Source organism: Neofelis nebulosa, chromosome 8 (assembly GCF_028018385.1).
Source record: "Neofelis nebulosa isolate mNeoNeb1 chromosome 8, mNeoNeb1.pri, whole genome shotgun sequence".
In the NCBI taxonomy this organism is placed as follows: Eukaryota; Metazoa; Chordata; class Mammalia; order Carnivora; family Felidae; genus Neofelis; species Neofelis nebulosa.
In genome coordinates, this window is record NC_080789.1 from 70,039,717 (window position 1) to 70,161,612 (window position 121,896).

The following is a 121,896-nucleotide window of genomic DNA, read 5'->3' on the forward strand; positions in this document are numbered from 1 at the left end:
CTGCTGATATGCATAGATGGTGCTGTGTCTTGGCCGTTCAGTGTGGGGTCTAAGCAGGAAGAAGGAGGAAGGTGAAGAGGCAGCACAGCAGGTTTGTGCTGATGTGTCTTTGGTCAGAACTGAACCATGTGGGCACCCCTAGGCACGAGAGAGCCTGCAGACAACTGAAAAGGTACCTCTTGTAGAGAATAAAGTTTAGAGTGATGTTGGGTAGGCCAATGTAGTGAATCTTGTACACTATCACTTTTTATAGATGTATAAAAGACACAAGGAGCTATGTATTTTTATAGGGTTCTTTTCCCCCTAAATTTCGAATTCCTTATGTCATTATTTTTTGTATACTTGATCTGTCAAAGGCTAAAAATGGTCTATGAAGTCTTCTAGAATGTAAATGTTTTTGGTTTTGCTTTTATTTTGAATAATCACACTTTCTATATTTTAAAGCTATTGTATTTAGTGCTTAAACCTCAATGATATGTTTTTATTATGGACTAATGTCTTTTAAACTATTTCTTTTTGACTTGGATTCTATTTTATTTTATTTTATTTTATTTTTTATTCTATTTTATACAATTTGTCCTGCTCCTTCTGTCTTATTTTAATTTACGTTTGGTTGGAAAACCTTGGTCCATTCTTTTTTTTTTTAACCTTTGCCATTCTGTTTTAATGAATCTCTTCTGTGTATCATATACTTCCTTATTTATCCACTCATTCATCACAAATATTTTCTGAGTTCCCATGGTGTGCCAGGCAGTCCTTGATGCTGGAGATGTGACAGGAACCAAAACAAAGGGTATAACGTCGAGACCATATTGAACAATTATGACCTGTGGAATGTGATCATCGGGCAACTTTGTTTTAATTTACTGGTACCCCTTTAAATTTACTCATGGGGTTAGTTCTTTCTTTTGCTGATTTGCTTTTCTCTTTCTCTAGGTTCCAACATAATCGAGTCTAAAAACTAGCTTAGAAGATGGGTAGGAGTGATAACAGTGCCAGAATACTTTTCTCACAGAGAGTTGGTTCTAAAAGTTGGGAAAGGGAATAATCTTTGAACAGAGTTTAAATTTTGATTACTATTTTACCTATTAATTACTACCAGAAGGTGGTGAGAAGACATGCAACTGGCTTTAAATTTCATTCCAGGGGAAGGAAGAACCAGTTCCACATACATCACTCTCTCTCTCTCTTCCATATCCAGCTAGATATTTCCCAATTTGTTGCTATAATCTGGGATCTAGATTATGTTTATTAACATGTAATTTTTTCACATCTTCTCTTTTTAAAATGTTTATTATGAAAGAAAAAGCAAGAGAGAGAGCGAGCATATGCATGATTGGGGGGGTATGATGAGAGAGAGAGAGAGAGAGAGAGAGAGAGAGAGAGAGAGAATCCCAAGAAGGTTCCATGCTATCAGTGCAGATCCTCAAACCGGGCTCCAGCTGACGAACTGTGAGATCATGTCCTGAACCAAAATCAAGAGTTGGATGCTTAACTAACTGAGCCACCCAGGCACCACTCAAATCTTATATTTTGAATTAATTCTACTGTAGGCATTTGATTTTATAACTATATTTCCAATGATTATTTATAATAAATTCTGTTTGATTTTCACATTTTCAACCAATTTGTTTATATCTCATATTTCCCATTCTAAATTTTGATTACCACCTCTAGGGTGGAATATATTTTAAGTCCTTACATATCTGAGACAATATATCTGTGGCTTAAGTAAATGGTCAACAATTCATCAGGTTACTACATTCTTGAGTCTCATACTTTTCCCTTTATAATTTGTGATCTTTGATTCATAGTCTTCTGGCATTAGGGTTACACAAGAAAGGTTAGAGGTGAGGCTAATTTTGCTTCCTTGTAGGAAACAAAATTTATTGTCTGTAAGGTCACAGAAATTTTTCATTATCCTTAAAGTTCAGGAAATTTGCCAAAATAGTTAATGGTTTAATTTCATTGATTTTGTCTGGATTGTGGTATGCCTTTTTAATCTGCATGCTCAGAACTTTCTACAAAATTTTTCTTACTTATATATCTCAGATCCCTAGTTCTGTTCTTGTAGACTTGCAAGTAAATTAAAGAAGAGTCTGTATTGAATTTAAGTTCAGGGGCACCTGGGTGGCTCAGTGGGTGAAGCATCAGACTTCAGCTCACGTCATGATCTCATGGTTCATGAGTTCAAGCCCTGTTTCAGGTGAGCATGAGCCCTGCTTTGGGTGAGCCCCACTTTCTCTCTCTCTCCCTCTCCTGCCCCATGTGGGATTCTCTCTCTCTCCCTCTCGCTCTGCCCCTCACTCACTTGCACCCTCTCTCTCAAAAAAAAATTTCAATTCAAATATATGATGTAAAATTCTTCCCATATTCATTGACTTTAATCAAAAAAATACTTGAGTAATAAGAGTGTTTCAATATTTTAGTAGTCTACTTCTTACCTATAAAACCATATTTTTAAAAAAGTTTATTTATTTTGAGACAGAGTGAGACAGCATGAGCAGGAGAGGGGCAGAGAGACAGGGAGAGAGAGAGAATCCCAATCAGGCTCTGAGCTGCCAGCACAGAGCACCACGCGGGGCTGGATCTCATGAACTGTGAGATCATGACCTGAGCTGAAATCAAGAGTCTGACACTTAACCAACTAAGCCACCCAGACATCCCTAAAACCAGATTTAAAAAATGTGTTTAACAACTCTTAATGAAGTCTAAAAGTCTAGACGGTATAATCATTATACTTCAGGATAAAGGTAGGGTAGGAGAGGAAGAGAAGATGTTGAAGTACTTGTCTTATTCAGGGAAAAATAGAGCATTCCTAACCTTAAGAAATTTATAGAAAAATATAGGGATGAATACTCACAAGGAGAATAAAAATAGGATGCCTAAGTTTCACTTCAGAAAAAATTTTATCTACCAAGTAGAAGACAGGAAATCAGAATAAAATACATAAATAGAAAATATAAAATAAATAAACAGAAGTATGTTCTTTATTTAAAAAAATTTTTTTAATGTTTACTTATTTTTGAGAGACAGAGCGGGGGGCAAAGTGTGAGTGGGAGAGGGGCAGAGAGAGAGGGAGACACAGAATCCAAAGGAGGCTCCAGGCTCTGAGCTGTCAGTACAGAACCTGACTCAGGGCTCGAACTCATGAACCATGAGATCATGACCTGAGCTGAAGTCGGACACTCAACCAACTGAAACACCTAGGTGCCCCGCATAAGTATGTCCTAACAAGCACAAATCAGAGAAATATAAATGGATTGAACCGATAAAAACTAATATCCTTTCAGATCAAATTAAAACCAACAAACGACAGCAACCAAGATCTGACAACATTCGTTCCACATGTTATTGGAAACTTACACCAGACTAATTGTGTGAAAGAAAATGGGGATGGTGGTAGGTCCTTCAGACTGTAAAGGTAAAGCTAAAAATGGCTAGGACACCTGCCAGAGCTTCATAATTTACATAAAGTAGTCTATATGGGATGGTAAGGGAAGATTAAACATTTGAGCATTAGAATGTAAACCAAGCTGCTTTCATGGGGACAAAGTCTGTGATGTCCCTCAGATCATTTTAGGACAGAATCAGAATTGTGGTGTGGTGGACCCTGTGATGTACTATCTAGATTCCCCTTCAAAGAATAACTTCTCTGCCCCAATTTTCTGGAATTTTGCTGGCAGACACAAAATATAATTTTATCCCCAGCTAACTATTGTTCAAAATTGAATTTAAAATAGACATTATTCAGACACAAAAATAGTTTTCTAGAGAGGAAGTATGATATCTTATTGGTGAACACATTTGTAAATTAATTAAGTGATGCCTATAAATCAGAAAGAAAAATCTCAGTGTGTAAAGAATTGTAATTTTAATATGAGGAAAGAAATATGAAATCTTTAAATTTTTATTAAAATAACTTTAGCAAATCAACTAAAGAAAAGAAACAGTGGGAAAAAAGCAAAGAAAAAGCATGAAAAACATAAAACATATAGTATGGCATAAATAATTCTAAATGTTTCAATAATCAAAATAAGTATAAATGGATTAAACTTAGCTATTAAAATACGAATAAAAGGCTTCATAAAATCTAGCTATTTACTGCTTATAGACACACCCATAAAATAAAACCACAAAGTAAAATACACTAGGATAATAATCAAAACAAAACCTGCTGTGGCAATGCTAAAGTCAAACAAAAGAGAACTTAAGTCAAATGCATTAATAGGATTGAAGGAGACTTACACAATGATGAAAGAACAGTCCACAAAGAAAACAGAATAACCATGAGCATGTATAAACTTGACAACTTAGCCTCAAACTACAAAAAGCATAACCAAGCAAACCACAAAGAGAAATGGAAAAACCTACAATCATAGTTGAATAATTTAAAAAATCTTGATCAAGAACAGAGAGATAAAACAGACAAAATAAAAATTAGTGAGGATAAATTATATTGGTCTACAAAATTAAGAGTTTATTGTACATAAACATGCATACACACAAAACCTTTTGCCCAACATATAAAGCATATACATTCTTTTCAAGCACAGGTAGAACATTTATAAAAACTTAACATGTATTACATAACAGAATGTTTCAACAGATTCCAAAGAAGTGCTATCACATAAACCATGTTCTTTAATGTAATTAAGTTAGAAAGTGATAACAAAAATAGTTAAAAAAAAAAAAAAAAAACCCAGAAGTGCCAAATAATTCATGGGTTAAAGAGGAAACCACACAGGTTATGATGAAATATTTAAGACTGAACAAAAAAAAAACCCTACTACATTTCAAAATGTATATTATGCAGCTATAATATTTAGGAGGAAATTTCTACTTTATCGTATTTACTTATAAACAATAAAAAATACTTTTAATGAATGATTTCATGATTTAATTCAAGACACTGTAAATATGAAACAGTAAACTTACAAAAATATATAAGAAGTTAATCACAGTGAGAGCAGAAATAGAGAAAACAAGGAAAGAAAAATCACTGATAGTAATAATTAACAAACTCAAAACCTATTTTGTGAAAAGGCCAATACAAAATATATATCTGTAAGAAAACTTACCAAAAGGGGTGCTTGGGTAGCTCAGTCGGTTAAGCATCCGGCTTCGGCTCAGGTCATGATCTCACAGTTGGTGGGTTTGAGCCCCACGTCAGGCTCTGTGCTGACAGCTTGGAACCTGGAGTCTGCTTCATACTCTGTGTCTCCTTCTCTCTCCGCCCCTCCCCCGTTCATGCTTTGTCTCTCTCTCAAAAATAAATAAACAAAAAAATAAACTTACCAATAAATAAATAAAATACAGGCACTGATGAATTGCAATAGGAACATAGACACATAACCACAAATACTATAAATATATACATAGGTAAATTCGTAGGCACTAACCACTGAAAAATGCAAACAAAATGGACAATTTTCTAGAAAAATAGAAACATTAAAGCAAACTCAGAAGAAATAGAAAACCCACATAAATGAATTATCGCTAGATAAATTGTATCAGTTTTCTCAGATCTATTCTTCCAAAGAACATATTTTAGGTCACAAAAGATGAGTTGCATGAAATTTCAAGAAGCAGATAAACTTTTCAGACAAGGGGAAAAAAAGGGAAAGATATTTAATTTGTATATGCCTTGCATAAACCTGTATGCTAAAACTAAGCAATAAGCTTATTAACAAAAAAATCTCATTTATGGACACAAATGCAAACTTATGAAACAAATTATTAGCAAATTAAATCCAGGTAGCAATATTTTAAAACTATAATTATGACCAATGTTGGCTTTATCTCACAAATCAAGCATAATTTAATACTGGAAAATCTACCCAAGTAATTTAATACATTAACTGAAAAAGTAAAATTATGTAAACATTTTAGCAGAGAATCATAATAAAAATATTAACGTTTAAGATTCACTTATTATTTAAAAAAGTCCTGTCACATTATAAATATAAGGAGTCTTCTTAAATCTGACAGAGTGTTTACCAAAAACCTACTAGCAACAGCAAAAAATTTGAAATAATCCAAATGTTTGTTAGTGGAGGAACGTGGAAATAATGGGATTTATTCCTTCAGTGGGACACTATGAAGCAGTTCAGTTGAATTATCAGCAAAGATAGATTTGAAAAGATGAGTGGGAAAAAAGCAATATGTTGTTTGTGTGTACATTTGTTGAGGGAGATAGGAAGTTAAATTGGAGAGAGGAGGATATAGGCTTCACATTTATCTGTCACAATTTCTTTTCCATAATTTGAAAAAAGGCTCAGTCAATTGAGCATCCAACTTCGGCTCAGGTCATGATCTTGAGGTCTGTGAGTTCGAGCCCTGTGTTGGGCTCTGTGCTGACAGCTCAGAGCCTGGAGCCTGCTTTGGATTCTGTGTCTCCCTCTCTCTCTGCCCCTCCCCTACCCCTCCCTCTCTCTGTCTTCTCTCTCTCTCTCTCTCAAATATAAATAAATACTAAAAAAACATTTTTTTTTTAAAGAAAAAGGACTTACAAATATGGCAAAATGTTAGTGTTTGTCACATTTGGATGGCAAGGACAGATATTTTTATAATATCTTTAAAAACTTTCTTTTAATTTTTTAAAAGAGAATTTAAAACATCACTTAGATAATTAAGAGTAGGCATTCTCTCAGGAAGGAGCGAAAATCCCAATTTTTACTAGTTTCTCATGGCCTAAATAACACAGCCTAACCTCCTTAGTACAACGTATAAGATCCTCATCACCATACTTGCCTGCTTTTCCAGCCTTAGCTCCCACGGGTGTCTTTTTTATCCTCTCTGGTAGAGGTCTCCATGCTTTTGTTGACCATATAGACTCAGTAATCAAAATACTTTGGGACTTACATCTCTTTTATACTCACATTTATTTATATAAAATTTATCTACATGTACTACTGCAGTACTAGATTATGTAAATGTATACTACACTAAAAATAGAAAGGGATAAAGTAAAAGTAAATATTAATGGAAGTGCTAATACTGCCTTAATTGGGAGGGACAGGCACTGTGTAGGCTATAGGTACCAAGAACTCCAGCACTCCCACTACCTTGAATGTGCTGTTCCCTTGTCCCTTTAGAGAACTTCAAGAGTCGGTTTGAACTCTGTCAATTTCCTTTTGTGATTTAGACAAAATGTGACTCAATAATCTTTCACTCCTCTTGTCACTCAACAAATGCTTATTTATTAAGTAAGGTAGGCACTGTGCTAAGTACTGGACATAGAAAACAAGATAGATAATTATACATACACATACGTATATGTATGTACACATGCACACACTATGGAATATTCAGCCACGAGGAAGAAGGAAGTCCTGCCATTTGCAGCAACATGGACAGACCTTGAGGGCATTATGCTAAGTGAGAGAAGTCATACAGAGAAAAACAAATGATGTATACTATCACTTATATGTGGAATCTAAAAAAGCCAAATTCATAGAAACAGAGAGTAATGATGGATACAGGATTAGGGGGTTCAGGGGGAAAGGGGGTGATCTTGGTCAAAGGGTACAGACTTCCAGTTACAAGATGAATGCGTTCTGGGAACTAATGCACTGAATGGTGATTTGATTTGATTTTTTGATTAAAAAAATTTTTTTATGAGAGACAGAGACAGTCAGAGTGTAAGTGGGGAAGGGGCAGAGAGAAAGGGAGACAGAATCCAAAGCAGGCTCCAGGCTCTGAGCTGTCAGCATAGAACCCGATGCAGGGCTTGAACTCATGAACCGCGAGATCGTGACCTGAGCCGAAGTTGGATACTTAACCGACTGAGCCACCCAGGCGCCCCCAGAATGATGATTTCAGTTAACAACGTTGTATTATACACTTGAAAGTTGCTAGGAGAATAGATCTGAAATAGATCTGAAATGTTCTTACCACAAAAAAGAAATGATAATTATTATCAGGTAATGGACATTTTAATTCATCTTACCTTGGTAATCATTTCACAATATGTAAGTGTATCAAATAAACACACTGTATGCCTTAAACTTAAACTTACACAATGTAATGTCATTTATATCTCAATAAAACTGGGAAAAAAGCCCAATCAAATAGGTATATAACCATCTCAAGTAATACTTATTAGGGATGTTGGGTAACAAAGCAGGATCCTGCACTCAGAAATTACTTAGGTGATTAGGTAAAAGCTCTCTAACCACGTGATATTTAAGTTGAGCCTTAGAGGAACCGAAGGTAATCATGTGAAGGTCTAGGGTGGAAGTTGTAGGCAGGTAGAATAGCAGTGGAAACATTTTCACTTCTAGGAGCTGTTGTAGAGCCAGGACTCCATAGAGTACTGTTGAGTCAGGGTAAGTATGCACTAGATGAGACAGGAGAGCAGCAGAGGCAGATCCAGTAGGGTCTAGGAGACCACAGCAAAAAGCCTGGATTTTATTTCAGGTGAAGTGGGAAGCATGGAAGTTTTAAGCAGAGGAATGCAACTGATTGATGTTTTTAAAAGATCACTCTGTTTCTGTTAGTTCACACTGCTATCACAAAGTACCACAGTCTGCGGTGGCGTAATCAACAGAAATTTATTTCTCCCAGTTCTGGATGTTGCAAAGTCCAAGATCAAAGTGTCAGCATATCTGGTGTCTGGTGAGAACCCACTGCTGGTTTTCAGACCATCATCTTCCCATTGTGTCTTTACAAGGCAGGGAACAGAGAGAGGAGGTTGTAGGGTCCCTTTTATAAGGGCACTAATCCATTCACCCTCATGACCTAATTACTTCCCAAAGGTCTACCTCTTCATAATAACATCACATTGGGAGTTAGAATTTCAATATATGAACAGCGGGGGGTGGGGGGTGATGCAAACATTCAATACATAACACCATCTGTGTCCTCTACAACCTACTATTGGTTAACAATAGCGTTACTTTTACACCATCAAGATTTAAAACACTTACATTCTATTCTATTAACTAGATACGTCACCTGTGCTTTGTCTATAAGCTGAAAATTACAACAAACCAACACCATTTATAGCATCACCATTATATAAATATATCTCAAGGCAGATTGGGGAGCCATCCGGTAACCTTAGCTGTCAATGGGGATTTGCCCCATGTGGGGTAGGTCAGCAATTTTCTAGAATCTATGGAATATGTGGGTAATTCCATCTAATGCCAGATTTCAGTGTGAGAAAGTCCGTTTTGCCATGTACCACACTGAACATACAGCAGCACTATCAGTAATGAAGCAGATGAGACTTCACGCTCTTGGCAGGCAGGCAGATGCCAGAAAGGAAACGATAGGGAAAGGACTAGCTTCTGTTCGTCCTGTGTCTGATTCCAAATTCACCAACCCAATACATTCCTCCACCTCTGTGGTGGGGGAGTTAAGTGTGAAGGCAAGAAAAGGCCAGGAGCGTCACTTTAGAAAAACTCACTTTAGAAAAACTCCCTCCACAGGGAAAGAAACACTGGGAGTGAGAAGTGATTTTCCTTGTACCACTCACCTCTTGAAGGCTGCTTCCCACACTTTTCTTCTTCCCTCTCCAGCCTTTTGGTTTGCTCTTATATCTTGTCTTCCACCTGTGGGTGGCTAACCAGGTTTTTCTGCCTTTCCTATCATTCCCAGATGGTTTCCATCTCAAACCCGGTTGGGGCTCTACTGAACCTATAATTTGTAATCTCGTGTATTTATCCGTGTCTACTGTGGACTTGAGGCCATGTGGGGTGCATACACAGGAAGTTGGAGGAGAGAGTATTTGCAAATTATGGCTACAAGTAGACTCTTCAAAAATCACTTCATTATACTGTCTATTCCTTACAGCCGACTTGTAAAGTTCTTAGCACCTCTATTGTGGAGAGGCATAACCTGAATTTTTGAAATTCAGGTTATGTGACTTGAGGACAAGTGACTTGTCCTCAGTGCCTTAATTCAAAAGTGGGAGAATCAGACTTCTAAGCTCAGTTTTCTTACCTTTCAGTCCTGTGCTCTGTGTGCTCTAACACAATGGCTCATTTAAAAATCTTTTTCTTTTGCAGTGTGTCTTGATTTGCTAGCCTCTCTTTAGCCTGCAGGTGAGAGAATGCAAGAGGAATTCTAGAGAACCGACATGCAATGGCTTTTATACATGTTTGAGAGAATCCGTATAAAAATACTTTAACAGTTAAGTGTATACACATTCCTTGCTTAACAGGTGCTATTATCTTCCCAATGCACAGTCCCTGATAGTCTGCATTTGACTGTCTCTTTAACACCTGCTTGTCACATCTGGATAAGTGGGTTGAAGCAAGAAGCAGCATTCCATTTCCTAAACATTCTTTTTACACTGGGAAATCTCCCTGGGAAGAGAGACATTATTTACATCACGCTTTGGGTAGAATAAATTGGTCTCAGTGCAAACTTCTCCATTTTCTCATTATCTACACCCTCACCTGGCTCTACTTCCTTTAACTTCACGCTCAGTTTTGCCCATTCTGAGAATTCTTTTCAAAGTATCAACTAATTTTTAAGAAAATGGTATTATATAAAACTTCTCAAACATACACAAAATAGAATAGTACAATAAATCCCTAGCTATGCATCTTCCAGAATCAACAATGACCCAAATTACACAACACTGCAATATGTATAGCTTTTCTTTGCTGAAATATGTGAAAGTATACCCCCAGCTTCATATCGTTTCACCACTACACATCTCAGCATAGACTGAGGTCAAGCTGTTAAACGTCATCAACACTCTTCTAAAGAGTATGGACTTTATTCTCTAGGTAAACATTACTTACAAAATTATTTCATAGACATCCCACATAATTTGGTGTTTGGATTTCTAGCTCAAATATATAAAATATATATTAAGTAAATTAGTAGTGTTTATCCCAACATCTGGAAGAAAAAAGTCTACCTAATCTCAAAAACGGATCAAAGAGTCAATGGATCCATTCAGTAATAGATCAACTGGATGGAGAGGCAGGGAAATCCAGCTGGGATGGCTGCTTCTCTGACTGACTGCTGCAGAGCAGGAGGCTCTGACCTTCCTCTTCCCCAGCCAGCCACTAGTAAGACTGCCCACAGGAACCCTGCTCCCTCCTGCACTGGACTTCTACCCATCTGTGTAGCAACAGGCTGTTTGCCACAATGAAGCCATTCTTTAAGACCAGCTAGAGTCCCACCTGCTCCATGAAGGCTTTCACAATTATGGCTTCCAGTTGGCTCTCTCTTCAGCACACAATTCAGCAATTACTGTTTCATGCATGTATCTTGTCTTCTCCAGTAGGCCTCAAGGACATCAAGGGTAAGAAGTATGTTTAGGCTTCTACCTTGTAACTTATGGTGCCAAATAATGATGGCGCAGCAGGGGCTCAATAAATATTTATGATGGGGCTTTCATTTAGGCTGATTTGTTAAGTGTCATTTTTTTTCTGCTCAGAATCAAGTCAAAAGAGGAAGAGAAAAAAACCAGCAGAGGCATTTCTGTCTAGGAATATAGATAAAAGACAGGTTGTGTTGGCTTTCATCCATCCACTAGTTCAACCTGCCCTACAAGTCCTCTTAAATCCTGCTCATTCTGTCTTTGCTTTAACAACCTACAATGCTTTTTTTCTTTTTCTTCTCTTGTGCAAATGACTAGGGCAATTGTCTGTTGTTGGCACGTATTGTGGTATGACCAAGTGTTTAAGAATCATGAAACCCTACATTAAGAAGTCAGTCCCTAACTGAACCTTTACCCAAATCAAGGCTTATTTCTTGCAGCAGCACCATGGTGCCACCAAGTGGACAGTTTTTGAACAATTTAACTCATAAGCTGGCAAAGTATTTTGGAACGGGGGCATTTGTGGCCAGTTCATTTATGGAATTGCAGATTTTATGCTTTGCATTCTTATGGCTAGGATTTTCATGTATTCTAACAATTGCTTCACTTATGCTTCTTGCAATATTATTCTCTTTAACTCCTACTTATGATTTAAGAAAATTCCTAATGAAAGCATTTTTGAAGTAGAACAATATGGGTGCTTACTTTTCATCTTCCTAGATTTGAGAGAAATCAAATTTCTCATTTTCTCTGGGTGAACTTTTAAAATATTAATTCTATTTCCTAGGGCATTCTACTTAAAGAGGAAGGGGCCTATGCATTATGATATATGTGCCACCTATGTTTAGTCTTGATGTGTTGTTTCTCCAGAGTTAACCTCATATCTTATTAGTCATTTCACCAACCAATGGTGCTGGAACAATGGGACATCCATACACATACACAAAATGAACCTCAACTCTTACCTTGCAGCATATACAGACATTAACTGGAAATGGATACCATTATCACACATAGCCCAAGCCTCAGCTGAATGCCCAATTCAAGGAACTCCTTGAAGAAACAAGACAACTCTGGGACATCTTACCCTCTCCTACTGACCTGAGACTAAAGGTATCTCATAGGCATTTTCCTTGGCAGAGGCCACATGAGATAAATTTTCTTTCTTTAAAAAAGTATTTGCTTGGGACACTTGGGTGGCTCAGTTGGTTGAGCATCCGACTCTTGATTTCAGTTCAGGTCATGGTCTCACAGTTCATGAGTTTGAACCCCATGTCAGGCTCTGCACTGACAGTGTGGAACCTACTTGGGATTCTCTCTCTCTCTCTCTCTCTCTCTCTCTCTCTGCCCCTACCTGGCTCGTGCTCTTTCTCTCTCAAAATAAATAAATACACTGGGGCCACCTAGGCAGCTCAGTCTGTTAGGCCTCCAACTTTGGCTGAGGTCATGATCTCACTGTCCATGAGTTCCAGCCCCGTGTCGGAATCTGTGTTGACAGCTCATAGCCTGGAGTCTGCTTTGGATTCTCCATCTCTCTTTCTTTCTCTGCCCCTCCCCTGTTCATGCTCTCTCTCTCTCTCTCTCAAAAATAAAGATTAAAAAAAAAATTAAATAAATAAACTTAAAAGAAAGTATTTGCTCAATTTAATATTTGATTTTTCTAAAAGTCTGTCTTGGCTCTGTGTAATTTAGATCAGTGCATACTTGTGGTTCTATATGAAAAAAAATTAGAGAATGTTTGAATTTACATATAAAAAACTCGTAAGATGTGGGCAAGTGCATTGGACTACCAGCCAGGAGATACAAAGTCTAATTCCAAGTTTGTTACTAATAACCAGTAGAGCTACATACAAGACATGATTCAATCTCTCTTAGTTTCCACATTTGTTAGGTGGTTAGTGTCTCTCCATTTTCAACTTTTGTGTATTGCTAAATTTTCATTAATGAGCCTGTTTATACTATTAATAGATTCCTTCCCTCTGTCTTATGTGATATTTTTTGTGAATGTGTGTATTTGCAAATTAGTGTTTTTTGCAATATGAGCTTTTCATTTAAATCTATTATTCTTTTTCTGTTGTTATAATTTTTTAAAATTGTTTATTATTATTTTTTTTATTTTAGAGAGAGAGCAGGGGAGAGGGGCAGAGGGAGAGAGAGAGAGAGAGAGAGAGAGATGGAGACAGAGAGAATCTTTTTTTTTTTAATTTTTTTTTTAACGTTTATTTATTTTTGAGACAGAGAGAGACAGAGCATGAATGGGGGAGGGGCAGAGAGAGAGGGAGACACAGAATCGGAAACAGGCTCCAGGCTCTGAGCCATCTGCCCAGAGCCTGACGCGGGGCTCGAACTCACGGACCGCGAGATCGTGACCTGAGCTGAAGTCGGACGCTTAACCGACTGAGCCACCCAGGCGCCCCAAGAGACAGAGAGAATCTTAAGCCGGCTCTACATTCAGCTCAAAACCCGACACTGGGCTCGATCTCATGACCATGAGATCATAACCTGAGCCAAAATCAAGAGTCAGACACTCAACTGACTGAGCCACCCAGGGTCTCCTTTATTTTTATATAGTAAATATATGACAATGACAGATAAACTATATGTTAAAGCACTTAACACAAAATTTAGGGGGTAGCCTAGTAACTGCCATAAGTTTAAAGCAGTAAAGCAAATTGTATTTTGACATATCTGAAATAATTTCACTGTGCTATGGAAACAGCTGTGATTTCTACTGGTGATAGTCATAGGTCTGCTAATGCGAAGGTCTGCTAATGCATAAGGTCTACTTCATTCATAATTTAAGGGCATGCCAATTTTCAATTAGAGAAATTCAGAATTCTAAACATGAACTCCTTTGTGGAGGATCCATGGACCCCAGTTTAAGTCAGTAAATGCTATTATTCTTAAGATCTCAGATTCACTGGGGCACCTGGGTGGCTCAGTCGGTTAAGTGTCCGACTTCGGCTCAGGTCACCAACCTCATGATATTGCCATTCAGGAGTTTGAGCCCTGCGTTGGGCTCTGAGCTGACAGCGTGAAGCCTGCTTCAGATCCTCAGTCTCCCTCTCTCTGTGCTTAGACACGCGTGCATGTATGAGCACTCTGTTTCTTTCCAAAAAAAAAAAAAAGTTAAAAGAAAAGTCCAGACTAATTTTGATGAATGCTTTTGGAAAATTTCTCAGGACTATATGTTTCTTTCAAACTTGCTAAATGTGTATTACAACAAGTGTATTTCTAATTTCTGCCAAATTTTAAGTCTCTTTAAGAAAGAGTGGTAACACCATATGCCCTAAATATGCCACCTAAAAACACCTCTGCTATCTTCCATAAAAGAAAAGGCAGATTAACCTCAGTGTGCTTGCCTTGCTTGGGTCACCAAGCCAGGGGATTGCAGGATCGGTAAGTGTAAAATTACCATAAGGAGGCATCAAAATACAGTGGGAAGCCTTGAATTTTGGCCTCGAGCTATCACCTTCTAAGTACCGGATTGTGGGGAACATCACTTAATGTGTCTGAGCCTCTGTTTCCTTATAAGCAAAATGGTGATAACCTATTCTGCTGAATACATTGGATTGAAGGTTCAAGTGAAATAAGATTCAAGGTAGCATGTTGAAAACTCGGAAGGGCAACTATGATGGAAATCCGTCCATTTCGTAGGAGGAACCTAGAAGGAGCTTAGAAAGGTAGGGAGTACAGGAGAAGAATCAAGGATGATTCAGAACCAGAAGCAAAACCTGACTGTGCCTTGTTATGGGACTGTCATAACCATCAGCTCTTCTGGTTCCCCTCTCCCCCTGGTGGGAACGATGGGAACAGACATAATCTTGTCCATGATCCTTTCAGTTCAGATAACAGGAAGGGATGTTAACAGTTTAAGGATCAATAGAAAAATGACGGGGGTGGCACCTGCATGGCTCAGTCGGCTGAGCCTCTGACTTAGGTTCAAGTCATGATCTCATGGCTCATGAGTTTGAGCCCTGCATCAGGCTCTGTGCTGACAGCTCAGAGCCTGGAGCCTGCTTTGGATTCTGTGTTTCCCTCTCTCTGACCTTCACCACTTGTGCTCTGTTTCTATCTCTTTCTCTCAAAAACAAATAAACATTAAAACATTAAAAAAAAAATGAGGGGAAGAAATAAGGCAGGAGAGGAGTGACATAGAATTAACACTCTATTATCACTCGTGGCAAGTCAGACACCATGTGTATCAATCTTTTTACCTGCAGGGATGGCTTCTGGGCTCTCAGTGGTAGGAACAGAATCTTCAATTGATGAATATAAAATAACCACTTAAAAAGTAAAGCAACTGGGGCGCCTGGGTGGCGCAGTCGGTTAAGCGTCCGACTTCAGCCAGGTCACGATCTCGCGGTCCGTGAGTTCGAGCCCCGCATCAGGCTCTGGGCTGACGGCTCGGAGCCTGGAGCCTGCTTCCGATTCTGTGTCTCCCTCTCTCTCTGCCCCTCCCCCGTTCATGCTCTGTCTCTCTCTGTCCCAAAAATAAATAAAAAAAAAAACGTTGGAAAAAAAAAAAAAAAGTAAAGCAACTGAAGAATGAGAAATGTTCTTTTTTTTTTTTTTTTTTTTTAAGAGGGAGACTGTATTTTAAAATTGTCACCATCAGAGAAGAGAAAAGAAAGGTTGTGGAAATGTTCCGGATTAAAGGAGACTAAAGACACATGACAAGCATATGTAATACCTGATCTATGCTGAATCCCCTACTAGAGGAGACAAAACAATGCTATAAAACATTACTGGTCAATAGATAGAATTTGAATATGGATGGCAGATCGTATAAAAGTATCACATCAACGTTAAATTTACTAAAGCTGAAGACTTTGCTATGGTTATGAAAGCAAATACCCCTATCCCCCCCCCCCTTTTGGTCAAATACCCCTATTCTTTTTTTTTAATTTTTTAAAAATTTATTTATTTTTGAGAAGATAGAGACAGAGTGCAAGCAGGGGAGGAGCAGAGAGAGAGGGAGACACAGAATGCAAAGCAGGCTCCACACTCTGAGCTGTCAGCACAGGGCCCAATGCAGGGCTTGAACCCATGAACTGTGAGATCATGACCTAAGCCAGAGTTGGACGCTTAACTGATTGAGCCACCTAGGAGCCCCTCAAATAATATTGAGAAATATTAAAATATTCAGGAGTATTTAGTATTTATATTTAGTAACTTATCTCTAAATGTTTCAGGAAAAAAATATATTGAGAGAGAGGGAAAGTGAAAGAGAGAGTGAACAGCTGGGGTAAAATGTTATAAGCAGACAATCTGGATGAAAGGTATATCGGTATTCTTTGTGCTATTCTTCTTTTTTCTTCCAAGTTTTATTGAAATTCGAGTAAATTCACATATAGAGTAGTATTGGTTTCAGGAGTAGAATTTAGCGATTCATCAATTACATACAACACCCACTGCTCATCACAAGTGCCCTCCTTAGTATCCGTCACCCATTTAGCCCATCCTCCCATTCACCTCCCTTCCATCAACCCCCAGTTTGTCTTCTACATTTAAGAGTCTCTTATGGTTTGCCTCCCTTTCTGTTTTTATCTTATTTTTCCTTCCCTTCCCCTAGTTCATCTGTTTTGCTTCTTAAATTCCACATATGAGTGAAATCATATGGTATTTATCTTTCTGACTTATTTTGCTTAGCATAATACACTCTAGCTCCATCCACATCACTGCAAATGTCATTCTTTATTACGGCTGAGTAATCTTGCACTGTATATATACATATATATACGTATATATGTATATATATATACATATATATATGTATATATACACATACACATATATATATATACATATCACCTCTTCTTTATCCATTTGTCAGTCAATGAACATGTGTGCTATTCTTATTTGTGCAACTTTTCTGTAAGTTTGAATTTATTTCCAAATGACAAAATTTTTAGAAAGTGAAACAAATATTTTAATGAGGTCCTCTATTCATTAAACATTCTCATCATTATTTTTAGTTATTCGATGGCATTTAACATATGCATGACTCCTAGCCACTTACGAAGTCCTTCAACATCTTTTATTTCATTGAATCTTCTTCAAGAAGCCCCATTTTACACAGAAGAAAACTGAGAATCAGAAACTTCTCATAGGACCTTGGCTAAATTGTCTTTGTATTTTCACTGCCTCACCCAGTGAACAAAGGAAGTTAAAAAGGCAGGGATGATGAGGAGACCTGTCCCTAAATCACAAACACAGAGTTGCACAGGCTGGACTGAGACTCAGAGCTCAGTACCTTTTACTTCTGTGCAGCTACAAAATACCATAAAACACACTCAAATCTCAGACCATGATTAACCATTATTTAATTACTCTTTGGTGATCTCAAGTAACATAATCTCACAATGCTTTAGGCTAACTTTTATGTAAGCCATTTATCATCCTGTAGCTAAGGGAAATAACAGTTGGAAAAAACGTTAATCGAATGCTGGCAGAGCGAGACTACCCTGTAGTAAACTCCAATATATTGCTTTTACCAGTGACACTGTGTAACCTAATAAGATAAAATTATTTTATATAGACATTTTGCTTAAACATAAGAATGAAAAAGATGTTATCAAGATATCTGTACTGCTTATGTTAGTGGCAAACATTACCCTTGATACGAAATTTTATGCATTGCTATTTTGAACACTTCAAAAAAAATTTTTTTATGTTCAGCATTATTTCCCCCAGTTTCATTTTCAGCACCTAAAGTGCTGAAACTCTAGCTAGCTAGAGGAATGGGCTCTCACAAGTGAAGAAAAGACATATTACCAGCAGCAGAAGTGGTTTTTGTGAACTGGCTAGTAATCCTCTTTGTTTTAATCAGTGCCAGATAACTTTTGACATTTGCTGAACTTGGTTTCTTTTTAAAGTTCAGGAAATTATACTAATTGAAAGCAATAGCAGCACATTAAAAAAAATGGAAGTGCTAAGAAGAATGGACTCTGAGACTGCGGGTGTTGGGGAGGATTACTTGGTCTAAGTGCACCTATCTGGGTGATGAAGAAAATCTAGTATTGGGGCAGCCATGGGAATATGTTATGATCAGGCTTACTTTCATGAGTGGTCTTCAGTCAGCCTGTATTGATCTGTCTTTTATTCTGTGAGTAATGAATCTAATTCTGGATACTCCTATGTAGTCATCATGCATTATAGTTGGGAGATGACAAAGGTGTCATCTGGGGAGGACAGCTGGACATTTGACAAAGTGTGAAGGTGATTAGACTGATTGTTGCTTGTTAATCAACCTTCAATGAGGAGTCCTTTGAGACAAATAGACATGGCTTATGCCTCCTCAATCTGTATTCAGCTCTCCATCCCTTTTCTGGTATGATGTATTGCCCTGTTCATCAGTAAATTAAAAATCAGACGCAAGTTGATTCTTAATGCTTAGCCAAATGAAAATGTTTTGAACAGCTATTCTCATATGGTTTCTCATTTGCATAATTTATAGCAAGAGAATCTTCGATGAGTTATCCACCCTCCATGAATTCTCAGTTTGGTAGATTAGAACCTCATGCCAACATGAGCAGACAAACCTATATGTTTCATTTTAGGGAGAGCAAATTTACTCCCTAGTTTTTCCAGTATATTTTTATTGAGCACCTAATGTATGTCATGGATTGAAGATTCAAAGGTGAATAAGACTGACTCTCTGTTTTTATAATTGGGGAAGTGGATATTTAAACAAATGATCACACACAAAAAATGACAGGCACTAAGATTGGGATGAGCCCAAAGTTCTATGGGACAACTTTTTTGAGAGAGAGAGAGTGTGTATGCTCAAGCAAGTGGGGGAGGGGTAAAGGAAGAAAGAGAAGCTTAAGCAGGCTCCACTCCCATTGCAGAGCCTGATGTATGAGAACATGACCGGGCCCAAAATCAAAAGTAGGATGCTTAACCAATTGAGTCACCCAAGCACCCCTCTATGGGACAATTTTTGATAGGCACATAACCTACTGTATGATAGTCACTTGACCTCTTTGCTCATCAAGAAAGGTTCTGGGGAAGAAGACAGCTAAGCTGAGCATTGAAGGACACACAAAGGTTAGCCAGAATAAGGGAACAGAGGGAAGATGAGGATTCTAGGGGCCAAAATATGCAAAAGTCAGGAGAAAAAGCAAAGCAGGGTATATTCTGGCGACTGCAAGTAATTGATATCACTGGACCTAAGGAAGGGACAGATCATGATGATCCTCCAATGCCATTCCAAGAAGCTTGGATTTTATACTGATGGTTTTAAGGCAATATTGAAGGGTTTTAAATAGACATAAAATGATTGAGTGTACAGAGAAAGTATGGGCATGTGGTGAGTCTGGAGGAAAAGATCCAGGGCCACAACTCACATCACCAACATGGTGTACCTTTTTAAAGCTGTGTGCTGTGGACAGAAAGGCTGCTAGGAAATAACTGATGGGGTGGAAGAACTTGGAACCCATCTATGCTCTCTGTCCTTTTAAGGATGGTAAAACACGTCATGTTTATTTTTACAGAATTACACACTCATTGGGCACCTGGGTGGCTCAGTCGGTTAAGCGTCTGACTTTGGTTCAGGTCATGACCTCGCAGTCTGTGGTTTCAAGTCCCATATCAGATGCCCCATGTGCTGACAGCTCAGAGCCTGGAGCCTGCTTCAGATTCCTTGTCTCCCTTTCTCTCTGGCCCTCCCCTGCTCGTGCTCTGTCTGTCTCTCTCTCTCAAAAATAAACATTAAAAAAAAAAAAAAAAGAATTACACACTCACAACGGGATAGTCTAAATAACGTCATTTGATAGAAGCAAGTGACGTTACGCACACTGAAACACTGATACTGACACCTGAGTACCCAAAAAGTGGATGAAGCAAGTTAGGGAAATTATCAGTTACATAATTTCACCAACAACTGCTATTTTACACTTTCATGTTTATCTTGTGAATTCTACCTGGAGCATCTGCAAATAAATATGTTGATAGATTAGACCTGAAGAATTATTCCCTTATTAATTCTTAGTTTTAGAATTGAGAAGACTGTATCCTGTTCATTTTGGCACACCTGGTACCTAAAACAGGGACTGCTACACAGTAAATGCTTAGTAGGTGGTTGAAAGTCAAGAATTAAAAACACATACTAAAATAGATTTTCTAGGACCTTTGAGGTTTTCACAAAAATGCTAACAAATTTCTTTAACACAAAATGAATATTAATTTGAAGTCAAATAAATAAATACCATATTCACTTGGGATAAATGTAGCTTCAGATGTGTTTAATACAATTTGCAAAAAGGCAGTGGGAATTGTGTGGGTGAAACTGAATGAGGAATCTGGTCTTTTGTAATTTTGAGCTATTTAAAATGAGAAGGGTTGAGTAGTTTAAAAAATGGATGGGAGGAGCTCGGTCTTAATGGCAACCCACAATTTTCTTCTCATGGTTGTGACTATAGAAAGAACATTTTCTAATTTCCTATAATGCTCACAAAGATGTTTCTAGATCAAGGACTGTGAGACCCTTTGAATGTAAGAGTTGAAAAAGCCTTATATGTCTGTATACACCTACCCCTCAATTGTGTCCAAATTTGAATATACAAGTTTATAATATAAATTAATATAAATAAAATAAATTAATAATTATAAGTTAATAATTATAACCTAGAATAAAGATATTATTATAAATTAATTAACATAAGTAAAATAACCTAATAATTATAACTTATAATTCTATGTACCTTATAGTTTTAAGAAGAATCATATTACATACTTTTTAAATGTTAGCATTCCACTTTTTCTGGTCATTTAAATAATGTTCTTGTGGCATTTATTTTTGCAATAAAAGCCTAAGTTTGCAGCAAGTGGAGTGCAAATTACACATCTATACTCATAAAAGCACAGTCATGAAATTATGCCAACCACATTCTTTCCTAAATGCTGCTTGTATTTTCTTTGGCTTCTTGTCTTTGTATTTTAGTCATATAGACAACAAAGAATAGTTTCATGGAGACTCTTTACTAGGTTGGATAAAAATTGATTACTATCAATGATGTCCGTACCACCCCCTGCACCAGAACATTTGCCTTTGAGTCTATTATTCCTCAGTGCCTTTTGTTGTCATTGTTGCAGTTACAGAATGTGATTTTCAGTTTTAAATTTAAAGTTTCGTGCAATGGGGGTGCTTGGGTGGCACAGTCGGTTAAGCGTCCAACTTCAGCTCAGGTCGTGATCTCATGGTTCCTGGGTTTGAGCCCCACATCAGGCTCTGTGCTGACAGCTTTGGGTTCTGTGTCTCCCTCTCTGCCCCTCCCCCGTTCATACTCGGCTCTCTCTGTCTCTCAAAAATGAATAAACGTTAAAAAAAATTTAAAGTTTCATGCAACGAAGGAGCTCTTTTCCATTTTTTCCCTGATGCTATACTATGCTTTAGTTTCTTTAATGACAGTTCTAAGGAGAGAATATGGGGCGTTGGGATTTAAGTGGAGATCCTGGGACTCCTGGGGGTGGTGACACTGCCACCCTTGCTTTCTGTGGCCGGTACAGGAACTGAAGCAATCACTACCCAACTGAGCACTTAGGGGACCTTTGAGGACAGAATGATTTGAATCGATTAGATGAACAAACATGAAACTGTCATGTATGACCAGTAAAGCAAGCTCATTTTAAGAGAACCAAATAAATTAAGTTCACAAAAACAAATCGATTTAGGGATGGTATATTTACATTAGAAAAAACTGCAAAAATCTTTGAATGGTGAGCTTTCCGATGGAATATAAATTTTCATACTGGCATTTAAATTTTTTTACTTACGCAGACCCAAGTAAAGCACTCCAATTGTCACATGATAATAGAATGTTTTGCATTTAGTAGGTTTTTGCAGTTCTCAAAGCCCATGGCTGTGCTTCAGCTCATTTGCATCTTCCACCTGGTACATGCAATGCCCTCAGCAGAGCGAGCACAGCCTGGTAGAGAACCTGTGACCTCTAATCCAGCACCACTTCCACCAAACTCCATTCCTACACAGGCGTTTTGTTTGTTTGTCTGCGTTTTTAGTGGAGGTATATGTCTATTGCAAATAACATAGGATTGTTTCAGACACCTGCCTGTATTAATATACTGCTGGAGTTTGGTGCACAGTAGTGAGACGCACCTTTTATACTCTTAAATAATGGACTTTTGCATTGCATTTTAAAATAACCTCCCTTCTATTTGAAAATGTTTTAGGCAAACCTATTATACCCACACATGGAGAATTTAGGATTGATGCCAATCTTTTTACTAAGTTATGAATATATTTTTTTAATGTTTACTTATTTTTGAGAGAGAGAGACAGAGTACGAGCAGGGGAGGAGCAGAGAGAGAGAGAGAGAGAGAATCTAAAGCAGGCTCCAGGCTCTAAGCTGTCAGCACAGAGCCCGACACTGGGCTTGAAACACACAAACCATGAGATCATGACCTGAGCCAAAGTCAGACGCTTAACCGACTGAGCCACTCAGGCACCCCAAGTTAATGAATATTTTTTAAAGTTCTTATTTTAATTCTAGTTAGTAAACATACAGTGTAGCATTAGTTTCAGGTGTACAATACAGTGACTCAACAATTCCACACATCACCCAGTGCTCATCATGACAAGCACACTCCTTAATCTCCATCACCTATTTCACCCATCCCCCACTCCCCGCCTCCTCTCTGGTAACCATCAGTTTGTTCTCTATAGTTGAGAGTCTGTTTTTTGGTTTCTGTCTGTCTATCTCTCTCTCTCTCTCCAAGCTAACAAATATATCACTAATACTTCATCCTACATTCTGGAGTAGTAAGTTGACATTATTTCTCCCTATAATGAAAATTATTTGCTCCTCAATTTATGCTGTACCCATTGATTTCTTCTGAGAAAATATTACAAGCATGACTTTGATCCACTAATTTAAAGAAACAGACATCACACACAAGCACAATGAGTAGAAAATTTATGCTTGACATCACCACTGTGATTTCCTATGAGGGGCAGAATCTAATTTTATTCTGCTGAGAACAAAAAGGGAGTTGGAGACATGCAAAATTACGGAGCGTTCAGGTGATGTGTAGCCCATATCAGTGTGTTACACTGAGTGGTTTTTTAAAACTCGATTTAACCAGCACTTTGCACATAGCTGGTGCTCAATAGTACTGACTGGTCAGTTAACTGACTTTGACAAGTTTTGATTTGCCTGGTTTAGTCCTCGCCTGTTTTCCTATTTGCTGCCTGATGGGTCCATCTGTTAACAACCAGTTTCCAGCTTCAGGCTAAGCTCTTCCCTGGAAGATGACCTTCTTGTTGTTTTATTTTCTGAAATGTTTTGAAAAGGGCTTTATTTCTGAGCAGCAGAGATGGCAAACTGTGGCCAGAGTTCCTATTAAGAAATGTGGTTGCTCTGAGAATAGGCGAGCTAGCTATCAGTCCTGTCAGTGTAGGAGGGAGAGCAGACCAAGGCCAGCCATCCATTTCTTCCAGAGGATTTGCTTCATTTGTCTCCTGCTGGCTGGGCAGGACCGATTAGCCCAGTGGACAGACAGTGTGAAGTAACTGTGGTGGCCTCTTGTCTCTCACTCGGCCCCACCTCCCTTCTATGCTATCTGCTGGCTAGTCTGTCCGCCTTTGCAGATTTCTTCTAGCCTCCAGCATCCTTTTTAACCCTGGCCGCTCTGAGGTGGCGTCCCACCTTCTAAAGCCATGCCCCTTTCCATGTCCCACCACCCAAGAGCAAACCTTTATCAGTAGAGACTTTGCTAGCTGGTTATTAAAAGAGTAGCAATTAAACCAATTCACACCAATATATGCAGTAATCTGTAGAAGAATATTTACATTCAGGGGCACCTGGGTGGTTCAGTCAGTTGAACGTCCGACTCTTGATTTTGGCTCTGGTCATGATCCCAGGGTCGTGGAATTGAGCCCTGCAGTGGGCTGTGTCCTGAGCGTGGGGCCTGTTTGAGGTTCTCTCTCTCCTTCTGCCCCTCTCCCCTGCTCACACACTTTCTCTCTAATACAAACAAACAAACAAAGAATATTTACATTTTAGAAGAATACATTCTTAAACCAAAAAAGTCAAGTTATAATGACAGATTTTGTGTCAGTAAAGATGTGTTTGAACCAGGAATCTTCCAGGTACTTAGTAAATGGAAGTTTATTCTTTTTCTTATTCTATATAGATCTTTTGAAAAACGAGAAACAATTTATTGAGATAAAAGCTAACAATCTGCTTATAAACTGGTGCCATGCTTGGTCAAGTCCTGCTAGCCTCGACAGCTTTGTAAATAGTTAAGCTGCTATGTAGTTTAGTCAGGAGAACCTCAGTAATTCAATTTATTACTTTCCTTCTCTGATATCAATGAAGGAGGTGATTAATGTTATGGAATTTGTGCCAGAAAGACATTAAAGGCAGTTGCTGTCTCTTGCCAGCTGCATGGCCTTGGGCAAGGCACACGACCTTTCTAAGCCACAGCTTTCCTATTGAGCTCATATGGTTGATGTGTGTGATTCCTGTATAGGGAAAATCATTAATATTCCCAAATACATATTTTGAAAGCAATTTCGATCAGAGTCTCACTGTTGTTATTGTTGTTGGTTTTAACCCATCAAAAATCATTCTGAAGTTCACATGGAAGAAAAAGTGCATGAGTATTGTCAAGAAAGTTTTGAAAGAAAACAAACAATGAAGAGAACTTACCATACCAGAGAGTAAACTTTCCTACATGGCTACTACAACCGAAATAATATGGATATTAGCTCAGGAATGAACAAACTGATCAATGAAACAGAACAGAGAGCACAGGAACGGATTCAAGGTTTCTTTAAAATACAAACTTAGTATAGAGTGATGCTTATATTTCAATTTAGTGGGAAAAAGAACAATTACCTTATATATAGCATTAAAGTAATGAAATATTCACCTGAAAGAAAAACAAAGAGATATGTAACTTGAATAAATACAAAGAGAATATTAGTATATAATGGAGACTACGAATCTTGGGGGTAGGGTAAGGGCATTCATGGGCAAGGCAGAAAAATTCACAGATCATTAAGGAAATAGATTGACTTGAGTATATACATAAAATTTCTGAATGTCAAAAGGCACTATTAAAAAGTTGAGAGACAAATGATAGAGTGGGAAAGAATATTTGCAACAAATATTAGAAGATGCTAATTTCCCTTTTATTTTAGATGACTCTTGCAAATGAATAAAAGAAATATAACAGAAAAATGGGTATATAAGATGATTAGTAATTATCGGATGAAGGAAACAAATAGTAAACATTTAAAAAGATGCTGTATCGCAGTGGTGGTCAGGGATATGTACACTAAAGAAATAAAGAGATATGTTTCATGTATTGGAGAGACAGGAATTTTAAAAAAATGGACCAAATCTACTTTGGCCAAAGTGTGGATAAAACTGATACCTCTTAGACACTACTGGTGAATGCGTGAATTGCTAAAACGTTTTTGAATTTTTTTTTTTTTCAACATTTTTTATTTTTATTTTTGGGACAGAGAGAGACAGAGCATGAACAGGGGAGGGGCAGAGAGAGAGGGAGACACAGAATCGGAAACAGGCTCCAGGCTCCGAGCCATCGGCCCAGAGCCTGACGCGGGGCTCGAACTCACGGACCGCGAGATCGTGACCTGGCTGAAGTCGGACGCTTAACCGACTGCGCCACCCAGGCGCCCCTAATTGCTAAAACGTTTTTGAAAGTCACCTGGGGGGCGCCTGGGTGGCTCAGTCGGTTAGGCATCCGACTTCAGCTCAGGTCACGATCTCGTGGTCTGTGGGCTCGAGCCCCGTGTCGGGCTCTGGGCTAATGGCTCAGAGCCTGGAGCCTGCTTCCGATTCTGTGTCTCCCTCTCTCTCTGCCCCTCTCCCGTTCATGCTCTGTCTCTCTCTGTCTCAAAAATAAATAAACGTTAAAAAAAAATTTTAAAAAATGAGTCACCTGGTAATATTAACTTTATTTATTTACAATTTTTTTAATGTTTTATTTTATTTTTTGAGAGACAGAGCATGAATGCAGGAGGGACAGAGAGAGAGAGGGAGACACAGAAATCCGAAGCAGGCTCCAGGCTCTAAGCTGTAGCACAGAGCCTGGTGCAGTGCTTGAACTCATGAACGCGAGATAATGACCTGAGCCAAAGTCAGATGCTCAACCAACAGAGCCACCCAGGTGCCCCGTAATATTGAATTTAAATGTGCAGATCTTTGACCTAGAAATGTCACTTCTAGGAATCTAACTTACCTAAATAGAAGCACTAGTTTTAAGGAAAAAGCTGAGTGAAACTGCATATTTCTGCATTTAAGAAATGAACACCCCCAAACGCTGAAGTGCCCTGAACATCTACCAGTAAGACAAATATTGAATAGGTTATTATTTTATGTATACTCTAGAATATTTTCAAACATTTACATAGGTCTACACTCATTGATTTAGACAAATATCCATGATATATTGTGAAGTGAAAATAACAAGGGCTAAATAATAGTTGTAATACATTTGAATTTTTATAAAGAGGCTGTATAGGTGGGTGGGTGTCTAACTATAGGACTATGTAATATCTGGGGTGTTGGGGGTCACAGAAAGACTTATGGAAGGATACATTCCAAAATGTTGGAAGCAGAAGAATGGAACTAAATTGGGGGAGGAGAACATTAATTTTCCATATGTCGTTATTGCTTGAATTACTACACAAAGCCTTCATTACCTTTATGAGTTGAATTATATCCCCCTCAAATTCATATTTAAAGTCCTACCTGCTCCCCAGTACCCCAGAATGTGCCTTATTTGAAATTAGTACAGATGTAATCAGTTAAACTAAAATGAGACCATACTGTAGTAGGTGTTCTGATGACTGGTACCCTTATGAAAAGGGGAAATTCAGAGAATCAGACAGGCATTGAGGGAAGCCGATGTGAAGACACAGGGAAAAGATGGCCTCTCTACAGTCAAGGAGAGAGACCTGGAGCACTGACCGCCTCCCCTCACAGCCCTCAGAAGGAGCCAACCTTGCTGTCAACATCTTGCTTTTAGACTTCCAGCCTCCAGAACTGCAAGACAACAAATTTCTGTTGTTTAAGCCACCAGATTTGTGGTTCTTTGTGACGGCAGCCCTAGCAAATGGATACAATTGTTGTTGAAATTAAAAACCAATAAAGTATTTTTGAAAAAGGTGAAGAATAAAAAGAACTGCATTTTGTATGTTTATGCATTCGAGAAACATTTACTAAGTACCTATAATGTGCTAGGTATTCTAATTATTTTTCTTAATATTCCAGAAATACCAGAGGGTAAGAATTAGTGTCCACATTTTACAGAAGTTCTGGAACTTTTCCAATGTCACACAATGAATAAATTTCGGGGTAGAAGTCAGAGCTGTGCTGTAGCTGCTTTTCTGTGCCAAATCCCACCACTGAGTGCTTGATCTCCTCTTTGTCCATTTCCAATCTTTAGTGAGCATTCAGGAAAAAGTTAGTTCGCCCGTCCCCATTTCTATAATGTCAACGTGAGGCCCAGAATAATGATGTCAGAATGACATTGCCCATAAAGTATGATACCAAAGTGGAATGATTTTATGGAATCTCCTTTTATTGTATTGTATTGAAGGGAAAGACAGTGAACAATGGTTATAGCTTTCTCTTGGTTGTTTTCAACATTTCATGTTCATTTTTATCTTGCCAGTTGTCTAACCTAGAGAGCTAAAAAAAATAGGAAGATGGAGGAAAGAAATATTTCAGAAGTCATATGACTAAATCATAGATAGGTGGTTTGGCTCAACAATTTATTTCAGAGTTTTATCAAGGAGAAGTCAAATTGAAAATACCCATGACCTTGTGATACAGATGTTATATTTTCCAAATCTTTTAGTGTAGGGCAGAAGGTTTGTTGCTGTATTTGGAAAGAGCACCCTGATGACCTCTTCTATTAATTCTAGTGATGGCAACGATATATGCAGGATGCTTCTTATTTTATGCTACCATTTATGGATAAATTTTTATTGATCCAGCTCAATGATTACTTTCTATCAGCCTCTCTCAGGTCAATTTGTTGCACCTTCTTCTTTGCACTAGTAATACACTTTTACATACAGAATATATAATGTATTCCTAACAACATGTATTCTCTTGCATTATTTATGTGTGAGAACCTTTTGCTAAATTGTAAATTTGTCAGAGTGTGAGACCGCTCAATCTCTACGTTCATTAGGATCTCAAAACCAGGCACACAATAAGTGATCAAGAGAGCAGAGAGGATTAGAGGTGTAGGGTGGGTTAGCAGTGGGATGGCCGAAAAGCAGCATCCCCATCCGGACGGGAGACCACCTCATCATCCATCTTCCCCCCAGGTACTACCCCTCCAGTGGGCATGCTCACAACTCAGTGGTTTGCAGGCCATTCCCTTTTCCAAATGCCAGCTCCTCTTCCTATCCTTCTGTCTCTCTGTCCCTGGCAGAGTACAGTCAGTAGCAGGGATATCAGTGCCATTACTAGTACTGGTAATAGCTGATCCTTCTATAGCATTTATTGTGTCAGGCACTGTTCTAAGGCTTTACATACACTAAATCTCTTAGATAGTTACTATTATTAGCCCCATTAAATAGATGATAAAACTAAAGTGCAAAGAGATTAATTAAGTTACACAGCTAATAAGTGATAGAGTCATAATTCAACACAGGCAATCTGGTTCCAGAGTCTATGCTCTAAACCACTATGTCTTCTTAGGCTTACCTCATATGAGGTACATGGGTCATGACGGGCCTTCACCACTGGAAATCATTTCAAGCTCCAGAGACATTATCAAAGAGCCAAACTGGACCTCCCCAAACTGGATCCACAAGTGCAGGGGGCAAATCTCCAAAAGATGAAGGATCCGGATCTAATCAAGCATGTGAAGAAAATTCTTACCAGCAGAGGCCAACCATGTCATAGAACTATCTCTATATATTGTAGCATTTATTTGAGTAGAAAATCACTGGACAATAGAACCTTTGGCTTACCTCTCTGGCCAGAAAATGTTTCCACATTTTCCTCTTTCCACATCTGAAAAGAGCTCAATGGGCCTAGTACTGGGAGGAGAACCCACTAATTACAGCTACATACTACTGTCACCATTCTGTAACAGCAACCTCCCTATCGCCACCTAGTGTGCAGAATTAAGCAGGTAAAATGTTCTGAAGTGATCTTTGCATAAGAGGATGACTTGGATTGGATGGCCTCTCATGATCTAATGAAATCTTCCTCTTTTTCTTTATTAGCTTATGGATTTTTCTACTTTCAGTTGGCCCACTGTGATCGGGTTTTTTTCTGAGTTGTCTTTTACCCTAGACACTTGTATCTTTCCCCTTCAATTATTACTAATTTAATTCTTATGCCTTCCCATTTTCTCATGTGGAACTTCGGTTTTACTTCTCAGAAGAATGAGTCCATTTGAATAACATACTAATCCCAAGTTAAACACTATCCCTCTACATAAGTTAAATAAAAATTAGGCGAAGGTTAAAATGATATCTTTAAATATATTATGGATGTACTTCCAATGAAGTTTTGCCCAACTACCCATAAAAAAAATAAACCACTAGGTCTTCTTTTTAAAAAATATTTATTTACTAATTCTTTTCTTTTTCCCTCAAGTTAGTTAACATATAGTGTAGTCTTGGCTTCAGGAGCAGGCCCCAGGCCTACCATGGGGCTCAAACTCATGATCTCAAGATCAAGAATCACATGCTCTACCAACTGAGTCCGCCGGGTGACCCACTGTATCTTCTGAACCAAGGAAACCATACCTGTAATTGATGTGTGGTAGAGAAAGAGAATTGATAAAAGATTATGTACATAATTTTGTGTATCTATATTGAACTGCTCATAATTAAAATACAAATATCTCATTTAGTTGTCAAACTTCAGTGTAGGGCCAAGGCTTTTTCTTTGAGAACAGTTCTGCTGACTGAAGTTTCTCATAGTTGATCTTGCATTATTTTTATCCTTTTTGCATTTTTCATTAAAGAGGAAGAGAAATTTGAGTGCACTTGCAAAGTAACGAATGCAGTTACTTTTAGGTGTCTTACCTACACAATACAACAACAACTTCAATTTTTTTTATAGGGATTAATTCATGGAGAATTTCCAAAGCGTACGTTTTTAGAGACCAACAATTCTATTCCTTTTCATGCTGAAATACAATTGGTTTACAAAATACTTAATTTGAGTAATTACAATCCTTAATACAATTGGCACACATTCTGGGGAATCAACATGTCTGACGTGATAAGCACACAAGTCTTCAGTGAGAGGGAAAGTCTGGGGCACTCCAGAGGACAGTCACTCCCACCAGGAACCAGTAGCCATGGATTCCAGGCAGTATGTTTCTAGACGGGACAGGAGTGTTGGTTAATCTGATGTTAAGTGGCAGTGACTGAGCAAGTGCTAATGTACTGTGTGGTCCTTGCCTCCAAGGCTAATGTATTGTGTGCCTCCTTGCCTCAGCTATCCCTGTGCTGCAAGACTTCTCTGGTCATGTCTCCACCTGACACAGAGGTAATTGTTTCCTCTTCAGTGACTGCACAGTACGTTGTTTCCAGTACATACTTACACTTTTTTAAAAAGCGTGGTCATTTTTTGGATTTTTTTTTATTGTGATAAAATACACGCAGCATCAATTTGCCATTTTAACCACTTCTATCTGTATAGTTCAGTGGCATTAATTACATTCATATTGTTATGCAGCCATCACCACCACCTATCTCCAGAACTCTTTTCTTCTAGTAGAACTGAAACTCTATACTCATTAAATAGTAACTCTCCATTTCCTCTTCCCCCAGTCCCTGGCAATCACTGTTTTACTTCTGTGTCTATGATTTTAAACATAATAGGTACCTCATATAAGTGGAATCACACAGTATTAGTTTTTGTGTATGTCTATGATTGGCTTATTTCACTTAGCATAATGTACATCATCAAGGGTCATCCACACTGTAGCACGTGTCGGAATTTCCTTTTTTCAAGCTGAATAATATTCCATTGTATGTATATACCACATTTTGTTTAGAAGTTCATCTGTCCTGGGACAACTGGGTTGCTTCCATGTCTTAGCTATTGTGAGTAATGCTGCAATGGACATGGGCATACAACTATTTCTTCAAGACCCTGCTTTTGATTCTTTTGGGTATTAAATGGGATGTTTTTGTTGTTGTTGTTTTTTAAAAATAGGTAGCTCTTCCTCCCTGGAATGTGTACTACATTTTACATTTTTAGTGGATAGCACACTTCCTGGCACATAGTAATTTAATAAAGGCTTGTTAATAAAACACACTCTTCTACAGATAAACAGAGATAATCATGGCTCTAGGCCATGCAATTTGTACCCAGAGTACTGCTCAAACCTGTAGTAAAGTTAATTTGAGAACATTACATCATTCTTTTCCTGAAACACTGTGAATCTATCACTAAGATTTCCTTTCCTCCTTTCTCCTCTTTTCCATCAGTTATTGTGTAGAATTATACATGTCTTCTCCCTAAAACTCTGGGGTCTACCTCATTTTTCTAGCTGTAGATTCCTATATATAAATTCTAGGTGGCAGAATTTTCCAAGGAAACCACAAATCACTCTTAATTCATGATGTCTATTTATAAAAGAGTCTATGTCTTTAGAATAAAACACGAAATCTCATATTTTTACTTAGCATTTGATGCAGACATTTTGGATAGCTACTGAATGTTTACATCAGCTAACTGATCATCATTACTGCCATGAAAAGATTCAATTTCCAACAGCTTAGAAGGCTGTATGAAACTTCTGAAGGGAGAGCATACATTTTAAAGTTTAAAATAAAAAAAAAAAGAAAAAAAGGAATGCTTTGAAGCCATTGACATAGGCACACCAGAAACAATTTAGCAAAGAAACATTTCAAAAGAAAAAAGGAACCAAACCCTGATGAGGTTGCTTGCTGTCAGGGACTGTTTGAGCTAAACTGCTGACCCAGTGAAGTCTATGTTATTAGTGAAGTGTTATTAATAACCCTTTTAATGGGATGAGTTCTACATTTTTTTCTCCTTCACTGCTATTATAAGGAAAGTATGTATTTTTGGCTTCAGTCATGATATATTAACTTTATTTTTTACAATGATTTCCTTTATGTACTTTTTACCGGTATAATCTATGAGTGATGGTTTGAGAGAAAGACTAAGAGAATAGAGGAGGAAAAGATCAAAAGAAGAAAAAAGAAAGAACGAAAAGTAAAAGCTCAGGAAATACAGGAACTTTCTATTTATGAGAATTATGTATGAGAATATTTTTTGTTTGCATTTAGATTGTAGCTGTCTTGCTAATTGTTTTTCCATTCGAGTTTTATTGAGCTAGGACTTATCTTTCTCACTTTACATTTTATTATTTAGTAAATGATATTATCATGTAAACATATTTGTAAGGGTGAGGGTGTGATTTCGGTAATGTGTTTATGATCTCATTTAAGGACACAAGCTAAGGGGCCACAGAGGGTGAGAAAGGACTTCAGAGGATGCATTCAAGTTCTCACTGCAGAAAACTGAAGGGGAACATGTGCAATTAGCCTTCATTGCTCTACTCCCAAACCAAAAAAATCTATCGAAGATACCCTTAGTTTTAATTGCAAACACACAAGTCTGCAAATGGTAGTTATTTTACGGTATTTGTCAGAAGTATCCCTGGACAACGGCAAACTGGGTAATTTTCCTGCATTCTGTGTGTTACCTTCTTTCTAGCTGATGCTCCTGTTCACTGTCCCCTGAACACACGCACACACTGCCCAGCAGTGACCTAGAGAGGCAAGAGTTAGGGAATATTTATTTACAGAGCTTACATACTCTGTATGTGGGGACATACACAATAAAAAATTAGTACACAGCATATGTCAGGTAGGAATAAGTACTCTGAAGTAAATTAAATCTGGAAAAGAGACTAGAGAATTATAAAGGCACATGTGTGTATACGTGGGCATTTATGTGTGCATGCATGTTGGGGAGTACCTAACGAGGTGGTGTTTGAATCAAAGCCTGGAAGAATCATAGGCATGAGCTTTGTAACATCACCCTTAGGCTCAGGCAAGAGGGCAGTTTCCCCAGGCTCTTCTGGCTAGAGGGACCCACATATCACAAACACACAAAAACAAATTTGTAGAGAACACATGAGTGCTTCTGTTACTCAGAACCTGGCGCTCAGTGCTGGCACAGCACAACGAGTGACCCTAAATGTCTCTCCTCATGAATAAAACTGCTCAGGCTCCAGGGAAACTCTTGTCAAAAATCTCTTGGGCTGTGACCTCAAAACTAAAGGCCACAGTGTCCTAATGCTGTTAGGGTGGGTGAGTTGCTCCGCGGTTCAAGCTGGAGAGGACACAAGTAACAGCCGCGCTAAGGTGAAAGGTTATATGGAGTTGTCAGATTCCTCTCGGAAAATAACATATTCTTGCATAGTGAAAAACTATTTCCCATTGATGCTAAATGTCCACTTCCTTCCTTCTTTTCATGTTCTGATTTGTAGTTTTGGAGATACAAATTAATTCGACTTTTTACACTGAAATTAAATGGACATTGAACACCAGAATTGTGGGTCATTTTATGTGTATAAAAATATTTACTACAATTTACATGCTTTTTCCAAAAAAGAAATACAATTTCATCTTTACTTAGACAATTTAATTAAAATTTTGATAGTCATTATAGATATTATTAAATTTAGAAATCTTTGATACTGTCTACTATACCATGTAATAACCATAGCTTTCCACTGAAGAAAAATTGTCACCAAGAAAGTCCATTTGTCAAGGCAAGAGAATATAATCTATTTCATTTGGCAGTTTGTTGTCTTACTATTTTATTTATTGATTGATTTGTTTGTTTTTTGAGAGAGAGCTTGCACATGAGGAACAGAGAAAGAATCTCAAGCAGGCTCCACGCCCAGCACAGAGCCTGATGCGGGGCTCAATCTCATGACCTGTGAGATCATGACCTGAGCTGAAATCAAGAGTCGGATGCTCAACTGACTGAGTCATCCCGGCACCTCTGTTGTCTAATCGTTTTAAACACAAGATACAGAGTGTCTATTTTCACTTTTGCCTTGGGCTCTTGAAATGCGAAGGGTGAGTCTAGACCCCTGCCAAGATCTGAGGAAAGAAAGTTCTGGGCTAAGGGAAGAGCAAATGAAAAGGCTTTGATAAGAAAATGAGAATGGCACTTGTGAGCATCAGCACACAAGCCAGCTATAACAAGAGGGAGGTAAGCCAAAGTAGGAGCAATAAGAAACAAATGAGAGGCAAGCAGGGGCCAAATAATCTAGGTGTGTCATTGGACGAAATGCGGATTTTAGTCTAAGTGTTGTAGGAAGCCTCTTGAAAACTGAGAGCAGGAAACTTACACCATAGGTATTAAAAAAAAAATCACTCAGGCTGCTGTAGGGAACAATGCTGGAATTCAGGGAAGAGCCACTAATCTATCACAATGGTTCAGATAAGAGATGATGGGTGTGAGCTAGGGAGATAGTAGGGGAAGTCATTGGAGTTGGTTGGGATTTATTTTGAGACCAGTCAACAGGACTTGCCCATGAATTGACTGTGGAATGAGAGAGAAAGGGAGAAGTCATGAGTGACTCCAAGGTTTTCAGATTAGGCAACAGGTGGGAAGACTGGGGAGACACTGCGTTTGGAGGAGAAAATCAGGACTACTATCTTATATTAAATTTGAAACACTTCTTAGACATCCAAATGTAGATGTCTAGTAGGCAGTTGGTTATCTGAGTTTAGAGTTCAAGAGAGAAGTCAGGAGTACTGGAATCTTGTTGGGACCCAGGAGCCCAAGCTGTTGTTTAGTCTTGAAATTGATGCAATTGTCTAGGGACTGGATGTTGATAGCCAAGAGGATGGAGTCCTTCAATATTTAAAAGTTGGGAAGAGAAGGAGTCATCTCACCTGAAATGTCACCCTCTGCAGGAAGCCCTCCCTGATCCTTCAAGCTAAGTTTTGCTTTTAGTTGATTCCAGAGTACCCTGTAATTTTTACATTGATCAGTAACCCTTATGAAACAACAGTGCAATCCCCTATTTCTCATTCCCTCTAAACTGCAATCTTCTAGAGAAGAAAAACCTTGTCTTGTATGCTTTTTTTTATCCCTAGCATCTGGTATAGTGTTTGGCTTCTATTAGTATTCAATAAATATTTCTTGAATAAATGAATTGTTAAGCATTGATAAAAAAATTGGGGGATACTTAATAATTTTTATAATTAAAGTCATCAAAGAGTGTCCTTTAAAAAAACCCACTGATTTCACTATTGTTTTTAAATAACGTATCAGTAATTTTCCAAATTAAAGCATCTCTTACCTATTTGCAAAACATTTAAAAAATTCATCACCCCATGTTCATGGATAGGAAGACTCAATATTGTCAAGTTGTTAGTTCTTTCAAACTTGATCTATAGATTTAATGTAATACTAACCAAAATCCCAGGACATTATTTTGAGACTATTGACAAACTGATTTTAACTTTATACAGAGAAGCAGAAGACTCAGAATAGCAACACAATATTGAAGGAGAAGAACTAAGTTGGAGGACTGACACTACCTGAGGTCAAGATTTACTGTAAATTACAATAATCAGGAGAGTGTGGTATTGACAATATTATGGCCAAACAGATCAGTGGAAGAGAATAAAGAACTCAAATTAACATACATACAGTCAACTGATACTCAACAACATACAATGGAGAAAAAGTCTTCAAGAAATGATGCTAAAACAATTGGACATCCACTCCACAAAAAATGAATCTAGACACAGACTTTACATACTTCACAAAAATTAAATCAAAATTGACCAGAGAATTAAATGCAAAGCCCAAAACAATGAAATTACTAGAAGATAACATAGGAAATCCAGATAACCGTGGGCAAGATAACGGCTTTTTAAGATACTACCCTAAAGAAGGCACAATCCATGAAAGAAACACTTGATAAACTAGTCTTCATTAAAATTAAAATTTTCTGCTCTGTGAAAAACACTGTCAACAGAATGAGAAGTCAAGTCACAAACTGGGAGAAAATGTTTGCAAAAGACACATCAGATAAAGGATTGTTATCCAAGATATACAAAGAACACTTAAAACCTAACTATATGAAAACGGCCCAATTAAAAAATGGGTGGAAGATCTGAACAGACGACTTCACCAAAGAAGATAAAAAGATGGTAAGTAAGCATATGAAAAGATGCTCAACATCGTGTCATTAGGGAAATGCAAATTAAAACAACAATGAGGCAATGCTACACATTTATTAGAATGGCTGAAGTCTAAAACACTTGACAACAAATGGTGGAGAGGATGTGGAGCAACAGGAGCTCTCATTCCTTGCTGGCAGGAATGCAAAATAATACAGCCAGTTTGGAAGACAGTTTGGCAGCTTCTTACAAAACTAAAAATATTCTTACCATCTGATTCAGAAATTGTGCTCCTTGTTATTTACCCAAAGGAGCTGAAAGCTTATGTCCGCACAAACATGTGCACATGGATGTTTATAGCAGCTTTATTCATAATTGCCCAAACTTGGAAGTAACCAAGATGTCCTTCAGTAGGTGAATGGATAAATAAAGCGTAGTAAGGCCAGACAATAGAATATCATTAAATGCTAAAAGGGAATGAGCATCAAGCTATGAAAAGGCATGGAGGAAATCTTAAATGTGTATCACTAAGTGAAAGAAGGCAATCTGAAAAGGCTACATACTGTATGATTCTTCTAACTATAGGACATCCTGGAAAAGGCAAACTGCCGAGACAGTAAAAAGATCAGTGGTTCCCAGGGGTTAACAGGGAGGGAGGGATGAATAGGCAGAACATAGATTTTAAGGGTAGTGAAACTATTTTGTAGGATACTATAATAGTGGATGCATGTCATTACACACATTATACACTTGTTAAAACCCATAGGATGTACACCAAGAGTGAACCCTAAGGTAAACTATGGACTCTGGGTGATAAGGATGTATCAATGTAGGTTCCTCATCATAATGAGTGTACAACTCTGGTGTGGGATGCTGATTCTTAGGGAAGCTCTGTGTCGGGGGGGAAGGAAAGAATATTTGGGAGCTCTCTGCACTTTCTGCTCAATTTTGCTGTGACTCTAAACTTGCTCTTAAAAATAGTCTATTTAAAAAATCATCATTTTGGGTATCACTGTCCTTCACTTCCTAATGTTCAGTGTCTTGAAAATAATTGTTTCAGATCTGTGGGTGCATACATATGGTGGAAAGGTACACTGGTCTGACTGACTCCATCTTGGCTTGAAGTGGAAGTATCTCTCTTCTAACATTTGTGTTGGACTGACGGATAAAATGATATCAGAAGACATAAATTCTACATTATTATTTTGTGTGTGAAAACTATACCTTTGTATGTTTAAGCTCCTGTAAGAACTGCTCATTTTAGGGAAACCTTTAGAAACAGTTCACTAATAGGCATAACCAGGCTTCATGCCCACTTTTGAAAAAGGCAGTCTTCAGTATTGCCCCATTCTCTCAGGTGGTGACTTCTTTCTTTTTTTTTTTAACGTTTATTTATTTTTGAGACAGAAAGAGACAGAACATGACTGGGGGAGGGTCAGAGAGAGGGAGACACAGAATCTGAAACAGGCTCCAGGCTCTGAGCTGTCAGCACAGAGCCGGACTCAGGGCTCAAACTCACGGACCATGAGATCATGACCTGAGCCGAAGTTGGCCGCTTAACCGACTGAGCCACCGAGGCACCCCAGGTGGTGACTTCTTAATGCATATATCCAGTGCCTTGGGACCTCCTGAGTCTCCAGAATTCCCTTCACATCCTACTTTACTCAAGTCTTCACTCTCGTCTCAAGTTTTTACTCCCTTTTGGTTCAGACAATCTGCTCTGGACTATAGCCCACCCTTGGCTATTACAAACCACAGAGAGAATGGATATTATTGGGTTAAGTGCACTGTGCCTGCATTTTAATGGACCATCTGTAAATGAAGTTCTAATGCACAGTAAAGACTCCAATGACAGAAATTCTAAGTTTTCTGGCCGCCTGGTGGAAATGATATTTTTAGGTAGGTCAGAGTTTTGATGTTGCTGTATCATACACATTCAGCTGGCTCCTAGTCTCCCTTTTTTAGGATCAACCCCATCAACAGATAAGTGCCTTCGGTTTTTCCTTTATTAACAAAAATTAATTCGTTTACACTTTTGAATTTCTCTGTATTTCCTTTTAAAAGAGCAACAAGTGAAAGTAAAATGGTCATGTCATTCTTTCCATTCCTACTAGTCATAATAGGGATTAGTCAAAGAGAAATGACAACAGTTAACCATGGAACTTGAAAAATCTGGAAGCATTTTTATGTTTGTTTGTAAATGTCCTTGTTTTATGTACTTAAACACAGAAACTAGTTTTCTGAAACCCTTGAGGCTTCTCATCTGTTTGAACCTGGTGTAATCTTACAAGTATGAAAGTGACATTCTAGTAACCTCTGAAAATTGGTGGATGGGACAGGAAATCAAGTTATTAATGCAAACTGAAATGAGGGTTAGCACATAGTAGTCTGTTGAAAATTCACAACAGCATATGTTGGCTAATTTGACAGTATACTGTCTAATTTCCTGAATAAATGCAGTTTTCCACTTTTGTGATAATCAAGTCATGAAAACAAAGAGGAGATGATAAGTAACGAACAACATTTACATATGCATGCATGAGGTCTGGAGGGTGTAGACAATACTGTGGCTTTGTCTTTGGTGTTGGGAATAGAAACATAAAACAGTAGAAGTAGAAATACAGTCCTTGTCCTAAAAAAATTTACAACCTACTTGAGTCGATCCCAAAGACAAGTATTTAACCCAGCAGGAAATAAAAACATGGAAGGTGAACAAGCACACAAATATTTTTACTGGCTTATACCCTCAGATCTTCCCATTCTTACCCATGTGCGAGAGTGATGATGTGTTTAATATTAACTTATGAACAAAACCGCAGAGGGCAGCGCTCTCAGATCCCAAGTCTGTGGCTTACATTGCATCATTTGAACTGAAGTTCACTGTAACAACAGACCAGGCTTATTGTGATGAGCCAACAAGTACATGGATAAAGGAGTCTGGTGAAAGAGTCCTATTTATACAAGTGGTTCTGCTTCATGACATCATACTCAGTGTGGTTATGTTTTACTCATTTCAAAGCAAAGGACATCTGTCCTATCCTAAAAAACACCAGACGACTGTAGAAGAAAAACTCTATTTCATTTAGAGAAAATGAACACTTAAGTATACGAACTGGATAATCTGCATAGAGTGCAACACATTTGTTATATGAATATTAGATGCTGAGAGTAGCTTGATTATTTCCATGGACAAGAGACTTTTAATATCTAAAAATAACTACACTTTAGTCACTGTAGTTGCATAACTTTCTATTCTAATCTACCATTTGAAAAGCAAATTCATCTATTGGAACCTAAAGATGTGTGTTACAGGGTTATTTCATACATGGCAGATTTTCAAAGTCCTGCAATGATGACATTGATATAGTGCCACTACTCTGTTATAACCTTTGTATATTATTTAAGTGTAACAAATACTTCATTCATGGCTTGCCCTAAACTTTGCATTTGGTGACACTCTTGCTGCTGTGTTAATATCAGGTCTATTAAGCTGGACCTCATGGTCCATTACCCTTTCTTTAGATTTGACCCCATGAAGTTTAGGGGTCTTGAGCACAGTGTGAAAAAGCAAAGGGTTTCACTCTCACCCAAGGAGCTCATTAGGACTTTATAGAAACACAATAAATACTCACACAGTACTAACACTTGCACTGAGGGATGCTCACCAGACACACAGCCTGGTGTCAGAAGGTGACCATTGTTCCTTTTATCCAAGCCTGCACACTGCATTAGCCCGTTCTCTAAAGAGAGTGCTCATTTGTAATCTGGCATCTTTTTCTTTGTCAGAAAGATTCACTTACTGGTATTCTGGCTTTCTGGGACTTTTTTTCTACCCTTCTATGTCTTGATCCATTTATTAATGCTTCCACTTAAAATCTGGGTAATGTAATTTCAATCAGTTCGTGAAACAATCCCAAAGGGAACTGCTCACAGCAATACGTGAACAGCAGGCCCTTATTCTCTCATAAAGTACACTATCATTCACTAATCCCATTTGCCTTATTAAATACAGTTTTATAATGCAGGTAAATATTATTAGATTGGCTCAGGGGCACCTGCCACCATCCCTGCAAATACTTTAGCTTCAATTTTAAAGTCTAGTGAGCATTAACTCTCTGGTATACCTTCTCACATTTTAAAATGTTATAGTAAAGAGTTATGTCATTACAAAGACCAAAATTTGATTTTATCATATTATTATGCCCAACCACCGCCATAAGCAGGTTTCCCTTGTCAGTACATGTGCTGCCGAAGCGAGCACAAGCAGGTTTCCCTTTTTAAAACAGATTTCAGTCTGAAAGTGTCACAGAACATTTTCTTCCAGGGGCTTGTAGGCAGCATGAAATGGGATTTCTATCCAGAAGTAGAAGCAGTTTGTTACTATGAAGACCTTTTCCCTAGGGATGGTTTTTATAAGGTACCATTGGAGACTCCAATTCTGCTATTCAAATTAATCAGATTTCCTTGGGCAGAATGCCTCTGGAACCCCCTACAAAGACTCTTTTCCTCTTCCTACTCTGCAAATTACTTATGAAAACACTGGATTATACAAAACAAAAGGGTTTTTCCGCTTATGTCAATCAAGCATTGATGGTTTTCTTTTTGTTTCTAAAACAAGAAAATGAAGGGACAATTTTATTTTATAAAGTCTAGATGAACCACCTCACTGCATAATTTTCCAAGACCATTTCACTGGAGCCTTGGGAAAAATATTGGCAACTCAATAATTTCCAAATTGAGACCATGTGATAAGACTCAAATGTAAGCCAAATTAACCTTTTTTTCTTTTTCTTTTTCTTTTTCTCTTTTCTTTTCTCTCTTTTCTTTTTTTTTTTTTACTACCCATCTATTCTTTAAAGAGAAAAATGATTTAGAATATGGGCAGGCATATGTCAAGAATATCCACTCATGTTTTACTGAGTTAGGAATTCTGCTATTCATATTACAGATACAAAACTGGATAAGATGGCACTAGGAGTCAACAGCTTGGTGGAACAGACTCAACTCACCGCCATGCAACATAGCAACATGTACCACTAATAGAGGCTGGGACACAGGTGGGGAGAGTAAGGGGACAGAAGAAGAGGGAAGAAAAAAACTTTGAAGGAGGAGAATTTTCCTAGGCAGTTAGTGGGGGAAAGGCATTCTATGCAGATTGTACAACATGAAGGAGGAAGACACCCAGGTGTGAAAGCTCCTGGTGTATTTAGGGAGTACTCTCCCTGCACACTTGAGGCAGGGAGCTGAGAGTTGGGAAGTGATGAAAAATGTCCTTGCAAAGTCAGGGCAGAGCTAGCATGTGAAGGCCTCCAGGTATCCTCCTAAGAAGGAATTTGCTATTTCTCTTGGTGACACTGAAGGATTTCAAAGATCTACTGGAGGAATGAAAGAAACCACTAATATAGTCAGATCATTGCTCCAGAAGGACAACTGATGGCAAGGTGGAGGATAATCTGGAGAGGGAGTAATCTGTTCACAGAAAATGATAGAGGCTATTACAAGAATCCATGTAGGCAATACATAAAGGCCTAAACTAGGGAGGTGGAAAAGAGTAAGAAGTAATATAGTTAGGAGACATTTACGAAGTAGAATTAATAGAACTTAATGACCAACTGCTAATGCAGATGAGCAGTGAGAGGTAAGAGAAAGAGATAAGTTTAAAGTCCAGGTTGGATGATTGTAAATAGTGATTCCTAAGAATAGGTAAGAATATAATAAGTTTCTAAGAGCAGGTAAGAATATAGTAAGTTTGGTTTTGGATGAGGTGAGTTTGAGGCACTAACTGGAGAAGAACTTTAGGTTATTGGAAATATGAATCTAGAACTCAGGGAAAAATGTCAGGAGGAGTTTGAGAATCATCTTCTCACAAGTGAAAGTGGAAGCCTTAGGAGTAGATGAAATCATTCAGGGAGAAAGTTTCAGGAGAAGAAGAAATATTTCCAGTTGTGTATCACTTCCGAAGAACAGAGAACTTTCCTAGATGCTATGTTGAGGAAGAATTTAAGGACCCCTTCAGGAGTAGTGGGAGAGTGCACCATGAGTGATGACTAGTATCAACCATTGGTTCCAGAGAGGGAAGTGGTTGCATCTGCATCAGATGTTAGCCATTCCCAATAATAGAAGGGACTCAAGAACACACCCCTGGAGAACACCAGTCCTTAAGGGATGGTTGGAAAGTCTGTGCTGGCAAAAGAGAACAAGAACAGGGTTAGGAGGAAAATGAGTCAGTGTGCAGTATCTTAGTGCAGTACCTCAGACATTATAGTCAGTAACTATTTGTTGAAGGAATGGATAAGTTACAAAGTCAAGTGTTGACAACCCTACTGCTATTAGGGTGATGTGAAAGGTCAGCAGTCTGATTCACAACAATATCCCCAGGTACTCTGGGTTAAGGATATTAATGCTTTGGTTATTTTCTCTATGGGAGAGTGCTATTTTCCCACTCTTCACATAAATATGGAAATTATTCTAGTGTATGATCATTTGGAATATTTGGGTTAAAACTACAGAAAAACTATTAAAATAGTAACAGGATAAAAGTTTGTATGATTTGATGTAGAAAGTTGAGAAATTAACTGTAGAAAAATAATGGTTAAAGGTAAAAAAATGAAAATGAAGGAAGGGTACTCTTTGGAAGGTATCTAGAGAGGCGTGACCTAAATTCTCCCTTTTACACCCTAAAAGACAAATTCTTTTTTTTGTTAACTTTATTTATTTATTTTGAGAGACAGACTGCAAGTGAGGGAGTGGCAGAGAGAGAGGGAGAGAGAACCCCAAGCAGGCTCCGCACTGTAGCCTGAGCCAAAATCAAGAGTCTGATGCTTAACCAACTGAGCCACCCAGGCACCCTTATAAGACAAATGCTTTTAAGAATCAAAGGAGAGCAGACGCTCCATCTATCCAGATAACATACAGAATCAAATACTTCCAGCTTGCAGTGAGCATGCAAACACCACGACCCTGTTATTTGGGCACTTTGTATTTGAAGAGACTTCTTTGCCTCTGAAATTGGGAGTCTAAAAAAAGTAACTATTGACCTATTAAATACTTTCTTCTGAATATCATGCTTAAGTATGATACTAGTCAACCCGTCATGGGTGTGTGGCAGAATAAACTAAAGGGTGGAGAGGATTTAGAAACAAGTGGAATGTAGTTGCTACCATGAGGAGACAATGTGTGAGGATTGTATTATGTCTGTTGGATGGCAGTAAGGAAGGGGAACAAGTACCAACACAAAAACACAAATATAAGTAACTAGAATATTCAGTAATTATAATACATATGGTAAGATAAAGTCCAAAGAAGGCAGAAATTGCATCTTCCTTCTTTGGAAGGAAGGAACAAGAATCAGCAAAACCTCTTTGCAAGACTTTCCAAAACCTTCCAAAGATGAACAAGAAGACCGGCAAAGCCTCTTTGGAGAAGGCAGGGTTTGCACTGAGCCTCAAAGGAAAAACACAAAATTCTCATCAGCGGCTAGTTGGAGGTAAGGTAAAGGCAGGTAACTAGAGCAAGGGCAAAAGAAGGAAAGTCTGGCAAATTCTGGAAGAGAGAATGAACCAAGTGACCCATATAAGACCCTCGAGGACTCTCGAGTCTCTGACTCTGCTCTTCACCACCCCATCTTCCTCCCCTTTACCCTTTTGTGTTTTCTTTGGCTTTGGGTCAGGCAATGGTTGCTTGGGCTCCTGCCAAAGGAAAAAGAAGTGTGAAGATGCCCCCATGTCGCCTCTACCTCTTATGGTACATAATTCTCTGAGATGATGCCGGCTTGAGGTTTTGCAAGCCAGCTTACCCCAGCTGTTGGAAGAAGAATTTACTGATGTAAATCTGAAAACCTCAGAGGACCTACAACAAAAGAACATTCACTAAAAATGGGAAGGCAGGAATCAGTTATCTTACATGGGCTGTGAGGAGGTGCTGGAAGAGGGACTCCAATATTTCTGAAGTTTTGTAGCTTTAAAGGTTGGAAAATATGACTTATCTTTGGATAAGAGTCTTGCTTTTTTTCTGGGAAGCACAGCTTTTTTGGTAAGCTTTTTAACCATGCAGATGTCATGTGCCCTACTTATTGTTCTAGGGGCAGCCCTGAATTGGTCATCTAAACTCAACTGTTTCTAACGAGAGGCAGAGTAGCCTCACTGGGATTAAATGCTGGACTTTTGACTTTCATTTGCCAAAATTTGGTATAAGCTTCTTGATGGCAAGATCTTTTGTGCTTCTTTATATCTGCCATCTTTTATTTTATTTTGCTTAATACATTATTCTGTCTTGATTATTGCCTGGCCCTCTACTTTACAAAGTAATTTACACATAGAAAACTGAGAGAGAGGGGGCTCTGAGAAAGATTTTCATTATCCCCTGGGGTTTTTAATGGTTTAACTCAAACTTATTTTTTGAAAGTATGAAATGAATACATACCTCACAATAGCCAAAAGGTGGAAACCCAAATGTCCATCAAGAGATAAATGGGTAAACAAGATGTGGTATATACATACAAAAGGCAGTCTGATACATGCTTCAATGTGGATGAACCTTAAAAACATCAACTGAAGATGCCAGACCCAAAAGGTCTTATATGATTCCATTTATATGAAATCTGATACACAGCATATATGATTCCATCTATATGAAATATCCAGAATGGGCAAATCTACAGCGACAGAAAGCAGATTAGTGACTGTCAGGCATTGGGGAGAGTGGAAACTGAGGAGTGGATGCCTAATATATAGAGAGTTCTCCCTTTGAGGGGATGTAGTAGTTCTGGAACCAGATAGTAGTCACGGCATTGTGAGTGAACTTAATACCACTGCCTGGTATATTTAGTATGGTTAAAATAGCAAATGTTATGTTAGGTGTATTTTGCTATAATAAAAAATAAATTTAAAAAGTTAATTCATGCTCATTGTAGAAAATTTATCCCCCAGTGAATTAAATTCTCTGACAAATAAAGTACTACACTTTTACTAAAAAATTATTCATTGTTTATCTGAAATTCTAACTTAATGAGATTCCTATGTATTTATGCTAAATCTGGCAGTACTACTGAGTGTGAAAATTTTGGTTTTGTGTTTGCTTTATCCTAAGCACTTAGGATAGTGTCTGGAACATGGTAGATATGTCAAAAGACATATACAAATGTAAACTAAACTATAGAAAGAATAAACTAAAATCATTCATAGATCCACCGACCAAGAAAAATAACTCCGAATTTTTGGCTACTTCTACCTAGAACCTTCTTTTGATGTATTTTGTTTCTTGGTTATTACTGTAGGCCAAATGCATATCTTACTTTTTTTTCATTGATGACTTTAACATAAGCATCCATCATGCTACCAAGCTCTCCTAATAAACATAAATTGTAGAAGCTGAACAATGATGTATTGTGTAGCTATATCACAATTTACTTACTTTCAGATCATAAAATAATCTGTTGTTTAAAATAATTTTTAATGCTTTATATAGTGTGTCAGTAAACAGATTGGTCTCTAAATTCTTGTTTTTGATTTTCCTAAGATAAATTAATAGAAGAGTTACTAAATCAAAGGAAATATACATCTTACAGCTGTTGATCTGCATTGAAATAACAATTTCCAAAGGGTCAGGTTAATATACGCTTCTTCTAACTGTGATGAATTCAACAGCTCATTTCACTGCTCTGGCCAGTATCTTTATGATAGTTTAAAATCTTTGCTAATTTGGGGTGCCTGGGTGGCTCAGTTGGTTAAGCGTCTGGCTTTCGCGTAGGTCATGATCTCATGCTTCATGAGTTCGAGCCCCATGTCAGAGTCAGGCTCTGTGCTGACAGTTGACAGCTCAGAGCCTGGAGCTTGCGTCAGATTCTGTGTCTTCCTCTCTCTCTGCCTCTCCCCTGCTTGTGCTCTCTCTCTCTCAAAAATAAAAACATAAATAAAATCTTTGCTAATTTGACAGAGGAAAGTTAGTATCTGTTTTAACTTATGACTTCTTAAAAAAATAAAAATAGAACATTTCCCCACACATTTGCTATTCAATCATTTTTTGTGTGTGTGTGACTAGCCTTTGTTGAAATACTTAGTGAAGGGTCTTACTGTTCTCATTAATTTGTATGTACTTATGTATAAATCCTTTGCCTGCCATTCTTTTAATAAATATTATTTTTGTTTTGTTGTTAAATTTTGGTCATTCCTTTTGTGATAAGGGCTTTATTAAAAGACAGGATTGCTGGTCTATTTATTACTGCCTCCCATGATTTCCTTTTGGTCTGAAATGCTGGCAGAGTCAGCATCACTTCAGGGTCTCAGTGTCTGAGGGTGGACAAAAGGAAAGAACGTAAAGACAAAGCAAGAGAATTTGGTCATTGGAGAGCATCATTATCCAACCGGCTTCCCTTCTTCTCTTCTACTGCGGTCCTGTGGGTCTCAGTCAGCCAGAGTCTGAGCTACTGCTCTACCTACTTCAGTGTGGGTGGCTTTACTGTCAAAGCCCCACCCACCCGCCACACCATCATATCTAACTTTATCTAGTGTGTGTGTGTGTGTGTGTGTGTGTGTGTGTGTGTGTGTGTGTGTGTTTTACTTTGCTAGTTTGATGACGGTCACTTTTATACCCATTCAGTAGTTTTTGGTACTGTGGACAAATTTTCATGACACTTACGCAGTGAAAAGTTTAGCTTTGGAGAATTCATTTTAAGATGAATGTGAACCAAGAACACCCTGTATCTAAAGTTCATGAGTGTCCTTTAGGGCATGAAAAATAATTCACTAACAACAATTCAACTTAGAAGTACTAGCTGTCCTGTGACTATAGACCAGCACACAAGATGATCATTGGGGCAGAGACAGAAAATACCAGCACTTCTGTTTATATTTATTGTAGATCACCTTGTAAAATTTTCATTATTTATTCACTTTATAATGCATGTATTTTAGTAAATAAATAAACATAATTTGGATGAATGTACTGATTTTTTTATTACAGTAGTGCACAAAAATGCCTTGGAAATGACTGTAAGAGAAAACTAGAAGGTATTACCATTAGAGAAAGGGGCACTAAAGAAAAGAATAAAAGTGAGGAGAAACACTGAGTAAGCAAGACTTCATTCACATTTATTATTAGTTCCCTATCACAGAGCTGAATGGCATTCACAAGTTACTTTTTATAAGATGGGTTTTCACTTCTTTTGACAGTATTTTGAATGAAATCTGATTGCACTGAGGAGATTTACTTATGCAGGAGGTCCAAACTCTGTCAATAGTAAACTAGCAGTAATTTGAGAGTAAAAAAAAAACCCAAAAAACCAAAAAAACCCTTTATGAGCCCAGATGGAATTATGTTATTTTAAATCATTTAAACTAAGTTTTATTTCTAAGAGGTATCCTGCTTAGGGATCAGAGAAGACAGATAAGTGCACTGTTAGAGTTTGTGGGATAGGAGTTTCTGATATATGCTATGGTACATTCCATTTTTTGAGTTACAATTTTTTGAGTATGCTTTACTACCATTGTAAATTTGCTTTGTTGTCAGCTTAACATCAACATATAACCAGATATCTAGCATCTTCACTATTTCCTCTTCCAGGTTTGTTTTAGTCAGGCAAACACCAGGGAAATGGTGGATGTGACTGCTTGCAGGCCACAGCTTTTGTAGTGTTTGTCCAGCTTGCAATGACTCCTTTACTTCCCTCCCATCTAAGTGAGGCTGGGCCCCTGGCAGCCATTTTGAGAAATATAACTCCACCCTTCAAGGAAAATTTTTATTATATTTATGGTACTGACGACATTATAGTGGGTCAAATCTCCATGAAGATTTGGGATTAGAGGAAACTGATGGCAGAAGAGAAAAAGGAATGGAAAACAGAGAGAAAGTGAGCTGAGAGGCAGGATTATGAATTTTCTGGAGATTCCCATTTTCAGTACCCATTAGCCTCTCCTTTCCTTAAAGTCTGAGAATTCTCCTGAATTGCCTTGCACTCCCTTGAGTCATTACATCTTTATGATATATTTCTCTTTATTTTTGTGTTCTGTATTTAAAAAAAATTTTTTTTAATGTTTATTTATTTTTGAGAGAGAGAGACAGAGAGAGGCAGAGAGAAAGGGACCCAGAATCTGAAGCAGCTCCAGGCTCTGAGCTGTCAGCACAGAGCCTGATGTGGGGCTTGAACTCAAAAACCGCCAGATCATGACCTGAGCCTAAGTTGGAGGCTTAACCAATGGAGCCACCCCGGTGCCCTCATTTTTGTTTTTGAAGAGCCAGCTACAGTTGGTTTCACATACCAGCAACCAGAGTCCTAATGCACATGTTACTTACAATGCTGACCTTCACAACTCTAGAGTGTGGAGCAATATGCTGGCAGATAGAAGGCTGTCCACTCTCCTGTCAGAAGGTGTTCTGAAAACCCAAGCACAGCCTCTGTTCTGCTTCATTCAGCAGGCACAATTTCCCTACCGGTTCCTTCACATATGTTAATGGTTTGTGTGAATGACCAAACTGCAGTTGCTAGAAAGTGGCCAAAGTCATTGGCTTTATCCTAATGACAGTTGCTTTTTCAATATGTTGCATGGCCAGAAACATATTCTCTGCAATTAATCAATTGTGTTACTTTAAATGTGTCTGGGGTTCTGTGGGAGTGTTTTTCCAGTGAAGCCATGGGCTCCTGGGAGATTTGTCTGCAGAAGTCAGAGGAACAGAGATTCAATGGAGGCTGGGCTTGAAGACAGTAAGGGGTATCTTCTCTAAAGGGCTGGAGGAGGCAATAAGAGTGCCCTTCTGAAGAGCTCTAAAGTTTCTTATGGGCAACTAGGAGCTCAACTTAGATGTCATTTGAATAAATAGAAAATTACATTGTAGTCAAAATGGTGAGGTCTGAACATACTATATTTCCTAAAATAAGAGGTTCTGCTTAACTCATCAGCAGACAGCTGCTCACATAATTTGATTTGAAGGATACTGCAAGGTTTCTCACTCCAAAAAATAATTCCCTCTCAGAGCACATCACCCACTCCTACAGGAAATTCCAACCTTCTTTGATCAGATAACTTTGGAAGAGCCAGGAATTGTCCCCAGAAGGTTAAACTGCAGATGTTATCTAGAAACAAATGAGAATCTTGAGGGTTCTATTGATCTCCTCTCATTGTATACCAGCAAGCATCAGTTTATTATTAGGCCAAAAAACTGTTGCCTAGGAAACCAGAAAAGTGGTGGGGGTGAGACATGAGTGCAGGAGAGGGGTAAAGTTAGAGGATGTTATCGAATAACCTGGGACAGACATGGATCCTCAGGGCTGAGCATGGAAGGTTGCCACAAGAAGAGTCCACACAATGACCCCATTGTGGTTGGGCTACGAGAGAGATTATAAAAGAGACCAAGGGCAGTGTGAAGAAATGTCCCAGATGATGATACAAAAACAGAATGTCTCAGGGACCTCAAAGATTTGCCTTGCAATCTTGTTAATCAGAACAACCAGCTATTTGAAGAATTTGTATTAATACCTGGAACTATTCTCTTGAGTTCCTCAAATATCCACTATATTTTTGAGAAAGTAAGGATAAGTTATAAATGACTACCTTTGTTCTTCTTCCTTTTAAAAAAAGTATTATCACGTGAAGAGGATTCATGGTAGCTATGTATACACATCACTGCAGCAGAATTGGATGGGAAGAGATTTACGCCCACACTAATTCACTCTTGCCCTGGAGTTAACCCTGACAGTGGTGAAACTGGCATGTGTTTGGACTAAAGTTGCCAGATTTAGCAAATAAAAAATGGGACATCCAGTTAAATTTGAATTTCAAATTCAAATTCAAATTCAAATTTAACCATGTGTTCTGTATTTTATCTGGCAACTCTACTTTGGAACTAATGGGGAGTGTCTATTTCTCATAGACATACTTGTCATATTTATATAGAAAGCAACTCAAACTGGTAATTGAATATTCAGTCCAATTCACAAAACAATTACTGGGCAGGCACTTCTTTTTTGTGAACTATTGTGCTAGGCTGTGGGGAAATCAAATATGATTAAAACATCGTCACTGTTTCTTGCATGCTTATAATCTAAAGAGAAAAGCATTTGTGTAAATAACCATCAATAATACAAGGCAGAAGGAAATGTGCCAAATAGATTGTGTATTAAGACTACAGAGAAAAGGGGGTGCCTGGGTGGCTCAGTTGGTTGAGTGTCTAACTTCAGCTCAGGTCATGATCTCATGGTTCATGAGTTTGGGCCCCGCATTGGGCTCTCTGTTGTCAGCGCAGAGTCTGCTTCAGACCCTCCAATCTCCCTGTCTCTCTGCCTCTCCCTGCTCATGCTCTCTCTCAAAAGTAAATAAACATTAAAAAAAAAAAAAGACTACAGAGGAAGGAGTGATTAAATTTGATGGAAAGGATATGGGTAGAACTTGGAAGAATATGCAGCTTCTCTGTCAACAGAAAAGGGAGAGAAGGTATTCCAGGCCCAGGGAATAGTTAACATGAGCAAAACCTTGGAGGGATGAATACTCATGGTCATGTTGAGAAATGGTGAGCAGACTAGTACCGGGGGCACAGGATGCACAGAAAAATGAGGTGGAGTTGTTGCTGAAAAAGGTAGGTTAGGGCTGGATGGAGGATGGTCTCGGATGTTATGCTAATGGTTAAGACTTACTTTCATGAGCAACAGTATGGAGGTGGAGGAAGAGCTTATTTTTTTATTGTTTGAGTTTAAAGTATTCTAAAATGAAAGAGCATAATCCATCCTGTTTCGGATGACACATCTGTAGCAATGTAATGAGGGATGAGTGAGGCAAGAGTTTAGAGGCAGGGAGTTTTAGTTTAGCAGGATGATTGCAATTATTGCCAAATTGGAAATTATATTCATGACATTAGGAAAAATTAGCCACTCTCTCTTAATGTACTGAAAAGCCTACTTTCTGGTTTTGAGGAAGAGTAAGAGCCCCTTTGATGCTCCTTCTGTTGTTGATCCTGGCCGCTGAGGTCCTACTTGGCCCATACTTGCATTTCCTTCCTCATAGCTGGCAGCTTTGTATCCCCCTGCATACATGCCTAAGTGGTCCACAGGGCAGTTCTCAGGATAACAAATACCCCTAAACCTCTGTGCACTGGAAACTTGGACTCATGGCTCTGTTCCTAAGGTAAAGGGAAGTGCTTGTGGTGGTTACAGGGATTAGGAGAAGCATGAATAAATTACTTACCAAGAACTTCTTCTCTCCATAGATTTGTAATTTCATGTTCTTTATGGAAAGGATAATTTTACTTTTACTATTAAGCACATATCTTCATTTACATGCTCAATGCCATCTTTGTTTAAGTTGAGTTTCCTTACTGACCACCTTTGTATCTGTAATAAGAGAGAAAACAAATCAATACCCATAATGGTAACTAAAACTCATTAACTATTATTAAACACTTCAGATTTTCTAATCACTCTATTAAGTGCTTTATATGAATTACCTCATTTAATCTTCCCACTGCCCTATGAAAGGATCAGACATTATTAAGAGATAATTCATACAGGAAGAACAATGAAAAAAATCATGAGAATTATTAAAATTCTAAAAGGTGTGTCAAAGACATGCAAATTATTTTTAAAAGATGCCATTTTCACTTATTAATTTGGCACATATTAAGAAGAAATAACACCAAGTGATGGTTTCAATATAGTTTCATGTACTACTAGTAGGGTAAACAATGGTAAGACTTTTCTGGAAGGCCAGTTTTCAATAAGTAAAATTTTCATGCCCCATGATCTAGAAATTGTATGTGAGGAAATTTGTGCCAGATAAATAATGAGAAAGGTATAAAAGATTACAGTATAAGGATGCTCATTACCATATTATTACCAGAAAATGAAAAAGACCTAAATACTTAAGCATAAGACTTTATGACTTATGAATTTTTTCATGACTTATGACTTAAGAATCTTTTTAAAGACTTGTGAATTGTTTTTTAATTGCTGCTACAGGCATATTTGGTTAGGGGGATGGAAAATGACTTTTTTGTTCATTCTTTAACTTTCTTTGAGAAAGGTATTAAAGCAGTTTAAAAGTGCTTTCCACTTTAAGACACTATAGATTATAATACAAATAGTATTTAAAAATAAATTAAACTTCCTTCTTTATTTTTCTTTATCCTCTACCGTATCCATACAGTGGAAGCATAAACATGGCTTAAAAGTTTACAGTTATTTTTTTTATCTTTTTCATTAACAATCATTCTTCAAACCATAAATTTTAGGAATTATCATATAATAATTTACACTTATGCAATTCAGCCATCGTATCAGTCTTGTGATATTGTTAATGATTTTTCTCTTTGAGTCTTTCCCCATAGGCTGGATTCAGGTTGTAGTGAGCCATTTTTTAAAAAATTCTCTTTAACATTTTATTTCTGAGTGACAGAAAGAAGTGATGTGAGCACCTAGGCAAGCCATCGAACTCCTTTTTGCCTGTTTAAATGAAATACTAAAAAAAAAAAAAATATCTTGAGCTCTGTGCTGTTTCAATTTGCTCCTGTTAATTCTTTAGATGTAATTTCTCCCTCAACATACAAACTTGGTTTCATTTAGTCTTTTTGAGTCTAGTGGGCTCTCTAAATTTTTCTCTCCACCTGACAGTCAAAAGAGCTCCTGGTTTCTGTACGGATTAAGTCAGGAAGCAGTTTTTAACTACAACAAATTGAAACGTTTGCACAAGGAAGTGTTGCTTTTATAAGTGATGGGAAACTTCAAATTTGATTACAAGCAACCTTTGGCTTCCTATCTGTTCAACAATAGGCCATGTTGTTAAGGGCAATTTCCATGCACAGCATGTGGGTCCCATTTTTTCATCCTTAGACATGGTTGTTTACTGTTCAGCACTGTTTATGCATTTTAATCAGGCTTTTTCAGTCTCCCTTAATAAATCACTACAAAGCAAATGTACCAAAACAAGAACTATTATGCAGTATTGGTTGCCCTTCCACATTATTTGCTGCCCTCGAGTTTCACTCAGTACCCAAATTTTAAAAATAATGACAACAAGAACAAAATCCATAGCCAAGAGTATTATATTTAGAATTGCAACATTTCTGGCTAAATGCGCTCTTTGAGCTCCATTCTTTAACAGTAGGAGCCTGACTTTAAAATTCAGTTCAAGCAAGAATGACTTAACAATTGGAACCTGCCATCAGTCCTTGGGACTGAAAGTCTTTTTGATGGGATGAAGCTGACAGCCTAGTTCCTGCCTGGCAGGCATTCACATGGAATGGGCCTGTATTAGTATAGATAAATGTTTAGACATTCAGGTATCTTGCTGTCTGAGAAGAGTATTGCTGGTTAAGGCAATGGTAAGCAGAGGAAAAAGAGTTCTCAGGCATTCATGCCTGAGTGGGGAAAGACAATGGCTTGTTAGCATCATCTGGCAAGTGGGCAAAAGACAGCCTGACCTATCTCTTCCCTCCTGAGAGCTAAACTTTCATTTGCTTTTAAATGAACTAAGGAAAAAGTACATTCTTTTTTCCCCCAAGACTTTGTTGTTGTTGTTGAATTAAATGGATTTTCTTAACTTTGGTTTCTAGCATCAGAGGCAGATTATTACAAGCTGTAATATTGCAAAGCACAGACCAGAGGTAAGAATGCCCTGAAAGAAAAAGAAGGCAAGGGACATTGTGCAATGCAGATTTGCATTTTAAAACATGATAGCATTTAGAATTTAGATCCATCGATCAACACTGACATATTTTAGAATAGTCACTGGAAAATTAACAGCATAAATATGTATGACAATTTGAGGCTCAGGAAGAGAGTTTACCAAATATAAGAATTATTGGAAAATACGTTAAGTGAGTAGATAGTCTCCAAACCAAGTAATTATTTGAAAATGTTTATGTTAACCTACTTTACAAAACATCTTGTGTTACCCTTTGACATCACTTGCATAAAATCCTCTGGAGTCCCCTAGAATTCCACAAGGGCAGGTGCTATGAATAATGCCTCACAAACCTAGCCAGCCAAAGTGCTATTTTGGACATGGTCTAGAGAAAATATTTCATGAGTGAGAAATCAAATTGTCATGTGTTTAATTAAGAGGTAGATATGAGTGTTTGAGCATTTTTTTCTGAAAGGATTCATCCTGAAAGTGACAGGCATACCTTTTAAGGTGTTCTGATTCCTGCACATCCAACAGTATAGTACAAAAATATTCCATCTGAAAAATATGAGCTTGGTATTTAATTTACAAGTTTTCTAAACTGTATCAAGCTGCCTGGAAAGTCACTCTTCACCTATTCGTTTTGCCTATACATTTTTATTCCTTTTTTTACTTTTTCAAATAATTTTTTTCTCCAACTCAGGTTCTCAAGCCTTGATTTCTTTTCTCATGATGCCCTCCTTGCTGTTGGTTGCATTAGGGATAAATAACCTGGAAAATATTACATTTTCACAACCTAATTTAGTTTTTCAGTAAATTCACTACAATTCTCTTTGTTTCTTTTTTTTTCAACTTTTTTTTTTTTTTTTTTTTTTGGGACAGAGAGAGACAGAGCATGAACGGGGGAGGGGCAGAGAGAGAGGGAGACACAGAATCGGAAACAGGCTCCAGGCTCCGAGCCATCAGCCCAGAGCCTGACGCGGGGCTTGAACTCACGGACCGCGAGATCATGACCTGGCTGAAGTTGGACGCTTAACCAACTGCGCCACCCAGGCGCCCCAAATTCTCTTTGTTTCTTAATCCATGGTCCTTTGAGGCACGGACTGTTAACACCTAATATTAATTCATCTCTTTCACTTTCATGAATGAACACACATTTTACATAGGTCATGGACTATATTTCTAGGTTGATGTGATGGTGTTCTAGCCAATAAAACGTAAACAAAAATGTTGTGTCTCCCTGGAATATAGATGTGATGTTGAAGCTCTAGCAGCCATATGGACCTTGAGTATTAGAATCTCATTCTGTAGATGGCAGAGCTATGAACTGGAAGGATCCTGAGTCTTTGGTAACTTTCTAGTAAATTCTAGTCCTGAGCTATTTTAGATTTCTCTGTCATACACAACTGAAATAATTGAAATGGATACATGCTGACTCAATTATGGGGAATAGTTAAGGAAAAAAAAAAAAGGAGAGTTTGACATGATTAGCAGAAACTTAAACTATTTAAAAAAATCATAAGAAAAAAAAAGAGACAGCTTACTCCAGCTTTAATTTTTATATTCAGCAATTTCCCTTTTAGATATACCTAAATATCTATTTTAATCTGTAAATGTTTAGGATTTGGATAAACTCTCCATGTGGCCTGCGGTAAAATCATTGATTGGAAAAATATATAGGATTATTGGCATTTCACAAATTTTTATATACAATATGTGGTACACAGTCAGTAATAATGTGGCATATAAGGAGATTAGTCAGCATAAAGACAATCAGTAGAGACAACAGACAATAAACACAGAACCGTAAGACCACTAGATATTAAATTAATAAGACACTGGTTTTAAAATAACCTGCTCGCTAAGTTCAAGGAGATAAAAAATAAAGTAAAATAAAATAATTTAGCTCATGAGTTGGAAACTACAAAAAATAACAGCACATTTGACTCCTCCAAAAACCCCTTATCCAAACATAAATTTTGCAAGTAAAAAATACAACCAAAATTAAGAAATCAGTGGGTGGATTAACAGTAATTTACACACAAATGAAGAGAGAATTGGTGAATTGAATGAGCTTGGAAGAAAATATCTAAACTTCGGATGAAGATCTAAGCAAAATGTGAGGTGATAAATGCGAAAAACACAGAAGAAAGAATATAAAGGTCTAATCCACATTTAATTGGAGTGCCAGGAAGACATAACAGAGAAATGGGAAGAATCAATATTTGAAGAGATAAAGGGTGACTTTTTTTCAAAAACTGCTAAAAGACAACAAATCATGGGTTTAAGAAACTATATGATTGGATTCAGGACAAATAAACTGATATGCACATCTGAATCCATCATAGTAAAACTGAAGAATAACAATTAAAAAGAGGAAAAACATCTAGGGGAAGAAGAGATTACATTGAAGAAAGAGCAGTCTGAGAGATGCTCTCTCAATAGAAACAATGAAAGCCTGAAAGCAATAATATGAACAGATGCACCAATCTAGAATTCTTTATACCCAATCAAAATATGCTTCCATAATAAAGATGAATTAAACAAAAATGGTGAGAATTTTCTACCAGAAGATCCATAGTAAATAAAACCTGAAATATATTTTTCTGGAAGAAGGAAAGTGATACTAAATAGAAATTCAGAGAGTAAGAATGGGAAGATGAATAAAAGAAATGGTAAAAATTTCAGTAAACATAAATTATTATGTATTTATGAATATTTATGTATTTACAATTATAAATAATTATAAACAACAATTATTATGACTTATGTAGTTTAAAAAATATAGAGGATTTGAAATATATGACAATAATAGCATGTAAGTTGGGAGGAGAGTTAATAGTGTCCAAGTATTCCAAGGTCCTTTCATCACCTCAGAAGAGAGTAAAAGCATCAACTAAGCTTACTTTGATAGTGGCACCTGGGTGGCTCAGTTGGTTAAGTGTCTGACTCTTGATTTTGGCTCAGGTCATGATCTTATGGTTTGTGAGATCTAAGTCCCATGTTTGGCTCTATGCTGACAGCATGGGGTTTGCTTTGGATTCTCTCTCTCTACCCCTCCCCTGCTCATGTGCTCTCTCTCAAAATAAATAAACTTAAAAAAAAAGATTACTTTGATAAATCAAGTATGCATGCTGAAATCTCTGGATAATTACTACAGAATAATAAAACAACATATAACTAATTTCGAAGCTGACTAAAGAAAATATGAAATAGAAAAACAATTGATCTAAAAGAAGGGAAGAAAGGAGAAAGGATAAAAAGGAATGTAAAAGACACGGGATGAATAAAAAGCTGAGTAAAATGATATATTTTATATTCAAGTAAATCAACATTTGCATTGAATATTAATAGATTAAATACTCCAATTAAAGAGAGGATTATCAGATTGGATTAAAATATCTAATTTTATATCTTTATAAGAGACACATCCAAAGCATGTATGCTATATATTCAGGAAGGCTAAAGGTAAAAGGATGGAAAAGGTTCATTTTTGCAGGTAGATGAAACAATTATAAAAGGGGTGCCTTGGTGGCTCAGTCAGTTAAGTGACAGTCTCTTAGTTTAAGCTCAGGTCACGATCTAACAGTTTTGTGAGTTTGAGCCTCACTGTTAGTGAGGAGCCCACTTGGGATTCTCTCTCTCTCCCTCTCTTTCTTCCCCTCCCCTGCTCATGATCTTTCTCTCAAAATAAATAAATAGACTTAAAAGAAAAAAAAAAGAAAGTAGGGGCACCTGGGTGGCTCAGTCAGTTAAGCGACCAACTTCAGCTCAGGTCATGATCTTCGTGGGTTTGAGCCCTGCATTGGGCTCTGTGCTGACAGCTCAGAGCCTAGAGTCTGCTTCAGGTTCTGTGTCTTCCTCTCTCTCTCTGTCCTTCCCCCACTCACACTCTGTCTCTGTCTCTCAAAAATAAATAAACGTTAAAAAAAATTTTTTTTAAAAAGAAAGTAAATAGTGGAAAATAATGAATATAAAAGCAGAAATGAATGAAATAAAAAGCAAAGAGACTGATTAAGAAAAAAAATAAAGACATAAATAATATGTGAAGAATCAAAAAGGTTACATGTTTGCAAAACATGCATATATTAAAAAGATAGTAAGAGAATGTTACAGATAATTTTATAACAATATATTAATGAATGAAGTGAAATACATTCTTGGAAAAATATATTTGATTCAATATTGACACAAGAAGAAATAGAAAACCTGAATATTCTTACAGTTATTAAAAATAACTTATAATTAAATACTTTCCTACGAAGAATACTCCAGGCCCACATGGTTTAACTATCAAGTTCTAAAATATATTTAAAGAAGAAATATTTCTACTCTTGCAAACCTCTTCCAGAAAACTGAAAAAGACTTTTATGAAATCACTTAATCAAGCCAGCATATCTTCAGTCCAAAATCTGACAATGGCATTGTAAGAAAGGAAAACTAAAAGTCAATCTTATTTAAAATATGGGTGAAAAGAGCAAACCAAATTCAGCAATCTCCAAAATGGGTAACAGACTAATTACATCACAAACAAGTTGGGTTTCCAGGAATTCAATTTGCAAATAATTGAATGTTTGTCACATTAACAAAATAAAGGAGGAAAATCATATGATAATTTAAACAAATGCAGAATAATTCAGCCTGCATTTATAATTTAAAGAACACTTTTAATAAACTAGAAATGGTTTTACTGATAAAGGGTTTCTGAAAAACCTTATAGATGTCATTATGCAATGTTGAAAACTTTCTCTTGAGATAAAAAACAAGACAAGGTAATTGCTGTCGTTGTATCTATCCCACACTGAATTGGAGAATATATCAAGATACTCTTATGAGCAAGTAACAGTACGTCCCGTTAGATATGGATTATATAATGAGGACATTTTCTTATCTAACAGGACAGAACTCTAACAAAACCTCCCTGGGTTTGCCCAGTGGCTTAGGGATGTCATCAAAGACCCAAGCTCTTTCTGCTTTGTCCCCCTCAGTCTGGCCCTCTGGCTTGTCCTTTCATAGTTCACAACTTGGCTGCCACAGCTTCAGATATCAGAGAGACAGAACAATATTGGCCGAAAAAGAATGGCATTGCCTTCCATTCTCTATTTAACAGGAAGGAAAACCTGTCCTAGAATATCCCTGACAGACTTTTTTCACATCCCATTGGACAGGACTGGATCACAGACTACTACCTAACTTTAAGGGAAGCGAGGGGAATAGTTGGTGTTCTAGCCTTTGTAGGAGCGTGAATGAATGCTCTGTCAACAAGAAAAGGGCAGAGGAGAATGGGTAGAGACTGTTTTTGTATAAGGGACAATAATAGTGCCTGTCATAGACAGCTTAAGTAACTCACTTAAGGTCACATTTCTTTTTTTTTTTTTTTTTAATATTTTTTAATGTTTATTTATTTTTGAAAGAGAGACAGTGTGAGCAGGGGAAGGGCAGAAAGAGAGGAAGATACAGAATCTGAAGCAGTGCCCAGCTGTCAGCATAGAGCCAGATGTGGCGCTCGAACCCACAAACCATGAGATCATGACCTGAGCTGAAGTCAGATGCTTGACCAACTGAGCCACCCAGGCGCCCCAAGGTCACGTTTCTTGTAAGTGGTAAAGCTGGGATTTGAACCCAGGCAGCCTGACTCCGGAGACCACGCTCTGAATGTCCAAGCTTTCTCAAGCTTTTAATTCTGTAAAAGCAATGAATTTTAACTGTAACTTAACTCTTTCTCCAGAACCCATAAAATGATCTGGGTATACAGACTCTCAGTGCCACCCTCAACGTTTCTGTTGTATTCTATTACAGTATTCGCAGCAATTCATTGACAATCATCGAGAAGTTTAAATAAACTAAAATTCATCTGTTTTCACAGAAAAGTTTTGATTTCACATAGAATTCTTTTAGAAGTAATTATTTATAACATTTGGGAATTTAAAAATCAATCTATTATGTGTGTTTGAAAGAATGTGAGAACAGCTCATCAACTTTGAAAAGCAGTAATATGCATACAAATCACATAAAAGGTTTATAATAAGAAGATTAAGTATCACTAAGCAGAAAAAGAAACACAAAATACAAGGGCACATTTAAAAATAAAATGGGCACATCTTAAAATAAATCTTTTCAGCAAAGTTAAAACAGTAAAATATGCTTATGTAGGGAAAAAGTTGTAAAACTGTGAAATCATCATATTTTCACTTCATTACATTTAATATTCTATGCATACCATTATAATAGAATAATTATACCTATTTATCAACTGTGGTAATAAAAGCAGATATAGTTAATGGATTTAAAAAATTTTAAAGTAGTTTTAATTATATAAACAAAAATTAGTTTTTATAAGCATGTATGTATATGTGTGAATATGTATTTAGAATCGGTAAACAAAGTAACTTTGTGAAATTAAGCTACTTTTGGCTCTAATCCTTACTATGAGACCAGAGTCTTTTGACTTCCATACTCTGCAATTGTATTTTGCATATTAAAAAAAGGAGCATGTAGATGCTAATCTTCTCCAGTTTCCAGCCCAACTTGGGTGGTATTTTATTTTCACTTCTTGTGTGGATACTTTGATGGTTCACAAATCAAAAATGACTATTCACGGTCCTATGCTGTTTATCTCCAGAAGGCACTGGCCAGGCTTGTCTGGCATTAGGGAAAATGAGGTAAAGGCAGCAGAACTGCCTGGGCCTGGAAGTGGAATAGTTGCCCCTTTACTCCCTTTTGTCTCCCAACAGCTGTTCTTAGCTCTAAAAAACGTCCTTGCCTTTTGAAGAATTACATTGGGTTATCACCCTTCGTTCCACCACACTGTAAGCATCTACAATCCTTCTAGTCACTTGTCTGTATTCACTGAAGGTTTTAGCATATCTCTTACTGCTTTTCAGATGACTGCATGTGACTCAGTGACTTGTCATCAGTGTTGGTCATCTCTGTTTCCACATGACTGCTTCATCCCACACCCTGAAACTTCGGTTCATCCCTGACCTTGTCCTCTACTATGACCTTATTCTTCACTACACCCAGGAACCTATGTCCATAGAACTTGTCATTACCAGAAAGACAAAATAAAAAAACACAACACCCAATGCCCTCCCACCCTCACAAAACTAATGACCCCCCCCCCACCACCACCACCACCACCCTGCCCCTGCCATCTTAGTCAGTTTGGGCTTCTATAACATAGTATCATGGACTGGGTGGCTTAAACAGCAAACATTTGTTTCTCACAGTTCAAGAAGTTGGGAAATCCAAGATCAAGGCACTGGTATATCAGGTGGTTGATGAGGGCACTCTCCCTGGTTTGTAGCCATTTTCTCATATCCTACATGGCTGAGAGAAAAATCATCTCTCAAGTCTCTTCTTTTTTTTTTTTATTATTTTTAATGTTTACTTTTGAGAGAGAGAAAGAGAGACAGAACATGAGTGGGGGAGGTGAAGAGAGAGAGGGAGATACAGAATCTGAAGCAGGCTCCAGGCATTCAACTGCCAGCACAGAGCCCAACGTGGGGCTCAAACTCATGAACCATGAGAGCATGACCTGAGCTGAAGTTGGACACTTAACTGACTGAGCCACCTAGGCACCCCTCGAGTCTCTTCTTGTAGGTATACTTATGCCATTCAGACGGCTCCACTCTTATGACCTAATTAGCTTCCAAAACCCCATCTCCTGATACCACCACATATGAATTTGAAGGGGACACATTCAGTCCATGACACCTTCAATAGCAAGCATGCAGCTCTCTACAGAGTACCACCTCCTATATTTTAACTCCGATCCTCAAACACTCTGAATTTAACAATTCTTTGATCCCGTGGGGATTTTTAATTTATTGATCCTACCAACTTTTTCAGTTATCATTTACCCTGTGTACTTACATGTCTTTTTACCCCGCTTAGATTCCATGGCTAATCATTATAATCACTCCCTTCCACCTAACCTCAACTTCTTGCCCCTCTGTTCCCCTGTTGTACTCACTGGTAAAACCCAACCATACTTAGGTACAACTCTGTCTGCTCTGTGCATGCTCCTGCTGGAGCTAAACTCACAACTACACAACCATACAATTTAAAATTTATGACCACAAATCTTAAGACAGAACTCCAACACTTACCTAGCCAATTCACTTCCTCAGTTCTTTGAGAATCTTAAAAAAAATAGTTTCCTTTTTCTTTGAACATAAAAAGAACTCCTGTGCCACTCACACACAGTGGATATTTTTATTTACTGTACTAAATGGAACAGTAAACAGTTAAGAACTCTCTTATTTTCCTTAGGAGTGCTGACAATACTGACTCCATCTTTGGCCCTTCATCTTGCACATGTTTGCATAATGACCTACCTCACGCAGGACTATGTGTTCCAGTATCCCTGGAGGTTAACCCATGTCTTGACTGCAATGCAGAAAGGCTTTTTCTGAGAATCCCTCTAGTGCACAGATGGCACCACTTTATTTTTAATTAAAAATTTTTTGAGTGTAGTTGAAACACCATGTTACATTAGTTTCAGGTGTACAACTTAGTGATTTTCCAAGTTTATACATTATGCTATGTTCACCACAAGTATAGCTACCATCTGTCCCGTTACATCACTATTACAGTATCGACTGTATTCCTTATGCTGAGCATTTTATTCCTGTGACTTATTCATTCCATAACTAGAAACCTGTATCTCCCTCTCCCCTTCACCCATTTTGCCCAACCTCCCACCCCCTCCCTTCTGACAACCACCAGTTTGTTCTCTGTACTTATAGTTCTGATTCTGCTTTTTGTTTGTTTATTCATTTTTTTTAGATTCCATTTATAAGTAGAATCATATGGTATTTGTCTTTCTCAGTCTGACTTATCTCACTTAGCATAATACCCTCTAGGTCCAGTCATGCTGTCACAAGTGGCTCCTTCTGATCTTTTCTTATGGTGGTGTAACATTCCATTGTGTATACACATATACATACCACATTTTCCTTATCCATTTATCTATAGATGCACACTTAGGTTACTTCCTATCTTGGCTATTGTAAATAATGCCGTATGTAATGTAAACATAGGGTGGATATACCTTTTTTAAAATTTATTTACTTTGAAAGAAAGAGCATGCTCGCACAAGTTAGGGGAAGGGCAGAGAGAGAAAGAGAATTCCAAGAAGGCTCTATGCTGTCAGTGCAGAGCCTGATGTGGGACTGATCACAGAAACTGTGAAATTATGACCTGAGCCAAAATCAAGAGTCAGATGCTTAACCAACTGAGTCACCCAGACACCCTCATCTATCTTTTCAAATTTGGTAAATACCCAATACTAGAATTACTGGATGTTATTTCTATTGTTTTGAGGAACCTCCATACTGTTTTCCACAGTGGCTGTTCTAATTTACATTCCTACCAATAGTGCCCATGGGTTCCTTTTTCTCTACATCCTCACACACTTACTGTTTCTTGTCAATTTCACGGTAGCCATTCTAACTGGTGTAGGTTGATAACTCATTATGGTTTTGATATGCATTTCTCTGATGGTTAGCCACGATGAGCATCTTTCATGTGTCTGTGGCCATCTGTATGTCTTCTTTGGAAAAATGTCTATTCAGGTCTTCTGTGCATTTTTTAATCAGATTCTTTTTTTGGTGTTGAGTTGTAAAGTTCTTTAAATATTTTGCATATTAATCCCTTATTTGATCTATCATTTGCAAATATCTTCTCCCATTTAGTAGGTTGTTTTTTTGTTCCTTTGCTGTGTGAAAGTTTTTATTATTTTAATCTTTATTTATTAATTTATCTTAATTCCAATATAATTAACATGCAGGGTTATATTAGTTTCATGTATATAATATAGTGATTGAATATTCTATATGTTACTCAGTGCTCATCAAAATAAGTGTACTCTTTTTTAAAATATTTTTTAATCTTTCTTTCATTTTTGAGAGAGAAAGAGTCAGAGAGAGAGGGAGTACAAATGGGGGAGGGGCAGAGAGAGAGGGAGACATAGAATCTAAAGCAGGCTCCAGGCTCTGAGCTGTCAGCACAGAGCCTGACATGGGGCTTGAACTCATGAACTGTGAGATCATGACCTGAGCTGAAGTCGGACACTTAACTGACCGAGCAACCCAGACACCCCATAAGTATACTCTTAATTGTCCTTCACCTATTTCAAACATTCCCCCATCTGCCTCCCCTCTGCCAACCACGTTTGTTCTCTTTAAGAGTCTGTTTTTCAGTTTGTCTTTCTTTGTTCATTTCTTTTGTTTTTTTAAATTCTCTAAGAGTGAAAACATGTGGTATTTGTCTTTTTCTGACTTATTTCACTTAGCATTACACCCTCCAGATCCATCCATGTTGTTGCAAATGGCAGGATTTCACTCATTTTTATGGCTGAGTTAATATTCCATTGTGGACACACACACACACACACACACACACACACGCACACACACACCACATCTTCTTTATCCATTCATCTATCAATGCACACTTGAGTTGCTTCCTTATCCTGGCTATGTAAATAATGCTGCAATAAACACATGAGTGCATATCTTTTCAAATTGCATTTTCATTTTTTTAGGGTAAATACCCAGTAGTGAAATTACTGGATCCTATAGTAATTCTATTTTAAATTTTTTGAGGAACCTCCGTAATATTTCCTACAGAGGCTCCAACAGTTTGCATCCCCACCAACACTGCATGAAGGTTCCTTTATCTCTACATCCTCGCCAACAATTGTTTGTGTTTTTTATTTGAGCCATTCTGACAGGTTTGATGTGGTATCTCATTGTGGTTTTCACTTGCATTTCACTGATGATGAGTGATGTTGAGCATCTTTTCATGTGTCTGTTGGTCATGTGTCTTCTTTGGAGAAATGTCTGTTCATGTCTTCTGCCCATTTTTAAATTGGATTATTTAGGGGGGTGGTTTGTGTTGAATTGTAGAAGTTTTTTATACATTTTGGATATTAACCCCTTACTGGATATGTCCTTTGCAAATATCTTTTCCTGTTCAGCCAGGTATCTTTTTGCAAAACTTTCATTTTGATGTAGTCTCAACAGTTTATTTTTGCTTTTGTTTGCCTTGCCTTAGGAAACATATCTAGACTAATGTTCCTATGCTAATGTGATAGAAATTACTGCCTATGCTCTCTTCTAGGATTTTTATTGTTTCATGTCTCACATTTGAATCGTTAATCTATTTGGAGTTTATTTTTGTGTATGATGTAAGAAAGTGCTTTAGTTTCATTCTTTTACAGGTAGCTGTCCAGTTGTCCCACCACCATTTATTGAAAAGACTATCTTTTACTCATTGTAGATTCTTGCTTCTTTTGTCAATAGATTGACTATATAATCATGGGTTTATTTCTGGCATCTCTATTCTGTTCTGTCGATCTTTGTGTCTATTTTTGTGCCAGTACCACACTGTTTTGATTACTATATCTTTGTAGTATATATTGAAATCTGGTTTTATAATACATTCAGCTTTGTTCTTTTTTCTGAGAATTGCTTTGGCCATTCAGGGTCTTCTGTGGTTCCATATAAATTTTAGTATTGTTCGTTCTAGCTTTTGAAACATGCTGTTGGTGTTTTGATAGGAATTTCATTGACTCTGTAGATTGCTTTGGGTAATATGGACATTTTGACATTAACTTTTCTAATCAAAAAGCATAGAATATGTCTCCATTTGTATCATCTTTAATTTTTTCATCGGTGTTTCATAGTTGGAGTACAGGTCTTTCACCTCTTTGGTTAAACTTATTCCTAGGTATTTTATTATTTTTGGTATAATTGTAAATGGAGTTTTTTTAAATTTCTCTTTCTGTGTATAGAAACACTACCAATTTCTGGGTATAAATTTTGTATACTGCCACTTTACTGAATTTATTACTTCTAGTAGTTTTTTTTTTCCTTTTTGCTGCAGTTTCAGGGTTTTCTATGTACAATATCATGTGATCCACAAATAGTGACAGTTTAACTTTTTATCACTATGGATACCTCTTATTTATTTTTCTTGTCTGAATGCTGTGGCTACAAGTTCCAGTACTTTGTTGGATAAAAGTGGTGAGAGTGGATATCACTGTCTTGTTCCTGACCTTAGGGGAAAAGATCTCAGCTTTTCACCACTGAGTCTGATGTTTGCTGTGGACTTTTCATCTATGGCCTTTATTATGTCAAGCTATGCTTCCTCTAACTCCACTTTGTTGAGAGTTTTTTTTTTTTTTTATCATGACTGGATGTTGAATTCTGTCAAATGCTTATTCTACATCTATTGAGATGATCATATGATTTTGTTTTGTTTTGTTTTACTGATATAGTGTATGACATTGATTTGTGAATAGTGAACCATCTATGCATCCCTGGAATAAATCCCACCGGAATGTAGTGAATGATCTTTATAATGTATTGTTGTATGAGGTTTGCTAATATTTTTTTGAGGATTTTTGTATCTCAGGGATACTGGCCTGTAGTTTTCTCTTTTGTTAAAAAATTTTTTTTGGGGCGCCTGGGTGGCGCAGTCGGTTAAGCGTCCGACTTCAGCCAGGTCACGATCTCGCGGTCCGTGAGTTCGAGCCCCGCGTCAGGCTCTGGGCCGATGGCTCGGAGCCTGGAGCCTGTTTCCGATTCTGTGTCTCCCTCTCTCTCTGCCCCTCCCCCGTTCATGCTCTGTCTCTCTCTGTCCCAAAAATAAATAAAAAACGTTGGAAAAAAAAAAAAATTTTTTTTACATTTATTTATTTTTGACAGGCAGAGAGACAGAGCACAAGTGGAGAGGGGCAGAGAGAGAAGGAGACAGAATCCAAAGCAGGCTCCAGGCTCTGAGCTGTCAGCACAGAGCCCGATGCAGGGCTTGAACTCACAAACCGTGAGATCATGATCTGAGCCAAAGTCCGACACTTAACCAACTGAGCCACCCAGGTGCCCTGCAGTTTTCTCTTTTTGTTGTATCTTCACAGAAGGCACTATTTAAGATATATATCCTTTGACTACACCACAATGTCTCTCACTCTATAAAAGCTGTGGATTAAGGCCTAGACTGCAGAGAATAGCTGCATAATGACATGGGTTATCATCTGCCCAACCCCTATCAGTAAGTTACCCTGAATAAAACTCTGTGTAAATGGTATAGAGTTGCTTTCCAAATCCGAAGCAGGCTCCAGGCTTTGAGCTGTCAGCCCAGAGCCCAACATGGGGCTCGAAACCACTAGCTGTGAGATCATGACCTGAGTCAAAGTTGGACGCTTAACCAACTGAGCCACCCAGGTGCCTCAACATTGGGTTATTTTTAAGTCCAGGAGCATGCTATAATAGCTCCCTTAGAAAATGAAAAATCCCTCACACATTTCCGTTCAAATATTGTTCTATTACTCTGCTCCCCTTTAGAGTCAAACTCTTCAAGAGATTTCCTTAAATGCACTGCCACTCTCTCTTCACTTATGATATCCTTTGAACCCATTCTAATCAGGCTTTCATTTTCATGACTAGACTAAAATAATAATTGTTAAGGTCCTTGAAAATCTCAATTTGCCCGATCTAATAATTCATTTTATTTAAGAAAGTATTTCCTACAGGAGCACCTGGGTGGCTCAGTCAGTCAAGCGTCCAACTCTTGATCTCAGCTCAGGTCATGATCTCACAGTTGGTGAGTTCAAGTTCTATGTCGGGCTCCACACTGATGGTGCACAGCCTGCTTGGGATTCTCTGTCTCCCTCTCTCTCTCTCCCCCTCCCCTGCTCATTCTCTCTCTCTGCCTCAAAATAAATAGACATTTAAAGTATATGTTTTCTATTTAAGAATTAAAGAAAAGAATTAGGCAAAAGAGTTTGGTCTAGAAGCCTTAATGGTCAATGTGATCCAGGAACTAGCAGCATCTTCATCACCTGGAATCTTATTTAAAATGTAGATTTCTCAGACCCATCCCCAGCCTTGGGAAGTCTCTCTGAGCCTCAGTTCATTCATCTCTAAAACAGGTAATAGTCAATTCTTGATCCCCCTCTTACTCAACCTAACTACAGCAGTGGATGAGTTGATTCTCTTTCCTTTTCGAATCACTTTCTTTACTTGGCTTCTGGAATGCCACATGGTACTAATTTTCTCTTACCACCTGCAAGTTCTTATCGGTCTCTTGCTAAATACTCTCCTATTCTGTGACCTCTAAGTGTTGAAGTTACCATGGCATGCTTTTTGACTACTGTCCTAACCAGTGTGAGCACACAGGTTATAAACGTTTCTGAGATGTGATTCCTGGAGGTTCCTGGTCATCACCTCTAGCTTCACACAACTTTGTCTGTTTGCCTCTTCAAGTATACAGCTATTATAATTTTTTATGTAGTCAGTGACATAAGAAAGATTAGAAAGCACTGCCCTGGATGATCTAACCCAATTATATTGTTTTAAATACCACTTACATATTGATGATTTCCAAATGTATATACTGAGCTTCAATTTTTCCCTTGAACTCCAGACTCCTGTATCTAATGCCCTAAGCAACATCCTTACCTGTATGTCTAATAGGCATCCCAAACTAACACACCAAAGTGATTTCATAGCACCTCGTAGCATCTCATGCAACTTAGATAAAATTAAAAGGAGTAATCCTTGACTCCTAATCCATCAGCAAATGTAAGAGCTAAATTCAAAGTAGTCCCCAAGTATGACCACTTTTTATTGCCACTATTACCTCAACCCTAGGCCATGCCACTGTTATTCCTCATATGGACCACTTCATTTCCCTTCCAACTCCCTCCTTGGAGGCTGGAGTGACTATTCCATAATATAAACCAAATCATGTAATTTCCTTGTTTTGACCTTTCATTAGGTCATTGCACATCACACTTAGAATAAAACTGAAAGCCTTTCTGATGACCTATTAAACTGTAAATGACCTAGTTCCAGGTTATCTCCCAATAACATTTCCATTAAATTCTCAAATATCCATGCTGCATCCACACTGGCCTCCTTACTATTCTTAAAAACCAAGTATGCACTCACCTCTGGCCTTGTACTTGTTGTTCCTCAGTGTCTAGTCCCTTTTTGCAGGTGGGTGCAGAGGTGAGGTGGTAGAAACAGCAAGAGACTGACATCTAATTTTAAGAAATTGCCACAGTTATGTCAACCTTCAACAAACACTATCTTAATCGGTCAACAATCAACACTGAAGCAATACCCTCCACCACTAAAAGCAATAATTCACTGAAAGCTAGGATGATTGTTAGCATTTTTAGCAACAAAGTATTTTTAAATTAAGGTATGTACATTTTTCAGACATAATGCTATTATACACAATAGACACAGCATAGTGTACATGTGACTTTCATATGCACTTAAAACCAAAAAAATTCATTTGACTCATTTTATTGTGACACTCACTTTTATGTGTGATCTGGAATTGAAGCCACAATAACTCTGAGATAGACCTGTAAAATAAAAACAAAACCTACTGATATAAAACAACTAGAAATTACAGGATACAATATGGCATTATTCTTTTAAAATACATAGCTTGGGTTTCAGTTTCAATTCTTCAATTTGCATCTTCCCAAGACCTCATCTTGGCAGATGAGGGAAAATTGGCAGAAGTAGCCACAAAGCATCTCTAGAGTGATACCCATGAAAGTCAGATGATAGCAGATTTCTACAAGATACAACTCCATTAGAAATGATTACACAATTCAAAATTGCAATACATAAAAAAATAATATAACAGAAGCAAAGTTCATATGACAAACAAAACAATAGGTATAGGACAAATTTCATGAGTTTTTATAACCAGTGGGACGTAAAGCCTATAATTTTAAAAATCAGCATGCTTGGCTCTGGGAGAGCCAGGAGAGCAAGAGGGAAACTGAACTACCACCCTTAAAAAGACAGCACAAATAACAGCCCCTAGAGATACAGGACAGAAGCAACAGTTTGGAAAAGGCCTGGGGGCATAGAGAGGGAGTTATTTACTAATCTCAGAATGTGTCCTGGAGAGACAGAGATCTCTGGAAGACTCCTGCAGAAACAAAGGAGCTAGCAGGTACCATTTCCCTCCCCAGGCCCCAGCATAAATACATGGTCATCTGCAGGAATCAACATAGCGCATAATTCATTACCTAACTTGCTTACACCCTGCCCTGTCTGGCTTTGGCAAATCTGTCTTCTCCAGCCAGGCCTGCCTCAGTCCTGGTGCTATGGGTTCCCTCCACACAGAAAACCAGTATGAGCCATGCCAGCACTGTCTCCCTGCCAGCACACTTTATGTAACGTTGGTCCTAGCAGTATGGTGGCAGGTCCCCTCTGGTGGAGGACCAACATGCAAACCTTGCTAAAACTGTGCATCCGAACCTCACATGCTTTTTGGGATTGCACCCTCCACTACAGTCTTGGCCAGAGCCCATTCAAACCAGGGCCACAATCCTGGCAGTATGCAAGCATCTCTGACAGTCACTCCAAAGTGACTTCTGCCATAAGGAGAGGGAAAGGCAACCACACATACTAGTCAGACGGTGGCCCCAGCAGTGGGCTGGGGTCAGACAGCTGGTCTGTTATAGGCCCTGCCCACCAATGAAAGCTTCTCAGGGGACAACACAGGGAAAGCACCTTGTGGTATGGTGCTATTGTGTCTCTGCAAATGCCTGGTCTAACTCAATTCAAGCTCAAGGCAGCTCTAGCCTAGTCCACTATCATTGCAGGGACCAAACCCTGCCCAGAACAGTCAAAGAGAGCCATTGCAGCTGACTGGACTGAAGGAAAAAGCAGATCAGCCCCAACAGCAGAGTGCAAATAACACACATAGGAGACATCCTAAACTGCCAGCTTCTGGTAACCAGGAAGGCCATTGCAAGGCCACTACAGGACCTCTTCTTCATAAGGCCACTATTTTCAAAAGCAGAAGTGGCTGACTTTCATAACATACAGAAAGAGACAGAGGAATATGTCCCAAATGAAAAAAAAAAGGGCAAAACCATAGCAAGAGACCTAAGTGAAACAAAGATAAGTAAGATGCCTGATAGAAAATTTAAAGTAATGGTCATAAATATACTCACTAGACTTGAGAAAAGAGTGGAGGGCATCAGTGAGACCCTTAACAAAGAGATAAAAAAGAACCAGAGATGAAGAACACAATAAATGAAATTAAAAACATGCTAGATGAAATAAATAGCAGACTACAGGAAGTAGAATGAATCGTGACCCAGACGACAGAGTAATGGAAAACAGTCAAGCTGAGCAGGTGAGAGAGGAAAAAAAATATGCAAAATGAGGATAGACTTAGGGAACTCAGCAACTCAACAAGTATACTAACATTTGCATTACAGGGATCCTAGAAGGAGAAAGGATAGCAAAGGAGGCAGAAAATCTATTGGAAAAAATAATAGCTGAAAACTCTCCAAATCTGGGGAAGGAAACAGAAATTCAGATCCAGGAGCCACAGAGCCCCCAACAAAATCAACCCAAGGAGGTCTATACCAAGACACATAGTAATTAACTGATGAAAAGTACTGATACAGATTGAATTTTAAAAGCATAAAGAAAAAACAAAACAGTTTCATAAAAGGGAAACTCCATAGGCTATCATCAGATTTTTCTGCAGAAACTTTGCAGGCCAGAAGGGAGTGGCATGATATATTCAAATTGCCAAAAGGGAAAAATCTGCATCCAAGAATACTCTATCCAGCAAGGCTATCTTTCATAATAGAAGAGATAAAGAGTTTCCCAAATAAACAAAGGTTAAAAGAATTCACAATCACTAACCATCCCTACAAGATATGTTAAAGGGGACTCTGAGTGGAAAGGAAAGACCATATGTGAGAACAAGAAATGTAGGAAGCACAAAGGCAAAATCAGCCAAGGGACTCCCACCATCTATCTAAAATGTAGGGGGGGGGCATGCGAGGGGGGAGGAGTAAACAATGTGTTCAAACTTACATGACCAACAACTTAATATAGACTGCTATATGCAGAAGACATTATATACAAACCTAATAAGGGTAACCACAAGTCAAAAACTAGTAAAAGATATGCAAAAAAAAAAGAGAGAAAGGAATCCAAGTATATCACTAAAAAAGGCAGTTTATGGTGAGACAAGAAAACAAGGAAAGAAATGAATAGAGAAGAATTACAACAATAACCATAAAACAAGTAATAGAATGGCAATAAGATGGCATAGAATGGCAAAAGATACACATCCATCAGTAATTACTTTGACTGTAAATGCACTAAACACTCCAATCAAAACACACAGGGTGACAGAATGGATAAAAAACAAGACCCATCTATATGCCGCATACAAGAGACTCATTTCAGACCTATGACACCTGCAGATTGAAAGTGAGGGGATGGAGAAACATCTACCATGCAAATGGCTATGAAAATAAAGCTGGGTTGGCAATACTTATATCTGACAAAGTAGACTTTATAACAAAGACTGTAACAAGAGACAAACAAGGACATCATATAATCACAAAGGGGGACAAACAGCATGAAGATATAACAACTCTAAATATGTATGCACCTAGAACAGAATCGCCCAAATACATAAAACAGTTAATAACCAACATAAAGGAACTGATAGTAGCACATTAATAGTAGGTAACTTCAACACCCCACCTACATCAATGAACAGATCATCCAAACAGAAAATCTATAAGGAAATGATGACCTCAATGGCATATTGGAACAGATGGACTTAACAGATATATTAAGATCATTCTATCCTAAAACAGCAGAATACACATTCTTTTCAAGTGCACATGGAATATTCTCCAAAACAGATCACATATTAGGCCCTAAAACAAATCTTAACAAATTAAAAAGACTGAAGTCACACCATGCATCTTTTCTCAACACAAAGCCTTAAAACTAGCAATCAACCGCAAGAAAAAAATGTGGAAACAGAACAAATACAGGGAGGTGACATAGCATACTATTAAATAATGTATGAGTCTACCAAGAAATCAAAGAGGAAATAAAAAAATACATGGAGACAAATGAAAATGAAAACACAATGGTCCAAGATCTTTGGAATGCAGCAAAAGTGGTCCTAAGAGGGAAGTTTATAGAAATACAGGCCTACCTCAAGAAGCAAGAAAAATCTCCAATAAACAACCTAACCTTACACCTACAGGACCTAGAAAAAGAACAACAAACAAAATCCAAAACCAGTAGATGGAAGGAAATAATATGGATGAGAACAGAAATAAATAATATAGAAACTCAATGAAACCAGGAGCTAGTTCTTTGAAAAGATCAACAAAATTGATAAATATTTAGAGAGAGAGAACTCAAACAAAATCACAGTGTAAAAGGAGAAATAATAACCAACACCACAGAAATACAAAGGATTATGAGAGATTATGAAAAATTATATGCCAGCAGATTGGTCAACCTAGAAAAAATGGACAAATTCATAGAAACATAGAACCTCCCAACAATGAAGTAGAAAGAAATAGGAAATTTGAGCAGACCAATTACCAGCAAGGAAACTGAGTCAATAATCAAAAAACTCCCAACAAACAAAAAGCCCAGAACCAGATGGCTTAACAGGTGAATTCTATCAGCCATTTAAAAAAGACTTAATACCTCTTCTTCTCAAACTATTCTAAAAAATAGAAGAGGAAGGAAAACTTCTAAATTCATTCTATGAGGCCAGCATTACCCTGATACCAAAACCAGGTAAAAACACTACAAAAAGAAAAAGAGAACTATAGGCCAACATCTCTGTTGAACATAGGTGCAGAAGCCCTCAAGGAAATACCAGCAAACCACAACGACAATACATTAAAAAGATCATTCATTATGGTCAAATGGGATTTATTCTTAGGATACAATGATGTTTCAATATTCACAAATCAATCAACATGATATGGCACATATGTAATGTAAAAAATAAGAACCACATGATCATTTCAGTATATGTAGAAAAAGCATTTGACAACATCCATTCATGATAAAAACTCTCAACAAAGTATGTTTGGAGGGAACATACCTCAACATAATAAAGGCCATATATGAAAAATCCACAGCTAACATCATCCTTAATGGGAAAAGCTGAGAGCTTTTCCTCTAAGGTCAGGAACAGGACAAGGATGTCAAATCTTACCACTTTTGTTTAACATAGTACTGGAAGTCCTAGCTACAGCAATCAGACAGCAAAAAGAATAAAAGACATCCAAATCAGTAACGAAGAAGTAAAATGTTCACTATTTGCAGATGACATGTTACTCTATGTAGAAAACCCAGAAGACTCTACCAAAAAACTACTAGAACCCATAAATTAACTCAGTAAAGTTACAGAATACAAAATCAAAGTGCAGAAATGCATTTATATACACCAAAAATGAAGCACCAAAAATGAAACAAGGAGAGATTAAGAAAATAATCCCATGTACAACTGCATCAAAAATAGGACACCTAAGTATAAAACTAATCAAAGGGGTGAAAGACCTGTACTCTGAAAATTAGAAAACACTGATGAAAGAAACTGAAGCTGACACAAAGAAATGGAAAGATATTTCATGCTTATGGATTGGAAGAACAAATATTGTCAAAATGTCTATACTACCCAAATCCATCTCACATTTAATGCAATCCCTATCAAAATACCAACGGCATTTTTCACAGAACTAGAACAAGCTATCCTAAAATTTGTATGGAATGACAAAGACCTCAAATAGCAAAAGCAATCTTGAAAAAGAAAAACAGGGGCGCCTGAGTGGCTCAGTCAATTAAGCATCTGACTCTTGATTTTGGCTCAGGTCATGATCTCATCGTTCGTGAATTCAAGCCCCACGTCGGGCTCTGCATTGGTTGTGTGGAGCCTGCTTGGGATTCTCTCTCTCTCTCTCTCTCTCTCTCTCTCCATTTCTCTCTGACCTATGCTCGCCCCCCCCCTCTCTCTCTGTCTCTCTCATAATAAACAAACAAACAAACTTAAAAAAAAAAAGAAAAAGGAAAACAAAGCTGGAGGCACCACAAGTTATATTACAAAGCTATAGTCATCAAGACAGTATGGTACTGGCATAAAAATGACACATGGATCAATGGAACAAAACAGAAACCCCAGAAATAAACCCACACTATATGGTCAATTAATCTTAAACAAAGCAGGAAAGAATATCCAATGGGAAAAGGACTGTTTCTTCAACAACTGATGTTGGGAAAACTGGACAACACACAAAAGAAAGAAACTGCACCACTTTCTTAAACCATACACAAAAACAAATTCAAAATGTATTAAAGATCCAAATGTGAGACCTGAAGCCACAAAATTCCTAGAAAACAACACAGGCAATACCTTTTTTTGACATCATCCATAGCAACTTTTTTCTAGATTGGACCCTGAGGTAAGGGAAACAAAAACAAAATAAACTATTAGGACCACATCAAAATAAAAAGCTTCTGCACAGAAGAGGAAATAGTCAACAAAATTAAAAGACAACGTACTGAATGGGAGAAGATATTTGCAAATGATATATCCAATAAAACAGAGAAAGAACTTCAATAACTCCACACCAAAAAAAAAAATCCAATTTAAAAATAGGCAGAAAACATCATTAGGCATTTTTCCAAAGAAGACTTATGGATGGCCAACAGACACATGAAAAGATGCTCAACATCACACGTGGTAAGGAAAGTGATGACTCATCAGAATGGCTAAAATCAACAACAGAAATGACAGGTTATGGCAAGGAGGTGGAGAAAAAGGAATCCCCTTGCACTGTCGAGAATGTGAACTGGTGCAGCCATTGTGGAAAACAGTATGGAGGTTCCTCAAAAAGTTAAAAATAGAACTAACTTATGATCCATGAATCACACTACTGGGTTTTTACCCAAAAAATACAAAAACATTAATTCAAAGGGTACATGCATCCCTGTGTTTATTGCAGCATTATTTACAATAGCCAAAATATGGAAGCAGCCCAAATTTCCATCAATAGATGAGTGGATAAAGAAGATGTAGTATACACACACATATTCTCTCTCTCTTTGTCTCCCTCCCTCTCTCTCTCTCTCTCTCTCTCTCTCTCACACACACACACACACACACACACACACACACACACACACTGGAATATTACTCAGCCATAAAAAAGAATGAAATCTTGCCATTTCCAACAACATGGATGGATCTAGAGAATATAATACTAAGTGAAATAAGTCAGTTAGAGAAAGACAAATACCATATGATTTAAGAGACAAAACAAAAAAAGCAGGAAAAAAAGAGAGAGAGAGAATCCAAAAAACAGACTTAACTATAAAGAACAAACTGATGGTTACCAGAGGGAAGGTGAGTGGGAGAATGGATATTAAGAGTATACTTATCATGATGAGCATTGAATAATGCATAGAATTGTTGAATCACTATATTATATACCTGTAAATAATATAACACTATATATTAACTACACTGAAATTTAAAAAAAAAAAAAAGGCCACCTAGCTATTTAAGATGGTCATAGGAAATTTTTGGGAATTGTTTACTCAATCAGACCTAGTTCTAAAGAATCTTCTGATGCCTTCTTAAATACTTCTATTTATATTTACTTGTCTCATAGATATCTGATGTCTGTTGTCCAGAGTCTTAAATATTTCTGCATAATCACCATCTTGACAGATGACTAAAATGATTCCAGACAAACACAGGATAATATCACACTAATGCTCCATCTAAAAATCCTATCTCTATAAACCATAGCTTTAAATAGAATCAACAACTGTGGTAAGATCTAGAACATCTTTGATTGTCTCTTCTAGAGCTCTGGATGAATGAGAAAAAGGGAGAATTGAGAATTTAAAGTTTCCACAAGCTTTATCTAAAGTGACTGTTCTATAACCATGGGAACAAGTAGCCACCTGAATCAGTTTTAACCCTATTCAATAGAAAAACAATAACTCCTCTTAGTGAATGCACTTTTGCAAGTCAACCAAATATTATCAGCAACCTGCAGCTAAAAGTCAGCTAGTCAGGGGCAAATTCACCCCAAAAGTATAACAGACCTAAAGTGTCAAGAAATCAACCACTATCTTACCCTAGTAATGATGCTACCGCAACTAAAGATGATGTGAACACCCTTATAACTTCAAAGTCCACCAGTCCATAAATTCCTGTTTTCCACCAGTACAATCATTTGGCCACCATCTTTGTTTCCTCCATTGGCCAGGAATAATTATAGCACGTATAGAAGCCCTTATCAAATTCACCCAGCAAACCTTAAATGCTGGCTAACAAAGCCTGTCCTTAACTGAACACTGAAATGTTTTTAATGAGAAAAACTGTCTTCCAAAATAGAATGGCCTTGGACATTACTAATGCCTTGTAATAGGCACCTATGCCATTATCCAAACAAAGTGCTGTGTGTCCATACCTGATGAGTATACTAACGTGTCATCTTTATTAAATCATATGAGGATACAAGTGAACTCCTTGAGTGATCCAACCCATAGCCTAAGGGACTTAGCAATCAATGGTTTGGATCATGAGACTCTTGGTGGAAAAAAATGTTACTTAATTTGGGAATCCTTATCATGATCTGTGTTTTCTCTTGCATGTGCCTCTACTGATGTTGTGATATCGGCCTACAGTTACCACAGAGAGCTACAATGGCTACCCAGTGCAGCCAGATAGCCACCAGACAACTCACTTCCATGTTAGTGAAACCTGCTGACTGCTCAAGACACACCATGGAAGAGGAAGGTACGTAAGACTATAAGAGCCAGTCAAGAGTTGGTGTTCTGGAGGAGGTAACTGAATGTGAATGATTGCCAGTTGACCATAGAACTAAACACTGGGCATGGGCAATCAGAGGCTCCTCACCCCCACCCACCCCCACCCCCTGTGCTTGGAGTATATACTTTCCCCACTGTTCCCATTGTGGAAGGTGTTTTCAAGGACATGGCCTTCAGAGATCAATGTATTGAGAATATCTGGATAGTATAACATGACTGAACCCAGTTAAAGACTCTATATAAACTTTTAAAATTTGGTGGATGGATGCAGAGATCTACTGGTCTTGTGGCCACCTGAGAGAAATCTCATATGGTATGCCTTGGCTTATCCAACCTGCCACTGCCCTATATGGAGTGGTCTCTTTCTTAGGTCTCTCCTTGCCCTTCTTGTTCTGGGGGCCAGTTTCAGATTTCACTCAGGAAGCTCCTGAGGTTGGTTGTGCTTAGGTTAAAAGAAAGAAGTGTAGTTGGACCAGAGGTGTTGGATTGGGGCTGGGGAAGATGTGTAGATGAAATGATGGGGAGAGTGAAATATATGCATGAGCCTGAAAACAAGAGAGAATATTTGAGTGACATAAGGAGGGTCACTTGAGAGTTACACCACGCAATTTAAATGGTCGGCTGTCAAGCAATGCTTACTTCAGAAGCTTTGTAATATTGCTCTACTTTCCAGATGAATCAAAGCTGGGAAACTCAATAGAGAACAGGGGGGCTAGGAAAGAAAAAAAAAAACCTCTGGGGATTAATTTTATTTGCCTAAAATGCTTATTACATTTTACATGAGACAAATCCTCGCCAGAGAAATGACACTTTAAAGCAAGGAGGCTGACACGTCTAAATTTGGTTCAGAGAGTCTGGGTTCATAGCCTCAGAGCAGTTTCATAAGGGATTAACTTCTCTGTGTGTACTTCATACTTTTGGCAGTAAATGCAAAAAAAAACACTTAATGTTCGTGTGAAGGGACTATTTTGGTTGTAAACATTGGGGAACAGGACAAAATTCACAGTGCGATGTGGATGTGTGTCTTCCCTTTTGTCCAAAGCAGTGATTGAGGGCAAACCAGAAAACTGTAGGATTTCAATATGAATGAGGGGCACCTGTGGCTGTGGGGACACTGAGACAATGAGGGACAGTCGAAAAGACTACCGCTCAGCAACATCCAGAGTAATTTCCTCAAAATCATTCAGTAGTCTCCCATTCCACTTTGGGCCAAGCAGTACAAGTGGAAAAGTGGTTAGAAATGATCAACGAGCAAGGAATGCCAAAGAAGTTGAATAGCCTAGAAAGAAACTGGGAAGTCTCCCAGTTACAGAAGAGAGTCAGTAAAATAGAGCTTGAAGGTAGCATGCAGGGCACGGAGATGAACAATGCCTGAGGCATGGCAAAATAATACACAAAAAGCCCACAGAGCCAGCCAGAAAAGACATGTGCAGGAAAAGGAGGACAATGAGAGCATGAGTCCTGCCAGATCAAAACTGAAACATATTTATAAATGTCTTTCAGAGGTAAGCCAGAGTTTTAGAATTTATTTTGAAGACCCAAGAGTATTTGGGGATGGGGCGGGGCGGGGCAGAGGGAATGGGAGAATACTTAAGAAAGTACATTACTGTATAGAATTTAATTGAGTAATTATTGTTGAATTGGTTGAATGTACCTCTTAACATATTCCTGTGCATTTAAAAAAATTTTTTTTTCTCTAATTTAAGGATTAAGATGTAATCTGCCTCAAGTTCTGAGTCGTGAGTGCGTGTTGAGCAGTGGAGAGATTCTACATAGTTAGCGGTTCTTGGGAAATAATTTATTTCTCCCTGAGTAACCCTGCACCAGCCAGATTTCCAGTGGTTACTAAGAAGGCTACAAGGATATTCTTGAATCTCCTCCTTTCAGTTGAGAACAGAACTAATTCCTCACAATTACATCTTCTCTTCAAAAATGTCTGATTGTTGGAGTAGGTGCTCAGAGGTGCCAGTGAGGTCAGCAATCCAGAGTGCATATTACCTGGGCTACAAGTTTCTCTCTCCACCAAGCACAGAGACTCTCCTGCCCCAAGGGAGAATTCAACTGATCATAGAGGAATTAGGGAAGCTTCTTTAGATTCCACTACAAAATTCTACTTCTTAGAATAAGCATGTGTGTTTAAAAGAAAAAATATTTACCTGCTTATTATTTATAGGGTTGGAGGAGTTGCACTAAATGGATTCACATATAACAGGGCCATCAAAATAAACACAAAAGATCTAAAGTGAACTGAAGGTGGAGATAACAGAAGTACAGGCTAAGAGAGTTACTGCAATTAAATTCTAAAATTAGCTCAACTTCTTGGCATTCAAAACATATCAGGAAGCACAATGGGCTATATATTTCCCACAGTCTGATAAAACCAAGCACGCTGGTTCTGACGGAGACAAGACTTCCTCACACTCTAAATTTACAGTTATCTTCTAGACGGCTCTATATTCTCCTGCTTCTCTCCACGGTCATGCCACAAACCCAGCCCAAAGTCCCAGGATCTTTTTTCTGAATTACTTGTACGTCTCTAGTCAGCACCTTCTCCAGATCCTGGCACAGCCTCCATACCACAGTAGTGGTCCTTTGAAATGCAAATATGAAATCACATTTGCATTTTAAATTGCATTTTAATTGAAATTATATCTCAATTTAAAATTGAGGTATAATTGACATATAGAATTGTATTAGTTTTAGGTGTATAGCATATGATTTGATATATACAGTAAAATGATTACCACAATACGTTTAAGTTGACATCCATCACCACATATAGTTACATTTTTTTTTTCTTGTGCACACATGTCATTGATTCAAAGGCAAAATCCAAAATCCTGTATGCTACCTATAAGACACAGTCTGGCCCCAGCCCTCTTCTTCAGACCAGTGACAAACAGGTCTACCCATACAAATAGTTCTAAGCCCATGCTTTGCTTAGCAGCCTCCGACTCCACCCCGCCCCCTCTTTAATAGCTAACTCACACTCTGTTACTTTATACCTCACTAGCCCATAGGTCTCATCCGTCTGACGCTGAAGGCATGTGATTTTGTGTTGATGCTTTTTTTTTTTTTTTTTTTGGACTAGATCTCAGCACAGACCAAAGTGCTTCTTCAAGGAATGAAACACTGCAGCAAAATGGCCTGAGCCTATTAGGCTTTCTCAACGATTAAGTTCTTTTTCATAAGTTATCAGGAGCTTCAAATAGCTAATTAAGCAGATTAAGAGGTTTAGAGCCATCCCCATAGCCCCATGACCAAGTATGAAGGCAAATGTCAGAATGAATTCTACGACACATTTAAACATTTATGTGTAAGCCCATACAGAAACAGTCCTATAATATGTTTATAAGCTCAATGATGTCCATCTCTCAGCCCTTTCAAGTTCACATCCAGTGTGAAAGATTCACTTCAGGAAATGTGACAGTGTTCAAGTCCCAGGATGCTGCTAAGATCATAGTTGGATTTAGGCAAGGAGTTCTCTAAATCAGTGACTGAGCACAGGGCTGGGTGAGAATTAAGCCTTGGGCTCCATTCTGCATAAGAATGCAGAATTCTGCTCACTCGGTTTTAGGCCTGGAACACTTCCTTACCAAGAGGTAAAGAGCCCACACAGCTTGTGCTGGGCTTACCACCTCTCTTTGCTCCATCAAACACACTTTTATCTCCAGCCTCATTTCTCTTACCTTATAATATTTTCATGTCTTTTTTTTTTTTACCCTATTAACTCCCTTAAGCTCTCCCCCTGTTTCTTCAACTTGTCTCTCTCTACTTTCTTACCTTCTATATCCATCTTCAATCATGCACAAACTGATGTCTACTTCTTTTGCTTCCCTTGAAAAGGCTTTTGCCCAAGTCACTAAGAATCAAATTACTATTTTTTCAATCTGAGGCATTTACAGAGTTAGTATATTAATTAAGGTAGGTGGGATAGGCTGTGGAGACCAACTCCTAAATCTTAATGGCATTACCCAATAAGTGTTTATTTTTTGCTTATGTCATGATCTGCTTATGTAAATATTCATCTTTGTGTGCCTTCTCTGTGGTGATTCAGGGACATAGGCTGCTTTCATCTTGTGGTTCCATCATGCCCTAGGGACGTCTTCATCCCCTGGACCTCTGCATCTGGGAGCTGAAGAACAAAGAGTGGAGGACTGTGTGAATCCTTAGGGGACAGAATGGGAGGAGAACTATATCGCTTCTCCTATTATTCCGACCATACACAGTCTGAAAGGCAGACTGGGAAATGCACTGGAGCTGTCTGTCCAGTTGGAAAAAGAAACTGCTGGGCAAAACCAGCAGTTATTCTTAACCAACATCTGTCATTCCTCCTTTTTGAAACTTTCTCTCCCTTGACTTCCAAGGCTCCATTCTCTCTTCTGGTTTCAGTTTTCAAATCTTCACTGCTCATTTTCAGTCTCCTTCAAGACTCTTCTTTCTTTTATCCATCCCCTTAACATTGATATTCCCCAGCCTTTGTCTCTTGGCTTATTTTTCTTCTCACTACACCATTCCCCCCTGGATGTTCTCACAAACAACCAGAACATCTATCTCCATCATTCTGTTCACACGTCCATGTAAAACCTGCTCTTCATCTTATAAGTCCCCATCCTGATGAATTAGGTCTACTCAGTCATTAAACCAGAAAACTAGAAGTGATCCTACATTCTCCCCTTTTCCTATATAACCAAGGTTTCTCAACCACCACACTATTGACATTTCAGGCTGGGTAATCCTTTGTTGTTGTCCTGTGAATTGTAGGATGTTTAGCAGCATCCCTGGCTTCCTGCTAGTAGGTGCCAGTGTCTAACTGCCCCATCCTCTCATCAAGTTACGGCAGCCAACAGTATGCCCAGACATTGCCAAATGTCTCTTGAGTAGGAAGGGATCACCTCCAGTTGAGAACTGCATCATCCGTTCCTATAGATTCAACCTTTGTAATATTTATCCTCTCCATTTTGTTTTCTTGCCATTAATTCTATAAATTCCATATCATTTTGTGTCTGGATTTCTCCAGTTGTCTCCTATCTATGGCAAGTTGGGTGAACCAACAGTTCCTCTTGATTCGAGTCTGCATTGTCATAGAACAACAGGATACTGATTTCTTAGCCTCCCTTGCATGGCCAGGTGACACCATTTAGCATGGCAAATAGGTCTGTGAAGAGACTGGAGTTGAATTTAAAGGTTCTAAGGCTTTGGGGTGCCTGGGTGGCTCAGTTGGTTGAGCATCCAGCTTCGCCTCAGGGCATGATCTCACAGTTTGTGGGTTCGAGCCCGCATCAGGCTCTGTGCTGACTGCTTGCTCAGAGCCTGGAGCCTGCTTGAGATATGTGTCTCCTTCTCTCTGTGCCCCTCCCCTGCTCACGCTTTGTCTCACTCTGTTTCTCAAAAATAAATAAATGTAAAAAAAAAATTTTAAAGGTTCTAAGGCTTTGGAATCATCCGGCTTAGATAGTATCTTAACCTTATCACTCTGGTGGTGGTGTTGTTTTAGGAAAGTTACTTAAATTTTCTGTGCCCCGTCAGTAATACTGGGATAAAAACAGTACCAAGCTTATAGAATTATTATGAAGTTTACAAGTTAATATGGACAAACTGTTTAGTGTATAATTGGCCAAATGTAAACACTGAATAAATGGTGGCTATAATTTAGGACTGGCAGGGATGATGTAATTTCTCTTTTCCTTGCTAATCTCAAAGGTTACTACTTCAGAGCCCATCCCTAACTTTTAAGACTCAGTTTACAGGAATCTTACTCTGGAGATTTTCTCTCACTTTTCCTTCTAAATTACAATCCCTTTCTCAGATATTACTTGTTTTTCTCCCCACTAAGCTGTGAACCCCTACAAAGCAAGGACCAGACTTTTCTCTATATATTCCCAGGACCACCAAAAGTGCTCCATAAATATGAAATGTTCAGGAAAAGTTTGTTGACTAAATCAGTAAGTGAACAAATATTAGTAACATACACCAACCTTGCAAATAACTTTCCTTCCGTTTGGCAGCAGGTAGGGAGAGTGGATTTCTAGAAAGCTTTGGACATCCTTAGAGTAAATGAAACACAAATCAACCAGGTGAATTTTTAAAAGGAAATTTATCTTACTAGCCTGGCAACTCTGTCTAGCTTTTAAGTAAATTGAAACTAGGAACCATATTATTATTGTTAGGATACAGAGGAAAACTAAACATGTAACTCCAAACCTTTCACAATCTTTTAAAAATCTTATTTTAAATAAATTCACCTGAATTTGCACAGGAGTGTAGCAATGGGAATTGTTAATCGACAGAGAAGTCACCGTTTTAAAATTCCATTGATACAATTTCTAAAATGAGGAGCTTTAAATTGCCTTGTGGTTAAAGGAACTTTTAACTACACACACACACACACACACACACACACACACACACACACACACACCCTTTTTTCTTCTGCCCAGTCTCTAGCAGGCTGTTAATAAACTGGAAACTACCCAGATTTCTAGGGGGATAAGAGAGCAACTGTAATCCTAAATAATCCAGTGTTCTCATCCTGGGCTCTGTGGAGGAGGACCCGACCATGTTTGGTTAGGAAAAGTTGGTGGTGGCTTTTCTTGCCGGGTTTTGGACCCAAATATTTAACCACCTCCAACTAAGATCCCTTTCTCTAGATCAAAATTTATCGGAACATTTCTTCTGGAGTGATTCCTAAATGATCTTAAAAAAGCGATTGGAAACGAACTACTAGAACCTCTGAAATTTCTTAAAAGGTCTCCAAGAAAAACTCACTTTCTTTGCCTTAAGAAAGGGGAACACATCGCATATGCAACCCACTCTTTAAAACTTTGCATCTATCTGCGGGACCACAACAGTCCCAGTAACACTCGCGACTCTATTTGATGACTACAGTCCTTCAAGCCTCTAGTGCCTGTTAGCTTCCCCAGGATGCCCGTCGGTTCCTGAAAGTGACATCAACACTGGAGAGCCGGGGGGTTGCCCAACAGGTGGTCTGCCGAACGGTCTCCAGAAGAGAGTGCCGCCCGCCCCCGGGCGCACCGCCCTGGCGCTCCGGGGGCCTGCGTGGGCTCCAGAGCTAGGGCTCCCGCCGCCGGGAGGGGATGAGCGCGGCCGATTCACGTCGCCTCCACGCCCACCTTCCCGCTACGCGTCCGCTCCCTTTGCCAAAGCTCAGACTCTGGGGCCGCCCTTATTGTTGGCCGCGTCTGTCACTTTGTGGGCCGGGTGACATGAATGGATGGGCTGGACACACCTTCCAGCCTTCTGAGAGAGAGAGAGAGAGAGAGAGAGAGAGAGAGAGAGAGAGAGAGAGAGAGAGAGAGAGAAACCGACCATCCGGATCTGCATAGGGAGCGGGAGGGACTCCCCGGCGCCCCCAGAGCTTGCGCCGCGGGCCAGAGACACGCACAGCTTCCCCCTCCCACATTCACTCCTCCCATCCTTTAAGAAAACGCCCAACCCCCAAAAAATAATATCGCTCCAAGCCTGCCGGCGTCCTCGGTGCCCTCTCCTCCTTCCCGGGCTCAGCGCGCTCCGGTTCCGCGGGAGGCTGCTGCGGGAGGCAGCGGCGGGAGGGAGCGGCGCGGGCCCGGTGCGGCGCGCGGAGCGGGAGGCGGGCGCGCAGGCGGCCCGCGGGCGCCGCACTATGCTCCCCAGCGCCGTGGCGGCCCACGCCGGCGCGTACTGGGACGTGGTGGCGTCCTCCGCGCTCCTCAACTTCCCCGCGGCTCCGGGCTTTGGCAACTTGGGCAAGAGTTTCCTGATCGAGAACTTGCTGCGGGCTGGGGGCGCCCCGCCGCACGCGCTGCAGCCACCCCCGCACCACGGCCCGGCGTCCGCTCTAGTGGCCGCCGCCGCCGCCACGGCAGCCGGCGCGCAGGTCCGGCCCCTGCCGGCCAGCCCCGTTCCCCTCAAGCTGTGCCCCGCGGCCGAACCGGTCAGCCCCGGCGGAGCGCCGTACGGCACGCGTTGGGCTTTCCAAGTGCTCAGCCCCTCGGCCGACGGCGCCAGGCTGCCGGGCCGGGCTCCGGGGGATCGAGACTCTACCTTCCAGCCGTCAGCCCCAGGTGAGCCAGCTCTTTTCCTCCCCAGCCGCGCCTGGCGCCTCCGGCCCGGCAGGTCCGGGATCCGAGCTCCCGGGGGTGCGCGCTGCGCCAAGGGAGCCCTGGCCCCAGCGCGCCCGGATCCGCTCCGGCCTGGAACCTTCCTCGAGCGTCTCGAGCTTTATTGGGGATGCCACTTCGCGGGTACATAGGGTACAGCCACTAACTGTGACACCCCCTCCACCCCTATCCCATACCACCAGCTTCCTCTCTGTTTCAACAAGTGGTAGGGCTGTCTTGAGTTTCAGGCCTTTCTGGAGAAACCCCGAATGCCCCACATTGGGTTAGCGGGAAAGAGCAGCCCTAGTCCCGAGATCTCTGGGTTCGCTGAACCAGTTTCACCCGTCTTGTTCCCAAGTTCAGTGTTTTTGCTCGCCGCCTCCAGCCCTGGAGGCCGCGGGACACCAGCTCCCTGGGCAGTTCCCGCGACCCGCTTCGGGGGCTTTGCTCCTGCGTCTACAGCGAAGGCCCGGGCCGTTCAAGAGCGCTCGCAAAGATTTTTGGAAGAAGAGTTGCGCAAACTTTTGGCTTTCTCCGCTGTTAGTATTTGGGATCACGAAGGCGCAAGGAAATCAAGGACGACTTTTTCTTCGTGCTGAGCTGAAACAGCTGAATTGGCACCTGGAATAGGAAGTTCACCAATAAATGGGAAATTATCAAAAGAAAGGCAATTTTGGTTTAATTTTCGGATAAAGCCTAAGTGGTGTGATTGGGCAGAGGATGTGGACGGGTTAATCACATTTTAGCTAAAGCGTATGGAGGGGCAGCCGAAATGTGCGGTGAAAAAAAGGGGAAGCCTTTTGGAAACTCAGAAGCTGAGATCTAGTTGGATTATTATTAATTTTTTTTGGCTGCGTCCTTAGGCGATCTTAACTCATTCTTTTAATCCCGATGGGTTTGTCCAGAATGACTAATAGACGCTTTTTCAGCAGATTCCATTGTCCCAGCAAACTGCCAGATCAAATTTATTGCTAATGGCTGTATAGAACTTAACATGTTTAGAACCTGTCCTGGTCTTTCAGCTTGAAATGGTTATTAACAGAATGGAACAAATATAATTATATGAGCGGTCTCATTCACACAGTGTAAAACCTAAGGAACCTGGGAAGCCTTTTGCATCTAGGGAAAAGAAAAAATACTGTTAAAGGCAGAGTTTATGTTCCTTGGTAATTTGGGCCACTCTCTTATTTTTGAAGTGTTTGGAAAGTTAGAAACGTATAAAGCCGGTTCACCTAGACAAGAGTTAGTAAATAATGCTGTGTCACAAAAAAATAACATTTTCAAACAAAAAAATGGTGATTTGCATAACTTTTAGTGGTTTGGCATTGCGTTCATAGAAGTTATTTTTAAGGATTCTTAAATTGCCCCTGATCCTGATTGGCTACTCAACCAGAGAAAGTTACTTAGTTTTCCCCTTTGTAGATTTTACAGGTTAAATTCAAATAAACCAAATTCAAATCAAAGGCAGATATTTTAATAACTGAACAAGAGGTTTGTGTATCTGTTTCATTCAAAATATTGCAATTATTGGGTAAAGGGTCTCCTAACTACAAAAAATTTTCAAGGATGTATTAACTCTTGTACACTTATTAAAGTGTCAGAATACAAAAATGTTTTTTTTTTTTGGAATAGTTAAGAGAATATGAGAATTTATATTTCCCTTTGAAGTATTCTAATACAGTTTAAGCACATATTTTTTCCTGGTGTTTTATTGAGCCCTCATTGAAGATTTGAGATTCTCCTAGGTTGATTTTCCTCTGAACAAATAACCGTTTATTTAAAAAAATAGTGTTATAAGGGGTGTGTTTAATTTTTGAATCTACAAAAGTATCTTAAGAAAATTAAAACTCTCTATATTTGTGCCCACAAATATGCTGCTTAAAACCAGCATTTACATTCATTTATCTTTGTAATTTGACACAGAATGTCATTTTCTGAACATTGCCCTAGTTTTATTTAAGTGACAGATTTTTGTCCTACCAAATGTTGTGGGAATTCATTGCTGCTGTGTAGAATTATGAAGTTTTAATGAGTGCTGACAAGGTTACTATCACCTGAAAATTAACTGACTGACGACATAGTGATTGATGTTCTATAGAGAGTATAGAAGAGCTACTGTTTTTGAAAAGATAACAGTATTTCCTTATATTTCTTTCTGACATGTCAGTGAACAACCACTGCTAATCCTTTAGACCCTTAGTTAGGAGTGGATCACAAAATGGGATTTTTAATCATTTCAGCATATTGAGTACTCACTTTTTTTCCAGTCTTGTTGAGTGTACCAAACTAAATGTTGAATGAGAAAACCCCAGACTTCCTTTTATTGGTGCCTTGGTGAAATACAGAGCCCTTTAACTTGGGGATTTATGCCACTGCATGCATTTCTGCTTCATTATCTTTGTTACCGATTTTTAATGATGCCATCTATTTCATTTGTTCAGGAAGTGCTTACCGAGTATCTCCCATGTGTCAGGCTCTGTTCTAGACCATTGGGATCGTCACTGCACAAAACGGATGACTGTCTCTGCCCCTGTGGCATTCCATGTTTGGACTACTGTATGGCTTTCCAAGCATTTTCATAGCTGTTCGCTGCTTTAATTTTCATAGAGGCCAGTTTTTTTCTACAATGATTACTTCACTTGCTGATTTTGTTTTTGTCAGAAGTTAACAGTGGAAACATCTGTGGACTTGTGAAGGAGAAAAAAAAAATGTCCCAAACCTTCGTATTCCTTATGCGAGTCTTTCATTGAATATCAGAAGCTAGTGATAACTGATTACGTGTATCACAATAATACATCAGATTGTGATTTTGTATGTGAGTCCATAAGGAAAGAAATTGCCCTTCCTGTTTGTCTTGCTGTGGATCTGCAAGGTGATGACAGTTAAGCAATAACACAGATTTTATAGGTAATAAATGAGAGGATAGCTGTCAGTTCTTCATCCCTGGAAACTAGCAAGTCTTTGAATATTTACAGTAGGAAAAAGACTCTCCATAGCTATATGTTGTCAGGTTGTTTATATATAAAACAGTTGGGGGGATATATATATATATATATATATATATATATATATATATAATGTAGTTTAAAAACTCTAGAAATCAAAGGGTATTTCTCAAGGCTGGAGAGGGGCACAGTGCAATAGAAGGTAGTAGATAGAAGATAGATCCAGGGTTGAATCCTTAGATCTGTTATAGTTTATTAGGGGAAACCAGGGGGTTCTGCAAGTAAATTAGAATCATCAGAGATCCTTCCTGAAAAGTTCACTAATGTGATTATTGGGTGAATATTGTGCTAGATTACAATATTTATGTTTGTATATATAAAAGAGCTTTGAAATGTAAAAAGCTGAAAATTTTACATTTCTCTTGGTTATGTCACCAGTTTTATTCAAAATACGTGGAGTCTTGCCTTTTAATAACATTTGTTATTTAAACATTTTTAAAATATTTGACATAAAGGTAATTTTCTGAATGTAATTTATTGATTGTTGAAGCTACTCCTTTTAAGGGTTAGAAAGCACATGTTTCTTCTGGATAGGTGAGTTCTTTTTTATTTTTTTAGGTAATTTTATCAGGTAAGTTGTACTGTGTAGTACAGAAATGGAACCAGATCCGTAGCATTTTTCTGGCCCCTTGTTAGGATTGCTTCTTACTATTAAAACTTAATGTACATCCTCGTTTCCTTGCCCATCTCCCAGTTCCAGATACTCTTTATGTGTGAATCCATGACTCTGTCTTAAACTAATTGCACTTATGTTTTATCTAGTCCAACTTGAAGACTTTGTGATCTGATTTATTAAGCCAGAGCTTCTCACTTATTTTTGCTACCACTTTGCTTTAGATTTGTTTTGGTAGATTAAAATCACAGCATCTTGAATGTTGGTGATGCTGACCCAGAATCAGGACAGAGAATGGAAAATCCGGCAAAGGTGGTTCCTTCCTCAGGCCGTCACCTCAACCACTGCTTTGGTGGAATTTGTAGATAATACTGAACCATGTTATTACTACATGTGCATATTTTTTGTATCTTCTTAACATGCCTTTGGATTTATATGAACATATTAATATAAACATATTAACATTTAATAACTTTACATAGTTCATGAGAATCAGCTCAAGTTAATGAACTCCTTCAGATTCAAGGAGAAATTCTTGCAGTGAAGAGAACAGAACTAATAGTTCCTTCCCTTCTAGTAATGACTCAGTTACCATCCTTACAGAATAACACCTGGGCTGGAGCAATTTATATGCATTGAATTTGCCCCTGACTTTAGTACTTATCCCACCCCAACCCCTGACATGTGCTTCTTTACTCCACTTAGGCAACAAGAAATGTCAATCTGTTAACAGGTATTGAAGCTGTTGAGGTTTAATAATAAAATAGGAGTAAATCCAGCAGGCAAGTAGGAACATTTTAGAACTTTCCCCTTACCTCTTATTGACTTAAGGGAGTTGAGGATTATTTTAAGAGGCACAATGGTTTGGGGCACCTGGGTGGCTCAGTCAGTTAAGCAGTTAAGAGTCAGACTTTTGATTTCGGTTCAGGTCATGATCTCATGGGGTTCAGGGGTTCCAGCCCCGCTACTTGGGATTCTCTCTCTCTGTCTCTCTCTCTCTGTCTCTCTCTCTCTTTCTCTCTCTCTCTCTCTCTGCTCCTCCCCAACTCCCTTGCTGTCAAGGGTGCATTCTCTCTCTCTCTTTCTCTCTCAAAAATAAATAAATGAACAAGAGAAAAGAGCACAGTAGTTTGAATGCCCAGACAATTGTACACACATTTATATATAAATAAACATAGGATTCAGAGAGTTCAGGGTTACATGCCAGAAGCCAAAGGATGCCATATGTTGTGGGCAGTTTAAAAGAATTGTTGACAATGATTTTATCCACATTTGTTTGCCATGAATGTGCCTCATACATTGGAACCAAAGCTGTGCATGAGACTCTATTATATCCCTGTTGGAGTGTGCCACCTTCTTCCTGTTCTTGTGCCCACCAGAAGAAAGTCTCCTTTGCTGTAAGACCTAATTTTATGCTTAGGTTTGTTGCTGAACAATGATAGAAATGGTAGCAATTTTAAAGTAAGGGAAGTAGCACAGGAAATAGATGTGCTTGTAAAATACTTTGAGATTCTTTGCTATGCAAGTTTTTACAGAAGTGAGATGTTCTTATCTTTAACATATTTAAATAAATGTGTCCTTATGTTGGGGGGGGATAAATATTTCATTTACACCACACTCAACCTATTTTCCACCACCTTATTTCTGTTGTTACTCTTTATAACTTTAGAATACATCTTACTATGTCTTTCAAGGGGTCTTGCTTTGTAGCTCTTAATACAGTGTTTGTCTACTTAATCTTGGATTAACAGAGGCTCCAAATAAGGTGTTTTCCTAATTACAGTGATTTTTTTTTTCACAGTGAAGGTACACAGTTTTTAAGTCTGTTAAATAAGCTTTCATTCAACTACACCTGGAGTCTGTCGGGAATAAAAAGGCAAATTGGAAAAAGAAACAACATGATTTTTATCTGGGAATGCTTGTTAGAATCCTTATTTAAGACTTCATTAGATCATGCTTCTATTTTATACTCTCTTACTAAGAAATTGGATTTTTGCCTTAATGTATAATATGCTTACCAGACCCTTGTATATTTTATTCCAAAGTATTTTATTTTACTTTCAGTAATGTTTCCACTTTTAATGAAATCTCTCCCTTTTATTCTTTTTAGCCTCCAGTCAGTACTTGATTTGGCAATGCAGAGTGATTCATCACTTTATATAAAGTTACCATAACTGATTTCATTTTTAATAGCATTATTCATTTTGTCAACCTGCTATTAGTTGGGAATATTTCAGGGGCACATTTTTGTGAGTTATATGAACAGTAAACTGAAGGCACTAAAATTCTCTCTGAAGTCAAAGATCAAAAAGCCTCTAAAGTTTTTAGACTTTTGTTTTAGAACCAAAGCATCTGGGAAAAGGAAAGAAAGAAAATTCACATCTTTTTCTGTATATTACTGAATACTTAATTGCCTCCTTGTTTATCAGTATCCCAAAGATGAACCAGGTTTCTAACGTTTCTTTTACGTGTTCAGGCACTTTGCCACAACAACCTCAATTTTATTAATTCTAAGTGGCTGTCAGAAATAGAACATACAATATATAATTTTTACCAGTCCTCTTGAGAGGACTCAAAATTGCTTGTTCTTTAAAGGGTTAAATCTCTAATAACTTTTAAATTTAAAATATGCAAAGGAGTTAGTAAGTTATTCTTTGGAAAGATTTTTATCCATTGAAAGAGAATAAAAACCATGACTGCTGGCATGTTTCTTAAAGAGACTCTCCTAGGGCTGCATTGAGTTTAGGTGTATTTAACCAATTCTATAGTTATATTGGGTCTCAAACCAGAAGACAGTACCATTCTTTCAAGCAGGAAAAGAGGCACTCCTGTGTGTTTACATATTTTCTACAGGTGCTTCTGTATTACAGATTGAATGGTTGCAACAGATTTATGGCCTGCAAAACCTGAAGTATTTATCTGGCCTTTTATAGCAAAAGTTTGCCAACAATTTCTCCAAAGCAAAAATGGCAAATTAGGTAAATTTAAAAACACAGTTTTTGGAGCTGGTTTTAGCAGCATTTCTGTAATTTTAAAGCCTAGATTCAAGTCTAAGATTTTTATATTACTGAGTGTATAATTCCAATCAATTCATATAACCTCCTTGAGCCTCTGTGTCCTCATTTCAAAATAAGAACAGAGATTAAAGTCAGCATTTGACTTGCAAACACATACCACAAAAGCCTACTGATAACAGGGAAAGATGTGAAAGACTCCTTTCTACCATTCCACCATAAGTAAAATATTGGTGAGAGGGGTGTTGCTGTATAAGAAGCTATTTCAAAGATTAGAAGCTTAAAGGAGCAATTTATTATTTTCTCTCACAGTCTTGTGGATTGACTGGGCCCAGCTGAGTGGTTCTCAACATGGAAACTCATGCAGTTAGATGGCAGCTGGGACTATGGTCTTCTGAAGGCTCAACTGGGCTTGATGTCCAAAATGGCTGCTCACATGGCTGACTGTTGATTGGGTGCTCAACTAGAGCTATTACAACAATCTACAAGTAGACTTTCCAAGTGTCTTGAGCTTCTAACAGCTTGATGCTTGGGTTATGAAAGGGAGAGTTCTAAGAGCAAACACTGCAAGAATCCTAGGCAGTGGCTGTAAGGCTTCTTATGATCTAGCCTTGGAATGTTCCAGAATATCACTTCTTCTGTATCCTTTGGTCAAACAAGGCAGCAAGACCATCCCAAATACAAAGGAAGGGGAAACTGAGACCCAGGTAATTTGTAGCCATTTAAAGTCTGCCACAGGGTGAAGTCAGGATAACCCCTATCAGATACAGTTCTTGCCAGGTCTGTTGTCTCCTGGTGGAGTAGACCAGTGCAAGAATTAGTCACACAGAGTGCAATAGCTGGGAGCTTGAGGAGTCTTCATTAAGGCTTTTAGAATTTGAGAGCTACAAGAACTATTCTGTTAGGCTATTCTCTTCTGTGACATCGACTGTATAATAAAAAGCGATGGATTTCCTTAAATTTAGCTCAGTTTTTCAGAGCTGCTAATAGAGACCATTTGAAGGGAGAGGCAGCAGAGATAGTGATCATATTTGGTGATTGCGATGAACTGAGGCCCGCACCTTGAGAAGAAGCCATACCCTACCCATTTGTTCATTATGCGAGGCTAGAGAAGATGTTAGTGGCCATGTATACACAAATGGTTATCATTACCTCTTCTTTTTTTTATAACTTTTTTTTTAAGTTTCTTTATTTATTTTGAGAGAGAAAGAGAGGGAGAGAAAGAGAATACCAAGAGAATACCGTGCGGGTCTCGAACTCACGAACCGTGAGATCATGCCCTGAGCCGGAAGAGTCAGATGCTTAACAGACTGAGCTACCCTGGTGCCCTCATTACCTGTTCTTATAACAAATCTTTACTGCAGTGGGATCCTTCCATATAGCCTCTCCTTTCTCCACCACATCGCATCCGGTACTGCCAGGTGAATTTTCCTAAAATATAGCTTCCTCATACTACCCAGCTACTCAGGAAAACCTTAATTATCTGCTTCCTCATATTACCCAGCTACTCAGGAAAACCTTAATTATCCCCATTTGACGATCAGATCAAATAGAAATACTCTGTTCTGCAACACCTTCATTCCATCAGCTACATTTAGCTCCTCCAAGTACATTGTTCACTCCTGTCGCCTTGTGCCAGCCATCAGGCTGGTCTCCTTAACCTGCCCTACATGTCCCACCTTGCCTCCTTTCCTTTTGTTCAAGCCACCTTTCCTTGTTGGAATGCCTTCTTTTTCTTCTTTTGCCATTCCAAATACCTTCCAAATCAAGGTGTGGGTTAAGATGTTGTTGCTGCTTAAAGCCTTCTTTGACAAAGCCCTCTTGACAATAGTCTTTTCTTTTTACTTGTTTATATTTCACTGGAAGTCTTGACCATGCGGCTTCTTTTTATGTGTTGTCTTACTGTTGATCTCAAATTCTGTAATAATGGCAGGAGTAAAGGCTAACATTTATTGAGTGCCTGCTGTGTCAGACATTGTTTTGTGTTTTTTTCTGTGGTCTCATCCTGGCCATGTATTATAATGACCTATGCATCTTTTGAAACAATGCTGTGCTAAGGAGCCCACTCTTAGCTGGTGATTTAACCCGGTTGGTATGGGGCCTGGACCTCTGTATCTTTGAAAGCACTCTAGATAATTCTAACGTGTATGCAGGGTTGAGAACCAACGGTTAGGGATGCACAATGTGAATTTTTTCAAATTTCATCTCTTGGGGAATGCCTCAGATTTTACAGAGGAAAATTGAATTTGGAAAACAGAAAAATTTGCATTTCATTTCGTTGACCAGCAGACATAAATCTGTAAGTTAAGAAACACTAAATAGAAATTCTTCTGGGGAAGGAAACCATCCTTTTTCATCTTTGTGGTCCCAGTACACTGTGTGGCACTTGCTAGAGATGCAATAAATATTATCTGCACAGAATTAAAAGCACAGCATCAAAGAAGTAGACACTGCACTTGATTTATCTTCTCATGAGCTGTACCAGAACATTAAGACCTTTGTTTTTCTGTGTCTGAAATACTTGAGGAAAAGAATGTGGACTTCTGTTGTTTTCTGATGAGCAGGAAGATAAAGGATGAATTTATTTAACTTGCTTTCCCTTGTGACTGAAGGTAAATTTGCATGTGGATCACATAAATGAATTCCTTCCAGGGTGTGTGATAATCACACCTCATTAGGTGAGTGATACTTCTTAGATCTTACTACTCAGGGCTGCTGGTTGCTGTTCTTTGGAGTCTCATTTTTGGGTCCACTGTATTCCGGTTGTATATTGTTTTCAGGTCAGAAGTTTAGATTTCTTTATTCATGGTTCCCATGTACCAGGCACTTGAAAAAGGTCATTTAAAACCATTAAAAAAAATTATTTAGCTCCCTGTTATTCTTTCCTGGAGCTGTTTTTTTACCCTTTAACCAAAGGTTAAAGATGCCTTAATAAGGCATCTTGGAACCTTCTTTCATTTCTCCCCATCTTTCTTAAAAGGTGCTGCCAGTTGGCATAGCATTGCAGTGGACTCTTGAAATTTATTTGAAGGTTTTATTAGTGGTCTTTAGTACTCTTTCTTTGAAACGTCAACTCAAGTCAGTTAGTACCACAGTTTTCCACTGACAATCAGAAGAATGTGGTTTCACCCCATTTAAATACCCATTGTTCTTCTCCATCAGCAAAAGAAGAATGAAAATAACAACAGAAAAGCAATTTAAAAATTATTGCTTGCTTTCTAAATGACAGACTTTTGAAAATAATTTCTCTGTAGTTAGGCTCGTAACCATCCTCAGCTATGAGATGATTGTACCACAGAACCATCTTGTTAAGTTTAAAAAGAAATCAGGCCAGTTCACCGTTAAATTGGCTCTAAGTCTCCATCTTAGATAAATGTTCAAAATAATTAATAGGTATTTTGATTCTGTGGCTCCAGATAAGTCAGAATATCTTATTAAGAAGTGAAAAGCTCATGAGGTTTTCTGTGAATAAGTGATTTTAGTCATTTGGATTCAGACAGTTTAGTTCCAAAAGTTTTAAGTTATTTATTGGTAACTGGTAACAGATTTCCACAGAAACTGGAAATTAGGTTTGTTGGTGAGATACAGAATTCGGAGTATCCTGAAGTATTGTGCTAACAGAACCTAACATCATGCCGAACCTGACAGTGTACGTTTTTTTTGATAGGAAAGGCCATTTGATTTTCTCTTATGGAAAGCTTGGGAGGTGTGTCCATTTTCTGGGCTCCAGCTCTTATGAATAACTGGCAGTATCTGTGCATGAAACCCTGATCTCTCGTGGCTAATAACTAAATATTATTCTAAAATATTTGTGTTTCTCTTGTCCTTTTTTAAAAAAGAAATTGCCGGGGTGCCTGGGTGGCTCAGTTGGTTGAGTGTCTTGACTTCAGCTCAGGTCATGATCTCACAGCTCGTGAGTTCGAGCCCCACGTCGGGCTCTGTGCTGACAGCTCAAGGCCTGGAGCCTGCTTCGGATTCTGTGTCTCCCTCTCTCTCTGCCTCTTACCCACTCGCATCCTGTCTCTGTCTCTCTCAAAAATAAATAAACATTAAAAAAAAATTGGCAAAAACAGTGTTCACATTCCAGATGCATACCCATTTGAGGTTGAATGCTAATGAGTGGATGAGATAGCGTGTGTTCAATTCATAGCAGTGCATTTTCTGTCCTTTTCAGAGCATCTTCTAAGTAGTTCTCAAAGACTTAAAAAAGTTTTAACACATCTATCAACTTGTTACTTTGTTTTCATCACAGCTGAGTTTCCTTTCTTGCTATTCCTTTAAAAAGTATATGATTGACAAACATTTAAAATTGTAATGTATATGTATATCTTTAATGCATTTCATGTTTAAAATGGTTATTTCCTAGTGCCATTTGACACCCCTGCAGTCATAGGTTCAGCTGGATGAGCATTTGACTTATGTCAAAGTAGGCACATGTAAAAAAAAAAAAATGGAGCACTTAATTGGAATTTCACAACAATTTTCACAGAAACCAGCTTCAACAAGGTGTGTTTATGTATGGAAACCATGAATTGACTGTGTAAATATATGTATGTCAAAGAGATGTTTTAACATGGTAAGGAAATTCTACACAAGAGAACCTGAAGCTTGGTCATGTCACATGTAGTTCCTTAGCCACAAGAGTTTATTACTGTAGATGGCATGTCATTTTGATTATAGCTTCACTCTATTAAGATAAGGTAATACGTAGTAATATAACAAACTACTCAATGAAAACTTCTTCTGGTTAAATTTAACACTAAGATTGTATATCTCAGAACTTCGTTTATCACAAATGAATTTAATTGATTGCTTGTCTCAAATGAGCCATTCATTTTTTTTTTATCTTTTATTTTTATATTTTTTAGGCCATAGGGTTAGATTGAGAAACAGTTTGGCTAGAATGATAAAATTTGTAATTTGTACGTATTATAATGCATGGTTATTTTAATAGTATTACTAGTGTGCTTATTTCATGTGTGTTTTTTCCAGCCATCATGATAAATGTGTTATTACATGTATGTAAATGCAGCATTGTATTTTGTGCCAAACTGCACAGTAGCCGTGACTTCATTATATGGAGTGTTTGAGATGAAATAATTTAACAGAAAATGCTTGAGAATCAACATAATGTGACAATTTTTATATGTAGAAATAGATTTTTATTTTTCAAAGTACTTCAATATTCCTAGAATACTGGAAAATGTAACTCTGCCTAAATAGTGCCATTTTCTCATAAGATATTAAAGTGAAATGATTTATCTTTTCTTTGGTGGTTTTATAGTCAGTGTTAGAACAGTTTATGATAACAGTAAAATTTTAAAAAAGTTTTATAGGGTGCCTGGCTGGCTCAGTTGGGAATGTGCAATTCTTGATCTCAGGGTCTGGTGGTGAGTTCAAGCCCCAAGTTGGGCATGGAGCCTATTTAGAAAAAAAAGTTTTTTAAGTTTTATAGAATTTTTTGAACACCAAGATGGATTTCCTTTTCATACTTTGCTGCTATATTTTCAAAGTATCATTTTTTAAAAGATTTTATTTTTAAGTAATCTCTACACCGAATGTGGGGTTTGAACTCACAATCCGAAGATCAAGAGCTGCATGTTCCGCTGACTGAGCCAGCCAGGCACCCCTTGAAATATCATTAAGACTAACGTTTTATTATTTGAAAACTTGGATATTAAAAAACTAAGAATACGAATATTGGCAACTTTCCGTTATGTTATAGAAAAAAACCTGCATGTATGACTAATTTGCAATTTGAAGGCATTAAGAACCTAAATTTTTATTGGGCAATACACTTATTTTGATATATCCTTCAAAAATATTGGCGAAAGTAAACACATGCTTATCACTTGGTTAAAATACAAGTCTGAAATTACTGTGTTCTTGAAAAAGGTATGGTATTCGTATCAAAATAATATTCACTAAATATGATTAAAATAAGAAAAAAGTTGCCGTTGAATATGTAGGGAGAGTTATAAAAATATTTATTTTCAAGTCATGTTCTAGATTTCAAGGTCATCTGTTATGGATGATACTATATTTCAAGGTGTGTCTGGGGAGCAGGGAAGGGGTTCATTCCTGATCCTCATTCTCTTCGTAAGAAGGTCGAGAGAGGCTTCCTATTTCTTAGTTTTACTAATTACTACTTATAATTATGACCACACAGAAAATGAACTATTAGGCTTGGTTTTATACATTCATTTATTGAAAATTTGCTGACATTTACAATGTGCTACGTACTCTTTTGGGTATGCGATAGCAAAAGCAAGTTGTCCACCTTCAGGAACTTTCACCCACGTTTATATTATATCTCATTATGCTAAAGGACATGGGGTATTTAAGGTGTTTAACCAAAGCCTGGCATATAGTAAGTGCTCAGTAAAGAAGAGCTATTACTAATGTTCTGTGACATCCTTTTTAGCTATTTATCATCTACTGAGAAACAGAATTTAAAATTTCTTTCCTTATAAGAGTAATGATACCTATTCCGTGTACATGTATTGAAAATGTTATGAATAGTATAGTTTAGTAAAATGAGCAGAACAGATATATGGTAAATCCCTATACTATAAACACAGACACCTTCAGGTTAACTAGTTTCTCTTGAGATAAAATGCTATTCTCAAATACTTTTGAACATGTAAAAGTGATCAGAACAAAAAAAAAAAAGTTTTGTTATGGAATTGCTCAGTAGATTATCTCTTACCACTTTGGAATCCAACTAACTATTTTGAAGAATTTTCTGAAAATAAACAGTAGAGTAATATAATCTCTTCTAAAAAATTAAACTTAAGCATATAACATTCAAATTGGTTTTTATATTTAATTTTTTACTTTCTGCTTTCAATTTATTCCTCGGTAAGTATCATATCTTGAGCTGTGCCATTCAATGATATGATAGCTCCTAGCCACACGAGTGTATTTATTTTAAAATAAATTGAGAATTCAGTTACCCAGTTACGTTAGCCACATATCTCAGGAGCCATGTGGGAAATAGATCCCATATTGGACAGTGGGGATAAAGGACATTCATCACCACAAATAGTTGTCCTGTGTGTTGCTCTAGGATATTGTGAATGAAGGAGTATTTGATATGTACTACTTGTAATTAGGACCACACAGAAAATTATAGGTTTGGTTTTGATCAACTCGTCTTTCCACTGCATCTTCCACATCTTGATTAAATGTGTGGTAATCTCTTTGACAGATAAAGGCTACTTTAGAATAATGTTAATTTCAGTCAGAGTTATAACCAGCCAAGTAAAGGCTCAGAAAATGGAGTGTTTTACTCAGTGACTTTTGGGAAACTAGAATTTTGAATATGGTCTAAAAGAAATGGCTCATCAATGAGATCAATGCTTTCTCCGCAGCGTCTTCCAAACCTTTCTTCCTGAGTGCCTCACCATTCTACTCTGCATGCTGTGGTGGGTCCTGTCGGCGCCCAGCATCCCCCACTGCTTTTGCAAGTAAGTTTTTATGCTTCATCAGCAATGCCTCAGTTATTCTGTAAACCAAAGCAGCAGGATTTAATGTGCTCTGGAAAACTAATTGGTAATGCCATGGCAAGGAGCTAAATCCTCACTAAAAATCACAGCGATCCTATTCAGGAGGTTTCCAGAGATTTATCAGACCTCAGCACACTGAGCAATTGTGAGCCGTTTCTAATGGCATTGAAACCCAGGGCTGACACACCAAGGAAAGTGACTTGTTTTCCATTTGATATAAAAGATCTCAGAGGGACTGATTTGGCTCTTTCTGAAACGTGTAGCAATACTCATTTAGAGAAGAAAAAAGAAAGAAGGAAGGCTAAGAAATTGTGCTGTATAAAATTTCTATTCAACTTAGAATGTGACACAGAAAGTCACTAGGTGTTCATAGAAAATAATAAAAATTGCCCAGATTGTAAAAGGAGATAAATATTTCCTCTTTATGATCTTGAAAAGAACCCACCAGAGTTGTAGGAAATATTTTCAAGAGAACTTTTCCTCAAAAATTTCAAAATTTAAAATGTCCAGGGGTGGAGTGAGAACAACAACTTTGAAAAACTTTTAGAGCGTGCATGCGTGCACACATATACACACTCAAAAAGAGCAATGTCGAACTAAAAAGAAATAAAGTTCACCTTGATCTTGAGATTTCTAGGTCAAATAAGAGTTTGTAGGCAGAGATTCTGAGTGTGTGATGAAGTCCAGTAAGCTCTACTCTACTCCAGTAGAGGCCAGCACATTTATTTCAACTGCCCAGAGAAAACTTTTATTCAGGTTAACCCCTCTGTCAGGTGGAAAGTGAAATAGAAGGAGTTGAGTCAGCCTGAAGTACAGAGCTCTATCACGGTTGGATTCAGGTCCCTGCTGCCTCCCGTGAATGTGTTTTATGAATGTTTCAGGAGAGCAGTTGCTCAACAGGATGATTCCTGACAAGTGAGGCAGCAAATGCTGGCCGTTTAATGAGCTGCAGGCTTCTGAGCATCTCTTTAGGGGGCCGATACTTTCCCACAGAGCACTTTACATGGCAGGGACCCAGCCACAATGGGCGACAGACCCATGACCAATCGTCACTTTCACTTGACTCATCCACACGCGACCTCACCACGATTTTTCACTGTGCAGATGAACTTTAGGAGCCATTTCACATGGAAAAGGCTTGGGCAAGGGTCAGTTGCCCTTTTGTATGGTCATAAAGCAAGGCTCTGTGTGTCCATCTTTTCTCCTGTCTCACATTCCAAGTGAATTTCTGGACACCATTTAAAGCACTTGACTGAAAAATAAAGCAGTGAATGAAACTGACTTTTATAGACTCATTCTAGCTCATCTTCCCATATAACCCTGTCCACCTGAAAAGGGATTTAGTGGATGAGCTGAGTGTATACAGGACTTGCTGAATACATAGGGCCCATTATCAACTCTGGGGATCGTTTATTAACCAGGACTGATACACCACTATTTTGGAAGTGACCTATTAATTGTCCATTTAACTAGAATGTATTGATTCAAATAGAAAAATAGAAACCATGACTAAACCTTTTACTCGCTCCTTCAAGGTGGTCTCCTGTGAGGGCAATTGAAAACTGTTGTGCAAATTAAGGAGACATTTGTCACCATATATTAGAGTAGCAGGGAGAGGCTGCTGGAGTAGAGACGTAAGTCCCAAATCTCTGCTACTATAGCATTGTGGCATCTCTGAGATTAAATCTTTGGTGTTGCATTCCTGGGGTAGAGATTAAAAGAGATCCCACACCTAGTTTCCGTTACTTCCCTTTGATATCATACTGGACTTCTATTTTAAAGACTCTCTGGCAATGTAGCGTAATGGACAAAAAACCCTGTGTAGGGGCACCTGGGTGGCTCAGCTGGTTACGCATCCGACTTTGGCTCAGGTCATGATCTAACGAGTTTGAGCCCCACACCGGGCTCACTGCTGTCAGCGTGGAAGCCTGCTTCAGATCCTCTGTCCCTCTCTCTCCTCTCTCTCTCTCTCTCTCTCTCTGCCCCCTCCCCTCAAAAAATAAATGTGAAAAAAAACCCCACGTAACAGGTGGACATTCATGTATGTGTGCGTGTATATGTTTATTCATTTCATAGCAATGTTTTGGTGAAAGTCTCTAAGCCCTGTAAATTACTTTACACTTTACACTAATGCCCAGGCCAGTTTGATAAATAGAGCACATAAAAGTAATTCTAAAGACATTTCCTAGAGAACGTCATCATACTCTCAATTGCTTGAAAAATTACTTTAAGCAAGACTCATTTTCCTCCATCTGCCTCTCAGTTCTTCCCACTTTATGCCTTTGGCGTAACTGTTATATATTGTGGCATCTATCCCTAGAGGCCTATTAAGTCCTATGTTTATCTTTTTTATTTAATAAAACATATAAGGGGTAAATCAGCACAGCTCAGATCAAGCATAGAGAATGCTGTACTTGGTTTGTCTCCATTTCTGAGGTTGGCATTTTAAAAACACTTTAGAGATGCCACAAGTGTTTTTAATAAACTTTGGTGTCTCATTAGTTATAAATCTGAAATGACTTTTTTATTTTTTTGTTTATAATGTTCATCGTATTAGCAGCAAATAATAATGAAATGGTGGATTTAGGCTGTCAATAAAGAATTTTACATAAATAACCATGATACCAAAGAACGTTAATAAGGCTTACATCTGCACAGTAATCTTTTTTTATTTAAGGCATTTACTAGATTTTCTTTTTTTTCTTCTTTTTTTAATAATAAGAACAGTTTTTATGCCCAAGCATTTACATTTTTTTTCCATTGCACAGACGGAGGAAAATGAACTGTCCAAGTAATCTTGTATTAAATTTCAACCAAAATGTGCTGACATGTGTGGACAGCCAAAATCAAGGTTTATACTAAACATTTTAATAAGCAATGAAGTCGGTGGCCCTCACAAAATTGACTTCACTCTTTCTAAAGTGTAGGATCGGATCAACAGGTTCCTAACAAGCAAGTAAAATATCATTTTGACTCTTGTAACATGATTCACTTGTATAAAATTGATTTTGCTTTTCTTGTTAACCTTTTAGATTTATGATTGATTTGTTGTTGCAATGTGGAAACAATCATTCATCCAGTGCCCTTCTCACATATAATAAATAGTTTAATAGGGTATTTAAGCACAACCCTTATAGTGGGGAAACATTAAAAGGCAGTGGTAAAAGTTCTCCCCTCCCCCAAAGCAGTGGAAGGAAAATCTTTGATATTACATCCATAAGGTTCTTTTCAAAATCACACATTTCTCAGCTAAAATGAAATGGAAACTTGTGGAGGGAAAAAAACCACCTGAAAAAGTGCGGGAGTCTTAATTAGGTAGAATGGCTAATTGAATTAATCAGATAATTATTTCATTTTGTCTTTGAGTACTCATCTTGCATGTGATCGTTCAACAATTCTATGCATTAAAAGACAAAGTTTAAATTTAGAGTAGTAGGATGAAAATACAAGGAGGAAAATATTCTGGGACAAACTGCTCTGCCTCTTCCTTGGGAAATGAACTTCTGTTCTACATCTTAAGATCATTTTGCTATTTCCTCTTCTTTGTGAAACTTAAAAGAACATCACATACTGTCCAAATTCAAATTTAGGATTTTGTTGACTACAGAAGGGAAGGGCCATTACTTTTATTATTGTGAACGTAGGTTGGTCTTGAGCGTCACTGCCAAAGATGGGCGATGCTCTGATTAGTATTCTTGCCACCTGACCTGCCTGTGTTCTCTTTCACTGTTCTCAGCTGGAGTCTGGGTGCCCTGAGAAAAGCAACAAGACCTATAGCAGTCCTTCTGTGAGGATTTATTGTTAGCACTCTCAGATCTTCAGAGGGATGCAGCATTTTGTGCTAATAAAGAAAGAAGCATGATTATTTTGTTGAAAACCTAAGCAGTTTTATGCAGTAAGTTGAGTATAGGTTTTGACTTCTCAATAGTGAAGGGAGGGGTGTTCCAGAGATAAATGACAGTCGGTCAACCAGGAAGAATGTTTAAAGGAGTTGGAGACTCAAAGACAATAGATTTTCCAAGTTGATGGCTCTATTCAACGTTCTACAGAGGCAGTGAAAGTATTTGAGTAACTTTCCAGGAAAGGAGTTCCCTTTCTCCCCAAATGTTCATAAGTAGTGGAGGCTGGGGGATGGGGAGCAGAGCTACTTAGAGATATAGGGTGCTTGTTCCTGATCTTGTCTGCAGCCCTTGCCTGACCATAGTGGGACCTCTAACAGGGCAGCTAATAAAGTCCTGATTTGAGATTCCCCAGAAGAAGAGCACAAGTACAGAATAGAGGAAAGAGAATTGGCTGAACAGAACAAAGAAGGGAAGGGTTATACTCTTGGCTCAGCATGTGTCTACAGAATGATATGGGGCAGTTGGATTATGTGTTTAGAAGTAGAATGCCCAGAACAAGGGAGATAAATAGTCCTACTAAACTCTAATGGTCAGACAGCCTATTAGAACCTGTTTAGTTCTAGAGCCCCACTTTAAAAGGCACAGTGAGCAAATAAAAACCAGGTCAGGAAGTAGTCAGCAACTAAAATTGCAAAGGATCTATATGTCTGGTCATGAATTTTCTAAAGTGATTGAGTATTTTTTTGGCCTGGAGAAGAGAATAAGGAGAACATGAGAGTTATTGTCAAATTAGATATACCATATTCAGTATAGATGTAAAGGATAGAATTGGGACCAATGAGTGGAGTTTAATGGAAATTGAATTTGGGCTTAATATAAGGGAAAGATTTTTACTAAATCAAATGAATATGATATGATAATGAAGTGTTATAATACAACATTTCCAAGTACTAGATTATATAGAGATTGGAAGGTAGAATTCTAGTTTAAATAAGGTGAGCCATGGAAGGCACTATCTTCTTTTTTCAAGCCTCAAATCCACAAGAATTACATAAAACACACACACACACACACACACACATACACACACACACTACATCCCCACACGTGAAAATATGAAGGGTTCCATTAGTTATCTAATGCAACCCTCCTGTCACCTTCCTTCCTCTGTTTCTCTGTCACCCTCCTTCCTCTCCTCCACGAACGTGTCATTTACACACAGCACACCTCCAGTTGGAGTGCCCTTCACCAGGCCCATGTCACACAGGGATTTTCTGGGGAATGGTCCTTGGGGCCATTTTAGGATCCAGAAATCACACCTTTGAAACTTTCTATCCTAGGTCACTCTGCCGCTTTAATCTGACTCTTCTCACCTCCTTACCTCTTTGCCTACTCATAACTTTGACAATCTTTGGTATAATTTTAGAGAATATTGATTGGTCTCACTGACTTCAAGTGCACAGCCTAACTTTCTGGCACCTTAGTTTTTTTTCCTGTGGAAAATTAGGATGGTAATACCTCCCTCTGGGGATTGTTGTAAAGATGACATGACATGCTGTATGTACTGAGCACATAACAGTAGTACCTGTTGAGCCCCATATATATGGAAGCCACATTTTAAATAGTGATATTCCCAAATTGGTAGAGTCTGTAGCGCATTGAATTGGTGGCCCTGGCTTTTAAAGCCTCTTTTCTATGTGTCTTAAACTCTATATCTGCTTATTTTTATTTTTATATTATATTATATTATATTATTTTATTTATTTATTTATTTAATTTATCGTCACCTGGAAGTTTCCATACAAGTCAGACATTTGTCATGAGTTTAGACATAGTTCTACTAGGTGTTTGTTGCTTATAACAGTTTAGTAGTTTCTGAAAGAATTTTGAGTCACCAACAAGTTCTTAAAGTCTGTATGTTTGTTTTGCAGGCAGAGACTTGAGCACATATTCATAGGCTTAGAAGGAATGGAGGTGGTGTAGGTTCTGTGGTGTGGTTTATGGTTAGATCCAGAGAGAGCCCATAAAAGACTGTGGGGAGACATGGAAAGGAGCATCAACGGTATAAGTAGCATCTTATCATAAATATTCTTTTAGTAGGAACCTAAGGCATATCACCTAATGAAAACCAGCAGGATTTGTGTATTGAGAGGAGTGCTAAAAGAAACCAGGTAGCTAGCAAAGAAAGGAAGAATGTCATAGTCTTTATCTTTGCTGTATTTTTTTGCTTGTTCATTAGTTGTATCATATTCACTGTAGGTCTGTAGGGTGCCAGGTCCAGGAGTTAACCCTTTGACCTTCATAACCACTCCAGATTTCTCAGAAATTGAGTCTGGTTTGGGTCCATGACTTCCAAAATGTTAGTACTTACCACATTGGAGAGAATAATTTATTTGTAGATTTTCTCAATGGGAATCTTCTTTGTCTTTACTTGAAAATAGTTCTATAGGAAAACGTATGAGTTTCTAATAAAAGTTTTAGGGATATTGAAATGTGTTACCCCATTGTTTTATTTAAACTTGTAGACCTTGGTGAAGAAGGGGCTAAAGGAGGGAGAATCATGGTCCTTACTTATAAAATCTCTGCTGAGAAAAAAATGTATGTAGATTTTTAAAAATTAGGCTTGTAGGGTCCATAAATTTGCTGTGCATTTCCCCATAGATATGAAAAGTTTTATTAGCTCAGAAAATACAGGCCTTTCTACAGTGCTGAGTAGCAGCATTTTAGGTGCTCCTTGAAAGGCTTTCCTCTAGGGTAAGTTACAGCATAAACTTCTTTCAGGTAAAACCTTCCCCCTGCCCCCACCAGGGCCCTAATATACCTATCTAGCTATCTCCTGTGTTTCTGCCATTCATACCCCACAATCTGGAGATACCAAGCTGTGTGAGATTCCAGATCCACCGTGTTTTGCCATGTCCTCCTCTCACTTGTGAGTCTGCAAATGCTAATCCCTCTGCTCTGCCTGCCTTTGTCTAGGCTGCCAGCAAGAGGAATTGCTATTCTTCTAGCTGTTCCTCTCTCTCAGGACTTACTCTGTTAGCTTCCAAGTCTGAGTGGCTTCTCATCTGGCTCTTAAATACTTTCTCTGCTGTGGTCTGTGGTTATTTATCTCACTGTGTTGTGGCTGTCTGTATATTTCTTGGACTTCTCCTTATCAACTGTGAGCACCTGAAGGATGGATTGATCTTCACTTATCAACTGTGAGCACCTGAAGGATGGATTGGATTCATCTTCACTTGTCACTCAGTGACATCTCAATCACTCCACCAGATTATTCCCAAAAAGGTTGCTATAGTGTTTGCTTGTTTTCCTTAGAAAATAGGACCACACTTAAAATGCAGAATAGATATTAATTATTTGTCCATAACTGTACAGTACCCTATTTCAGTATTTATTTTTGCTTTTTCAGTCTTTTTTTCCCCTGCATTTTAATCTAGTTGTAAGCATAGTATGGATCTTATCATACGCATTAAAGCAGATTTTCTTTGCTGCTGCTTGATCTTCACAGTTCTTTAAATAATTTCACCAAGTGGGTATAGTATAATATACATATACATTTCTTTACCTTTGCATATTTAGTTTTTCCCCCAATTTTTAATACATATGGCTGTTATAATGATAGATTATATACATTAACAAATTAAAAATGCCAGAATCAAAAAATCAAGTGATAGGGCATGCTAAATTTGAGGACACAGTTATTAGGCTGTATGGGAGATACCATGTAGTCAGGCTCACAGACAGGTCCAGGACAGGGGGCAGAAGCCTATAGTCACAGACAGGAACCCTGGCTTTTATAAGTGTTTCCTCCCTTCCATTTTGACATGTTGTAACATCTGAGTAAAGAAACAGTGTGGGCCAGAGGAAGGAGCCAAGAATTTTGATTCACAAGGTCCTCTTCATCTATACAGAGGATGTCTGTGCCATATGGTTCTTATAAGAATCAAATGAAATCTGGGGCACCTGGTGCCTCAGTCAGTTAAGCATCTGACTTGATTTCAGTTCAGGTCATGGTTTGTGAGTTCGAGCCCTTGCATCAGGATGTGTGCTGACAGCACAGAGCCTGCTTGGGATTCTCTGTCTCCCTCTCTCTGTGCTTCCCCCCGACCCCCCCCCCCCCCAAATAAATAAACTTTAAGAAAAAGAATCAAATGAAATCTAACAAATGGAAGTGGGTAGATTTGTGGGATCCTTACTGTGGGCTAGGCACTGAAATTTTCTTGTATTATGTCATCAAATCCTTAGAGCAACCCTGTAAGATAAGCTGAAAGAAGCTGAGTGACTTGCTTTAAGTCATACAGATAAGTGCAGTGATCCAAGCCCAGTTCTGTATCTCATATTTCAAAGTCCTTTGTCCTGGAGAGACATCATCCCAACAGTTGAGTCCCTGTTGGCAGGAGGGCCAATTCCATAGTCTCTATACCAAGAAAAATTCAGAGAAGAGCATTTAGAAAAAGAACATATTGAGATATATTTTTTTTATTGACTCAGAGTTCATAAAGCTACTTAAATCTTTGATAAATAGTGAATGCAGTTGTCAAAACATGACTTCAAGATATGGCCTTGGCATGTGACAGGCAAAAGAAAGAAATGATGCTCTAGATGGAAAACTAACCAAGATCTCATGATAGAATGGATGGATAGAGCATCAGTAAAAGCAGACCTTTGCAAAGAATTAGGCTGGATTACATCCCAGAAGCTATGGCATTTCTAAGGAGATGCAAGTGTAACAGAGCTGGAAGGAAAGAGGGAGAGGCCAGTGGTCCTTCTAGCAATGTGAGGAGGAACCAGAATGAGATATAAACCAGGGCTGAGAGACACATTGGGAGATGATCTGCAATCTTTTAGCCAATAGGAAAGGAAGTATCATATTGCAGAAGGAGATTTGACAAGATTTATTCATTTGTTGACACTTTTTTCCTAAAATATAAGTCACATTGTGTTAGAATATATCGTGTAGGGTTGGGAGCCTTTGTTTTGAAATGAGTTGTTTTGGGTTTGAAACCCTAGCCATGTGCCCTTGGACAAAGTTTTTTAAACTATCTGATCTTCATTTTATTCATCTGTAAAATGGGGAGATTAATAGTATGTAATGTTGATGGCATAGGTTGGGAGGATTAAATGAATTAATGTGTGTCAGTGGCTTAACACAGAGTAAATATAATGGTATAGAGTACTGTGTGTTTATCATTATCATGTCACACCCTGATTAAACATCTCCTCTTGATTTTCACTACTGTTGGGTAATGCCCAGACTCTTATAATCCTCTATGCTCTGGCCCCATTCCACTCTAATCTCTATGTCAAAGGTCCAAATGTCTTCAAGAGCCTGGTAAGCTGGGTGAGGCTGTGACAGACTGGGGGCCACATGTTCCATCAAGAGGGGGCACCTGCTGCGTTCTCTGGTAGCTCTTTACTTTCTGGGAAGATGAACCTAGTGTGGTTCCCTTTGAAGAGATATCAGAAACCTGGACTTCACATGAAATCTCCTAGTTATGAAATGTGGACAGCTCAATCAGAATTCTAAGACCAGCAAAGCCCATCTGCAGGCTGGATAAGGGTGCCAGCTTGCACCTGCTGCTTCATGCCTTTCCCCAGCCTTGAAGACTGTTTACTTTTCCTCAGATAAACTTTATTCCTTCATGCCTTAATGCTTTTTAGAAAAATGTTGAGTGTAGTTGACACACAAGGTTATATTAGTTTCAGGTGTATAACACAGTGATTCAACAAGTTTATACATTATGCTGTGTTTGCCACAAGCATAGCTACCATCTGTCCCGATACATTACTGTTACAATATCATTGACTATATTCCTTGTGCTGTGCCTTTTATTTTCATAATTTACTCATTCCATAACTGGAAGCCTGTATTACCTACTCCCCTTAACTCATTTTGCCCAGCCCTTCACCCCTCTCACCTTTGGCAACCATCAGTTTGTTCTCTGTATTTAAAAATTTTTTTTTTCAACGTTTTTTATTTATTTTTGGGACAGAGAGAGACAGAGCATGAACGGGGGAGGGGCAGAGAGAGAGGGAGACACAGAATCGGAAACAGGCTCTGGGCTGATGGCTCAGAGCCTGACGCGGGGCTCGAACTCACGGACCGTGAGATCGTGACCTGGCTGAAGTCGGACGCTTAACCGACTGCGCCACCCAGGCGCCCCTGTTCTCTGTATTTATAGGTGTGCCTTAGTGCTTTTAGACATGCAGTCACTCTGCTTAGGTTGGCCTTGGTTCTTTCTCTCTTGAACTGGATTGTTCTTTTAGACTTGGCTCAACCTGCTTTCTCTGAACTAATTACTTCCTCCTTTGTGATACCAGAGAATTTCATAGAGCATTCTATTCTAGGGCTTAAGGCATTCATTTGGTTTTTTATTTAGATGTAATTATTGGGGCGCCTGGGTGGCTCGCTCAGTCTGTGGAGCATCTGACTTCGGCTCAGGTCATGATCTCATGGCTCATGAGTTCGAGCCCTGCATCAGGCTGTGAGCTGACAGCTCAGAGCCTGGAGCCTGCTTCAGATTCTGTTTCTCCCTCTCTCTCTCTGTCCCTTCCCCAATCACACTCTCTCTCTATTTCAGAAATAAACAAACATTAAAAAAAATTTTTAAAGAAATAATTATTAAGCACCAGAATGCATACCAGCTATAGCCATAAACTGGAGTCCCTGCTCCACTGGTGCTTATATTCTGCTGTGGTGTTCATGTGTCAGTCCTCCCATGAGAAGGTGAGCTCCTTAAGGGCAGGGACCATGTGCTGTGTCTGGTTTCCTCAAATAAGCTCAGTTAGTCTGATACCAGGTATCAGTGTCCTTTTGCTGTGGTAAAAATTTCTGCAAATCTCCTGTCTTAAAACAATAGAAGCTTGGGGCGCCTGGGTGGCGCAGTCGGTTAAGCCTCCGACTTCAGCCAGGTCACGATCTCGCGGTCCGTGAGTTCGAGCCCCGCGTCAGGCTCTGGGCTGATGGCTCGGAGCCTGGAGCCTGTTTCCGATTCTGTGTCTCCCTCTCTCTCTGCCCCTCCCCCGTTCATGCTCTGTCTCTCTCTGTCCCAAAAATAAATAAAAAACGTTGGAAAAAAAAATTTAAAAAAAAAAAAAAACAATAGAAGCTTATTATCTTATATTTATGGGGTTCAGTAGCCTTAAATGGGTCTCACTGGACTAAAATCAAGTGTCAGCAGGGCTGTGTTCCTTCTGGAGGCTCTTGGGGAGAATTTGTTTCTTGCCTGTCCCTGTTTCTAGTGGCCGCCTGCATTTCTTGGTTTGTGGCCACTTCCTTCATCTTCAAAGCAAGAGTGTAGCATCAGAGAGAGTAAATCTCTGACTATGACTTCCTTGTTTTTCTCCTTCTTCCACTCATAAGGACCCTTGTGATCACATTAGGCACACCTGGATACCCTAGAATACCCCAGGATGTCTTCTAATCTCAAGATCAGTTGATTAGCAACTGATACTACACTTGGAACCTTAATTTTCCCTTGTGATGTAATATGACATATTTACAGGTTCTAGGGAACATACATAGTATGTAATCTTTGGGAAGGCCATTGTTCTGCCTATCACAGCTGGAAAGCCAAATGAATGAATGAATGGATGGTGAATGATGAAGTAAACTCTCAGAGGGTGGGAACCAGTTGTGCAAAAGGCAGAAAAAATAGTAAATATCTCTGACCTGAAGGAGTTGATGATCACTTGGATTGGGGAGTGGTGGTGATTGGGGGTCTTCCAAACTTCCTTTCTCAGATTGAACATCTCAGAATCCTGTAAGCTTTCCTTGACATCCCAGATTAAGATCAGACCCTTGCTTTGTGCTCCCAAGGCAGCCTCCTTAGGAATACATCCTTACATTTGTGATGCTAGTTGAGTAAATGCCTTCCAGGGGCACCTGTGTGGCTCATTCGGTTGAGCATCCATCTCTTATTTCAGCTCAGGTCATGATCTCAGGGTCAGGAAATCGAACCCTGCATTGGGCCATGCTAGGCCCTCCCGGTGGAACATGATGAAGATATTCTCTCCCTCTACTGCTTGCGTGCGCTGTCTCTCTCTGGGAAAAAAAAAAAAAAAGGAAGAAAAGAACAATACTGAAAATTCAAAAGCTATTTATTTTATTTCAAAATAAGTAGTTTTAAAAAATTAAAAATAAAATAAATAAAAATAAATGCCTGCCACTAAATCTTACAGGTAATGCATACAATAAAATATATTTATCTTGTTTCTCAATGTGTAGCATTGAGCAGACGGCCTGGCATATGGTAAGTGTTCAAACTTTGTTGAGAGAGAAAACAAATGAATAAATAAATGAAGAAGCAGAGAAAAATTTAAAAATTTTTAATGTTTATTTTTGAGAGAAAGAGAGAGCATGAGTGGTGGGGGGGGGGAGGCACAGAGAGAGGGGGAAACAGAATCCGAAGCAGGCTCTAGGCTCTGAGCTGTCAGCACAGAGCCCGACGCGGGGCTCGAACTCATGAACCATGAGATCATGACCTGAGTTGAAGTCAGACACTTAACCAACTGAGCCACCCAGGCACCCCATGGGACCATGGACTTTCTAACATGGCACCCAAATTGGGAGGGCGAGCAGATGTACTTCTATCTCATTGGGGAGCGAAGGGCATTTATCAGATTCTCAATGGAGTCCATGACCAAAAACATGGAAGAAGCACTGCTCAAAATGTGCAGAGTTCAGAGATGAGAGTGTTTGGCCATAGTACAGAGAAGGAAGATGCTGTCCTGGGAAAGGCAGACTGACTTCTCCTTACTAATAAAGCTAACCAGGTTTTGTATATGTCTTCCCCCTCTAGGAGAAGAGAATGTGCTGTCCCTCCTGACCCAGGACTCGAACTCCAAAGCTCGGCGGGGTATTTTAAGAAGAGCTGTTTTTTCTGAGGATCAGAGAAAGGCTCTGGAGAAAATGTTTCAGAAGCAGAAATATATCAGCAAAACAGACCGAAAGAAACTTGCCATCAGCTTGGGACTAAAGGAATCACAGGTACTAATGAGCAGGAAGATGTCCACTGCTCCTGATTTCTGAAGGAATACAATGAAACCCATGCGTTTGGCAAATATCTGTTGTACTAGGTATGGTGCTGGACCCTAAAGTGCTATTGAAATGATTTTCGCAATTTTTTAGTGGGTGGAAATACATATCACAATTCCTATTTGGAAATAGGTCCATTTGCTGAGAGGTCTAGGTTTTTGCATGCTTAAATCTTCCTAAATGAAGAGAAACACTAATGATGTGGCATTTGTATCATTAATTGTTTGCTCTAGTTTCAGAGTAGACTACATAATGTTCTACAAAAGCAGGAACCGATTTCCCTTTTTCTTCATTTCCAATCCCAAATCCATTCCCAAATGTGTGACTCATAAATATCTCTAACTAGATCTCATTACTCTGCATTTTGGGCTTATGTCAAGCACAGTAAAGTAGTTTCATAGTTGCAACACTTAGAAACCTTTCTTGTACATTAAGCCACTAGTATTGGACTATTTAATCATTTTATAATCACCATGTGAAATAAGCACTGTATCATTCTCATTTTCTAGATGAGAAAATGTAGAGAAGGGAACACAGATAGGTCTGATGTAGTGAAGCTGCTTGGGAATTGGGCTCTCACCCCAGGTTACCTGACTCTGGAGTTGTGTTCTCCTCCACCTGGTGCTATCCTGTATGGTTGTGCCGCATGTTCACTGCACAAGGCACTTGACTCAGAGGGATGGCAGCAGTTGAAATGTAGCAGGTAGTCCATCTGCCAAGCTGGCTTTTGTGATGCAAGGCTACAATCCACCTGGATTTTTTGAATTAGCTTCAAGGCACTGAAGTTGTTAGCACAGTCTCTGTGTTAACCACTGTGCTCACCTGTTCTTCCCTCGGTACAAATGACCTGGTTTCTAACTTTGGATTTTATTAAACCAGTTATTTTTGGATGAAACTCTCCTTAACCTTTCTTTCTTTCTCTTTAACTGCTTCCTTTCCCTAGGGAAGTGATCTGTCCCTACCCCCACGCCCAACTGCTTCTAGTTGTAGGAAGCATTACGTGGTGTGGTCGAGTATAATTGGCCTGGATCAGCCAGTCTGTGCTTTCCTCATTGTGTGGTACTAATGAGGTCCCTAACCTTAATTGACTGCTCTATGCCTCAGTTTCTCACTTCAAAAACAGGGACAAATGTAGGAATTCTATGTCACTGAGCCATTCTGTGTATGTGATAGATAAATCAGCTGCGTGCAAGACACTGTGCGAAGTGGGCAGCAAGGGGTGTTGATAAGGACTGATTGAGATACACTCTTCGCACGCAGGAATTTATATGAGCAGCTGGAAAAATGAAGCAGAAGGTCATGAACAGTTAGATAATAACAGTTAGGTAATATTGTCTCCTATGTTATGAGACAATAACATAGGAGACATCACCTGGAAGGTTAGATATACTGCCAAATAAAGGAGCTAGGTCAGTGGTCCTCAAAGTTACGTATCTCTCTGGAGCCTCATGTTAATCTCCATGTCTGGGGAGGACAGCCATATGACTGGTCCCTATACCCCTGGGGAGTCTAGTGATGGAACTGTCTCATCCTTAGAGGAATCGTTGGGCGTGACTAAGGAGGCACAGAAGCTCAGTAGGACCCACCTGCGTCTCACTGGTACGGATAAAAGTCTCCAGAGTTAGAGGGGAGAAACTGTGTAGGTTGGGGAGGTTGAGTCAGAACTTGAAGTAAGTGTTAAAACAGGAAACGTGGCTAGGTTTGATCTCACAGTGCTCTGAGACCATGTGAACATCTTTGATAGTACATGTCATCTTTTTTTTTTTTTTAATTTTTTAATGCTTATCTGTTTTTGAGAGAGAGAGAGAGAGAGGGAGAGTGCGAGCGCTAGCGGGGAGGGGCAGAGAGAAAGAGGGAGACAGAGAATTAAAAGCAGGCTCTGCACTATCTGTGCAAAGCCCAGTGTGGGACTTGCACGTTGAGAACCGTGAGATCCTGACCTGAGCCAAAGTTGAGTCGGTTGGACGTCCAACTGACTGAGCCACCCAGGCACCCCAGTACATATCATCTTCTTAAGAACAGACTATTGGAAAGGGGATGCAGCAGGCATATCAGAGAATATTTACGAGGGGATGACCATAATCTGTCCGTTCCAAGAAAACAAACTGTTTTCCTTGTTTGTATGTTATCGTCTAGTTCTCATTCACAGGTGTATAGTGTTACATAGTTGATTGTATTGTTTTTAAAATTCAAGTGCCTGAGGAATGAATACTTTTTATGTCACTGAATTTGGTGAACATCTCAGAAGTAATTTCACATTTTCTTATTTGCATATACATCTAACTACACAATTAACACATGGCATTTCAAACAAAGGGGAAATTGGTAAAGTTAAAAATGAAAACTCATCTCCTCCCTTTCCAACCCAACTCCTTCATTTACTACTGTCATTTATAAATGGCTCTTGTTTTAATTTCTTTGATGAATCATGTATTATCTTTTTCTTTAAAATAAATGAACACAAATGCACCATGATTACCATGTGTCCTTACATTTGATGTCATTTATCCTCACAGGGACCCTATGAGGAATCTACTTTGATTTTATAATAGGGACCTAGAATTGAGACCCAGAATTGTGTGTGCATGTGTATGTGTTTCTCCTTAACTGCTTCCTTTCCCTAGGAAATATATATATATATATATATATATATATATATATTTTATGATATATATATATATCAAGATATATGTAGGAAATAATCCCATTTATATATATATAAATATATAAAAAAATATATATAAATAAATAAATATATATATTTTCTATAAATAATATTATATAATAAAATAAATAAATAATAAATTAAATGAATAAATAACATAAAAATAATATTTTATTATAAATAATATAAATATATTTATATAAATAAAATATATAAATATATTTATAAATATATATAAATATATAAATAAAAAAATATATAAATGGGATTATTCCCTACATATATCTTGATTTTCTGAAGGAGAGGACAAATAATCTGTGTTACCAACACCCAGATCAAGCAGTAGAACCCTATCACCAGGCCAGTAGTCCCTTGCAGATTCCCTCCCGGTTACTGTTTCCTTTTCTGAGACTACCCACTATCATGGCTTCTAACAACATAGATTAGTTTTGCCTATTTGGGGGTAGTTTATATAAACAGAATCATTCGGTACAAATTCTATGGTATATGGCTTCTTTTCCTTAATATTGTGTTTGTGAGATTCATTCACATCTTTGCAAGCAGTAGTAGCTCATCGGGACTCATGGCTGTGTAGTATTCCATCACACGGTTTACCACTGTTTATCCATCCTCATGGTGGGTGTTTGGATTGCTCCCACTTTTTAGCTATTGTCTGTATTATTTGTAGCAGTTATTGTAGCTGTTATCAAAATAGTTGGAATATTATAGTTAGTGACATTTTCTTGTTACAGCCATTGCAGACTCTCTAAGTTGGTGGTTTCTTTCATTGTGGTAAAATATACATAACATAAAATTTATGATTTTAACCTTTTTTGAGGGTACAGTTTAGTGGCATCAGGTACTTAGTTCACGTTGTTGCACAGTCATGACTACCTTCAGTCTCCAGAACTTTTTTCATCTTGTAAAACTGAAACTCTGTATCCATTATGCAGTGACTCCCCATTTCTCCCTCAGTCCAGCCCCTAGCAACCACCACTTTCTGTCCCTATGATTTGACTGTTCTAGGTACTTTCAAATGAATCATTTGTATTTGTCCTTTTGTGATTGGTTGATTTCACTTAGCATATCTTCAGGGTTCATCCATGTTGTAGCACGTGTCAGAATTTCCTTACCTTTCAAAGCTGAATAATATTCCATTGTATGGATATACCACATTTGTTTATGCATTCACCCATCAGTGGACATTTTGGTTGCTTCTGCCTTTTGGCTATTATGAATAATGCATGAACATGGATCACAAATATCTCTTTGAGTCTCTGGTTTTAATTCTTTAAAGTAGTTCGTGGCTTTTTCATGTTTGTGGTATCTTTATTTACACAGAAATTTCTCATTTTTATATTGTCAGTTCTATTTTTTTCTTTTGTGGCCTTAATGTTTTATGTCATGCTTAAAAAAAAATTCACCTCTCCATGACTGTGATGATATCTTCTAGTTTTTTCTAAAACTTTTATACTTTTGTTTTTGTGTTTAGCTGTTTAATCCATTTGGAAATTGTTTTTGTATTTGTTGAGAGGTAGAACTTTTCATTTATGATTTTCCCCAAATATGTACCTTTGTTTCAATACTGTTGATTGTGAAGGAACTTTTTTGATGTTTTTTTTTTCACTGAGATATGACCCAGAAACAACTCTTGATATGCAGAAAAGCGACGGGAAAAAGAAAATAATGAATGTGGCACCAGTGGGCACAAATAAATGTCTTAGTGAAAGCCCACTAGAAATACTTGGCAGGCTTTCTAGGAGTAAATGTTCACCACAAATAATAAATGAGTTCATGAATAGAACCAAATGCTCTGGTATGTACACATTAGTACTGTTTTCTTATGAAAAGCCTTAACCACAGGATTGTAACTGAGATGGCAGTCTTTTGGACTCACTTGCCTGGGGTCAGGTTCTTTGTAGCCATTTTGAAATTGCCAGTCAGGTTGAAAGAATGAAGAAATTGTTTTACCAATCTGAAAAGACCATCTCAATTTTTTCCTTCATTGGGAGAAATACTTGGTAATACTTCAATGATTTTTTTTATGTAGAATTTTCTAGTTTTTGTTTTAAAAATAGAAATCCACTAAATTGTTCATGTAAAGATGCAGTGTAATGCTCAGGAAAATAATGTGATCGGATTTTGAGATGTCAGGAAACCTGTTGTGAAGTTTTCTGACCAGGCACAGTTGACTATGTAGCAGATAAAGACAGAAGTTAGTAGTAAAGACAGACTCCAGTAGGGTGAGGTGGAATATGGCTCAAATTAGAAATCACTATCATAAGTACAATTGGTTGCTGTTTATTGAGCCTAATTCTTCAAGTTTGATAAATCTTTAGACTAATCAAACTTGGAAACTGTATAAAGCCTGGAATTGATCAAAACATTATAAAATGTATTCTTAATTTAGTTTTCTAGAAGTTCCTGATGAAATCTAAATGTTATAAGAGCCTGGGCACTGGAGTAGCACAGTCTTGGATTCTCTTCTAAGTGCTTCCATTTTACTAGCTCTGTGACTTTGAACTGGTTTATCACTCTGAACCCCAGTTTTCATACGTGTGAAATGAGGACTTCTTGCATTCACCGTGAGGATTAAGTTATGTATTCGGCGTAACATGCATGCCTTGACACCTGGCACAAAATAAACATTATTACTAGTCAATGGCATTTCCTTTTTATAAATAAATTAGCATTGCCTAAATGATGTTTTAAACTATTGAGAGTTAAATCAGACATCATACTTGTAGGATGTAACCAATTTATCACAGTCGTTTTGTTTCATAAGTGTGTGGATATTATGCTAAAGTAATTTCTCAGATATTTTTGAAGGAGCCCAGTGAAAAGTGATAAGGACTTTGCTAGGCTGGCTGTCATAATAAGGTATTTCATAGAAGGTACACTAGGAGAAATTAAAGTTTAAAATACTGAAGTGAAGTAACATGGAATAAGTGATCGTTTTGTCCAATTATTTTGTCAATAGGTGAAAATTTGGTTTCAGAACAGAAGAATGAAATGGCGGAATTCCAAAGAGAAAGAAGTGCTTTCCAACAGGTGTATCCAAGAAGTAGGCCTTCAAGAGGATCCTCTCTCACGGTCTGCTCTGGGGTTCCCTTCTCCATGTCCTTCGCTCTGGGAAGTCTCCCAACAGCACTCAAGTCCAAGATGGAGGGAGAATTCGCCAGAACCTTCAGAAAGACTGATCCAGGAGAGTTCAGGCGCACGGCCCCCAGAAGCAAATTCACTCCAGGGTGCCTTGTATTTGTGTTCTGAAGAAGCTGGAGACAAGGGTGTACTTACTGGGGCTGTCTGAATGGAAGCCTTCCTCCTTGTTAATTTGAAAAGGACGCCTAACTAATAATATTTTGACTCTAAAGCCAGCTAGCTTGTGCCTCATCAGTGCCTAAAACATAATATCTTTGGAGTGATGCACGAACTAATGCTTTAGGAAGTCCTCTCCAGTGTTCTCTTGTTTGGCTCCCAGACTCAGGCTTAATTTTTAATTTGTAAGTGGAATAGAATCTCCCAGAGAGTACAATGGAACTGAAAAGAGTTGAGAGGTATATAGTTGGGCTCAGTCCCTACTCTGAGTGCGTGTATATACGTGCGTGTCTCTATGTGTGTATATATATAAATATTCATGGAAATGCATCAGTAGGAGCTAGTTCCTCTTTAAATATTGCATCGAGCAAATTCATTTCCTTTTATTTGAGGAAAAACCAACTGTTGACTGAATGCAATTAATTTCTTGAAAATAATGTAAAATTTGGATTTTAGCCCAAATTTTCATATCACAAGAACATGTTTTTAAAAATTCTCTATTTCCTGGTTTCTTTTAGAATCTAGCTATCGAATTTTAACAGTTCAGCTCAGCTGTCCTAATCGAATAAGCCACTGTTAGATACATACACCGAAAGCATATACTTAAAATTAACACAACAAGCAAACTATAAGAATTTCTGAATGATACTGTTAGTACCCTTAATTTTCCAAGTCTCTGGCCTTTATTAGGACATCAGTGAGTTACCCATTTAACTAACAGTTATCTTTTGATCTCTTCTCTGTAAGGATGGGCTTTAGTTAAGGTTTGCAAACCAAAACGCCTTTAAGGGCCTATGAGTGAATAAAGGGCATGGCCCACCTAAAAATATTTGAGTTTAATAATTTAAAAAATACTGTGTTGGGCACATGAAACATCCATGCCAAGCAGTTTTTGACCTCTGGCCAAGATTTAAGGAAGTGTCACAGTTCTTAAAATGTTCCCAACTGAACTTCAAAACACAATACTGATGGATTCTAGAGTGGATTTCTGTTTGCACTTCTAGTTATAGACTCAATTTTCCACTTAGGTGGTATACACCACATTTTTAGGTTATTTTTGTGTATTAACAGACACCACACAGATGTTTTATGTGTTTTGAGTATCCTGAAATAGTAGTATTATAAAATTGCATTTCTGGTAACGATTTGCTTAGTTAATCTGGAAATTTTTATTCTAGGTCCAAGAAAGAATTATGTTTCACTTTGAAGGAAATGAGGCAGAAAAAGGAAATGATGTGGTTTTGAACTTGGTTATTATTAATCTGTGGACAAGAAACATTATTAGAAGTTCATGATGTGGAATTTTGTTAGTGAGAAATCTGTGTAAAGAAAGTGGCTTCTAATTTGCTTACATTCCTAGTTATAGACTTTGAGGCTTTCGGGCTTAAAGAAGGTAATGTCTTAGAAGACAACAGTTTCAGTCAGCATCAAGAAATTTTTTTGTGTGAACGTAATTTGAATTGGGGTATGCTAGCCTGTGTCTTTATCTCTAGATGTTTTACTTAAAAGTCCTCTCAGAAGAAGCTTGTCTCAGTGTCTCTGTGGGAAGTAGGAGCAGGGATCTGCTGACAACAATTTAAAACTTAAAACTCATCTTTAAATGATTTATAGTATTGTTTCTTTCCTTTGTATAATGTTAACCTCGTTTACATATATTGGGTCCTTTTTTATGCTCTAGAGAGTGTGCTAAGCCTATTAAGGTGGATTAATTCATGACAGTCCTCATGACAATAGTCCTAGGAAGTAGGCACTGTTACTGCCAACATTCCTGTTGCCCAGATGAGGAAGAAGGGACAGGACGAAGGCAGTGTGGTTAGGGTGATGGCCCTAGGTCATGAGGTTAATGAATAGAGTTTGGACCCTGGCCATCAGGTTTCAAATCTTGAAATCTTACCAACCATATGGGGGTGCGTACCACTGTAGAATGTATTCACAAGTTTATGGGATGCATTGTAAGACATACGTTTTGGGGATTACAGTAAGATTTATTAAAGAAATTCAGAAGCATTTTGTACTTTATGATCTCTTACTTGGGGAATGGTTTTCTTTCTGGTATTCTCTTCTCTGTTAACTTTGAAGTTTGAGGAAAGTAAAGAATTGCAGAAACCTTCAACTATCAAGCCTCTATAGACGATAGTCCCATAGGAGTGTTTAAGTGAAATGAAATTTTTTTTTTCTTATTCATGGCTAAAAATTATGAAGTGCTTACCTATGGTTAATGGTTCTGGAGGATAACTTGAAGATCAAATGAGAGCAATCTGCTTCATGGCCATCTTATGACCCAGGTATTAGATGTGGGTTAATTGGTGCTTAGATGATCTTCCCCCAGGGTTTCACCCCAAGCTCTGAGGCTCAGCAGAGGCTCCTCTCTGCAAGGTTGGCCTGATATTCAAATATACAGATAAATATTTTAATTGGTTTCTAGCATCAAGGCTTAGGAAAAGTATACTTTAGATGACTATATTAGGGATACTTAGAAAACACACACAAACATACACACATGGTGCACATACATATATGCCTCTTACTTTGCCTTTACTTACCTGAATTACTGGACAGAACCACTGAGCTTGATATTCTAATTGCAAGTATCTCCCTTTCTCTCTCTTTTATTCTAAAGTTTATTTATTTATTTTGGGAGAGAGAAAGAGAGCATGAGTGGAAGAGGGGCAGAGAGAGAGAGGGAGAGAGAGAGAATCCCAAGCAGGCTTTAAGCTGTCAGCATGAACTGTGAGATCATGACCTGAGCCAAAATCAAGAGTCCAGTGCTCAACGGAGCCATCCAGGTGCCTCTCCCTTCTCTCTTAATTTCTTCTCTGTCAACTCTCCCTCTACCTACTCCACCTCCCTCCACTTAAAATACTTATATGTGTATTTTCCTCTGTTCTCTAGATGCAGACTCCTTTTCTCCTTGTGATCACATATATATTTGTATATTTGTTGTCTGCTTTCCAGACAAATACTGCTCTCATAAGCACCAGAGACAGAGAAGCCTGGAGGCAAAGGTGTCTTAAAACTTTTAGAAGAAATTGTAAAATGGAGTTTAGGCAGATGAGAAGAAAAGG

At 38.3% G+C, this 121,896-nt stretch overlaps 1 protein-coding gene and 1 long non-coding RNA gene across 2 annotated transcripts; one reads left to right on the forward strand and one right to left on the reverse strand.

Annotated features, from left to right (window-relative positions):
- Positions 1 to 27,841: 27,841 nt before the first annotated feature.
- On the reverse strand, positions 27,842 to 84,742 carry LOC131519728 (uncharacterized). The gene is made up of 7 exons (XR_009265761.1): positions 83,709 to 84,742; positions 69,391 to 69,437; positions 69,013 to 69,104; positions 51,620 to 51,765; positions 32,999 to 33,064; positions 29,002 to 29,149; positions 27,842 to 27,972 (listed from the first exon to the last, which is right to left on the reverse strand). It is a non-coding gene; the product is annotated as an uncharacterized LOC131519728 (long non-coding RNA).
- A 247-nt stretch (positions 84,743 to 84,989) lies between these two features.
- On the forward strand, positions 84,990 to 120,838 carry DBX2 (developing brain homeobox 2). The gene is made up of 4 exons (XM_058743045.1): positions 84,990 to 85,793; positions 99,835 to 99,930; positions 112,613 to 112,800; positions 118,494 to 120,838. Exons 1-4 carry the CDS (start codon positions 85,373 to 85,375, stop codon positions 118,821 to 118,823), a joined length of 1,035 nt encoding a protein of 344 aa, XP_058599028.1. The 5' UTR covers positions 84,990 to 85,372; the 3' UTR covers positions 118,824 to 120,838.
- The last annotated feature ends 1,058 nt before the right edge of the window (positions 120,839 to 121,896 follow it).

Bases quoted from the DNA above. Each gene is read 5' to 3' on its own strand.
- DBX2 (XM_058743045.1), top strand. From the start codon at position 85,373: ATGCTCCCCAGCGCCGTGGCGGCCCACGCCGGCGCGTACTGGGACGTG. The intron at 85,794-99,834 runs GTGAGCCAGCTC...CTTTCTCCGCAG, and splicing joins CTTCCAGCCGTCAGCCCCAG to CGTCTTCCAAACCTTTCTTC. The intron at 99,931-112,612 runs GTAAGTTTTTAT...TTCCCCCTCTAG, and splicing joins ATCCCCCACTGCTTTTGCAA to GAGAAGAGAATGTGCTGTCC.